We start from the raw sequence: 128,670 nt of genomic DNA on the forward strand, positions 1-128,670 counted from the left end.
TTTGTTGATGTGTTGGGTACTTAAAAAAGTATAATGGTAATGTGTGGGTCATTGACATGATGTGCATTTTTTGTGTCCCATAAAATAATTTAATTAATACATGAAGTGTCAATATATTCAACAAAACCGCTTTTAGGTGAAGCAATTTTCAGTGCATCCGTATAAAGTTCCCTTCAAAACTCTAAAAATGTCAGGTGGAGCAGATGTTCAACCATATATATGGAAAAAGTCAACTCTGAAAAAAGGTACTTTAATTATAAAATTCTAAATAAAATAGTTTAGCATGATTTTATGTGTGAAAACATCTAAATAAAAACCATCTTGCAAAATTACCTTTAAATGAGGCATTGCAGAATAATGTATTTATTAAATTATTTAATAGGAAAATAATGGACAAAATATGCACCTCATCACCACTTTCATCTGCAACACTGAGATGCATCATTTTGCCTTAATACTCCAAAAGACATGATCCAAGCCTCTGAGCTGAGATGACAGGAACCACATACACATTCAGAAAAATGCTGTGTTAAAAAACAACCCAATTTGGGTCATATAATCCAGCGCTGGGTCACTGTGTAACAGAACACACGGCGGGTTAATCTGAGCCAGCATCACTAGGTTATATTAACAACCCATCAGGCTGGTTCATTAGAGTTACCCTTAAATGAGGTTACTCTGACCAGCACTGGGCCTATTTGAGCTCTTTTGTTGGGGTACTGTCTGACATTTATATTTCTTATTTTTCATTTTTTAACATATTAGATTCTACTCAATGAAGTCAATATTGATCAATAATAACAAACTGTTCAACTGAAATCAAATATGTATTAATATTTAAGCTTCTCCTCAGTTTGCTGCAGACAAAAGGAGATGTATTTAGGAGGTTTAGTCTAGTTAGGATGTTTGTGTGATACTGTTTTCTTATCTGGAGTTAATGATGTGATTATGAAGTCAGGAACTGTTATTCTGTAATAGCTACTGTACTAAATTCAGTCTGTACTGGAGGCGTCATGGAGACTAAACAGATCAGGTTTCAGACTTAAGAAGTTTCTGTAATACGGCTTCTGGACACAAAATGAAATCATGTAAAGTGCTCACAGTCAGAGTGCGCTCCTTAAGGGACAGCGTCAAGAAACTTCATGAATTTTTCTTGATATTACTGCCGGCATGTCTTTATATGGTCCCGCAGGATTCGTCTGAAATCCAGACTCACTGCTGTGATATTGATAGGAAGAAACGACTGTGAGGTAAACACATTTTTCCTCAACATACAGCCTTGTATGAAACTATGGCAACCGAAGATTCTGTTTTGGGTTCTTTTTCACCTCTTTTTTCCACAGCATATTACAGCAAACGCAGTCAAAGGATCCATATCCTGCATTTCTCTTGTATTTTGTGTTTTTCCACTTATGAGGTATGTGTGGTTTTGTGTAGCAGCGTCAGTCATAATTCACTTTTACATTACCATTTTCAAACCTCTGCATTATGCCTAAGTCAGAAAGCAGTCTGGGCTGAAACACTCCTTATAACTTCAGTGTGTCAATGGGTGGGGCTAAACTGCTGGAGACTGCTGGAGACTGCAGTGCTGACAATCCTGCACAACTGACACAGTAAAAAAAGCATTTAAGCACAGTAAAAACACTTTTATAAATGTTGATCTGCTTGTGCACCTTTGATGATGAAAATCCAGTTTATATGTCAGACACATTTCTATCTAGACATATGCCATCAATGTTATTGAAGAAAATAATGCATAGTTAAACTGAGAAAGCTCCCCAGTTTCATGCTGCCACAATTAAACCCATAAAATGAATTTTGAATTTGTAGCAGGTAATATTTTCACCTTAATATTGAAGCAGCATTATTAGCCACGGCTATTTTTGAAATAAGTTAATTCAGATATCATAAGCGTTCAATTTAATAGAAGTCATTTTTACACATGAGCTATAAAGGACTTGTTTGTTTTCTACACCACTTCCTTCATTGATCTTTAACAATAAATTGGAAGCCAAATCTTACCTGTAGTTCATTAATGGAAAACTAAATGGAAAAGCTGCAGAACTGAACTCGCTCTAAAAGATTAGCTCTGCAAACTAATTATCTAATTCCGGGCTTATTTTTTTCTGTCTGTGTATGAACTACATTTGCATCACACTCATTAAGCTGCACAGCAAGTTCTCATGCTTTCTTACGATGCTAATTGCAGCCACCAAAACAGTATTCCTGCAATTGAGTAGGAGCAGAGTGCATCTCGCGCTGGAATAAATCAGACTGTAATAATTTCAGAGCTGCACTGCACTGCGGTGACCCTGAGTGTTCACCATAAACAAGATCGAGTAGATCAGCAGAGCAGTAAAGCTCAGCGCCACCACAGCTCCGAGCACCGAGACGTCATCAAAGCAACAGAACATGAGAAACCAGCTCTGTCCTTCTCTCTCCTGTGAGAAAGTAAGATACAACATTGGCTCAGCATGATTTTATTTGACCACAGAAGCAGATTAACCCTCTGGGATCCACAAACTCTCCCTCGCATCAAATCCTCTGTCTCTATATCTGTGTCTGTATCTTTGTGATGATCCAGCTCAGAAATCCAGTTCAAACACTTCCTGAATCTGTAGAGTCGCCCTTTCCATTCCATCTTATCACGAGATCATACGACACTCACATCCGGAGTTATGAGCCTATGAAGAGGGGCTGAGATACACGTCATCTGCCTCTCACCGTGTGGAACTGGTGGATTGGTGAGTCCGTCTACATTCTGTGTGAAACTGACCAATGGACACTCAGGAAATCACTAAGGACTGACCATCACGCCGGAAACCCTTCATTCTTCATTCAGTCCACATCGGAGACTCATGTGAAACGGCATGCAGAGAGTTTACAGCTGCTGAAGCTGCTGCAGCGGTTTTGGAAAGTAGTGATGAAGATAACGGAGCATTTAGATATGAAACATATGAGGATCATGATATATGAAGAGCCTTTAAAGGAGAGTTTAAGAAGAACAAATCAAGAAAATGACCTCAGACCACAGAGAGGATGTACAATATTGAGAGGGCGACCCATTTTGAGCTGAACTAAGTAAAAGTAGATTCTTTTACTCACTAATATACTTGACTAGAAGGAAAAGAATTGTGATTTGAAAATACTCAGGAGAGAACAGATCCATCAGTTTTACTGAAGAGTAATTATAACTAGTTACTACCCACTTCTGCAGCTGTCGTGATAATTAGTGTTAATGCCAGTGTTATATTATAAGTGTTATATTACTGAACAAAATCTGTCGTGACAACTCGTAACATCTTATGACATCTGCCATCACGTGTTTATGTCAGTGTCATGTGGCTGGGGTCAAGTAAAGTGTTACTGAAGCAGGTTTTTTAAGGTTTCAGTTCAATTTCTGATAACTGAGAATATGCAAACCTCTGTGTACGTTACTGTAATACCAAAGAAGACTGCCAGCTTACTGTCAATCTTACGGTTCTACATCCACCAGTCTTAGTGGACCAGCTCAATTAGCCACGCAACAGTGAACTGTGTTGACTGCACTCATTATAATTCTTTACGTGTTCAGTCCTGCCTTGTCTTGAAGAGTCTGCCTCACAGTCATGCCCACTGTTGCCCAGCTAATGTGGATATTCATATATTTTCTGGCTGAAATACAGACTGGAGTTCAAGACAAACAGAAAGAGCACCAGCTATAGCCAGAATAGACAATTACCTGGGCCTCCACATCATTACTCTGTATGATAACGTATTAAGAGAGCTGATAGGCCCATGTAGAGTATGACCCAACCCTCTCCCCACCAAGCAGAGCTCAAATGTTAGTACTGCTAAAGTTATGATTGAGGCCTACAGAGCAGGAACATTAACAAGGAGCTGCAAAATGATAAATTAATCACATTCAAACGAGCAAAGCTGCATGTGATGGCAGGTCACTAATTTATTAGTCACATTACTCTACAATGTTCTGCATCAGTTGCCTCAACAGTAGTTTGCTGATCTTTTAATCCTGTTTAATCATCACATTACAACCATTAGAAAAACTTCAGTTTAAAGGGGAATTCCTCAGATTTTTAAAAAAATTCTTCATAATTCAGTTATTAAGATGTGAACAGAGTGGTTCAGAGTGGTTCAGAGTGGTTTGGTGTGAAACGCTCTATTCTTGATAAAAAGTCAGAACTGTTCTCAGTGGTGGTGATAGGAACCAGACGTCCACCTCTAAAAGCTCCCTCACAGAAAGTTCCTACATGAAATGGTTATGAATTCACTGCCTGATGACAGAAACACTGTTTTACGATAGTTTTGAGGCCTAAAACATGTTCATTCATAGGTGTAGAAGTAGGTAAAATAGTCCCCAAAGAAAACTTATTATTTCAGATTTTCCACTAATTCCCATCATCAATTAATTTAAAAAATGTAATATGTCTGTTTTAATATTTCAGGTTCACTGAGTGTAACAGTGATGTAAGGAAATGTGCAGAGGACTTTAAGAACATCTTTACTGAAGAAGCATCAATGTTGTTTTCCATTTTTTAGGTGTCGGTTAAGCTGGTTTCTTATTTTGTTTGTTTGTTTTTTTATGGTTCAGTTTATAACACCCAATCAACAATGCTGAATCTGTTTTTCAATGTGTAAATCCTCATATTAAGTGAAAAAGTAACTGCACATTTACCAGGTTAATATAATAAATGCTGGTGATGGTGCCTGAACATTTAGGTCTACAGTGAACTGGGCTGATCTTAACATGCCCAGCCAGCATGTCTTCCCATTTGCACCACTACAGAGTGGAGAAGGAAAAAGGTTTCTCTTCTTCCACCAGGTGCATGATGGGAAATAATCTCAAATATCTGGCTGCAGTCTTAAAAATAGTGACGCCGCAAGGTCTTCACAAAATCATAGCCTGTGCCTAAAAACTCTGTGAGATTGTCTTTAGATGTGAGAGGCTGTCAGACTTTAGTCTTTAAAAGTCATTTCAAAGTTTTTTCAAAGTCTTCTAGTCCAGGGGTCGCAACCCAAATGTTAAGAAGAGCCATTTAGTCCTTTAAACGAAAAATCTAATTTTTATGTCCATTTATTGAAATTTTTTTTTTTTTTTTTTACCATCTTCGCTGTAAATATGTCTCAGTATGTGCTGATGTACTAGTATAGACTAAAAATATAATATAAATGAAAAAACAGACTTACTTTGCTCCGCTTTAAGCTTTAGCTCAGCTATAGCTGCTTTTCTCACATCTCTGGCAGGAAACTTATTCGCAGAAGTAGAACAGTTCCTTGTAAAATGTCCCTCAATGTTTGAACTTTTACAAGGCTGAAGTCGCTTCTCATTCACCAGCTTCTTGTTCGAAATGCAAATGAGAAACTTCAGCCTCATGACTTTTTAGTGTTTCACAGTTTCTCCTTGCAGATTAATTGTATCAGAAAACCAGCTGGAGTGGTTATAAATGAAAACAAGTCCACTCATCTCTAAATTATTGATGTTTGCTTTAAATTCCTGTTCTTTTCTTTGGCCTTTGTTATCTACTAGCTAGGCAAGATTGTTGTCTGCGTTGCTGTGTGACCAGCAGTCTGCGTGGCGATCTTCGCGGCTGAAGGATGAATTAAAGCATATAAGACCATTTATAAATTAACTCCAGCGTTTAAGACCATTTATTGTTAAACTGTGTTGAACGATCAGCAAAACTTTATTTTAGTGCAAAGGAGGGTTATTTTATTTGTACCTAAGAATCTTATTCTGCTGTTAAGATGCATCAGGGCAGTAAAAGAGCCGCATACTCTAGTGTATGGTTAGCCTTAGTATGTGATAAATCTGGGATTTTAAGTGGTTAAGTACATAAATGCTATGATAAGTGGGGTTCAGGTGGGGAAAGAGGGGCATCCAGGGTGAAATCGTGCCTGCAGTGTTGATCCGGCCCTCTAAACAAATGTGTTCACTGCTGTAGAGAAGTGCAGAGTTTGGTTTATAGTTGTGTTTCTCTCAGTCAGCTGGATGCTGTTGTGCTGATGCTGATGAGCGCGGTAGAAGCCGCAGACGGCGGTGAACGCCGCTCGGACAGGAACGATGACTGATTCTTCCTGTGCAGCAGTTATCTGGCCCTGCAGACATCAGCGCTGTCGAGGGGGGATAAGAGTTGTAAACCTGAATGTATTATCTCCCACACAGGCTCTCAGAGACGCTGCTACACTTCCCTCACTCTCCTCTGCTCTTCTTTTCTCCTCTTTCTTTTCACTCTCACTGTTTTCCATCTGCGCAAATGCAAATGTGAGTGTGGTGTGAATATTTATGAACAGTTCAGATTGGGTGGGGTGGAGGGGGTGGCATTTGTTATTTTTAAAAACATTTCATATGTGCTGTTTCAAATGATGTTCGCATTTTGGTTTAATTGAATCGGTTGTTGAAGGACCACAGTCTGCCACATCGGTCACGTAGGATCGTTTACCATAAATGATTACTTTTATGTTTTTCTCTGTACTTAGTTTGAGGTCAGTGGAGTCAGACGTGAAGGTTGGGAGGATGTTTCATATCAGTGCTTCTGTATTTTAGAAGTGAGCACTGCAAAAAAGGGTATCTTGTCAAGTAAAATGATCTTAAATATAGACAATAAATCTAATATTTTTCTCCTGTTGAGATCGTAAAATTAATTTAAGATAATTTACCTTATTTCTAGACATTTTTACTTGTTGACTTTGAGTAACTTTATTAAATAAATCATCTTATTAGTTGTAAGAAATGAGCTTGAAACCAGCAAAATTATCTGCCAGTGAGACAATTTTACTTGACAAAATTACTGGAAACAAGTAAAAATGTCTAGAAATAAGCTAAATAATCCTATAACAAGTACACGACAATCTCAAAATGGGAAATATTAGATATATCGACTAGATTTAAGATCATTTCACTTGATAAGACACCATTTTTGCAGTGTGACCTTAACATGCGTAGAAAATAAATATAATTTGAAATGAATAACATTAAACATTTACGTAGATTGAGTTCTGAGAGCACTACAGTGTCTTAGGTCTGCAACAAACAAGTTACACACTTAAAAAAAAAGGTTCTTCAAGGGTTCTTTCGTACAGAAAATGGTTCTACATAGAACCATGAACACTAACAGAACCCTGTGCATGCTTAAATGGTTATTTGCATCTTAAAGGAGTTCTTCAGATTGATGAAGAATGTGTTGTATATGGTTCTATATAGTACCAGAAAGGGTTCTTCTGTTGTTACAAGCTTGATATCACAACAAAAGTAGAGCCATTTTTGGTGCTATGTAGAACCATTTTCAAAAAGGTTCTATATAGAACCATATGCACCACATTCCCCATCAATCTCAAGAACCATTTCACCACACAAAGAACCCCTTGATCATGTAAATGGTTCTTTGAGTGTTCATGGTTCTATATAGAACCATTTTCTTGAAGTAAGCCATTTTCTAGAACCACCTTTTTTTAAATACTGTATGTATTAAAGTAAATTTAAAGTATGTACTTTTCATATTAAAGACACTTTCGAAGAGTTAAACTTTGATCTATTTTCTAAAGTGTATTTCCACCAACTTACAGTGCATTTTTTTAAATTTCAGTGCATTTCCATCAAATTAGAGTGCATTTTTATAATTTTACATGCATTTATATCAAATTACAGTACATTTTCATCAAATTACAGTGAATTTATATCAAATTACAGTACATTTCCATCAAACTGTCACATTACAGTGCATTTTTATCAAACTATAGTACATTTCCATTAAATTACAGTGCATATATATCAAATTACAGTTAATTTCCTTTAAATTACATTATATTTCCATCAGATTACAGTACTGGATCTGCTGCTCTCATGAACCAAAGTTGCCAAAACTTTACTCTGGTGTGTCCTGACCCAATTTAACCCCCTTCTCATACAGCCTGAGGGAAAAAGGGCCAGAGGTCTATTTGCACACGTGCCTGTTGGCAGCTAAAATTGGGCAGATCATTGTGAAAAGACAAAACAACAGCCACAACAACAAAAACACCGAAGTGAGATGGCACAGAACTCTCACTGCACCTTCTAGAGCTGATAGAAACAGGGCCAACATACTATAATCTCCTCAGATAATAAGAAGACTCAAATAGATTGGCAATAAACAGCTCAGCTCATGGGGTCAAACTGATTACACGTTCTTTAAAAAGCAACAGGCGCATTTTGAAATATCTCTTTGCTGATTGTGCGAAAGCCGTTTCTAAAATGGTTTTGAATGGAAGCTTTTATAGAAACCACTTTAACGAAGGTTTTATACGCCGTCCGTATTCCTGACTTCAGCTCGTTCTGGTCGATTTACCCTACGTCAGGTAAAAAATGATGGGGAATTGAATTGTCACTCGTTGCTGTGGCTGCTGGAGTATGAAAATGGCTCTCGTGACCCCCACCAGAGGAAAGCGCTTACATCTCATCGGTGTTGGCCCCCCAGTGTCCTCCGTGTGATCGCTTTTCGCTCTTGTTCTCCCTCCCTGTTTCTCTTTCATCCAGTGACTCTGAAGCCCATAGCAATTACCGAGCTGTCCCAGCGTGAACCTACTACTGTACGCTCTGGAGGTTGTGTTATATAATGCGGGAATTGTGGCGCTTGCAGTGTTTCGGTTTGTTTTAGCTGACTGAGGAAATTGCCAGCTTGTAGCAGGTCAGGTATATGTAAATTCATATTCATATCCTATAGTGATGACTACAGCCTTACAAATACGCTGTTAAGAACTGTAAGTGCCACGTACAGCACTCCTACTGTATTTTTACAAGACTACATATTGATAGCAGTGTATTACTGTGTACTGTACAAAATCTTCTTTTCTAAATATTATATGTACAGATGTAGGCAAACGTTTGAACACCTCCAGCCAAATTCCATGTTCTGTTGAAAAAAGGTAAACACAACACATTTGTGAAAATAAGTTATCACATCCTCTACACAGAACACACGTAGGCATTTTTCTGCTATTTTAGTGCACAGTTGTTACTTATTTGAGGACTTTAACATACTGGGAAAAAAAAAAAACATAAAATATAAAATATACCAAAACTTTTGAACATTGCCTCCCCCCCCCTCCGTATGTTAATTTCAGCGAATAAACAGAAGCTGTGCATTAAAATGTGCAGAGGTGTGTCCTCTATAGAGGATGTGCAACTTATTTTCACTTATCTCCAACAAAACATGGGGTTTGACCAGGGTGCCTAAACTTTTGTATACAACTGTATGCACACATACAGTACAATAGTAGAAAGAAAGATTTAAAACAGCAGCTCCAAAATTGTAAATTGCTTCTTAACTACATTTTTTGGGGATTTTTTCCCCAATTTAGTCCTATCCAGTTCCACCCACTAGTTAGGACTCCCCCAATCACACAACACCATCAGCGCTAGGAGGGTGACGGCGAACACAGGCTTCCTCCGGGTCCTGTGAAGCTCCACCGCATCTTTTCGAACTGCCGCTCATACAACGTCATTGGACAGCTGAACGCACTCGGAGGAAAACACCAACCGCCAGATCTGTTATGTCAGCTAACAGACGCCTGTGCTGACTGGCATCGTGCTGAGTGATGGGGAGGTGGGGGAGGTGGGAGGGGCATCCTGCCCACCCAGAGAGAGCGAGGACAGCTGTGCTTTCTTGGACCTCCGGTCAAGGATGGCTGTAGTATCACTGGGAATTGAGCTCATGATCTCCTGATGACAGAGCCAACACTTAGATTCACCACTCAGGAGCCCCCTTAACTGCATCTCAAAAACAAAATAATGGTTTCATTTCAGTTAAAAATGAAAAATAAACAGCCATTCTTTTAAAAGCTAACAGGCTCCTTTACTAACACTCACAGTTTGGCTTTAAGCTGAAGTGTTTACCGAAGGATTCTCTGAAAAAGCTGCAGTATTCAGAGTAAAACTGTTACATGCATGTCTTACTCCAGTCATTGTTAAATTCTAGACATGTATTTTTTAGTTCCAAGTAGTCATTAGGCCTTTTCAGATGATCTTGTTGGTGTTAGCTTTATACGTCACCTTTACACCGCTTCTTACTCTAACCATTCAAACTGATTTACTGCCGCCGACGTTCTCACTGCGGCTTGTTCTGAAGAGTTCTGTTGATATTTTTCTTCGCTTGACACAGGAAGGAACATTTAGAGGTGACTGTGGTTGGCTGAGATGTGTGTCAGGCATACCTGTAGAATAATTAGACACAGTAAAACTTGCAGAAATGAGTGCAGAGGAAAGTCTTTTCAGCACACAGTCCCAGAAAAACATGTAGGGCACCTGGTACAGGAGAGAAGCTCCAGCAGAAGACCTGACCTAGACCGGCGTTAGGCCACCGAGACTCCATCTGTGATATTATTAGACTCTCGTCGTTATTTTAAACACTTGCACAAAGAGGCGAGAGAGGCATGAGCAGACAAAGGGATGCAGATGATGGTTTATAGTGGGGCTTTCAGAGACTGGAGTATAACTCAGAGACCTCCTACTCTCTCAGCTTAGTGTATGAGTTATCAGGAGAGATCTGATAGCATTAAAGGAACACTCCAGCGTTTTTAACCTCATGTCTATCTGTGGCATCTGTATAGAATTTTTGATGACCAGTGACAATAATGTCCCTGAAGAGTAAAACCCAATAACTCAAAATACACTTATAATAGCGGTCAGTGGGCAGGAAGTTCAGCACTGCATTACTGTCATACAAATGAGCTTTGTGGCGTAAACACTGAGGTATGCATAGAGGCTCTGGCCTTGGCCGTGTCTTCAGAATTTGTTATGTCACGCTGTCATACTGTAATTAAGTTAATATTCTAATTAGATTGCTGACTACTGATTGGCCACAAAAGCTACTTTAAAATGCCGAGCATTAAGTACATGTTCTCGTTTTTCAGGTGACGTTTGTGAGGAGATTAGATATGACAGTCCACTTGCATAAAGGAGGAGAAACACAAAGGAGTTTCCAAAACTGGAGTTCAAAAAATAACACAGAGAACATGTGGCTCCTAACAACCACCTGGAAGAGCTGGTAGACCACCAAACTGCCCCCATCAGATAAACAGCTTTCATCTCTGAGAGAGAGGAGAAAATCAAGCTGCTTCAGATCTGAAAACATCCACAGGTGTTTCTGTCCATCCTTCCACTGTGAGAAGACGACTCAGCGCTGTGGGTCTGAAAGGATGTGTAGCTGATCAAGAAGAACCTCACTGAGAAAAGGAGACAGACACATCAAACAAAGAAGCTGAACGATGGACTGACCACCCCAGAGTCCAGACCTCAACACCACTGAATGTGTTTGATTACTTCAGAAAATCATCAACCAGCTTCTAAGACTGAACTTTGGACTTTTTTCATTTATATCAAATATTGTATGTTAAATATTTTGTTGTATGCAAATGTTTGTGCACTCCTGGTCCAATCTCCATGTTGTAATTTATATATAAGTATAAATAAGTTAACATATACTTTACAGAGAACACACCTTTGCACATTTAATGCATTTAATTACTGCATTTAATCCCTGTTTATTTACTGAGTTAAACATATTAGACAAAATTAAAACATAAAATGTGGCAAAAGTTATAGCATATTTCATGTTTTATCTTTTAAAATACATTAAGCTCAGCAAATCAATAGAAATTCCTCTAAAATTGGCAGAAAAATGCTATTTATAACTGTGTTCCCTATGGAGGATGTGTTAACGTTTCATGTACACTGCTAAAAATGGCATCTTTGTAACTAAAATGATCTTAAATACAGTTAATATAATTTATATTTCCCATTTTTAGATTGTTGCAAGCTTATAGTAAGATTATTTAGCTTACTCACAGATGTTTTGCTTGTTTTAGGTGATTTACTGAATAAAATGATTGACATTTTTGCTTGTTTTAAGAAATGTGCTTGAAACAAGCAAAATCATTGGCAAATTTAGTAAAATCATTTTAATTTTAAAGAAGAAAATGTCTCTAAATATGTTCAAATATCTGATAATGAGCTAACAACAATCTTAACATGAGAAATATAGATATATTCACTCAACTGAAGATCATTTTTATTTCCTCAGTATCTTCTGCAGTGTATCTGTATATCCTCCCCATCTAATATGCAGAGTGTTTCTTTTATATACCAGGAATTATGGGATGCAGTAAGAGGACTGTAAACTCGAGGCAGGGGGCTGAAGTGCAGAACTCACTCTGTGTTCTAAATCTTTTTCTGTTTTTCTCTGATGTGTTTGTTCAGCTCTGAGTCTTTGTGTTTGTGTTTACCTCAGCAGTGCTTTATGTCTTTGTTTAATGACATTATAGCTGACTGTGTCTGAGTGATGAAGGGCTGATGTGGAGAGGAAACTGAAGGCTGCCGACTGAACGAGCTCTGCTGCAGCTCTCTGAGCTCCTGCAATACTGCGAAGATCATTCATGAGCTGATCTGACCCCAGTTAGACCATCACTCAGCAGAGCGTTTCACCTAAAGCCAGTCACAAAACTGTTAAAATATTAAATATCTATCTATGTAAAGATGTACTAAAGATCTACCAGTGGGGTAAACACAGTTAACTTAGCAAGCTTTCTTGAACTATCTAGGTCTTTGCATCACCCTACGTATCTTAAACATAAGAAAACATGTAAATATAACATTTTAAACAAAATTTTAATTCTAAATTTTAAAATTAAAATTTTCTTTCATAATAATGAGACCCAAAGACTCATTATGATCTGTTTCTCTTAGGTCTCTTAATAAGACTGAATTACAGCTATTAATCCAAACCGAATTGCTTCAAATCACTTCCAAATTTGTTCACCCAACAAATCTTGATTTTTACAGATTTATAAAAAAGTATATTTGAGTCCCTGTATCTTTTTACTGTTTGTGGAAATAAAAAATTCTAATTAAAGTGTTCTGACCCCACTGACTGTATAATTATCTGTCAATACATCAACACTTTCACTGGATTAAATTACTCAAAACATGGAAAGACGTCTATAAATAGGTTGAATATTCTTATAATATTCCTATAGAACTGTAAAAATGAGTAATGTTGACTAAATTTGAGATGTTAACGTTTGCTAAGACATCACTTTTTGTGGCGTCGGCACATTTGACTGACATTATCGGCTGAAAGTGTTTTATCAGTGTAATGTTTACCTCACCATGGATTCAGCTTCACTTTGAGTTAGCTGAACTTTGAATCAGTTCCACTCTGAATCAGCTCCAATCCGAGTCATCTCCATTCTAAATCAGCCCCATTCCGAGTCTGCTCTACTCTGAGTCAGCTTCACTCTGAGTCAGCTCCACTCTGGGTCAGCTCTACTCTGAGTCAGCTTCACTCTGAGCCAGCTTTACTCTGAGTCAACTCTACTCTGATTTCGCTCTACTCCGAGTCAGCTTCATTCTGAGTTAGCTCCAATCTGAGTCAGTTTCACTCTAAGTTAGCTCGGCTCTAAGCCAGCTTCACTGAGTCAGCTCCTTGCTGAGTCAGCTCCACTCCGAGTCAGCATCACTCTGAGGCAGCTCCTCTCTGAGTCAACATCACTCTGAGTCAGTTCCATTCCAAGTCAGTTTCACTTTAAGTCAGCTCCACTCTGAGTCACTGTCACTCTGTCACCATCACTCTGAGTCAGCGTCACTCTGAGTCAGCTTCTCTTTGAGTCAGCTACACTTTGAGTCAGCTCCATTCAAAGTCAGTTTCACTTTGAGTCAGCTTCACTCTGAGTCAGCATCACTCTGTGTCACCATCACTCTAAGTCAGCTCCATTTCAAGCCAGCTCCTCTTGAAAACAACTCTGAGTCAGCTTCACTCTCAGTCAGCTCCACTCTGAGTCAGTTCTTCTCGAAAACAACTCTGAGTCAGCTTCTTACTGAGTCAGCTCCACTCTGAGTCAGCTTGTGGTGGTGATAGGAACCAGACGTCCACCTGTTGAGGCAAAATAGTTCCCAAAGAAAACTTATTATATCAGATTTTCCACTATTTTCCATCATCAACATTCCATATAAACTCAGAAGACTCGTGTAGGTTCACTGGTGGTTCTGGATAGTAAATAAAATGTCTATATTTGTGTTGTAGTCATGGCGACCCCTGGTTCCTATCACCACCACTGTAAAGACATCTGAACCATTTCACACCAAACCACTCTGAATCTCTCTGTTTACACCTCACACACTCAGTTATGGGGGAATTTTGAAAAATTGGTGGACTAAACCTACTAGACTGTTTTGCTTGTGTCAAAGCAGTTGTATCATATGAGCAGGTTATACTGGTTATGGGAGTTTTTGGTCACGAAATGTTCATAACGCTCCATCGCTGATGCGCAGTGTGGATTTTACCCTGAATTCATTGCACAGTTGCCTTATTGAATCAACCCGAAACTGAAGAATAGGAACTCATGGGGCGACTAAGTCAATTTTGGCCATATGGCTGAACTGAATTAAATTAAATTGAATTGAGTCTATGATATATAATGTCTGCTCCACAAAGATCGAACACTGAGGCGCCTCAACACACAAGAGAACTCGAAGAAAAGCCTATATAAACATCCTCTCTCTAATGTAGTGCTGGAGAGAGGGACAAAAACAGGGAAAGAAAAAGGAGAGAGCTCCAGCTGAGGAGCATCCCTCCCTCACTGGACTCTTTGTGCTTCATTAAAAGCTGAAATCAATAGTCCCATGCAGGCAGAGGTGCTGTTTAAACCGGTAGTGAACAGTTCCGGTCAGAGCGAGGCCTTCAGTTCAGGCCATAAATATCCAAACTCGGTCAAAAACAAGGGTAAAACCCACCTCTACGATAGCGCTAATATCTGCAAGCGCTCATATGGGATTCTGGTAGTATTTTAGCTCTAAGCCAATGGCTGTTCACATGAACATTTTCCTCTTATTCTAGATTAAACACAGACATTAGAAGCTTTTAAAAGACTTGTAACAGATGTCATATATCTGAACCTGTGTATCAGTGTTACAGTGACTCTTTCAGTAAAGAGCTCTGACACAGAGCTGCCGCTGCTGTTTTACATTCCTAACAACTAACCGGAACCTGCTTAGACTATTCACAGTCAGTGGCGCATCTAAAACTGTTAAAAGGACTAGAGTGATGTTTTTCTCTCAAAACTGGTCCCACTGGAAATAAAAAAGTGATTGGTTAATTGGTTGATTGGTTGGTCACTTCATAATTACAAACTTAATTCCAAAAAAGTTGGGTTGGTGCCTAAAATGCTAATAAAAACAGAAAGCAGTGATTTATAAATCTATTTTGATGTGTATTTGAACAAAAACAGTACAAAGACAATATATGTAATGTTTCATCAAATTTATTTGGTCTTTTTCTTTTTGTAAACATATGTTCATTCTTAAATTGATGCCTGCAACACCTTCCAAAAAGTTGGGACAGGAGTAATTTAAGGCTAGGAACATTATGAAATGTATACGTGGGTCATTCCACAGAAACTTCCACTTTTCTGTCTGTCCATAGGAGTCACTGGTGTTACTGATCCTCATTGGTGTTACACATAATAAAGGAAACACCAGAAACATTTTTAATGAACAATGCATTTTACTAAACGGCTGCTACAGAGCATCAAACCACATGTGGTCAATCATGGAATATCCACTAAAATATGGAATTTAATTCGTTTGTGTTCTATTTTTTCACAGTTACCTCAGAATAAAGTCGGTCACACCAGTGACTTCAGCTAAAAGCTTCATATGAAATCATGAGCTAAATGAGAAAATCTCTGATAACTGAAAGACACAGTGGACTCACCATGAGCTTTTCTTCATAGATCCTCAGAAAACAGGTAAAAGGAAGTCGAGTGATGTCATCAGTGTGACTTTTATTTCAAAATAAGAGATTTTTTGTACGCAGTAACACCAGTGACACGACTCCTGGGGACAACAACTTTCATTAAATATTTTACAATATTTATTTGGCATTTGTTTTCTTTATGTCATTTAATTAATATATTTCATTCTCATGTATAGATTATTGTAGTTAAAATTGCAGAAAAATATGGCCTCAGCCTTCACACATGACTGTGAGGAGGAGCTCTTCTGTGGTGCTTAGAATTCTATATGATTGATTTAAAAACCAATATTGCTGAATTGAGGCTCAAGAAGGTGTAATAGTTAAAATAACATTGTTTTATTTTAAAATATAAATAAATTGACATGCTTTTAAAGTGTAATATATCTTTAAACACTAGGGACACAAAAATGGACGTTTCTGCAGAATGACCCCTTTACATAAAACATAGAAGTTAATGGGATAAAACATCAAATCTTGTGTTTCTGTACCATTTTCAATGTAATACAGGTCAAATAAACCCATAATTGCTAATCAATACTTTCTTTTTTTATTAGCATTCCACACACTGTCCCAACTTTATGGAATTGGGTTTGTAAGTTGGTAGTTACTCTAATGTGTAAGGCCTTCAGCTCAGCTCCTGAAGTCCTAACCAATGGGAGAGCTCCCTCAGCTGTACATCGATACCACAGAGAAAACAATCTTACACTGCAAAAAATGATATCATAGCCAGTGAAAACATCTTCAATCTAGTAAATATATCTAACATTTCTCATTATGAGATGCTGTATGAACATTAGAAGATTATTTAACCTATTTCTAGAAATTTTAAAATTGTTTTCAGTTATTTTATCTTATGAAAATGTTTTATTCCATTGCCAGACCATTTTACTTGTTTTAAGTATTATTTTTAAAATCAGCAAAATTATCTTCATAATTTCTCAGCAAAATGATCTGCCAATGGAATAAGACACTTTCACCAGATAATATTACTGTCTATTAATGTCTAAAAACAGGTTAAATAATCATCTAATATTCTTACAGTGGTCTCACAAAGAGAAATATTAGATGTATTTGTCACGCTTCCGGGTTCTCCTTCCTTGCCTAGCACGCTCCAGGACTCCATTTCCCATAATTCCAGTCCCGATGATGTCACCAATTCCTCCAATCACGTACAACTGCCTCGTTCTCAGTCACCTGAGTTCTAATGCGATTCATCTGTGTCTGTTTGTCTCAGACTTTAAATACTCTTTGGTTTGCTCTCCTCATTGCGAGGTGTTGCCATTTCCCTGGTTTACTGAACGTTGTTATTCTGCTTTCTTGACTTGTATTTTGTATTTCTGTTTTCGCTTTTTGTAATTGCCCTTCTGCTCTGGTTGCCTGTATGTTTTTGTCTTTTCCGGTTTTTGACTCCTGCCTGGGTTTTGGATTTTGATTTTGGATTTGCCCTGAAACTGTCTTTCCATCTTCACCTCTCTCATTAAACAGACTTTTGTTTTTAAGGTCCGCGAGCGTCTTGTTGTGCTTGTGCAGCGTTACAGTATTAACTATGTTTAAGATGTTTTTACTTACAAAGGCATCATTTTTCTCAGTGTAATAAAAGTATTACTACAATATTCGGCAAGTTAAAATACATCAAACATGACGATTCCATTAAATACACCTGAACTAAAAATTACAGATGTGTCCTTGTTTTATTTTACAGAAATCATTAGGCCTTGTCATTGGGCCCTGAGCGTTCCTCGCTGGTTTTCACCAGGTTCCTTGCTGTGCTTGGTGTTCCACTCTTCCTCTTGGCTTCATTATGAAGCAGCTTTACTTTCCAGGAAACGTTACTGCAGGTTCGTTAATGTGTGCTTTGGCAGCTTTAGACAGCGTGCAAGTGATGTGGAAGGCTAATTGTGGGGATAAAGCCAGGACACACCATATGCTGTAAACTGTGGTGCCAATGAAGCCACGTTTGTAATCCCAGATTTGTTATTCTACCCAAACGTCCAATTGTGGGGCTACACCTTATTCGAACGGCCTTCTGCACCCGTTTTCACACACGGCTCCTCAGCCCGCTGCCCAGATCGATCGATCCAGAAGATTGATGGCACAGTGGAATTTTGCCGGTCAAGCATGGTCAGGAACACTTAAAGCATTTGATTCGTCACATCGTTTACTGAGCCTGATGTGTTGTCAGACTTTATGGATTATCTGCCGTTACCCCTCGTTTAGACAGCTGCTAATTTAGACTGGGATCTTCACACATCCTTTCTCTCCTCATTACTTGTTTTTGCATCACTTTTTGTGTCTGTGCGAGAGGCAGAGAGAGAGAGTAAATGACTGTGTTTTCAGTAGGTGTGGGAGAAATAATCAATTCTTGAATGCATCCATGTATACATATATATATATATATATACACCGATCAGGCACAACATTCTGACCACCTCCTTGTTTCTACGCTCAATGTCCATTTTATCAGCTCCACTTACTATATAGGTGCACTTTGTAGTTCTACAGTTACAGACTGTAGTCCATCTGTTTCTCTGATACTTTGTTAGCACCCTTTTACCCTGTTCTTCAGTGGTCAGGACCCCCATGGACCCTCACAGAGCAGGTACTATTTGGGTGGTGGGTCATTCTCCACCCATTATCAGTGCTGCTGGAGTTTTTAAACAGTGTCCACTCACTGTCCACTATTAGACACTCCTACCTTGTCGGTCCACCTTGTAGATGTAAAGTCAGAGACGATAGCTCATCTGCTGCTGCACAGTTTGTGTTGGTCATCCTCTAGTCTTTCATCAGTGGTCACAGGACGCTGCCCACAGGACGCTGCTGGCTGGATGTTTTTGGTTGGTGGACTATTCTCAGTCCAGCAGTGACACTGAGGTGTTTAAAAACTCCAGCAGCACGGCTGTGTCTGATCCACTCAGACCAGCACAACACACACTAACACACCACCACCACGTCAGTGTTACTGCAGTGCTGAGAATGATCCACCACCCAAATAGGACCTGCTCTGTGAGGGTCCATGGGGGTCCTGACCACTGAAGAACAGGGTACAAGTTTCAAATGTGCACATTTAAGCTGGAACTAGTACGTCAAGGTACATCATTAGCGTGGTGCTAACATTGCACTGAAAACTTCTAACTAAGCTAACACTTCTTGTTTATGTCCAACACATTAAATGAGCCACAGTTGGTTTGGAGAGGGTTGAAGAGCAGTTGGTGGTTTCAGGTGGTCTTACTCAGCTCATTGCAGGAATGGATTTATCTGGGAAGGTTTAAATAGGTAATGGAACAGCTGAGCCCTGATCAGAGAACGCAATTAAGTCAGCCTTTGGAAACTGTCAAGTGCCTTTCGGACGTCATTAAGTACTTCAGGTCGTCAGCGATCGTGCAGTACAGGAACGTGCACTACTCGGCAGCTAATCAATGTAATTGGTCATGTGGAATACGGTGGAAAGGGGAGATCGGAATAAATTGAAGGTTAGAACTTTCCTGTGGAGTCATGCTAATTGGCTGTGCTGGGTTCAGTACGCATGAGCATTTGTTTGTGTGTGTGTGTGTCAGGGTGTGTAGGTATGGGGGGTGAGGTGGGGGGTGATTAGGCCTTCTCACTTCTGATTGCTCTTAAAAAAAGAAAAATGGCAGTGAAAATGTAACAAAATATAATTGATCTTTGCTTTATAATTAGGCTGACCCTGAGTAATTTCCATTATTTTGAATTTAAAGGGCAGTTCCACTGATTTTTCAAAGTTTCTGCCTAATTCAGTGGTTGAGATGTAAACAGAGTCATTCAGAGTGGTTTGGTGAAGTGGTTGATTGTAGAGACTAAGGCTTACCAGACAAAAAATTACTCACCTGTGACTGAAATGTACCTAATAGTGTTTAATACCTCCACAAGCACGAATAACAGCTGCAATTTGATTTGACATGGACTGGATGTAGGTGACATCGATGTTTAGCCACTCTTGCATCAAAGAATTGCGCAGTTTGGGCAAATTTCTTGGATGCCTTCCCTGGCGTCTTACTTGTTGTTCCAGGTCCCACAGATTTTCAAGATGATTCAAATCTGAGGATTTTGCAGGCCAGTCCAGATGTGTGAATGCTCCTGAATGTCCATCATGCCAATTGCTCTTGCGTGCCACTCCGCTCCATATGTTCATGGTATGCAGTTCCCTGCGGAGTGTTCTTTCCGAATTCTGACAAGTATTTCCCGTAGGCTGGGATTTATGTCATTGCCGGTCGACCCGTATGACCATACTCTTTAATACACCTGCAGATTCAGCTACTTCCTTCACACTGTGGCCTTTGGCAACCAAACACAATCACTCCTTTGTGCCAGTCATTAACATCTGCTTTGTGACCCATTTTACACACATCGAACAAGACATTCGCGTCACTGTACCGCCTCTTCTCAATCCATGAATGAAGTATTTATAGTCGGATCATCCACGTGCAACGCCATCTGCAGGGGCATGAAAGTAAGAATGTTGATGATGGAAAATAGTGGAAAATCTGAATATAATAAGTTTTCTTTGGGGACTAGGGGCAGGTGTTCCTGAACCACGAATGGATTTTAAGGTCAAGATCTTCTCAAAACTATCGTAAAACAGTGTCTCAGTCATCAGGCAGTGAATTCATAACCATTTCATGTAGGAACTTTCTGTGAGGGAGCTTTTAGAGGTGGACGTCTGGTTCCTATCACCACCACTGTGAACAGTTCTGACTCGGTAAGTTTGTCTAGATCGGAGCGTTTCACACCAAACCACTCTGAATGACTCTGAACCGCTCTGCTTACATCTTAATTATGCAGAAATGTGTTAATGTTATGCTGTACTGGTTGCAGAATCTTGTTCATGAAGTACTTTATTCACATTTGAGTCTGAATGTATCTGAACAGGTAAAATAATGATGCTCACATGAGAAATGTCTGAGAAACATCTGTACTGATCCAGTGGGACTCCTTCGGTGTTGCCAGCGATGCAATTATAAACTGCATTCCTTCCCAGAGAGAGACCAATTACAACACATTATTTTGGTAAGACCATTAATTCCAGGATGCAGCTTAGTCCTCAAACGTGTTCAGCTCTTTCTTTTTAAGCCGTTCCTCTTCTTCCTCTTCATTAGAGGTAGCTGGTGTTTAATATGAGCTGCTGCGGTGGGAGCAGGAATCTGGAGATGATGAATTTAGTCGTTCAGCACAACTGACTGTTCGGCATTGATTTACAGCCCTGCCCTTCTCTAATCCTCCAAAACAAGAAAAAAGAGCACAGCATTAAATGAGGAAGCTGAGGCAGAGACATGCCTCCATTCTCCAGCTAACTGTCGACAGCTATCTGCCATTTCAGCTGCAGAGAGTTTTGGAACCAGCATTCATTACAGATCATGGAGAAGGTGAGGGGCGAAGTCAGGGTTCTACAGCGCGAGGAAGATGCTTGCATTTGCACCTGTGTTTAACAAAATGTGAATACAGTTTGGATTTATGGGCAAGAACATTTTATTTTCTTTCTCAGTAGCTTTGAAAGAATTGGACTTCTTAATTAACCCCTGTCACAGGGGAAGGAGACTGGATGCAAATGCAGTAGCTTTTAATAGCAAAGTTCAAATCTAGAAGACAAAAGTACAACAAAACACAGCTCAGGATCTGGTAAAGTTGCCAGAGACTGAAACTCACAAGCCAGCTTTTAAAACCAAGGACTGCTGAGGTCCAGGTGAGGAAAAGCGGAGCCAGTAATCAGAAGTCCTGCAAGGCTGAATGAGGGAGAGAGGTGGGCGGAGCTGGGATTTGACAACCCCTTAAAATCTCAGGATTATTACATGATAAGCCTTATTATCTATCTAACTAAAGGGGTTAAACTGGACAGATTTACCTTCCCATCTGCTGAGGCCATTTAAGGGGTTCAACAGTGATTTAATATAAAGTAATAATAAAAGAAAAATAGTAATTGACAACCAACACATCATCCTAGTTCACCTTCTGGAGCTCTTATTTGTGATGTAATAGTTTTTGGCGACTTCATCTTCATCTGGAAGAGTAAATGATTCGATAAATTGTTGCTAGCAAACACAGAGGATCCTCAGTGAGACTAATACTGCTCTTAGCAGCTCTACCTGCTTTAGAAAGCTGGAAATGTTAGCAAAATCCATTATATACTTGAGTACATTCAACATTACAGCCTCAAACACAAGAAGATTTTACTGTTATTGCTGATGTTTTGTCTGTTCTGTTTGTATTTACTGTAAGTTGTTCCATTAACCCCTTAAATGGCCAGGGTTTGTCAGCAGGCCCAAAGTTTGGTTACACACTTCTATGGTCTAAGAGTAGCTCAGCCAGTTTGTACTGAAGTCCCTGTAGTTACTGAATAATAAGCCTTAGTATGTAATAAGCCTGGATTTTAAAGGGTTAACTGATCCACTCCCACACAGGCTGGATGTGAGTTGTTCACCCCAAAGTACAGCTAACCTTTATTTTTACAAACATTACCCATGATCATAAAATTAGCGCATGCAAATTTCACCACTGATTCAGTTTTTCATCAATTTCATCTGATCATCTGATTCATCTCTGGCATATCTGTGCGATTAAACTCATGTCTGATAGGACTGAGTGAGTTTGAGCATAAAAGTTTCACAGCCTCAAAATCTCCATCCACAAAATAAATAACAACACAGCCAGTGCAGAATCATCTGCACTATACTCAACAATGCAGAGTTTAAATATTTCATTGTAGGAAAATAATCAGACTACACGATCACATCATTCTACCGTCTTAATGAAACTATAACGTTTTGTTTATTTTACATATTATTCTTTCCAGTGGTTGTAATTTTATCACTTTAGTTTGGTCAGCAGGGGGAGCAGTGCACCTCAAACTCCACCTATGAGCACATCCATTGGCTCATGAGCCAACGAATGCTCTCGGTTTGTTGGCTGCCTACCAAAACATCTGCATCCTTCATGTAAAGATAGACACTGCAAAAAATATCATCTTGTGAAGTGAAATGATCTTAAATCTAATATTTCCCATTTTAAGATGGTTGTGCACTTATTATAAAATTATCTAGCTTATTCCCAGACATTTTTCACTTGTTTTCGCTAATTTTATCATGTAAAATTATCTCACTATACTGGCAGATAAATTTGCTGGTTTCAGGCACATTTCTTTCAACAAGCAAAATTATTTGTCAATATAGTGAGATAATTTTACATAATAAAATTACTTAAAACTAGTAATAAATGTCTAGAAATGAAGCGAATAATCTTAAAATAAGCTTACAACACTCATAACAGGAAAAATATTAGATATATTGACTATATTTAGGATGATTCTACTTGACAAGATACTGGTTTTTGCAGTGTAAATGAGGTGCTGGTAGGCTGACGCTTGATTCCATGCACTGAAGCTGACATTTCAAGGAAATCCCCAAATTGGTAAGCATCCCTGATTTTACTGCTTCTATTAAAATGCATTGCTGCACATAGAGGAGACCTACAGCTTGTACGAACTGCAGTGAGTTATCCGTCTGGATCTTGGAGTATACGCATCAGCCAGCCTCTATCCATCATCTCCTCAGTCCAGTCAGGGTAATTAAGAGCATCTCAGCGGCTCTGAGGAGTGGAGAGTTAGAACAGCACTAACTTTGATCTGCTCCCACAGGAGGCCCAACAGAACCAGTGAAGGGAAAAGGATGGGAAGACTGCAGTCATCAGAGAGGACAGACGGACTCCGACCCACTCAAGGAGGCCGCGTCAGCTGCCCATCTGCATGGCCTTTACTTCGTAAAGAAACTGAGAAAAACAGGGCAAACAATGTCTTGGCAAGTGAAATTCTCTTAAATCTAGTCAATATTTCTAATATTTCTCACTTTGTGATTATTCTAATCTTATTATAAGATTGTTTAACTTATATCTATATTTTTACTAATTTTAAGTGATAGTAGTGAAATTATCTCACTGTATTGGCAGATTATTTTGCTTGTTAAAATAAATATGCTTGAAACCATAAATATTGGCATCATCTGCCAATACAGTGAGATGATAATTTTACAAAATTGGACTTAAGAAATATTAGATATATCAAGTAGATTTGAGATTGCTGTAGGTACATTATAAGACTAGTCATTTTTCACTTGTTTTAGGTAGTTTTATTAAAATTAAAATGTGAAATTTCTTGAAATAATCTCACTCTATTGGCAGACGCTGTCAGTATAGCTGGTTTTAAGCATTTTTTAAAATAAGCAAAATTACAGGTGATAAATATCTAGAAATAAGTTAAATAATGTCATAAGAAGCGTACAACAATCTCAACATGAGAAATATTACATATGCCAACTGTATTTAAGATCATTTCCAACTTGCCAGGACAAGGCTTTTTGCAGATACACTTACAGAGTCAGGACCAACAAAATCGTTAGCCCCATTAATCTCATTTTAAACTGAAATGACAAAATCATCTATTTTTTCTCTTTGCTTTTCAGTAAAATCAGGTAGGAAAGGTGCGGAAAATGTTTCTTTGGAGGTTTTAATAGATTTTTGTAAATTTTTGAAATTAGTTGTCATCCAAATAAAATGTTGTAATTTATTTCTGGGAAAGAATGCAGTTTAACTGTATCTTGTTGGTCACTGGTGACACCAAAGGAGCCCCACTGGTGGTCACTGGTGTTGCTGGATCAGGACCAAAACAATGGCTGTGAAAAGATCAGTATGGATATTTCTCACATGGATTTTGTTATTTAACCTGTTCAGATACGTTAAGACTTAAATGTGAATAAACTACTTCATGATCAAGATTCTGGGAAACCAGTTTAGCATTAAGAAGATTAAACTGAAAATAAATAAATAAATAAATAAAATCTCACATTACAACCATGGCCCACATTAAACAGACAACAATCACACTTTTAAAAAGAAAAGTGCTAAACACTTTTGGAAATGCTATGGAGGAACCATTTTTGGTTCCCTAAACAACATTTAGAGGATTGTTCTTTAAACAATCATTGTTGTAAATGAGATGTGCGAGTGTGAAGAACCTGTTTAGGGTTATAAAAGGTTTATAAAAGCTGCAACAGCTTTGTTCCTCAAGCAATCAGGTTTTTAAACTCACAAGGACTGAACTGAAACCTCCCTCCTACACACACTTTACACTCACACACACACACACACACACACACACACACACACACACACCTCTGTTTGATGCTCTACTTGCACTATCTGGAGCATCTGCTGCTAACACTGTGTTCTACTCAAGTACTGTATATTTGTACCTCAGTAACTGAGTAAGTGTTATAATCTGACTGCGTAACTCAGAGATCACAGCAAGTTAAATATCTCTGCACCTTATCCTGATGACCTCATGTCCAGAAATGAGTGCTGTGTCGGTGCTGCACTGTCCTGTCTGTTTACTGTGTCTAATGTCTGTTTAATTTATCGTATTTATTGTATTGTCTCTAGTTTAATGTTTGCACACTTACGTCTGCACGTTTGCACTTTGTACTGTCTTTTTGTTCCATGTTGCACCGTGTTGGTCCTGGAGGAACGTAATTTCGCTCCACTTGTGTACATAGAGGGAATGACAATAAAAGCCTCTTGACTTGACTTGACTTGGTTTAACTGATCCATTGCCATGCAGACTGCATGCGAGTTATCCACCCAGGAATACAGCCAACCTTTATTTTTACATTAGCCATGATTATAAAATGAACACATGCAAATTTCAAAGACAGATTATAAAAAATGTAAAGATTATATAACAATTTAAGGTTTCCTTGAGAACCATCTAAGCCGAGAACCATTTAGGAACCTTTCTTTTTTTTAAGTGTGTGGTGGATTATATGGATTGTTTTTTAAAGAAAAGGTTCCACACACTCACACATCACATGGGGAACTTTAAAGAACCGTCCATTCCACTAGAAAATCACAGAGAAGCCTCAAAGTGCTAAATCTAATCTCAGCTCAGTGAGTCAGTGAGTCACTCTTCACCTTTATTCCAGCTTCCATTCTGTTCAGGAGACTCACTTTCAGCTCCTCAAAGAATCTGCAGACACACCTCCAAAGTTCAGTCTTAGAAGCTGGTTGATCATTTTCTGAAGTAATCAAACACTTTCAGTGGTGTTGAGGTCTGGACTCTGGGGTGGTCAGTCCATCGTTCAGCTTCTTTGTTTCATTGTTCTTCTTGATCAGCTACACATCCTTTCAGACCCACAGCGCTGAGTCGTCTTCTCACAGTGGAAGGATGGACAGAAACACCTGTGGATGTTTTCAGATCTGAAGCAGCTTGATTTTCTCCTCTCTCTCACAGATGAAAGCTTTAAGTGCTGTTTATCTGATGGGGGCAGTTTTGGGGTCGACCAGCTCTTCCAGGTGGTTGTTAGGAGCCACATTTTCTCTGTAGTATTCAAGTCCAGTTTTTGAACTTTGGAAACTCCGTTGTGTTTCTCCTTCTTTACGCAAGTGGATTATCTCACATCTAATCTCATCACAAATATCTCACGAAAAATGAATATATTTTGTACTTAATGCTTTTAAAGTAGCTTTTGTGGCCAATCAATAGTCAGCGATCCAATTAGAATATTAACTTAATTACAGTATGACAGCGTGACATAACAAATTCTGAAGACTCGGCCAAGGCCAGAGCCTCTATGCGTACCTCAGTGTTTATGCCACAAAGCTCATTTGTATGACAGTAATGCAGTGCTGAACTTCCTGCCCACTGACCGCTATTATAAGTGTATTTTGAGTTATTGGGTTTTACTCTTCAGGGACATTATTGTCACTGGTCATCAAAAATTCCATACAGATGCCACAGATAGACATGAGGTTAAAAACGCTGGAGTGTTCCTTTAATGCTATATACTGCAAAAAATGATATTTTAGCAAGTGAAAACATCTTAAGTCTTGTCGATATATCTAGTTTTGTTGTCTACCAGCTCTTCCAGGTGGTTGTTAGGAGTCACATTTTCTCTGTAGCTGTTAATCAGTGTCCTTTGACTTTCTCCTTCATTGTGCAAGTGGATTATCTTATATCTAATCTCCTCACAAACATCTCCTGAAAAATCAATAATGTACTTAAAGGCTGTTTTGAGTGGAAAGTAATAGAGGGTGGCTTCTGACTTTTGCCCAGTGATATATATATAATATATACAGGGCATGTATATGATACTGCATCCTCACATTACTTAAAGATAAACCTGTGTTAGCGAGTATCTTAGGGAAACTGTGGAGTAAGACGTATAAATCAGTTCAACCGCTCTTTTTAATGGGTCGCTCACGAGTCTTCCTCAGAGACGTGACAGAGACATTCAATTACGGATGATGTATGGAGCTGCACATTATCTAGCTGTTGCAGTGGCTGGAGTTTTCAATCAAACCCTATAAACACATTCATTTTGCTTTTGTAATTTAGATCACAGATTACAAAATGTTCCTTTCTTAATGCAACATTGTACCATTCTGCAAACCAAAACTCCAGCATAAAAAAAAAAGCTTGCTTTGTACTTTGGGTCAATGACAATAACACAACATCCATTATTCTCTTATAAAATTTTAATAAATACACAGCATATCGCATTACCATGCAAAATCTTATTTATGTGAATATATTTTCAATGTGTCCGAATAAAATTAGTTTTAGCCATTTATGCCTCCCAAAGTCTTAAAATGTCAGGCAGGGCAATCACATATGCAAATTAAGTAAACTATTATGGTAATTAAGTTACATTTCATTCTAAATAAATTAGTTTGGCATGATTTTACATTTTGAAATGTTTAAAATTCTAAAATGAAAATTTAAAACTAATTGCAAAATTTTGTCCATGTATTCTGATTTCCTCCAATGTCATGCGGCAAAACCAAAACAAAGGACTTTTATTCTGGCTTTGGACAGGGTATTCTATCATAAATAAGACCCCAAGTGACCTTTATAGTGCAACGCTGAGGTCAGTAGCCCTTTCACAAATATGGAAAAATTAATTGTTCAGTTGCATTTAGTCACACAGTGTGACCTCAGAAAAACCATAAGCATGTTATTCTTTTAATAACGTTTAATGTTTTGAAAAAGAGTATAATCTTGAATTCAAAGACAAATTTTATACAGGTGTCCGAGAACAAAGCCTAGTCTAAACATGTTAAACAACTCTGAAATGTAATATTTCAAATTAATGTGTTGTTGCACTGCATGACATTTTCTGGGTCGTAAAATTGATGATCCTGTTTAAAGATGAATTAATAGTTATAAAAGCTGTGAAACAAATATCAACACACTGAAAAGAATCAGATACAAAAATGCACATCATATTCTTTTAAATATATATTTAAAAAAATAATAATTTAAAATATATTTATTAATTTTTGATGCTTTTAAATTGACATTCTGAAATTATCATTACCAGATTTCTCATTATCATATTCTTTGTCATTAGGTTACCTACGCTTTTACAAAAGATGGTTCTATAGGGTTCTTTGGTAAGTTCTATATAGAACCATGAACACTCAAAGAACCAGTTTATGCTCTTTGCATGGTGAAATCGTTCTTCAGATTGACGGAGAATGTGTTGTATATGGTTCTATATATCAATAAAAAAGGGTTCTTTTATTGTTACAAGCTCGACATTGTAACAATAGCAGAACCATTTTCAAAAAGGTTCTATATAGAACCATACGCAACACATTATCCCTCAATCTGATAACCATTTCACCATGTAAAGAGCATAAACTAGTTCTTTGAGTGTTCATGGTTCTATATAGAGTCATTGTTTTTACTAAAGAACCCTATAGAACCATCTTTTTAACAGTGCAATTTAATAAACATTTAATAAAATCTGTTTCTTTAAAGGCACTCAAAGCAGATCAATTACTCTGTGATATTTTAATATTTTATACGGTGCTTTGATGAAGGGGATTCTGACCGCAGTGTTTCTTCCAGGCTTATTTTAATAGTATGTGTCCTCTGAGTCTCAGAGCACAAAGTCCTGTTATTATTTCTGTACATCCTGAATCCACACATGAGGACCTGTGTTGCTTATGAAGGGGGTCAACATGCCTCTCCAGCTCAGATCCGAACAGTTATTGGTTGTGTCCATCATACGTGCTGAAGCTGAAGTAGAGGTGCTTCAGGATGTGCTGGTGCATTGTGAAGGTAAAGCCAGCTCTGCCTGAGGCCTCACTGATCCCAGATCTGCTGTAAGGATTGATAACAGCACTATAGACTGCCTCAACGCTGCACTCCAGCACTCATTATCTCTCAGTGCAGCTTCTCAGCGCTTCGACTGCCTCCCATTTACTCTTTCTCTGTGCTGACCTGACTTACGACTTCTCTCTTTACAACTCTGCGTCCTTCCCTTGTTCCTACAGTCCCCTCGTTTCCTCTCCACTCCACTTCAGAGGCCAAGATGGATCTCGAGAGCGAGACGTAATGATGTGTGAAGACCCTGCTGTGCACTGGAAAAATGAAACTGTTACATCTCTACAATATTTTAAAGATTTTGGCACACAGAGTTCTGCACGAACGTCAGACGCTCCTTCATTTATTTAATTTCTGATAAAGCAGCCATTAGGTGCAAGTTGTTGATTAACAGCCACCTGGAAGAGCTGGTCGACCCCAAAACTGCCCCCATCAGATAAACAGCACTTAAAGCTTTCATCTCTGAGAGAGAGGAGAAAATCAAGCTGCTTCAGATCTGAAAACATCCACAGGTGTTTCTGTCCATCCTTCCACTGTGAGAAGACGACTCAGCGCTGTGGGTCTGAAAGGATGTGTAGCTGATCAAGAAGAACCTCACTGAGAAAAGGAGACGGACACATCAAACAAAGGAGCTGAACGATGGACTGACCACCCCAGAGTCCAGACCTCAACACCACTGAATGTGTTTGATTACTTCAGAAAATCATCAACCAGCTTCTAAGACTGAACTTTGGAGGTGTGTCTGCAGATTCTTTGAGGAACTGAAAGTGAGGCTCCTGAAAAGAATGGAAGCTGGAATAAAGGTGAAGAGTGACTCACTGACTCACACAGCTGAGAGTAGAGTGAGCTGCTGAGGATTCTGTGTAATTTTTGTTGTTAAATATGTATTTTCTGTTTTCTTTCCTGACACTAAAAAATAAATCACCTGAGATTTCTGAACAGTTAAATCATTCAGATGTAATCAGAGAGATTCAGAGCGGTTTGGTGTGAAACGGTTCAGATGTCTTTACAGTGGTGGTGATAGGAGCCAGGGGTCGCCATGACTACAACACAAACATAGACATTTTATTTACAAACCGGATTCCAAAAAAGTTGGGACACTAAACAAATTGTGAATAAAAACTGAAGGCAATGATGTGGAGGTGCCAACATCTAATATTTTATTCAGAATAGAACACAAATCACAGATCAAAAGTTTAAACTGAGAGAATGTATCATTTTAAGGGAAAAATATGTTGTTTCAAAATTTCATGGCGTCAACAAATCCCAAAAAAGTTGGGACAAGGCCATTTTTACCACTATGTGGCATCCCCCCTTCTTCTTACAACACTCAACAGACGTCTGGGGACAGAGGAGACCAGCTTCTCAAGTTTAGAAATAGGAATGCTCCCCCATTTATGTCTAATACAGGCCTCTAACTGTTCAATCGTCTTGGGCCTTCTTTGTCGCACCTTCCTCTTTATGATGCGCCAAATGTTCTCTATAGGTGAAAGATCTGGACTGCAGGCTGGCCATTTCAGTACCCGGATCCTTCTCCTACGTAGCCATGATGTTGTGATTGCTGCAGAATGTGGTCTGGCATTATCTTGTTGAAAAATGCAGGGTCTTCCCTGAAAGAGATGACGTCTAGATGGGAGCATATGTTGTTCTAGAACCTGAGCATAGTTCTCTGCATTAATGGTGCCTTTCCAGACATGCAAGCTGCCCATGCCACAAGCACTCATGCAACCCCATACCATCAGTGATGCAGGCTTCTGAACGGAGCGTTGATAACAACTTGGGTTATCCTTGTCCTCTCTGGTCCGGATGACATGGCGTCCCAGTGTTCCATAAAGAACTTCAAATCGTGACTCATCTGACCACAGAACAGTCTTCTATTTTGCCACACTCCATTTTAAAAGACCCCTGGCCCAGTGCAAACGTCTGAGCTTGTGGAGCTTGCTTAGAAATGGCTTCCTCTTTGCACTGTAGAGTTTCAGCTGGCAACGGCGGATGGCACGGTGGATTGTGTTCACTGACAATGCTTTCTGGAAGTATTCCTGAGCCCATTCTGTTATTTCCTTGACAGTGGCATTCCTGTTTGAGGTGCAGTGACGTTTAAGGGCCCGGAGATCACGAGCATCCAGTAGAGTTTTACGGCCTTGACCCTTACGCACAGCGATTGTTCCAGATTCTTTGAATCTTTTGATGATGTTATGCACGGTTGATGATGATAACTTAAAAGTCTTTGCTATTTTACGCCGGGTAACACCATTCTGGTATTGCTGCACTATCTTTCTGCGCAACAATGGTGGAATTGGTGATCCTCTTACCATCTTGGCTTCAGAGAGACACTGACACTCTGAGAAGCTCTTTTTATACCCAATCATGTTGTCAATTGACCTAATTAGTGTTAATTGGTCTTCCAGCTGTTCGTTATATGCTCAATTTCCTTTTTCCAGCCACTTATTGCTACTTGTCCCAACTTTTTTGGGATTTGTTGACGCCATGAAATTTTGAAACAACATATTTTTCCCTTAAAATGATACATTCTCTCAGTTTAAACTTTTGATCTGTGATTTGTGTTCTATTCTGAATAAAATATTAGATGTTGGCACCTCCACATCATTGCCTTCAGTTTTTATTCACAATTTGTTTAGTGTCCCAACTTTTTTGGAATCCGGTTTGTACTATCCAGAACCACCAGTGAACCTACACGAGTCTTCTGAGTTTATATGGAATGTTGATGATGGAAAATAGTGGAAAATCTGAAATAATAAGTTTTCTTTGGGGACTATTTTGCCTCACAGCGCCCTGCATGTATCCCTCCACCATGAATGGAGTTTAAGTTCTCTAAACTATAATAAAACAGAGTCTCAGTCATCAGGCAGTGAATTCATAACCATTTCATGTAGGAACTTTCTGTGAGGGAGCTTTTAGAGGTGGACGTCTGGTTCCTATCACCGCCACTGTGAACAGTTCTGACTCTGTAAGTTTCTCTAGAACAGAGCGTTTCACACCAAACCGCTCTGAACGACTCTGTTTACATTTTAATCCTTTAATAATGTAGAAATCCTGAAAAAATTATGGGATTCTAAATAAATGTCTGTTTTGACTGGAAATAAAGTATATGGACAGTGGCCTCTGACTCTTGTACAGAGCTGCAGATAATGAGTTGAATATTTGACTGAATGCATGTTTTTCATAATCTTTCACACTTAAGTGCTTAGAATTTCTTTCTAAGACTTATATAAACACTGCAACTGTTGCTTATGTGTCGATCAGAAGCTCCACCATCAAGTAGTTTTCTTACTCCCAATGTTCCAGCATATGTGGAACATCTTCAGGACTGTGGGAAAAGCCTCCCAGGCGGCTCCACATGAAGCTGTAGAGGAGTGAGCAGCTGCCTCAAGGCAGAAGTGCCTGCTTTGAAGGATCTAAAGCTGCTGTTCTAAAATGTGAAAATAGTAAAAATAATATAGGCATGTCTAAAAAGCCTGTAATGTAATAGAACATAATATCATATGGATGAATAATACTGAGTGCCTGTTTAAAGTGAGAAGCTCATGTTGGCACATCACAGCTCTTTGATCACTCTTAAAAACATTTTTAAGGGTTCTTTAGCAAAAAAAAACACTCAAAGAACCCTTTGATGATGATTAAAGGGTTCTTTGCATCATGAAAGGGTTCTTCAGAATGTGCTATAGATGGTTCTATATGGAGCCTTTTTGAAATGGGTTCTATATAGCACCCAAAAGGGTTCTTCTGTTGTAAAGCTTGATACATTTGAAGAACCCTTTTGGGTGCTGTATAGAACCCTTTACAAAAAGGTTTTAGATAGAACCATCTACAGCACATTCTTCATCAATCTGAAGAAGACTTTGGGTTTAATCACTCAAAGGTTTCTTTGAGTGTTCATGGTTCTCTACTAAAGAACCCTTAAAGAACCATCTTTTTAGTGTATACTCTATTTACAAGCAACAGCTTAAACACTGTTTGTGATCATTTAGATGAGTTTAACACTGAAAATCCGGCTCCACTGCAAATTGTTCACTCCTAAAAAAGATGGTTCTTCAAGGGTTCTTTAGTCAAGAACATTCTATAAAATTCTATATGGTGCTATGAACACTCAAAGAATCCTTTACAGTACTTTAAGGTTCTTTTCATGGTGAAGTGGTTCTTCAAATTGATGGAGAATTTGCTGTATATGGTTCCAAACAGAACCTTTTTGAAAAGGGCTCAATATAGCACCTGTCACACATCTGGCATGTTCTCATAGAGACATGGACTCCATCTCCCAGACTCCTCTGGGAGATCACATGACTTCTGACTCTCTATCACGCTCCTATCAGCGTTCTCAGTCACACGAATACTAATATGTTTCACCTGTGTGTGCAGTCATATGACTCGTAGTTTAGTGTATAAGCCCGGGCTTTAGTCATGTCTAGTTGGGAGGTATTGTTTCACTGTAAACTACTGAGCGCTCTTCATCATTGACTGTATCCTGTTTTTGACTGTTTGCTTTGTTTTTTGACTCTGCCTTTTTGCTCAATCCCTTTGTACTTTTGCTGGACTGTGTTTTGATTCGTGTTTTGACCTTTTGCCTGCCTCTACGACTACGTCTTTTGCCTTACCCTTTTGTGTTTGTTTGTCTGGTGTTATGCTTATCGTAACACTTCTGCTGGGTTTGCTGGATTTGACCATTGCCTGTTCTTTGACTACGCTTTTGGATTTTGATTCTGGAAGTAAACCTGATACTCTCCTTTTTATCCGCGAGCGTCTGGTTTCTGTTGATTCGTCACAGCACCAAAAAGGGTTCCACTATTGTTACAAGCCAAAGAACCCTTTTTTGGTACTATATAAAACACTTTAAGAGAGTGTTCTGTACTTGCCCAAATTAAAAGTCCTAGATCTGGAAACTATTATTTATCTTATTTCTAGATGTTTTATGTAGTTTTTATTTGTTTTAAGTAATTTTATTAGGTAAAATTGTCTCTCTGATGTTTTCTTAAAATAAACATCATCTGCCAATACAGTGAGAACTTCACTAAATAAAATTACTTAAAGTAAAAAATGGTGGTCAGTCCATTGTTCAGCTTCTTTCTTTGATGTGTCTCGTTTTCCTTTCTTTTGCCTAGAAATTGTATAAATTAAGGCTCTCAGACTTTCGCACAGCACTCTGTGAACTCTTCCATATCTGGAGTCACTCTTGAACATAAAGAAGAGCCATTTAATCAAACCGAATGCAAGAGAGAATCCCAAGTGCAGCTCCATAGCCTGCTGTACAGCTTTATAACTTCACACAGTGAGAGAAAAAGCGATAACTATCATCCGTCATGTGGTGTAGCCCTTATTTACATAACACAGGTGAAGATAATGATCAATGCATCACCAGTGCCATCAATTACAGCACAGAGAGAAATTCTATGAAGAATGGAAGACAGAATGTATTGTATGCAGTAGTTTCTTTGTTTGTTTATTTGTTTTTGAGGGATAGTTACAATCACCAGAAGGTGAAGCAAACCTTTATCTCACAGAATAAAGTTTTAGGGTGCTAAAAGGAAAACACAAAAGAAGAAAGAGGACGTTTCTACGCCTTACATCACACTTTCATCTCAACGCCAGTCAGCAACATTTCTTCCTCAGCTCCGCTGGGACTCCCGGTGCAGTCGGCAAGAACTGAACTGAAGAATCTCATTTGTTATGCTCGTGTTGTTGTCTCTTTTCTTCAAATGAGATTAAAACATTAAAGCAGTTCTGATTACCTTGCTGGCTCAGAGCTGGATCTCTGGTCTCGACTCGCAACCATAAAAACATTAAAAACTCCCAGAGGTCACTCTGATATTGTTATATCATTACAGAGTGTCTCTGTTGTTGCTTCTCCATTCAGCCACCATAGCTCAGGTTCATCACGCAATATAGGGCTAAGAATAAGATATTGTACATATATTTACTCCTGATGGAAGAGTTCCAGGCTACGTCCATTTCTTTTTTCAGTCCAGCTATAAAGTCTCTAAAGGATGCAGCTTGAAGTGTTTTGGACAGATGCCATATTGTCAACCAAGAGCTTTTCACACTCCCAAATCTGTTTAGCGTTTCTAAACCTGTGGGAGCAACACAACAAGCACTGGGCGTGAATGATAAACAAATCCTGATAAGCCAAATGTTGTTAGAAAAGATTGCCTTAAACGCTCAATTTGGTGTTTATATTGCATTAAACGCAAGATCTGTTCGTCAGATCATGAGCAACCACATCTGTTTCTGAACTGCCTCTAACTCATTAAAGCACTACGTGTGATTTTTTTTTTTTTTGTTGAAACTGAAAGAAGTGTCACTACTGAGTGAGGAGAATGTAAACAATCTAAAATCTGCTGAGCTGCTGCTGTGAGTCGCCTGAAAAACCTGAAATCATCATTTAAAAGTCAGAGGAGTTTTCCACAGCATGTCGTACGTCTTTACGTATTAACGTCACAAACAGACTCTAAAAGAAGATCCGGCTCAATGTTTGGGACTCAAATGATCTCAAAATCAACATCATACTGATGAAAATGTGATGACTACAGTAGATAATTCACTCACGTCCTTGGAAGACGCTCCCTCACCGAGGTTAGACTGAATGTTCCTCTACACATTGTGTGGAATTACACATTTCCGCTTGAGAGGCCGCCAAATCCCCAAATCTTACATATTGCTGCTTTAAAGGGAAGCCTGTTTTGAAATGGTCTCAGCAGGGGAGTCCACAAAGCAGGATTTCTCAGTTAGCCAGATAAGTTAAGCCCAAAGTCAGGCCTGTCCAGTAGGAACAGAGCTGAGAGACTTTCCTATTGGACAGTCCTCATCTTTGGGCTTAACTTGTCTGGCTAACTGAGAAATCCTTCTTTGTGGAATACGTCCCCGATTTCTTAGGGTGCATTTATATTTTCAGTTTGGTTCCCTTGGTCTGGACCAAACAGCAATGCTACCTTGGCCTCTTTTCTAATGCAGAACCAATTGGTTCTGAGCACGGAGAGTAACCGTTCTAGTGGCATTTCCACACAGTTTGACACGGATACAAACCGGGCTCAGCACAGTTTTCTCAGCACAGTTAGCTAACCATGCTCAGGGCCACAGAACTATTCAGATGGTTCTACAAGGGTTCTTTAGTAAAGACAATGGTTGTATATAGAAATATGAATACTCAAAGAACAATTTCATGCTTAAATGGTTGTTTACATGCTGGAATTGTCCTTCAGATTGATGGAGAATGCGTTTTATATGGTTTTGTATAGCACCAAGAAGGGTTCTTCTGTTGTACAAAAGCTTGACATCATAACAACAGCAGAACCCTTTTTGGTGCTATATAGCACCATATACAGCACATTCTCCATCCATCTGAAGAATCATTTCAGCATGTATACATCCAATTATCCCTCTGGGGTCATAAAAGAGCTCATTCTCTCTGGATCTGTTCATCTCTTCTTAAATTCTCCTTTAAAGGCTCTTCATATAACATGATCCTCATATATTTCATATCTAAATGCTCCGTTATCTTCATCACTACTTTCCAAAACCGCTGCAGCAGCTTCAGCAGCTGTAAACTCTCTGCACGCCGTTTCACATGAGTCTCCGATGTGGACTGAATGAAGAATGAAGGGTTTCCGGCGTGATGGTCAGTCCTTAGTGATTTCCTGAGTGTCCATTGGTCAGTTTCACACAGAATGTAGACGGACACACCAATCCACCAGTTCCACACGGAAGATGACGTGTATCTCAGCCCCTCTTCATAGGCTCATAACTCCGGATGTGAGTCTCGTATGATCTCGTGATAAGATGGAATGGAAAGAGTGACTCTACAGATTCAGGAAGTGTTTGAACTGGATTTCTGAGCTGAATCATCACAAAGATACAGACACAGATACAGAACCAGAGAATTTGATGTACAGGCGAGTTTGTGGACCTCAGAGGGTTAACTAGCCTTTACCTGTTGTTTTATGTTAATAGCTCTTATAATTACTACCATTAGCCAGTTAAATGCAAGGTCAGCAACGATATGTGTGTTTTTTTAGCTAATGATAATTGGGGGGACATTATCTAGTGATTTGGTTAACATACAGTGAAGTAGGCCAGTGGTGGTGGTCGCCTCACTACAGTGATGTCAAATGCTTGTGAGCTGCCTCCCCAGCCTGTAACCAGGACCCCCTAAAATGGGACACAGCTCTATCAAAAGCAGCACTCCAGTCATGCAACACCAACACTGAGCACTCCCAGACTCTGCACTCATCTATAAATCATCAGTCACTTTAGAAGACTGGTTTCAGCGCTGTGATGCTGTCTGAAGTCTGATTGGATTTTTAAATATTAAAAATATTAAATCTTTCCAACACTTTCTAGATACTATTTTCCAAGATTTCAGAAGTGAATGATAAATAGGCAGTAATTTAAAACAGATTTGTCTAGATTAAGATGACGCTGGATGAATGCAGAGTTGAAATTTCCAGCCTACAGCTATCGAGTCATCACTAAGCAGAGTGGTAGATGTGATGTTTAGAGGACGAGAGGAGAGCTTTAACCGGGCTGAGCGCCCAAAGTTTCTGCCTTTCAGCAGATTAAAGTGAGGAAGGAGGAATTACTGAGCACAGAATGAGGAATTCTAGAGCTGATCAAAAAAAAAAAATCAGCTTCCTGTAATAGAAAAACAAACATTGCCTTTGTTCTCCTGTTATGACTTTTAATTACTTGTTAGCATGAATATCGATACCAGTTCCTGGATCAAACTTTAATATATTTTACATTATTATTCCCAATTCTGTTCGTTCATGACAATTAGTAGTTGACCAGAGCTTTTCTGGATTAAAATGTTTTGTCTCAGTGACCTTTGCTCCATCTAATCGTACTCTATTAATCACACTTATACTCGAAATCATAGGTTTTCTGCTACAATTTCACTACTTTTCTTCACTACATGCCAGGTTTTAACGCAGTGCTGTTTGAAGGGTTAAAGGTCATTCAGTTGTGGTTTTTGGCCTTTTTCTTTACGCACAGAATTTTCTCTGGATACTCTGAATCTTTTGATGATATTATGCACTGTAGAGGCTGAAATACCAACAATTTTTGCAATCACTCATTGAGGAACATTATTTTTAAACTGTTGGACTATTTACTGATGCATTTTTTTGACATGGGATGTGACCTCAACCCATCCTCACTCATAAAGGACTCGGCCTTACCTGGAGGCTCCTTTTACACACAAGCATGATTGCTTCGCCTGTTTAAGGTGTTTTTTGAACACTGCACAACACTCCTAATCTAAATAGTGCTCCTGTTCCAAGAAAACTGAGTTGTTATGATTAAGGTGAAGCTGGATGCATGCAGAGTTGAAATTATTGGACAATAATTCTCAGCCCACAGCTATCAAGCTTTTGTTAGGCAGAGTGGTAGATGTGAGATGTGATGTCTAGAGGACGAGAGGAGAGTTTTAACTTGGCCAAATGCCCAAATTTTCTGCCTCTCAGTAGATTAAAGTGAGGAAGGGGGCGTTACTGAGCACAGAATGAATTCTAGAGCTGAGCATACATTTACAAAAAATAGTTGATCAGATAAATTTGCATACATTATCACAACTTTTTTCAGAATTGAGTACAGATATTGACATAATAAGAACCTGCCATGGGACTCTTTATATTTGTGCGTTATGGAGTTTTGAATGTTGCATGGTGGAAAGATTCAGATTTTTGCAAAAAAGGCAGGAATTTCCTGTTGGTGTTCAAAAATATCAATTTTAATCCAGTAATATTTCACCTAATAATGTAACAATTATCAAGAAGTCATACAGTTAACTCAGTCCAAGGCTGATGAGTAGACAAAAGAATTTTGAACTCATGTAATGTCCAGTCTGCCTGCTAGACCTCACACGGCCACTAGGAGGGGCTGGAGAGCCAGGACAGGGTAATTAGGGCTGAGCGGTAACAGCTGTGGGTGCCTTATTTAAGGGCTGCTCAGTCTTGAGTGCATGATGCCACATGCACACTGCTCTGACTCAGCTGGCAACTTTGGTAAACAATCTCTTATCTTGAGACCTGAGTGAGCAAAAAGGGTTTTCATTTTGTTTTGTTATTTTGAGAATCTCTTAGTGGTTTGAAAGAAAACCCCTTTTAAACCTTTTAGTTCACATTTCTGCCGTTCTCTCAGGTGGTGCGCAGCGTACACATTAGTCCCTCAACATAGAGATGAAAGGTTCTGCCCTCCTCCATGACCTCCAGCTCTCTTTCTTTGTTTATTTCTTGTCCCTTTGAGTTCTTATTTCTCTCAAAACTGTTTGGTTGTTTTTTCCAAGTACTTAGCCCACTGTTTTTCTCAAGTTAAACTTTCCCCTTGGGTCCCTGTGGCTCTGCACACGGGGTGAACCACCTGGCATGTTACAGCATCAAATGTATCTTCTTTATTTGAGGAAAAATTATGTATGTTCAAGAACATGTTCCAGCTTTTTAAGGCCTATCATCTTTTTTTTTACTTTGTAAACCTAATCAATCAAACAGAAGTTGGAAGAAGAATTGGAATTTTTAGTGCTGCCAGTTATGTCTGTTACTCTTTTTACAACACTGTTGAAATAATTGAACAAATCCTGCAGTTGCTCCTAAGCTAATTTTGTAACAAGCATAAAATCTAGAAGCAATTAGTTAATTAATGCTGTGATTTTGGAAAATGTGCTTTGATAAACCAGCAGAGAACCCTGAAGAGAATCTAATGATTTCTGTGAAATGAAAAATACAAGTCTGTAATTTTAATGAATTAAATCATGTTTGTTTTCTTTTCACTCTGCATGTATTGTAGTAACACTCCTATTTTATTGTCAAATTTTGATTGCATACAAGAGTTAAAATCATTGAACGGCCAACAGGAAACTGGAAATTGGACTGAAACTGGACTGAAGGCCTTACACTTTAGCTTAACTACCAACAAAATTATTAAGTGACAGAGGAATCAGCCAATCACACTCTGATTTACAATTGCTTTAACAAATTAAGTAAGAAAAAACTTCTGGATTAAGTGAAAAAAAGTCTTCTGGAGGTTCTAGATACATCCATGACTGTGAATATTAGTTGTGTTCTAAGCAGTGTTCAGGTTAGTTGTTAGGAATGTAAAACAGCAGCAGCAGCTCTGTGCAGGACTCTTTACTGAAATCACTGTAACCCTAATACATACAAGCTTCAAATGTTTGTTTATTCTAGAACAGTGAAAAAATGTTTATGTAAATCACTGTTAGCTTAGAGCTAACATATTCAAAAACATGCATATAGAAATTAGCATGATCATCGTAGAGTATTGTCTTTAATAGTCATGGTTCACGACCGGCAAACACCAAGTGTAAAATATGACCATGCTTGTGGACTGGACCAGAAACATGAAAGACTCTGTACAATCTTTAAAAAAAAGGAAGTAGCAGCACTGGAAGATGAATCAGTCTGAAAATTCTAAATTAAAATCACCTGCAGTCGTCACAAAATCATAATACAGTTCAGTTTCTCATTGAAGTCTTTCTATCTCAGAAACTGTTATAACAACTGACACTAACTGGAATAAGCCTTTATAAATGTTTATGTACATTTATATAATGTCAACTTTGATGTAGGTTGTCTTGGTTTATAAAAGCTTCCCTTTAACCCTCTGGGGTCAAATTCTCTGTCTCTATATCTGTGTCTGTATCTTTGTGATGATCCAGCTCAGAAATCCAGTTCAAACACTTCCTGAATCTGTAGAGTCGCCCTTTCCATTCCATCTTATCACGAGATCATACTCACATCCGGAGTTATGAGCCTATGAAGAGGGGCTGAGATACACGTCATCTGCCTCTCACCATGTGGAGCTGGTGGATTCGTGTGTCCGTCTACATTCTGTGTGAAACTGACCAACGGACACTCAGGAAATCACTAAGGACTGACCATCACGCCGGAAACCCTTCATCCTTCATTCAGTCCACATCGGAGACTCATGTGAAACGGCGTGCAGAGAGTTTACAGCTGCTGAAGCTGCTGCAGCGGTTTTGGAAAGTAGTGATGAAGATAACGGAGCATTTAGATATGAAACATACACTATACTGCCAAAGGTATTCACTCACCCATCCAAATCACTGAATTCAGGTGTTCCAATCACTTCCATGGCCACAGGTGTATAAAACCGAGCACCTAGGCCTGCAGACTGCTTCTACAGACATTAGTGAAAGAATGGGTCACTCTCAGGAGCTCAGTGAACTCCAGCGTGGTACCGTGATAGGATGCCAAAAGTGCAACAAGTCCAGTCGTGAAATTTCTTCGCTACTAAATATTCCACAGTCAACTGTCAGTGGGATTATAACAAAGTGGAAGCGATTGGGAACGACAGCAACTCAGCCACGAAGTGGTCGGCCATGTACAAATGACAGAGCGGGGTCAGCGGATGCTGAGGCGCATAGTGCGCAGAGGTCACCAACTTTCTGCAGAGTCCATCACTACAGACCTCCAAACTTCATGTGGCCTTCAGATCAGCTCAAGAACAGCGTAGAGAGCTTCATGAATAGGTTTCCATGGCCGAGCAGCTGCATCCAAGCCTTACATCACCAAGCGCAGTACAAAGTGTTGAATGCAGTGGTGTAAAGCGCTGCCACTGGACTCTAGAGCAGTGGAGACGTGTTCTCTGGAGTGACCAATCATGCTTCTCCGTCTGCCGATCCGATGGACGAGTCTGGGTTTGGCAGTTGCCAGGAGACGGTACTTGTCTGACTGTATTGTGCCGAGTGTAAAGTTTGGTGGAGGGGGGATTCTGGTGTGGGGTTGTGTTTCAGGAGTTGGGCTCGGCCCCTTAGTTCCAGTGAAAGGAGCTCTTAATGCTTCAGCACCAAGAGATTTTGGACAATTTCATGCTCCCAACTTTGTGGGAACAGTTTGGGGAGTTTGGCCCCTTCCTGTTCCAACATGACTGCGCACCAGTGCACAAAGCAGCTCCATAAAGACATGGATGAGCGAGTTTGGTGTGGAAGAACTTGACTGGCCTGCACAGAGTCCTGACCTCAACCCGACAGAACACCTTTGGGATGAATTAGAGCGGAGACTGTGAGCCAGGCCTACTCGTCCAACATCAGTGTCTGATCTCACAAATGCGCTTCTGGAAGAATGGTCAAAAATGGCCACAGAGAGATAATAAAATGTTATTAGTTGTATCTACCTGCTTCAATTTCTTTCCTTTATACAAGAGCATTATATGCAGTATGCATGAATTCATGAGAAGTGTACAAATGAAGACAAAGTCATGCTCATGTTCTATATTCTTAAGATAAAAGACCTCAGGTCATATTCAAAATGTGCAGTGTATTTACCCTCGAATAGGGAAGAAAGATGATAAGAAACGGGCTGTTTGAAAATATGAATGGTGATTTGTGTGGTTAACTTTGTATATAGGCTAGTGCACATTTGCATGATTCATTTGCATAATGTTTACTGAGAGTCCAATAGCTTTCATTCATTATTAACGAGATTCACATTTTTTGGGTGCAGTGCAAATTTAGGAGGCAGCATGGGCAGCAACTGGGGAGGAAATGCTCTAGGGAGCTAGCAGGCTCCAACAAAAGCAATTTCTACTGGATAAACATAATTATAGTGTTAATTATGTGCAAATTATATGATATCTAAGAAAACATATTGATTCAGATTCAACTCGGTGAAATCAGTTAAGCGCCTTCTGACATTAGCATACATCTACTTTGCTTAATGGCCATTAAGCACAAGTTATTCAAGTTTCAGTGTCATGAAAAAAATTAGAAAATACATATTTAATCGAAAATCACGCAGAATCCTCAACAGCTCACTCTACTCTCAGCTGTGTGAGTCAGTGAGTCTCTCTTTCCCTTTATTCCAGCTTCCATTCTTTTCAGGAGACTCACTTTCAGCTCCTCAAAGAATCTGCAGACACACCTCCAAAGTTCAGTCTTAGAAGCTGGTTGATCATTTTCTGAAGTAATCAAACGCATTCAGTGGTGTTGAGGTCTGGACTCTGGGGTGGTCAGTCCATCGTTCAGCTTCTTTGTTTGATGTGTCCGTCTCCTTTTCTCAGTGAGGTTCTTCTTGCCAGCTACACATCCTTTCAGACCCACAGCGCTGAGTCGTCTTCTCACAGTGGAAGGATGGACAGAAACACCTGTGGATGTTTTCAGATCTGATCAGCTTGATTTTCTCCTCTCTCTCAGAGATGAAAGCTTTAAGTGCTGTTTATCTGATGGGGGCAGTTTTGGGGTCGACCAGCTCTTCCAGGTAGTGGTTAGGAGGTTTGCTTTGCAAACTCCTTTGACTTTCTCCTTCTTTACGCAAGTGGATAATCTTATATCTGATCTCCTCCTCCTGAAAGATGAATAACCTGTACTTTATGGCTGATTAATCTGGAAGTTGAATAAATGAAAAGGAGCCTCTGACTCTTGCGCAGTTCTATATCTGTATCTGGAGCTAATTTTCTGCTCTCTTCTTTCTGAGTGTGTCTAGATCAATAAACTTATCCCCTCTCTCCTCCTCCTCCTCCTCCTCCTATGCTGCCTCAGTCAACCTTCTCCACATCTTTGCTGACTCCAGGGGGCTCTGCCTCTCTCACGTAATTATAAAGTACAACACTTGACACGTAAGTGATTCAACCATATGGTCCCTGCTTTCACTGCCTACTCCGCACTTCGGGAGCAAAGAGATGGACAGATAGGTAGAGAGAGAGAGAGAGAGAGAGAGAGAGAGAGAGAGAGAAAGAGCTCTTTGTCATCATCCAGGTCCCACTTGCGCCACTTCTCTCTCTGCCAGGCCCTCCTGCTGGACCTTCTTGTTCTATCTTGCCAACCAAAAGTATAAGTGGCTACAGAGACTCATTTAAATCTGAAATACAGTGAAATCACATTCAGTGTGTGAATATACAGGAAGAAGACTGAGCAGAACTGCTGTACATAACAGATGCATTCTACCTGCATCACTGTCTTTCCTTCATATAGGAGGATTAAATGCAGTATGTATGAATGCATTTCATTACAAGGATTTTGATGTGACCAACACAAGGGCTGCACTTCTGCTCATCTTTTATTCATCCACTTCTATGTGGGTCTCTCACCTCTAGACGCAGGATCCACACTTCTTCTGTGCCAGCTGGAACTGTTGCCAAGGGATACAGTTGCAGATTCAGCATTTGTAGAAGGGATTTTTCAGCCAATGCAGCAGTCAGTTCAGCTCCGCCTTCATCAGTATCATTACTGTCATCATCACTGTCAACATCATCACCAGGATCACCATCATCATCATCCACACTGTCATCGTCACCATCATCATTATCTACACTGTCATCATTAATGTCCGCATCATCACTGGCATCAACATCATTATTAACAACACTGTCATCATCATCATCATCACCATCATCATTATCTACACTGTCATCATTACTGTCCGCATCATCACTGGCATCACCATCATTATTAACAACACTGTCATCATCATCATCGTCATCATTATCACCACTGTCATCATCACTTTCAGCATCATCATCATCACTGACTCATCATTAACAGCCCTGTCATCATCAATATCATCATCATCATCATAGTCAACACTATCATCACCATCATCATCATTGTCATCACTGTCAGCATCATCACTGACATTACCATTATCATTATGAACACTGTCATCACTGCCAAAATCACTATCATCATCACTGTCAGCATCATCACTATGAATGGCCCTTTATCGGCTCCCTCAGGCCTGCTGATAAAACGAACATGTAGTCATTAAAACTCATCACTTTACGTCATGCTCTAAAAATCATGTCTATGTAGCTTCTGATGTGCACATTGGCCAAATGGACTTAACACACACAGTTTCACCCCAGATCTCTTAAAAACACAGACAATTAATTTTTTCAAGACCAGGAACAGCTATACATCATAAGCCAAACGACTTCATAAATCCACTGCCCATCTGAAGCACTGCTTCATTAACACTACCTCTAATTACCATAATTCCAAAGCTTTGTCTCTGAAATAACTTCCTGCACAGCCTATTACTGCTAAAATAGAACCTACACGGTGCTCAGGAAGAGGAGGAGGGAGGAGGAAGATCAACCACGGTCACACAGTGAGGCAGGCAAAGTCAGTGAACACGTTTAAGATCTGGATTGGAATCAGGGAGGCCTTTGGTGTCGCTTACCCAATTTGTTATCTGGGCGCAGTGCAAATTGGATGAGCGCAGAAAGGTCAGACCCAAAGCAACGCACACAGACTGCTTTAAAACGCTGCTGCTTGAAGTGATGCCATCCCCCTTTTCAGCCCTCGTCTTCTCCTCCCTCCATCATCCTCCATGATGCACCGATGCTCCATTTCAAGAAATACAGAGAGAACACCAGGAGAACTCACAGCGCTGATCCAGCCAGCAAATCAGACTCATCACTCCCAAAAAGCAGCATGTGTGTCGTGCTGCATCCAAGATCTTAATTATGTAATTGAACCAGTTATTATCGTTCATCCACTTGATGAGGTGCCTCAGATTCCCAGCAATAAGCAGCGGGAGACAAATGAGCATCCATCCGGGAGGAGTTCGCTGAGCTGTGCTGAGTCAAACAACAGAAACACGCCCAGCAGAATTAGCACTAAATTAAAAAATATCAAAATAATCTCTTGTTTATCTGAAGGTTTCAAATGTTTTAGATACAGTTTTTCACACTTGTGAAATGTTGGATTTGCTTTAATATTGGATCAAGTGGTTCCACAAAACTGTGTCAAGTACTTCCTAAGATACTTGACTGAGTAAAATGTACTTAACCAAATCAAATGAATCTAAATTCTAAATATCCCTCTATGGTCTGAGGTCATTCTCTCGATTAGTCCATCTCTTCTTAAACTCTCCTTTAAAGTCTCTTCATATATCATGGTCCTCATATGTTTCATATCTAAATGCTCCGTTATCTTCATCACTACTTTCCAAAACCGCTGCAGCAGCTTCAGCAGCTGTAAACTCTCTGTACGCCGTTTCACATGAGTCTCCGATGTGGACTGAATGAAGAATGAAGGGTTTCCGGCGTGATGGTCAGTCCTTAGTGATTTCCTGAGCGTCCATTGGTCAGTTTCACACAGAATGTAGACAGACACACGAATCCACCGGTTCCACACGGTGAGAGGCAGATGACGTGTATCTCAGCCCCTCTTCATAGGCTCATAACTCCGGATGTGAGTCTCGTATGATCTCGTGATAAGATGGAATGGAAGGGGCGACTCTACAGATTCAGGAAGTGTTTGAACTGGATTTCTGAGCTGGATCATCACAAAGACAAACAAACAGATATAGACACAGAGAATTTGATGTGCAGGTGAGTTTGTGGACCCCAGAGGTTTAACCGATTATGTTTATGTATTACCTAAAAATTAAATTCTCAATCGAGTAATATGTACTTAACTTAATATGGTTATGTTTTACTAATTAAAGTACATCAAAATAAAGTTAATAAGGTTAATCTACATATTTTCATTAAGTTGTTACTGTGTTACTGAGCTGTTCCAGAATCACACTCAGCAGTACGTTTCATGATAAATTGCACGTACAGCCAACAACGTGTGGCTCGGCTGTTATCTGTGAAGTATAAGATACAGACACAATGGAATGATGGTCAGACAACACAAGGAGGGACAGCAAACAAGTAACAAGTAAACGATATGCAAATAGGGGATGCCAGGAGCCAATGAGAGAGATGTTGAGTTTCCCTATACAAGATTACAAACACTTATAAAGTAAATCTGATAAATCTGAAACCTGAATTTCACTGAAACAACACAAGTTTCACTGACTCACATGCTCTTGTTAAGTAACATCAACCAGAGCAAACTGATGAAAAATGATTCTGCTACACTCTTAAAAAATGCTTATTCAAGGGTTCTTTAGCAAAACAGTGGTTCTATATAGAACCATGAGCACTCAAAGGACCTTGTGCATGAAGAAAGGGTTCTTTGCATCATGCAAGTGTTCTTCAGATTGATGGGGAATATGTTACATTGTTACGATTTCAAATGTAACACAAAAGAAAAACCCTTTTTGGTGCCATTCAGAACCCTTTCCAAAAAGGTTCTATATAGAACCCTCTACAGCACATTCTCCATCAATATGAAAAACACCTTTATTTTCTTTACTAAGGAAACCCTTGAAGAACCATCATTTTTAAATGTGTATAGTATACATTCTTGACATTGTAACAATTGAAGAACCCTTTTTGGTGCTAAATAGAACCATTTTGAAAAAGCTTTTATACATAACCTCGTTCGATAGACTCTCCATCAATCTGAAGAACAATTTCACCATTTCAAGAACCATTTAAGCAAGAAATGATCCTATATAGAACTCATGTTTCTAAACAGAACCTCTGCCTTCACTAAAGAACCCTTGAAGAACCCTCTTTTTAAGCCTAACTGCTATTTGATCTTTAAGGCTTAATTTGCTGTTGGCTTATTAGACCTGCTGGTGATTTAAAAGGTCGCTGATGCCTTTTGGCGCATTTTTAACGGAAGCCCCGCCCACTTACTACTCGAATGTTTTTTATTAGTTTTTTCCCAACCCCCTGCTCCAAACCCCGCCCTCCTGCGCTAGGATTGGCCACCAGAATACTCGCACGAGCATTCAGTCTTTAACCCAGTAGGCTGCCTACTACGAGCTACGAGCCAATCCTGGCGCAGGAGGGCGGGGCTTGCCGGAAAACGGGTGGAGAAAACAAGCGCTCACTCGTGCTGTTCGGATAAAGCAGCTCTGAGCACAGTTTCTCCGGCGCTCCTCACCCTGAGCAGAGCTTCTGAGAAGTTTGGCGTCATGGAGGAGCTTCGGGGAAGTTTTCCGTCCTGGGGAGAGAGTTTCTGCTCCATCAGCAGCGCCACCGCTGCCTGTGAGCGCCGATAACTTTGTATTGGATTAAAGCTGAGTGGATTATTAGAGCAGCAGTGAATGTCAGCGCGGCGCAGAGGAGGAAAGAACTGCATATCATAATCAAAACGCAGCTTAGCATCGAGAAAGAGCAGCAGTCTGACCGTGCTGACTTCTCCATGTCCTTCACGCACAGACACAGCAGGACGCTGCTGTCCTGTACGCACTGAGCGCACTTCTGGTGGTGCAGTGCTGTTGGCGCACTATCTAGTGTGCTAGTATGCGCTTTTTGGACGATGCACGAGTCGCAGACGAGATTAAAAAGTCTGACACGTGCTTCTTTCCTTGCGTTCACTCAACCCTGGGATGTCGGTGAGTGGACGGACAGTTTGGTGCAGAGACCCAGGCGGGCTCCTCTCCTTCAGAGGGAATGTCCAGATCAGTGCACAGTGCTGCTGCGAGCTCGGAAAGACTAAAAGCGGAGAGCTTGTCCACTAGGAGCTGGTGTTTGAGTGAAAAGCGCCGCTGCGGATTGGCCAAGGCTGTGCGTAATGGGTGCACCAGAGCAGGACGCGCCGTGGGGTCCGCTTTAAGGATGGTTTTTCTCCTACAAGTGTTCTTCTGAGGTTCTACTGACAGAGAGAACAACAAAGGAGCGGCGGAGAGGCGCACGAAGCGCGATGTCCTTGTCGCTGTCCGTGGTGCTGAAGTCCGGATGATGCCTGCTCAGAGGCTGCCAGGCTGCCGCTCGCTGCACGTCAACGAGGACAACGGGCGCTTCGTGCTGCTGGCCATCCTCATCCTGGTGTACCTGCTGTGCGGCGCGGCGATCTTCTCGGCCATCGAGAGGCCCTCCGAGCTGCGCGCGCGCGGGCGCTGGAACCGGACCCTGCACAACTTCAGCGAAGCCTTCAACGTGAGCCTGCAGGAGCTCAGCTCGTTCCTGCGGGAGTACGAGACCGCCGTGGCCGCGGGGATCCGCGCAGACTCCCTCAGGCCGAGATGGGACTTTACGGGAGCCTTCTACTTTGTCGGGACGGTCGTGTCCACCATCGGTGAGTTGGTGAAGTGGCGATGCACCGATACCGCGTCTTATCGTCCGATACCGATACCTGAGTCACGATATTTATCTCTACACTCTAAACTCTTATCTCTAACTCTACACTCTAAAAAAACACACACGGTTCCTCAAAGGTTCTTTATTAATGCCAATGGTCCATGAGTTCTATCTAGAACCTTTTTATGATTAAAGGGTTCTTTGCATGGTGAGGTGGTTCCTCAAATTAATGGAGAATGTTGTGAATTGTTCCATATAGCACCTAAAAGGGTTCTGCTATTGTGATAATGTGAAGCTTGTATACAATAGAAGAACCCTTAAAGCCTGCAAAAGTTCCATATAGAACCATTGTCTTTACTAAAGAACCCTTGAAGAACCATCTTTGGGATGTGTAGGGATGTACTGGTACTGTTTCTTCCCTTCTGATACTGATACTTGAATCACGATACCCATAATAACGCTACAATCTTAAAAAAGATGGTTCTTCAAGGGTTCTTTAGTAAAGACAATGGTTCAATATAGAAACATTAACACTCAACATTTGCATGGTGAACTGTTTCTTCAGATTGATGGAGAGTGTGTTGTAGATGGTTCTATATGGAACCTTTTTGAAAATGGTTCTATAAAGCACCAGAACGTTACTGAGGTAGATCTAGGTAAGATCGGTTAATCTGCATCAGTCCTACAGAATGAAGTGTGTTCTACCCAAAAAAGCTTCTCAAAGGATTTGAGTTACTCAACTCAACTGGTTTTTCAGAACAATAGCAGAACGTTTTTTGGGGCGATTTTCAAAAAGGTTCTATATAGAACCACATACAACACATTCTCCATCACTTTGAAGAACAATTTCAACACGCAAAGAACCATTTAAGCATGACATAGTTTGACACTGAACTCATTGTTACAAATAGAACCATTGCCTTTACTAAAGAACCTTTAAAGAACAGTCTTTATTATTTGTGTAGGGACAAGGTGTGAGAGTTATACTTGGCAGGGTAGCACACTGACCTACACACTTAAAGATGGTTCTTCAAGGGTGTTTAAGCAAAGAACACTCAAAGAACCCTTTGCATGCTCAAATGGTTCTCTGTGTGGAGAAGTAGTTCTTCAGATTGATGGAGAATGTGTTGTATATGGTTCTGTAAAGCCCCAAAAAGCGTTATTCTGTTGTTAAAAACTTGACATTGTAAGAATAGAAGAACCCTGTTTGGTTCTATATATTTGGTCCTTTACAAAAAGGGTTCTTCTATTCTTACAATGCCAAGCTTGTAACAATAGGAGGACACTTTTTGGTGCTATATAGAACCATATACAACACATTCTCCATCAATCTGAAGAACGATTTCACCGTGTAGAGAACCATTTAATCATGTAAATGGTTCTTTGAGTGTTCATGGTTCTATGTAGAACCATTGTCTTTACTAAAGAACCCTTGAAGAACCATCTTTTTACTGCATTAGCAGGAACTTACACTCAGCACTGGATTCACCTCTGATGAAATCTGGCCTGCATCACTAAACCTGTGCTCAGCTGTAAGAAGCCTTTGGCTCATGATAAACATTAGATGTTACTGTATGTAGTAAATGTTATCTACTAATTTTAGTAAATGATATTTACTCAATTTTGTGACAAATATTATGTTTTTTTCCCATGTTGTAACATTGTTAAATCTTTAGTCACGGTAATCTTACAGTGATCCACATACAGCACAACATGCACCCAAAAATACTGTCCCAAAATGTAGATTGGCTACTGGTGGGGTCAGATCTTTCAGCGTCATGGTCCCCAAACTATGGAACACAATCCACAACCTCTTCATGAATGTCCCTCACTTTCCTCCATCAAAGCTCAGCTTAAAACCTCTTTTCTCAGCACTTTTTATTCTTCAGCTCACTGATGTTTATTGATTATTATTGATGATGATCATTATTATTACTGTAGTAGACTGATGTAGAGAATTATTAAGGTGCTTTTAATCCCTTCAGTGTCCAGGATCCACCAGCAGGCTCAAAGTTTTATTACACATCTATAATCTAAGAACAACTCAGCCAGTTTGCACTGAAGTCCCTGTAGTTACTGATTAATAAGCCTCAGTATGTAATAAGTGTGGATTTTAGGGGTTACACATTTTCTTGATGTAGAGATCCAATGTTTGTTTGCTGATTTCTTAAGCTAAACAAGCAAGAGTAACGTTACGGTTTTGAGTGAATTCACCCTCCTGTAAGATCCTCTGCAGCATCAGATGACAACTGATTGGTAACTGACCTGAGGGCAGATTTTCACCGTAAAGTAGCAGAACTTTTCTGTGATGATGCTTCACTGATGACAGTTTTGTTTACTGTTATTATTATTCTGTTAGTCTTCTGTTTGGGTCTTCAGGCCTTTGAATGTCTGGTTCATGACTCCTCTGACTGTCTCCATCCATCCTGTAGCAGCTCGTCCTCTTTTACCTTCAACTCTTCCAGGCATTACGGTCCATTGACCTGGTTCCTCTCAGAATGTGTCCAAAATTCAAGTTGGTTATCCGAGCTTTGAGTGAGAGGAGAGGCTTGATTTGGTCAGGGATGCATTTGTTGGTTTTCTTTGTCATTAAAGGTTCTCTTAAAAGTCCAGCACCAAAGTTCAAAGGCATCTATATTTTTCCTGTCTCGCTTGTTTATTGTCCAGCGTTCACATCCATAAAGCACCACAGAGAAGACCACAGCCTCGGTCTGAGGCCACGCTTCACAGGAGGCTGGCAGTGGCCACTTCTGGCCACCCCTTGGCTACACCCGTGAATGAACAGCATTTACTGGTTAGATAATAATTAAATTAGTAAAAAATCTCCAAAATGGTAACTGTACAGGAGAAGAACAAACATTTTAGTTTTGAATGGAAGATTTTTTTTCCAAATCTGGCATCAAGTTCAAAATGGGCATATATTTTTCAAAAACCTTAAAATTTCTCAGTTTCAATATTTGACATGTTGTCTTTGTACTATGTTCAATTAAATATAGGGTTTAATTGATTTGCACATCATTTTGTTTTTATTTACGTTTTTCACAGCGTCCCAACTTTTTGGAAACAGGGTTGTAATTTTTTTCTTACAGTGTAACTTAAATTAATACTAACGTTTCAAAGCACACAGTTCACATCTGCGTCCACACTGCCCGTATATGGAAACAGCTACAAAAACAGCTTTTATTTAATTTGATGTCACAAAAACTAACATATTTACATATATTTACTTATTCAGCCTCCAGCAGTTTAGCCCCGCCCACTCACACTGAAGTTATAAGGAATGTTTCAGCCTGGACTGCTTTTTAAATGAGGCACAATACAGGACAGCCAATCAGAACAGAGCTTTTTTACATATATCAGTCTAAAAGGTACAGTAACAGAAACAGGGATAAGGGGATAAAGAGAGGTTGGAAAATGATCATGTAAAAAAATCGGTACATAAAATGACACAGATGTTATAAGTGAACCTAATGAGAAAAAACAAAAGTAGAATATTGATCCTTTAAGATATTGAATCTGCTGCAAGTGAACTTTTATTAGTATTGTCCTGTATTAATTTGCACCTCTATGATCCAAACATTGGAGCCTTTCTCAGTCTTTCAGTCCTGGTAAGCAGTCTTTTCTCTGCTTTGAGTAACCATGGATATCTTGGACATCTGGTTTGTGTATATTGTTTGTTTGTTTGTTTGTTTGTGTATGTGTTGTCTCGGTTGAGTAAGTGAACAACAGTGCAGCGATAACATAAATATGTAATATTTTCTCTCAGTGCTGTAGCCACCGGCAACACGGCTGCCTTTATAACCCAAAACATATCCACCCTCAGCGTCTCCTGCCCACAATATATCTATTCTCTCTGCACACACATTTTCCAACAGCCTTTAAGGAGAATCCAACCCTTTTTAAAATGTTCTGCATAATTAAGTGGTTGAGATGTAAACAGAGCCATTCAGAGCGGTTTGGTGTGAAACGCTCCGTTTTAGAGAAACTTACAGAGTCAGAACTGTTCACAGTGGTGGTGATAGGAACCAGACGTCCACCTCTAAAAGCTCCCTCACAGAAAGTTACTACATGAAATGGTTATGAATTCACTGCCTGATGACTGAGACACTGTTTTATGATAGTTTTGAGAAGATTTTGGCTTTAAACTCCATTCATGTTGGAGGGATACATAATATGCAGGGTGTTGTGAGGCAAAATAATCCCCCCAAAGAAAATTATTATTTCAGATTTTCTACAATTTTCAATCATCGGCAGTAATGCCGACCAATCAGCGCTCAGTAGCAGTAATGCTGACCAATCAGCGCTCAGTAGCAGTAATGCTGACCAGTCAGTGCTCAGTGGCAGTAATGCTAACCAATCAGCGCTCAGTAGCAGTAATGCCGACCAATCAGCGCTCAGTAGCAGTAATGCCGACCAATCAGCGCTCAGTAGCAGTAATGCCGACCAATCAGTGCTCAGTAGCAGTAATGCCGACCAATCAGTGCTCAGTAGCAGTAATGCTGACCAATCAGCACTCAGTAGCAGTAATGCTGACCAGTCAGCGCTCAGTAGCAGTAATGCTAACCAATCAGTGTTCAGTAGCAGTAATGCTGACCAATCAGCACTCAGTAGCAGTAATGCCGACCAATCAGCACTCAGTAGCAGTGATGCTAATCAAAGCTGTTTGTTGTGAAAAATTGCTGGTAAATTTTTTGGTGTTTTAATAAAGGCGTCCTTCTATTATCCATTTATTAAAGGAAGTTCCAGCAAAAACAACAAGACTCGTTTACTGTTTTTGTTTTCAGCCGTTTAGCTCTATTCACCCCGTTTCACTGAGGTCTTGCTTGTGCTCCTCTTGTATTTTGCAGAAATTTTTTGGTGTAATGGGAGAAATAGTAACTGACCAGCCTCCCCTTAAACTGGCTCTGATAGCGCTGCTGTTTAGGTTGTGCTCTCTGAGGGGCTCCTAGAGCAGCACTGAAGCTCCAAAACAGAGGAAACGCTAATTTGACCACCATTAACCTTTAACCATCGTTTGATGTGCAGTTATTCAGGAAACTGTATTATCAAGTTTACTTTTTGTGGACTTTCATGAGTTAGCCAGTCTGCTATCCCTGCTGAAGCCTAGAGAAGCCATTAAGTGTTTCTGTTTGTTCCTGATGGTTTTGTAATGTGTTTTGTCTTTTTTAATGGGTTGATATCACAGTGTAAAGGATCCTAATGGTTTAACAGGTGACCACTGGCTGATCCTAAATGGTTTCCTAATGGGATCTAAATGTGTTCTACAGGAAACTGGAGGTCTGTTTTGGAGACCATTTAGCCAATTCTCTTTAGGAAGCAAAACCATTAGATTTGAATCCTAATGGTTTCTAACTGTCCTTTATTTTTTAGCAGGGACTGCTATGTTATCTCCTTGGCTAACTGCAGCTGCATACAAGCCCACTGCTGCCAGCCACGGCGGCTCTCTGCACTATTGCTACAGATTAGCGTGCAGTGCTATTCTCTCATGAATTTGCTTGTAAGGCTCATCATGCTGTGTTTGCTGAGAAAGTCCTGTCCCTCAAGAAAAAGAGCCAGTCAGCTCGCTGGTTGAGCTGCAGGCAGGGAAAGCCTCCCTCGTTGTGGTGGTTACTGAGCCAAACAATACAAACTATTTATAAGGTTTCTGGCAGATTCCATCTGTGGGCTCAAATCTGTTTTAAACTGTAATTTGACCCTCATTTTCGAGTATTTTGGTCTCTCCTTATTCAGATAAAGAGGAACTTGCATGGCTGGAAATGGCGGAAGGTGAAGCAAACATAAATATTTAGTGTGAGAGTCGCTTTAAACTCCTCTAGCCATTCGTAGTGCCAAGCCCCCTGTAGCGTGCACCCTCTCGGGCCGTGTTGGTGACATTGGTATGAGGAAGGGTCCCTGCTGCTGAAGTTCAGGACGTAGCCTGAGGCTCAACAATCTGCTCTGGGGCTGCGTCCCAAAAAAACAAGTGTGCTAATGCCTGCACACCACGAGGAACATTTACATCTGTGACCGGTCAATGAAAGAGCGAGTGTATCTGCCAGGGTGCCCTCTGGCCAGTGTGTGTGTGTGTGTGTGTGTGTTTGTTTTCGTAAACATTCAGGGCGAATACAGTGCTGTGCAAAAGTTGAAGAGTACCCTTTATTTATTTTATTTCCAGTCAAAACAGCCATTAAGTATAAATTATTATTTTTCAGCAAAAACATACATTTACTCAACATATACATTTTTGAATTACACAGTTTTCAGGAGACTCACTTTCAGTTCCTCAAAGAATCTGCAGACACACCTCCAAAGTTCAGTCTTAGAAGCTGGTTGATGATTTTCTGAAGTAATCAAACACATTCAGTGGTGTTGAGGTCTGGACTCTGGGGTGGTCAGTCCATCGTTCAGCTTCTTTGTTTGATGTGTCCGTCTCCTTTTCTCAGTGAGGTTCTTCTTGATCAGCTACACATCCTTTCAGACCCACAGCGCTGAGTCGTCTTCTCACAGTGGAAGGATGGACAGAAACACCTGTTGGGGGCAGTTTTGGGATCTACCAGCTCTTCCAGGTGGTTGTTAGGAGCCACATTTTCTATGTAGCTTTTAATATGATGTAATTTGTTACTTTTCTCGCTAGTGTTAAGTCTCAGACAAGCTGATGCTCTACAGGGATGGAACTCCTCCCACTAGAATCTAATGCTAACCTGAATGTTTATGTTAGACTGTAAGATTTGAGAGTGACTATGTGATGTTGAGGTTGTGAAAGATCCTTTTGATGGTGGCCATCATGGATGAGCTGCATTATGAATGAGAGGGAGATAAATATATGCTAGAGCCGTCTGTGTAGAGTTGCTGGAAGATACGGTGAGGAGAAATAAGCATTCAGACACTTTAGTTTATGTTATTTAAACATACAGGTCATACGTCCACTTCACTTTTACACACAATGTATTTTGACACTTAAAAAATAAACAAAAAAGCATGTATTTATAACACATTAATAACATTAGTAATTGGTTGCAAAGCTGTTGTTGGCAACAACAGATTAGTATGCCTGTATGTTTGGGGTTGTTGTCTTGTTGAAACGTCCATCTTCTCCCCAAATTCAGTTTCTTGGCTGATAAGATTAAAGGTACAGTATACAATTCAACCCCCCCTCTGACCCCCCCCTCCCCACATACTTGTGAGACTAACCAGTTGCTGTCACAGAGATTAGCAAACGACATAAACAATACTGACCGAGTGGTTCTGTGAAACAGGAAAAATAAATTAATTTTACTCACCTGTCACGTAGAAACAAAGCGACCTCCTCATCCCTTTTTATGCTTGTTCCACCTTAAATGGTGCAGCAGTTACATTCAGGTGCTTCAGCTTCTCATTCAAATTTTCCCATTCCACCTTAAATGGTGCAGCTGTTACATTCAGGCACATCAGCTTCTCATTTGAATTTTCCTGTTCCACCTTAAATGGTGCAGCTGTTACATTCAGGCCCTTCAACTTCTCATTCATATTTTCCCATTCCACCTTAAATGGTGCAGCTGTTACATTCAGGCACTTCAGCTTCTCATTCAAACTTTCCTGTTCCACCTTAAATGGTGCCGCCGTTACATTCAGGCACTTCAGCTTCTCATTCAAATTTTCCCGTTCCACCTTAAATGGTGCAGCTGTTACATTCAGGTGCTTCTACTTCTTATTTAGATTTTCCTGTTCCACCTTAAATGGTGCAGCAGTTACATTCAGGCACCTCAGCTTCTCGTTCGAATCTTCCCATTCCACCTTAAATGGTGCAGCTGTTACATTCAGGCACTTCAGCTTCTTGTTCGAATTGTCCCGTTCCACCTTAAATGGTGCAGCTGTTACATTCAGGCACTTCAGCTTCTCATTCAAATTTTCCCGTTCCACCTTAAATGGTGCAGCTGTTACATTCAGGCACCTCAGCTTCTCGTTCGAATTTTCCCGTTCCACCTTAAATGGTGCCACTGTTACATTCAGGCACTTCAGCTTCTCATTCAAATTTTCCCGTTCCACCTTAAATGGTGCAGTAGTTACATTCAGGCACCTCAGCTTCTCGTTCGAATTTTCCTGTTCCACCTTAAATGGTGCAGCTGTTACATTCAGGCACTTCAGCTTCTCATTCAAATTTTCCCGTTCCACCTTAAATGGTGCCACTGTTACATTCAGGTGCTTCTACTTCTTATTCAGATTTTTCCGTTCCACCTTAAATGGTGCAGCTGTTACATTCAGGCACTTCATCCTCTCATTCGAATTTTCCCATTCCACCTTAAATGGTGCAGCTGTTACATTCGGGCACCACAGTTTGTCCCGTTCCACCTTAAATAGTGCAGCAGTTATTGAGGCCCTGAAGCACCAGAATGAAACTGCTGCACCATTTAAGGTGGAATGGGAAATCGGCCTTCTACGAAGCTGAAGTCGACTTCTTATTTGGCAGCTTCGTGTTCGAATTTTCCTGTTCCACCTTAAATGGTGCAGCAGTTACATTCAGGCACTTTAGCTTCTTGTTCGAATTTTCTTAAATGTTAAAAAAAACTTTAAAAACCTTCGTACTTCTCTGTAGGAGTTCTTACAATCGGAAACTACTTTCTCCAAACATGACGATCTTGAAATTATTTCCAAAGACTTTTGTTTTTGTTTCTCCTGATCAGACTACTTTGTTCCAGAACGGTCAGCGTGGCCTCCTTGTGCCGCGAGCCTCGGTATGATCGCCCACCCTGAGCAGTTACGCCCCTGTACGTGTAGTAATGAGAAATTCTCTTGACAGTTTTCTAAATGAGGTTGCCAGCATGTTTTCCCCTCAAGCAGGCACACATACAGTACACTCCCTCACAGGCTCAGCTGATGTCCAATGATGGCCTAAATAATTGAAAAACTACCACACAAAGGAGTGATAAGAGAATAGAAGAAGAAGAGAGATAAGAGTGCAGGAGTTGCAGTGAGAAGGGAACTGAAATGGAAGAGGCTGTCACAGTATGAGCCTCATACATGTCCCTGAAAAGACTGATCCTTTCTCTACAGCTTAGACCTGGTGAACCTCACAGGCTGCTCCTGGCACCGGCTCACAGAACCACATCAGCTTTGTGTCTGTGTGTACTTGTTGACTCCCCGAAATTATCCAAATAAAACAGAAAAGCATCAGACTGATAGAACTGATAAGATATTTACTATAAACACACATTATTGACTTTTATGTGCAGACTAATGGTCGGATATTAGGTCTGCTAGGCTAAGATACGATCAAGTAAACAGGACCGATTGATGGTCATTGTCTAAATCACTATCTTACTATTGCTGCACTACGTTAAACCCAGAACCAGACGACAAATCCACAGTAGAAAACTCTGAGAAAGGTGTCAAAAAGTCTAAGAAGATTCACTTCAGCTGACCTTACTAGCCTAGCCAAATCATTCACTTCAGCTGACCTTACTAGCCTAGCCAAATCATTCACTTCAGCTGACCTTACTAGCCTAGCCAAATCATTCACTTCAGCTGTTTAGAGTTTATAAAGAGTTAATTATCTGATTATAAAAACTGAAAAATTCACTAAACAATGTTAACAACTTTATCATATTAAATCTATACAGTAGAGAGTATATTGTTGTTAAGTAATGTCATGAGTCATTTAAGGACAAGTCAAGTCGTGAGTCCGAGTTGAGCCTTGAGTCATTTAAGGGCGAGTGCAAGTCGAGTTGCAAGGCATTCAAGGGCGAGTCAGTCACTGTGCGTCTCGAGTCCACATCTCTGCATGCAACAGAATCTGCCACCAGTTCATTGGTGGTTCTGTGCTGCAAGTCATAGTTGTGAGTCATGTAAGGCTGAGTCTGTGTCAATTCATGAGTCATTTAAGAGCAAGTCCAAGACGAACCGTGAGTCATGTAAGGGAGAGTCTGACTGGCCAGTCCTTTATGGACGAGTCACGGGTCATTTCAGATATCAGTTATTTAAGAGCAAGTCATTTAATTGCAAGGCCAAGTCATGAGTCATTGAAAGCTAAGTCAGAGTCAAGGTACAAGTCCTTTAAGGGTGAGTCCGATTCAATTCACAGTCATTTAAGAGCAAGTCTGAGTTGAGTGGTTAGCCATTAAAAGCCAGTCATTTAAGGGTGAGTCTGAGTGGCCAGTCATTAAAGGGTGAGTCCAAATTGAGTGGCCAGTCATTTAAGGGCGAGTCCAAGTCGAGTGGCGAGTCATTTAAGGGTGAGTCTGAGTGGCCAGTCATTAAAGGGCGAGTCCAAGTCGAGTGGCGAGTCATTTAAGGGTGAGTCTGAGTGGAAAATCATTTATGGGCAAGTCACGAATCATTTAATGGTTAGTCAGACTCAGGTCACAAGTCATTTAAGTTCACTTCATTTAATTGCAAGTCCAAGTAGTGAGTCAATAAAGGGTGAGTCCGAGTCGAGACGCATGCCATTTAAGGACAGGTCATTTAAAGGCAAATCCCAGTTGTGAGTCATATACGGGTGAGTCCGAGTTGAGTGGCAAGCCATTTAAGGGCAGGTCCAAGTTGTGAGTCATTTAAGGGCATTAAAGGTGCAACCGAGTTGTGACTCATTTAAGGGTCAGTCCGATTCAATTCACAAGTCATTTGACAGCAAGTCTGAGTTGAGTGGTGAGCCATTAAGAGCAAGGCATTTAAGGGCGAGTCCAAGTCGAGTGGCGAGTCATTTAAGGGCGAGCCAGTCATTGTGCGTCTCGAGTCCACATCTCTGCATACAACAGAATCTGCCACCAGTTCATTGGTGGTTCTGTGCTGCATCTGCTGCCTCGGGCTCTTATCTGCAGCGCTGCAGGCTGTCATATCTCTGACCCTCAGTGCTCCCTGCTGTCACCTCCTCTACAGATGGCTTATTCTCTACCAGAACTTCTCTGCTTCTGCAGCTCAGACTGCTTTACCCAGAGGAGAGGGACCTGTTAGCATGGACCCTGCTGGCCTTTGTAGTCGAGCAAGGCAAACAAGCCAAAGCGATGTTCAGTCCGGGAAGGGCAACCCCCTCGTGGACGAACAGGCACTGCTCGATGTTATTGACTGTATTCACCTGATGCATGGCAGACGCTCCTCAGAATCGTGATTAGCCGGATGAGGAGAGCTGGATGTGAAGTGGAGAAAAAGTCAGCAGCTCTCCTGGGAAAGAACTGCTGGTACGTGAAAGGAAAGAGAAGTCTGACCACGAAAAATCATCGCTTGACCTCTAGACTACTGTGGCAGGTTTTGAATATTAGAACACTTCTATTATATTACGGCTTTTAAACAGCTCATATAAACACTGGCGTAAAATAAGGGAAGGCCTTATTACTACGCCAGATAAATTTGAGGGGTCTTGGGGTGACTGTCACAAACAGTATACATTACATGGCACTGTGAGCTAAATCAGAGCAGCTGCATGAGTGAAGGCACACATGGAGGTTGTGTGCAACAGCTCTGGATTAACCCTCTGGGGTCTATGAGCTTGCCTGTGTGTCAAATTCTCTGTTTCTATATCTGTTTGTGTATCTTTGTGATGATCCAGCACAGAAATACAGTTAAATCGTTTCCTGAATCTGTAGAGTCGCCCTTTCCATTCCATCTTATCTCAAGATCATATGAGACTCACATCCGGAGTTATGAGCCTATGAAGAGGGGCTGAGATACATCTGCCTCTCACTGTGTTAAACTGGTGGATTCGTGTGTCCCTCTACACTCCTGGGCAATTAAAATGGACCCAAAATGGCAGAACATTAAGCTTTTAATAGTCTTAACACATTAAAATAGCTGCAGTAAGTCAGTGTGGGAGAACTTTTCTCTTTGATTTCTTTAAACATTGGAGTTTTGTGTGTAAACTTGCAAACATTTGCAGAAATAAGAGTCAAAATTGTCTATATAGAGCCATATACAACACATTCTCCATCAATTGGATGAACTATTTCACCATGCATAGAACCCTTTATGCATGAAAATGATTATTTGCGTGTTCATGGTTCTATGTAGAACCACTGTCTTTACTAAAGAACCCTTGAGGATCCATCTTTTTTAATAGTGTATTAGATGTCAGATGTCAGTCAAAACTGAGTACAAACCATGTATGAGCTGCGTATTTAGAATTATAGGCACTACATAACAAGGCAACTTTACAGGAGGGGCAAATAATGTTATTCACTTTCAATGTAAATTAAGGTAAAGAGATTTTATTTTAAGCGATTTTAGATCATTTCTTTCGGTTCATTTACACATGGTGTAAACTGTAGCCACCATGATCAAATGATGTCGAAAAACAAAAATAAGCAAAATAGAAGAAAACAAAGAATGGGCCTCATTCACCAGCCGTTCTAGAGAAGAAATTCCTTCTTAAACCCACTTACGCAGTTCTGACGAAGACTCTGACTCACCGATGTTCTCTTATGTGGGATTTGTTCTTAGGTAAGAACAGAATCTACACACACTCAAAGGTGATAACAGTTCTGCGCTTTAAGAACGCGTCATGAATCTGGGGTCGGATTCATGAAAGTCTCTTAAGAAAATCTTCTTAAACGTGTTTTTTTTCTTAACTTCATTCTTAAAAAAAATGTTATTAGAAATTGTTGTTATTTAAATAACTTCTTAAGAATTGTCTTTTTTTACTATTTTCTTAAGAATAATTCTAATAACCTGTTATTCTTGAAAATATTACACTCTTAAATGTTTTTTTTAACATCATGACAGCCTCACACTTGTCCGAGGCTGTGAGTGTTGAAAAGGTAAGCATCTAAATTTATCCCGGACGCTGCCCCTGCTGCTCCTGGCCATCTTCATCCGTCGTCTCACAATTATCATATTTTCCAATGAGGATTTTTTTTCCTGTTAGCTGTTTCTTCCTCCATCACCTCTAGATCTTGTTTGCTAATTTTTTTAGATGCTTGGTTTGATGTTTTTCCTCCATTTTGCTTCTCTGAGTGGATTAAACTAATTAACCAAAATAACATTTCATACAAATTCAAAATGTATCTCACATTGTTTATGGCACATGGTGAAACGCACACGTAAGAAAACAATGAAGGTTTTCTTAAGAAAATCTTAAGAAAATAATTAAGATTATCTTAGAGAATATTTGAGAACTTCTTAAGGTTTTTTTTTTTTTGAGAATTGCATTTAAGAACATTGGTCCTCATTCTTAAGTGTGTTCTTGAGAAAGGTCCTAAGAAAAAGTCTACATCAGATTTATGACGTGTTCTTAAAGCGCAGAACGGTTCTCACCTTTGTGCTCTTGAGTGTGTGTAGATTCTGTTCTTACCTAAGAACAAATCCCAGATAAGAGAACATCGGTGAGTCAGAGTCTTTGAGAAAACTACGTAAGTGGGTTTAAGAAGAAACTTCTTCTGAAGAACGTTTGGAGAACGAGGCCCATTCTCATGAACTTCTTAGCATTTGTCTTAAGGACGTTCCCAAGTTTTTTCTAATGAAAGCATTTGTGAAGCCGGCGATGTGGACTTTTTCTTAGGACGTTTCTCAAGAACACATTTGAAAACAAACTGAGGGAGATGTTGGAGAATGAGGCCCAGTGTGTTTTAACAGTGACAGTGTGAACCAGCAGCCCAAACATTTTGCCTCCTTCAGCTTTTGTGCCTTTCAAAGCACTCCAGAGGGACTTGGTGCCACAGAATGATGCAAACCAAACAAAGCTCTGCAGTTGCTGTAGGAACGTCTGTGGGGTCGGCTTTGATACACAGACCAGCTTCTGCTCTTTATGTCTGGCTTTATTGTAGCCGAGACAATTCGTCTGTTTTACACAGCAGCAGCACGTGGTTCATACTGCAGCACTCATTAAAGAACAAACTCTCTCTCTCTCTCTCTCTCTCTCTCTCTATCGCCCTCTTCCTCTGTTCATTCCTCCCCGGGCATTTACTAAAAGCCATGAGAGGCGATGTGTTACTGTGATTTTATCAGGAAGGTGTTCTTTGGCACGATGTGAGGCGGAGTAAAACTTCCTTCCCCATGATAAAATCACTGTAACTCATGGCCTCGAGTGGCTTATTGCTTTTATAAAACAGCGGCCAACATAAAATATATTAAAATACACAATGTCGTTCAGTTTATAAGTACTTTTTGGTCACCAAATCACCACCGTGGGTCTTCATTTACATGCACTAGATACGTAGGAACTTAAATACTGACAGCAGCCCAACAGAGCAAAATATCGTTAAAAATGGTCATTTGGGATTCAGACACATTCATACTCAACAGACAGTCACTCTCTGACAGCAGAAGCTAGAATTTCTAAACTTAATGTTACACAGCTCACTATTTATCTAGGGAGTACAGAGCCGTTTGGGACTCAGCCTGAATTTAACGCGATTTCTGACTGAAACACGGACATTTGAAACGTGTCAGACATTCAGGTGACATTTTTAGTCTTTTATTCTGCCGTTTTACAGTTAATCACACCGTAAGCGCTTTAATTCAAGCCTGTGATATTAATGATGGAGCTGTTTAGCATGTTTGCTATCTTTTAGCCTGTTGGCTGACCAGCCTAGTTCTAGATAAGAAAATAAGTTTCAGCATCTCAGTTTAAATAAAAACGGGTTCTTACTTCATCAGTTCACTCGGTGCTCCGTCTGATCAGCGTTAGAGTCAAAGATGATTCATTAACAGCAGAAGGGTTTTTCGTGCCGTGGCGCAGTGATACAGAGCTCAGTTGTGGTGAGGCGGTCATTGGAGTGGTATATCGTGGATTTTACAACAGCTTCAAACACAGCTCAGCCAATCAGATTTTAGGACTATCTGTTTTATAATGGGAGCTTTACTGTAGCTCTGACAGTGCAGATAAAAACACTGTACAGACTTTCTGTATTATCTACTATATTGTTCTGTATTAAAGTCGGTGTGATAAAATAATGTGTTCTACAGTTTTACACAGCATCCCAACTGAGCTGTGGGAGAACATTTACAGCCCTGCTGAAGACACACCACATCACTAATCACTATACCCTACACACTTAAAATGTTGGTGTTTCCAAGGGTTCTTTGGTAAAGAAAATGTTTCTATATAGAACCATGGGAACTCTTTAGATGATTAAATGGTTCTTTGCATGTTAAAATGGTTCTTCAGATTGATGGAGAATGCGTTGTAGATGATTCTATGTAGAACCTTTTTGGAAAGGGCTCTATGTAGCACTAAAAAGGGTTCTTCTATTGTAATGATGGCCTGTAACAAGCCTGTAACAATAGAAGAACCCTTTTTGGTACTATATAGAACCCTTTTCCAAAATATATGTATATAACACATTCTCCAATCTGCAGAACCATTTCACAATGCAAAGAACTCTTTAATCACATAAAGGGTTATTTGAGTGTCCATGGTTCTATATAGAAGCATTTTCTTTACTAAAGAACCTTTGAAGAACCATCTTTTTAAAGTGTGTAAGTAGGAAAAATAAATTCTGACATGCTAGCCCAGGAGTCGCAACCCAATGTTAAGAAGAGCCATTTTGTTCTTTTAGTAAAAATCAAACCACCTCAAGAGCCACAACATTTTATGTCCATTTTAGGGAAGTAGCGTTTTACCATACTGGCTGTAAATATGTCTCAGTACGTGTTAGTATTAGTTAAAAATATAATGTAAATGAATATACAGACTTACTTTGCTCTGCTTTAATCTTTAGCTCAGCTATAGCTGCTTTTCTCGCATCTCCGGCAGGAAACTTTTCCACAAAAGTAGAACAGTTTACTGTAAAATGTCTCTCAACGTTTGACTTCTTATGAGGCTGAAGTCAGTTTCTCATTCACCAGCTTCTTGTTCGAATTTTCCTGTTCCACCTTAAAAGATGCCTCATTTGCAAATGAGAAGCTGACTTCAGCCTCGCGACTTTTTAGTGGTTGACAGTAGAGGTCTGCTCAGGACTGTTTTAAGCCCGCTCCTGCAGAAAATCAAAATCATTCGTCCTGCCCACAACCGAAACGTTTTGTCCCACTCCGTCAAGGAAAACTGACATCCAATATCTGACACAGTCTATTCACAGACACGTTATTCTCTGCGGAATAACAGGTCAGTCGTGGTCATCAGGCTCACTGTGAGTAGCTTCACCAAACGCCATTTATTCACCATTTAAACACAGAGCAGGAGCTAAACCACAGAGCGGTTATTGTTGGTGTTGGGCTGGGCAGCTGTGGCCGTCAGACTGAAGGCGTGTTGTTTACCTGATCGGCTGCTCTACAGCTCTGTAGAACGGCTTCATTCACTTTAACTGTTTTACTGTCATCATTTTATATTGTTTATATATGATTTAGTGATTGTTCTACTTCATTATGCCTGTTCATTAATTTGCGGGATTTCTTTTCATGAGTGCTTCAGCTCGCCCTCCCGCCTGCAGGGGGCTGCTTTCCTGCCCACTCCAGCGCACAACACTAAAAATTAGTCCTGCGCCGCAAGATACTGTAGATTAAAAGTATCAGGAAATCAGCTGGAGTGCTTATAAAAGGAAATAAGTCTGTCCTTTCATCTCTAATTATCGACGTTTATCTTAAATCTTTCTTTTCTTTGCCTTTTTGTTAACAACTAGCTAGGCGAGATTGTTGTCTGTAATGCTGGTGCAGGGCTGGTTCCCTAACCTCCAGCCCACAAATAATCCATGACAGGAGGATTATTTTAATTTTTTTACCTAAAAATCTAATTCTGCTATGGAGCCGCAACAGGGCAGTAAAAGAGCCACATGAGGCTCGGGAGCTGCATGTTGCCGACCCCTGTCCCAGACTTTTCGTCGGGGAGTCGTGGGGCGTCCCAGACCCCACATCGCTGTTCTTCGATTATGTTACACTACAACACCCGTTCACTGTTCCTGACGCTCAAATTCAGGGCCGACGCTGGAAACGTGTCGGCTGTGACAAAATGATGTCATATTCAGGCTGAATGTTTGTGGTCAACTCAACTGCCAGTAAGTTTCTGTAAATATGCAGAGTCATTTTTCCAGTGTAGATCCCCCATCATTCGTCATCCTCGGCTTCCTCTCCTCCACTCCGATTCTAATCCATCTCCAGCCCGTCTGCCTGCTGAAGCGCTCCATGAAAAATGGCACGTGTTGCAATTCATGGGATTACAGCACATCCATGTGCATTAGGGAGATCAGCTGGGTGGGTGAGCTTCATCTCTCCGCAGGTGGGAGTAATTCAGCCCCCTCGGGCGTCCAAAAGCTGCAGTAAATAAGGACAGAAATCTACTCTCTCTCTCTCCCTCCCTCCCTCTTTCTCTATCTCTCTCTCTCTTTCTCTCTTTCTCTCTCTCTCCCCCTCCCTCCCTCTCTCTCACTCTCTCTGAGTGTAAGTCTCCTCAGCTCGAGTGTTTGGTAGGTGCGCGGGTGAGGACGCCGCTCACGCCTTTCATGTGATTGAAAACGCCCTCAGGTCGGACACTCCCTTCCATTTATAACGGTGACATTTCCGAGCCCTCTGATTTTAACGAACGATCCAGGAGATCAGAGAGAAACAGAGAGAGAGAGAGAGATACAAACAGAGGGAGAGAAAGAGACAGAGAGAGATGGTGCAGTAATAGACAGCATTGAAGGGAAACTCCACTGATTTTTCAAAATTTCTGCATAAACAAATAGTTAAGATGTAAACAGAGTCATTCAGAGTGGTTTGGTGTGAAATGCTCCATTTAGTCTTGAATTTGTTTATTTATCCCAATCTTACATTTGTTTATTTTTCCCAGTCTTGCATTTGTTTATTTATCCCAGTCTTGCATTTGTTTATTTATCCCAGTCTTGCATTTGTTTATTTATCCCAGTCTTGAATTTGTTTATTTATCCCAGTCATGAGTTTGTTTATTTATCCCAGTCTTGGGTTTGATTATTTATCCCAGTCTTGAATTTGTTTATTTATCCCAGTCTTGGGTTTGATTATTTATCCCAGTCTTCGCTTTGTTTATTTATCCCAGTCATGAGTTTGTTTATTTATCCCAGTCTTGGGTTTGATTATTTATCCCAGTCTTGAATTTGTTTATTTATCCCAGTCTTGGGTTTGATTATTTATCCCAGTCTTCGCTTTGTTTATTTATCCCAATTGTGCGTTTGTTTATTTATACCAGTCTTGCATTTATTTATTTATCCTGGTCTTGCATTTGGTTATTTATCCTAGTCTTGTATTTGTTTATTTATCCCAGTCTTGGGTTTTGTTTATTTATCCCGATCTTACATTAATTTATTTATTGCAGTCTTGGTTTTGTTTATTTATCCCAGTCTTGTGTTTGTTTATTTATGTCAGTCTTGCATTTGCTTATTTACTCTTATATTGCATTTGTTTATTGATCCTGTATCTTCACCTCCGTTGTTCTTGGAATCTGAGTAAAGTCTTGGACTGGCAGACACTTAAATAAATCTTCATATCGGTTTAAGTGCATCTATCTGGAGACGGATTCTGTGAGCATGCATGGGCCACCGCAGATAGATCAGGACATAAATCTCTCTCTCTCTCTCTCTCTCTCTCTCTATATATATATATATATATATATATATATATATATATATCTGTCTCTCTCTCGTACACATGCAAACACATAACCAATAGCAAGTGTTTTCGAAGACTCTGCAGATCTGTTGATCTCTCTTCACCTCGTGCCTGATTACTATTCCACTGATTCTGCACACAGTAGCCTCACAGAGCTCTCTCCCACACAGCGCACACACACACACACACACACACACACACACACACACACAGTCCCAGTGTTTCACGCAGTGATGGACTCACTTAACCAGCACCATCTGAATCCAGTGCCGTATTGTGGCAGTGTTGGTGGAGTCAGTCTGATCAGTGGGTTCTTATATGAACAGAAAAGGCAGCAGTTAATCGTCCCTCGTCATGGCTCTGATTGGCTGTAGTGAAATGCTGCCTACCTTCTTCATGTTTACAATTTTAAAGCCAAGAATGTAGATGCTGCTAAAGATGCAGTAGGTGATTTTGTAGAAACCAGGAGGCCAGTTTTTGAAAAAATCCAACCAAAAAAAATCCACCCCCCCTTTCAGCCCTCCATCCAGAGCCACTCCCCCAAAATACATGAGCTCACACGGCCTGACTGGTCACGACAGAGAGCACTGCAGCTGTTCAAAGCCACTACAGACTAAAATTAGATAAATACCATCAAACGAAACGAAACCCACAACCACAGTGCAGACATCGTTGAACATACACATACAGATTACGTACAAGATAGCTAGCTAGTTCAGGCCCACAGCTTACCTGACATTGTGAGGCTGAAGTTTCCTATTCGAATTTGTTCGAATTTTCTTGTTCCACCTTAAATGGTGCAGCAGGTACATTATGGTGCCCCAGGCCAAAAATCAAGCTAGCTAATAAGCTATTGTGCTAACATTCGTGTTGGACTAATACATAATGTAGCTACTTAATACAGGAAAGTAACAAATTCCTCCACAAACTGAACAAATCAGATAATTACTCATCCAACAAAGTAGCTCAGTGTCACTTTCCAGGCCTTTCAGCTCCCTCAGGTTTCAGCACCTTTGGAAAGCTGCACAGATGGTCACTCTGGTATGACCTCCTACTTTACCCAGCTTCATTCTATTTACTCTACTTTCTCTTCTTTCTTTCTTTCTTCAGTGGTGTGAGCTGTTGTAGGTACCTGTGTAACTTGCTCTGCCATTCTTGGGAACTGAGCTCGCTCCCTTTCAGCTGTGTGTGTGGTAGACAGGGAGGTAGGCCGTCTAATGAGTTCAGTCGAGGTTTTTACAGAAAATGATTTTTTTCTTGTTATTGTCAGAGCATTTGATTTGTTGATTGCTATTGGGATGCAAAGAGCTTTTTAAGGAATATAACAAAACAGTTCCTAAAATAAAGCACCCTCTCCACCTTTAATTTGGGAAATAAATATAAACTCTCATGATGGGTCAGAATTGGGGTTTAAACTTAAAAACGTATTTACTGGGCTGCCTTAAAATTATTGAACTTCAAATAAATTTTTCAGATTCTGTTTGATGTGTCCATCTCCTTTTCTCAGTGAGGTTCTTCTTGATCAGCTACACATCCTTTCAGACCCACAGCGCTGAGTCGTCTTCTCACAGTGGAAGGATGGACAGAAACACCTGTGGATGTTTTCAGATCTGAAGCAGCTTGATTTTCTCCTCTCTCTCAGAGATGAAAGCTTTAAGTGCTGTTTATCTGATGGGGGCAGTTTTGGTGTCTACCAGCTCTTCCAGGTGGTTGTTAGGAGCCGCATTATCTCTGGAGCTTTACTCAGTTTTTGGAATCTCCTGTTTGTTCACTTATTCTCCTTTGACTTTCTCCTCCCTTATGCAAAGTTAACTAAGTGTAAGTTAGAATTGCTCACATAATTTCTGCATTTATTGATTTCTTTATTTATTTTTTGTTTTTGTTTTTCCCAAAAGGACAACAGATGGAATAACTGGCACAAGTGATTTAGAAGACATAAGATGATTAAAAATACAATTCCAGAGACCAACATGTGTTATTACGGCTCTGAGCTTTGACAGTATATTTACAGTCAGATCTTGTGTTTTTATATGAATTGTGGCTGAAGTGAGTGAGAGGGGAGTTTCTAATGTGGCTCAGTCACTCCCAGCATACTTGAGAATCCAGGACTCTCTACCCGAGCACTGGTGCAAATCAGACACTGTAAATATGCCTGTGGAGTTTTTAGTCTGACCCATTCAGAATCGGCTCTTGGCAGCTGTTTAAATCCTGTGTGGAGAGGCAGAGACTCATGTTTTCTCCTCACTCCGGTAACTGGCACATTTCACTGATATCCTGAACAATTAGTTAGCATGTTTCAGATATTAGCATGGGTATTTGATACTGTCATAATGCCAGCACGCTGTCCCCGTTCAGTCTACCAGTCTGTCCACATCTTCCAATAACTGTCCATCATCATCACACTCAACTGGGAAACCAAAGTGTTCCCAAACAGATGAACACGAGCTTACTTCACTTCTTCACTGTCTCTGCCTGCCATTCAAAACTGCTCAGCTAATCAGCCCTTCAAAGTAGACAAAGCTGAAGTTAGCTACTTTTTCACCAGCTTCTAAGTTGAATTCTCCTCATGTGCTGCACCATTTAATTTGGAACAGAAAATAATTAAAGAATTCATGAGAATTTTCTGTTCTTATTCGTAAAGAATCTGGTGACTAAGAATCGTCCGAGGCTAACCAAAACCAAACCAAACCTTTTTTTCCTAATTTTCTCCACAATTTAGTCGTATCCAGTTCCACCCACTAGTTCGGACTCCCCCAGTCACGAAATACCACCAGCTCTGGAAGGGCGAAGGGAAACACAGGCTTCTTCCCGGTCCCCTGAAGCACCACCGCATCTTTTTCGAACTGCCGGTAACGTGACGTCATTGGACAGCTGACCACGCTCGGAGGAGAACGCCAACTGCCAGTTCTGTTACATCAGCTAACAGAGACCTGCGCTGGCTAGCATTGTGAAGGGGGAGACGGGGGACCATCCTGCCCACCCAGGGAGAGCGAGAATTGTGCTCTCTCGGACTCTCAGCCATAGATGGCTGTAGCATCACCAGGGATCGAACTCGTGTTCGCCAACACTTAGACAGTTGCGCCACTTGGGAGCCTCCAGTGGAGTTTGTTTACGTTGTTGATGATTGCTTGTGTTAAGTAGAACTGTAGAAACCATTCTTGGTTCCGCAGCATGAAACTATATTCTGTTCTCAGTATAAAAAAATCAACATTATCATGCATGTCATGACTCCTCGTAAACTGTTCAGCTGTCTCAGAAAGAACGTTCTCCTGAGCTCTCTTGGCAAGACTGTGTTCCTTTCCCTTCCTACCTTAGGTTCCTGGATATGGTGCCCAGGAGCACAAGTGACAGTGGAAACCAGAGAGCCATTGATGTTAAGGGGATTAGGGATGGGGGTTGTGCCTGAGCTCCACCACCATCTCCACTGTTTTTTTGCGTGTTCAGCAGCAGGTGGTTGCTGCTGCACCAGGAACCAGCTGCTTGACTTCCTTTCTGTATGCTGACTCATCACTGTTGGCTTTGAGGTCCACCACAGTGATGCCATCTGCAAACTTCAGGATCTTCACAGCTGGTTCCCTGGAGATGTAGTCATTGGTGTAGAGACTAAACAGAAGGGTTGAGAGCACACAACCTTGTGGAACTCCAGTACTGAGGGTCTGGGGGTCTGATTTTTCCTAGCTGCAAACACCTGCTGTAGTCTGTAGGTCAGGAAATCAGTGGTCCACCTGCAGATGGGATCTGGCACTGATAGCTAGGACAGTTTTTCCCACAGCAGCTCCGGCACTATGGTGTTGAAAGCCAAGCTGAGGTCCACAAACAGAACTCTAGCATAGGTCTATAACAGTGGCTCCCATCCCTGGTCCTGGAGGACCCCCAGCCCTGCATATTCTTCAATTTTCCTTCCAAAACACGCCCACTTTAACTCAGGAAGGGTTGTTAATTAATGAATTAGTTGTATTAGCTGTGTTGGGAGCAGGGCAGACACTAAAGTACACAGGGCAGGGGGTCCTCCAGGACCAGGGTTAGGAACCACTGGTCTAGAGCATAGATATTGCCTTGTTGATTTTGTGATGTCAGCATTGCTCTTTATTAACACACCTGCAGAAAGGCACTGAAATGCAGGATAGGTTACCACTGGCCACTGGATTCACCCTAACGGTGACCAACCTCCAACACAAATACCCACAATAACCCCACTCCCTGACACAAAACAACATGACAAACACATCCACACAACTTAAACTAACACCAAACATTAAACTACATAAACAGTCCCTTTGTTGGAGGGCTTGTGCATACTATGAGTCTTTACATGTGGCGCTCTCAGAGCCAGTGCCAGCCTACATAGCCTTCCCTTCAAAGGACAACTGGTCCCCAGCGACCTACCAGCTTGAGCCAAGTCCCTGAGTGTGCACACTGTCCCGGCAAGCCCAAAACCATTGGGCACCTGATCCAATGACAAACACCCCAGTCCTCTCCTGGGGCCACGCTCCTACTGCCATGGCTCCTTCAGTATATGTTAGAGCTCCCTACAGTGTGCAACAACAGCTGGTTCTACCGTTGAGCTTTGCTATGCCATCTTCACTATGTAGCATCTAAGCATTTTCCCTGTTGTCATGGACTTTTGCTAGACTCTGTCTCTCTCAAAATTTTATTCTTGAAATGCCGTTTCTCCCCAAACTGCTGGGGGGCACATTCCCACTCCTGACACCAGTGTGATGTCAGCAAAAGAAGAAGTAGAAGAAGAAACACAGGAGCAGCCATACTTCTGTTGTGAGAAATGTTCTTTATTCAACACACCAGCAGAAGAGCACAAGTAGCACATACGTACATGAGCCTTTGGGTATGACCGTTTGCATAGTGACACCTCCAGAGTCTCTCGGAGCCAGTGCCAGTCAGTAGCGGGATGCTAGAATATCTTGAACCGGTTGGATTTCAGTGTAATTTAGTTAAACTGTCTTGGAACTTACCATCATAATGAATTAACTTTCTGTTTAAGAAGGTATCAGGTAGTTTGAAAGACTTTGTCTGTGTGTTTTTGTTTAAATTTTGAAGTGTACAGGTGAGGAGAGACCTGACAGAGAGCAGGAGGAGAATGGGGGCTCCATTTAGAAGCTCTTAATGTCGTAATTGAATTGGTAGTGACAGTACTGAATTACCAAACAGTGCCAATGGGACTAGTGTTCTCCAGAAAAGCTTCTTCCCTCTCTCTCTCTCTCTCTCTCTCTCTCTCTCTCTCTCTCTCTCTCTCTGTGTAATAAGATAGAGGTTTAATACTGAAACTGAAACTTTGCCGCAGGGGGTTGTGCTCTGGGACCTCGCTTCAGTGCCATTTTAATACTTTTCAGGTTTTTCTTGTGCGTTCTCTTCTCCATGCCACTAGCTGAGTTTGATATCTCACTTCTCATCTCTAAAATTTTGTTAGACTTTCCCAGTCAGGGAGTAAGTGTAGCCAGTAGGTCATATTCTCTTTTTCCCTAGAAGTCAGTGTTTGCATGGTTTTATGTAACAAAATCAGTAAGCAATTTTTGATGAGATGTTTTTCCAGTCTCTCTTAAGTTATTACGAATAAAATCATTTTGTTACTGTGAATTTAAAACAGAATACACTGAACAGCCACTTCCCTGTTTCTACACTCATTGTCCATTTTATCAGCTCCACTTACTATATAGGTGCACTTTGTAGTTCTACAGTTACAGACTGTAGTCCATCTGTTTCTCTGATACTTTGTTAGCCCCCTTTTACCCTGTTCTTCAGTGGTCAGGACCCCCATGGACCCTCACAGAGCAGGTACTATTTGGGTGGTGGATCATTCTCAGCACTGCAGTAACACTGACGTGGTGGTGGTGTGTTAGTGTGTGTTGCACAGGTGAGAGTGGATCAGACACAGCGATGCTGCTGGAGTTTTTAAACACCTCAGTGTCACTGCTGGACTGAGAACCAAAAACATCCAGCCAGCAGCATCCTGTGGGCAGCAACCTGTGACCACTGATGAAGGACTAGAGGATGACCAACACAAACTGTGCAGCAGCAGATGAGCTATCGTTTCTGACTTTACATCTACAAGGTGGACTGACAAGTGTCTAATAGAGTGGACAGTGAGTGGACACAGTGTTTAAAAAGTCCAGCATCACTGCTGTGTCTGATCTACTCGTACCAGCACAACACTGTATGGTCAGTGGAGCTGATAAAATGGACAAAAGTGTTGATACAAGGAGGTGGTTTATGGCTGATTGGTGTATGTAAATGACCTCTGTTATTATTGGCTGCTCTGTTCAAAAAAGACTGAAAATCCTAAGGGATGTTCAACTTCAGCCACTGCTTTCAGATGTCTGGATCCTTTGGAAAGCAATGTGGAGATATGTTTGCTTTCTGACAGCCAGGAACAGCACAACCTTTAATCATTGCCCACATCTTCCAATAACTGTGCTAGAGGCTGAGAACTCTCAAGAGGAGAGCAACCAAACAATAACAAACATGGCAAAGGGGTTATTGGAGAAGGAATCCCAGAATATTGACCCAGACAGTTCTTCAACATCAAAACGGTGGGGTTTGGAGCCTCAAGGAACATTCGCTGCAGTATTCTCCTCGGTGCTGGAGATGATCACATTGTACATGGACTCAGAAAACAGAGGAGAGGTATGGTTCATGAGCCTTATCTGAGATCACTTGTGCAGTATCAGAGACATTATAAAGGAATAGATGGTTCACAGTTTGTAAAATGAATGGGAAACCTTGACTCAACTTAGTATCTGTTTACAGAGAAAGTCCCACCTTAATAAAATGAGCCAATCAGCCTGCTGCTAAAGCTACAAGTGGAAAAACACTTTGACTTGTTGTGGAGATGCGCAGCAAATATGTTTTAAAAACGTTTATGTGTCTATCAGTTTTAGGTCTCACCAAATTCAAAGTGAGAGAAGCCTGGTCAGCAATTCAGGAACACAGCCTCTGATTTGTTGACAAGACTGGAACATAGCTTTTGTTTGGTCAACAAGTCAGGAACACAGTCTCTGATTGGTCACCACATCAGTATCACAGCCTTTATTTGGTCGACAAGTCAGTATCACAGCCTCTGATTGTTCGACAATTCAGAATCACAGCCTCTGATTGGTTAACAAGTCAGGTACACAGCCTCTGATTGGTCAAGAAGTCAGGATCACAGCCTTTATTTAGTCAACAAGTCAGGAACACAGTCTCTGATTGGTCAACAAATCAGGAACACAGGCTCTGATTTGTCGACAAGTCAGGAACACAGTCTCTGATTGGTCGACAAGTCAGGAACACAGTCTCTGATTTGTCGACAAGTCAGGTACACAGCCTCTGATTGGTCAAGAAGTCAGGAACACAACCTCTGATTGGTCAACAAGTCAGGTACACAGCCTCTATTTGGTCAACAAGTCAGTATCACAGCCTTTATTTGGTCAACAAGTCAGGAACACTGGCTTTGATTGGTCAACAAGTTAGGATCACAGATTTTATTTGGTCGACAAGTGAGGAACACAGGCTCTGATTGGTCAACAAGTCAGGAACACAACCTCTGATTTGTCGACAAGTCAGGTACACAGCCTCTGATTGGTGAACAAGTCAGGAACACAGCCTCTGATTGGTCAACAAATCAGTATCACAGCCTTTATTTGGTTGACAAGTCAGGAACACTGGCTCTGATTGGTCGACAAGTCAGCAACACAGGCTCTGATTGGTCAACAAGTCAGGATCACAGACTTTATTTGGTCGACAAGTCAGGAACACAGCCTCTGATTGGTCAACAAGTCAGGAACACAGTCTCTGATTGGTCAACAAGTCAGGATCACTGCCTTTATTTAGTCGACAAGTCAGGAACACAGCCTCTGATTGGTCAACAAGTCAGTATCACAGCCTTTATTTAGTCGACAAGTCAGGAACACAGGCTCTGATTGGTCAACAAGTCAGGAACACAGCCTCTGATTGTTCGACAAGTCAGGAACACAGTCTCTGATTGGTCAACAAGTCAGGAACACAACCTCTGATTTGTCGACAAGTCAGGTACACAGCCTCTGATTGGTCAAGAAGTCAGGAACACAGCCTCTGATTGGTTAACAAGTCAGGTACACAGCCTCTATTTGGTCAACAAGTCAGTTTCACAGTCTTTATTTGGTTGACAAGTCAGGAACACTGGCTCTGATTGGTCAACAAGTCAGGAACACAGGCTCTGATTGGTTAACAAGTCAGGTACACAGCCTCTATTTGGTCAACAAGTCAGTATCACAGCCTTTATTTGGTTAACAAGTCAGGAACACAGCCTCTGATTGGTCAACAAGTCAGGAACACAGCCTCTATTTGGTCAACAAGTCAGTATCACAGCCTTTATTTGGTTAACAAGTCAGGAACACAGCCTCTGATTGGTCAACAAGTCAGGAACACAAAATCTGATTTGTCGACAAGTCAGGTACACAGCCTCTGATTGGTGAACAAGTCAGGAACACAGCCTCTGATTGGTCAACAAGTCAGTATCACAGCCTTTATTTGGTTGACAAGTCAGGAACACTGGCTCTGATTGGTCGACAAGTCAGGAACACAGCCTCTGATTGGTCAACAAGTCAGTATCACAGACTTTATTTGGTCAACAAGTCAGGATCACAGCCTCTGATTGGTCAACAAGTCAGGAACACAGTCTCTGATTGGTCAACAAGTCAGGAACACAACCTCTGATTTGTCGACAAGTCAGGTACACAGCCTCTGATTGGTCAACAAGTCAGGTACACAGCCTCTGATTGGTCGACAAGTCTGGATCACAGCCTTTATTTGGTCAGCAAGTCAGGAACACAGCCTCTGATTGATCAAGAAGTCAGAATCACAGCCTTTGCTTGGTCAACAAGTCAGATACACAGGCTCTGATTGTTTGACAAGTCAATAATACAGCCTCTGATTGGTCAATGAGTCAGGACCATAGCCTCTGATTGGTCAACAAGTCAGGAACACAGCCCATGATTGGTTGACAGGCCCAACCTAAGGCATCAGTGGACGGCTAACTGCCACACTAAAAACAACAACAACTTTTTTTAAGTAAATAAGTGGATAAATAATCACAAAAGACATTCAGTGTTGGATTTGTCAACATCGGTTTATTTTACAAAGTCTCCAAAGAGGCAGTGCAGTTCAAGGCTGGATTTCAAAGCTTCTGAAAGGGATATCATCGCACATTGTACTCTCTTTGGAACGACACAACTACCCTTCAGGAAAACAAAGTAAGTCTCTAGCATGTAGTGCTCCCAAGATGTGTTCTTTTATGCACAACTTCCCTTGATGTTGTATGCAACATCACTGACCTGTGAGGGTTAAAGTGCACTACGCATGAGCTGAAGGGGCGGTCATGTAAACGTCTCCATGGTTTTTATGATTCTGTGTTCTATTATCTGGGTCCCTTTAGGTTGAACTTACACATTAGAACATGACTAGTGTTTATGTTGATTTTCTAAGTGAAAATGATTTAACACATCCTCTACAGAGACCACACTGTTTAGTGCACAGTTCCTGTTTAATTACTTAATTTAACATATTAAAATGAAAAAAATGAATTATAAAATGTGGCCTGTGCAAAAGCTATAGCACATTTTATATTTTAAATTTTATTTTTTCCCCAATTGTCACAGTTTCCCCACTGTCCCTCTGAGCGTGTCTGTTTCTTTCCCTGTATTGTAGCCATGTGCCTTTTGTTTTCTTGTGCCATGTGCTTTTGTTGTTGGTTTTGTTCTGTGTCTCCTCCCTGGTCCTGTCCCCTTGTTATCTGCTCCACCTGCCTGTAGCTCCACCCCCTCATTAGTCCCAGGTGCTTCTTGTTTTCCTTCAGTGTATTTATACCCCTGTTTTAAATCTGATTTGAATAAAAGCAACTCACACTTGCATCTTGCCTCCATGGTTACAGCAATATGTTAAACTCAGCAGATAAACAAAAATTGTGCAATTAAATTTGCAGATATATGTCATATTTAAGCATGTTCAATGTAGGGGATGTATTAACTTAGTTTTACAAAATCAACAAACAAAATTTTACCAGAATATGAATATATACAAAGGTGAAATTGAGGGATTTCAGATCCTCTGAACTATTGTTTTTTTTTTCCAAAGGACTTGAAACAAGTATCGTGTATTGGTTTGTGCTAAAGCCTGGTGCTCCTTGCTCTGCACAGTGGATACCCCACAGGGTCCTGAACTTAGGCTGAGATTTCATCCAACAAAGTCACGCAGTGGCATGACCTGACAGGCGGTAATACAGATATCCTGCTCACACGAAGGTCCTTCCTCTTGCAGTGACAAAGGTGAATGGGTTAACCCACAGGAAATACCTTACTGCTCAGAAGATTGATTCTTTATGGCTCAGAATGCTTAACAGCTAATAAGAGGTGATTCTCCTAAAACTCCCCAGGAGAAATCGTTTTAGATAAAAAGCAGACATGGGAAATGACTGGTCTGGATAAAAATGAGAGTAGTTACTCACTGAGAATGCTCTCAGTGTTGGATGAGAAATGGTTTAGTTCAGCTGCAGGTAAACATTAGATCTCAGCACAATGTGTGACTTTATTGAGATCTCTACTAAGATTCCAGAGGAGATACATGTGAGATTACTCTGCTCCTTTTTCTCAGGAGAAAAATCTGAGTCTTCTTTTCATCTGATCTCATCTCGACAGAGATGTTAAAGAGATCTTTCAGATTTGTCTTTCCTTTTTATGAGGAATTGCTCTGATACGGACCAGAGGTACAGCCATAGCCTCGGGATCTCACTGCATCCTGCATGGATTATGAAGATACAATTCACCTGCTTTGATTGTTGTGGACATTATTAACTTGCATTGCTCCAGGTTAGCCAGGCTGACCCTTGCTGGAGCAACTTCACTATAGCTGTAACCAAAAATATTTGAATAAAATACCACTTAGGTTATGCCTATTCCACAGATCTAGCGGTCACTGTTACATCTACTGATGTTACCTCAGTAACAGTTATCGCTAGACCTGTTACACGAGCAGAGGGAACAGATCAACTGGTAACTGTTACTGATAAAACAGATCTAGCAGTAACTGAAGTCTGAAGTCCGCAAGGTCTGGACACGTTGAGTAATGAATGATGGCACCACCATCCCTGTTGTCAGAGCCTAGAGTAACATTTTACTAAGAGTATCTTTGCTTTCACTCAAGACCTGGATTTGTGTGCCACCGCTGCTAGTGGAGCAACTACTTTGCTGAGTATTTATTTTTAACTGGCCTTGACACGGTCAGGCCTAATGACTCCCTCTCTAGCCACTGAAACTAGTATGTTTTTCTAACTGGCCCCGGTGGTCCCTGAGTTGTCAGCCTATACGAATTATGTGAAGGAGCTCACTGTTCCCTGTATGTATTTTTCTTTTGTCCATGACCAGACGTATTGAGTAGGGTGATGGCAATCATCACAGAACAGGACCATTATGGCTCGCAGAGCGTGCCACCCAGTAATGTAGTGGCCTCTTAAGGGGGAGCTGTAGGGCTAAGTGCAGATGGATGGATGAAATCTTAGTTAAGCCCTATGATCTATGGTATTGCTGTGTGCTTGGGGCAGGGGAGGCTGTACAAGCTGTATTGCCCAAAAATGTGAAAAATGGCTTCTCAAGCTCATGACCATGTGCGTTATCCATTTAATTTACAGTCAAAACAGCCATGAAGTACAAATGGTCCTGTTCCAGGAGATTAGATATAAGATAATCCACTTCCACAAGGAAGGAGTTTCCAAAACTGATTTCGAAAAATGATCTACAAAGAAAACGGGACTCATAACAACCACCCGGAAGTCTTGGTAGACACCGAATCTATCCCTGTCCTTTTTCCTGATGGTGAAAAATTAATACCTTAGTGGGCTTTTTGTCTAGATATTAAATACATGAATGGTGGTCTCTGACTTTTGAACAGTACAGTATGTCAGGCTCTCCCTGAGACCTATAGAGACACCCTGATGGAAAGTGAACAATTTTTATGCTTCTTAAAACAGGGCCACCACTCCACCACATTTTAGATCTTCACAGGTTCAGATAAAGGCTGCTGCACACCAAACATGATTGAACACTTATTTTTATGCATCACTAATTTTACCCAACTATACACACCAGATGCAGTGCAATATTTTTAATTTACATATATATATATATATATATATATATATATATATATAGACATGTATATGTATAAAGTTCATATTGACATATATAGGTACACATGCTGTATATATCCTAATCTTTATAATAGGATAATACTCTGAAAATCTGAGCAGTGATTTTTAAATGAAAACCATGTGTTTATTCAATATTCTTAATATTCTGTCAGATTCTGAAGAATGATTGTTGATATTTCAACTCAATAGCAAAATAAATACCCCCCTCCCTGCAGTACTTCTCCAGAAGCTCCACCCACCCAATTTCATGGACGTGCAATTGCCAAGGTGAAAAACACTGGGCTAGCAAACTTGTTTTTTTTTTTTAGATCTTTGTGGCCTCAAAATCCTTCGCAAACATTGGATGGACAAATGCAATGATATGACATTAGAGCGAACAACCACACAGCAAGTAATGTAGCTAACGTTAGCTCGGCTGTGGGTTAGCAAACTGTCGCTACAATTGCTGCTACGAAACTAACCACAAACATTAGCAAATCGGACAAAACAATAGTGACCTATTGGTTCTGTGAAACCTGTCGTTCAACTCTCTCGATGAAGCTGAAGTCGGCTTCTTTTTCTCCAGCTCGTTAGAATTTTCCCTTTCCACTTTAAATGGTGCCATTTAAGGTGGAATGGGAAAAGGCAAATAGGAAACCAAATCCAGCCCCTTTTCGGAAGATTCAGTGGAGGAATATTTGGAAGGTTGCTTTTACCTGGATGTTTCCTACTGCACTCTGCACTGCGTATGCTGTGTGTCCAGTCACTGTCTGGGGAGGGCAAAACAAAACGTGGGGAGGGCTGACGTTTTCACAGGGCGGGACTTACATGCACACACAGCCAGGCTGGCAATGAAAACAAAAAACAGAGCGGCTCAGCTTACACACACACAGAGGGGGTGTGGCTTCATCCTCTGATCAGGATGCTGTTACTCCACTATATCTTTACAAAGAAAAAAGTTGTTTGCTCCTCTGATAATGTTTAAAATGGTGTATCTAGAACCTTTAAGCTTAATACAGTACTGCATGCTGCTAACAACAGAAAGCCATGCTGGCTAGACAATACACCTAATGCCCGATGACCATTTCTTGTACGTTGTTTAAAATGTTATTGTACTACCTTTGTGCACACTGTAAGTCCATGTGTACTGTAACCAGAGCATGCAGAGTTAAAAACATATTTATTAATCAGAAGGTAGATCTGCGAGGTGATTGCTGCTGGTCTGATGCTGCTTTTCTGTGTGAAAACCTTGGTGCGGAGTACGCTGATGCACTCAAGGAGCAGATAGGCAAGATAAACAGCCCTTATCGTGAAACACTGAATTGTCAAAACCACAGAGACATTTATATGACCACGCCTTCAGCTCACTGATAGATATCATCAGTTATACATGTGCTCAAATGAATTCATGGCAGATGATATTTGCTTCCTGGTCTAAACAGACATTTATGCTCTTTGCACCCTTCTGGGATGGTCATTGACTTTGTGGAGGCACATACAGAGAGGCCTACAGTCATGTGCAAAAGTTTGAACACCCCAATCAGATTACATTCTGTTGATTTTCGAAGTGAAAATAAGTTACACATCCTCTACAGAGAACATTACACACTTCTGCACATTTTAATGCACAATTACTTTTTATCTGCTGAACATTAACATGTTTACCAATATGTTAAGCTCAGCAAATAAATAGAAATTGTACAAAATTGCAGAAAAATGCCTCATTGAAGTTCCTGTAGAGGATACATTAACTTATTTTCACTTAGACATATAATGTGACTTGGGATTTTCAAAATGTAGTTATGATATTCCCGTGATGACGTGTTCGCAATCCCCACCGCCACCCCATCTCCTCCCCATTCCCCAGTCCTGCATCAGTCCTACTACAGCTGTGAAGGGGGATCTGGCCTTCTAGCTACAGGCAGAAGCTGCCCAGAACTCCAGCCCGAGTTCTCAGAGTTCTCCCCCTCCCTCAATCAGTCTTCCCTCATACTACCACCACATGTTGAAGGCATGGTCTGATCTCACAAACTGCATGTATGCCACATACTTCATATGTGTAAACACACAAACACACACACATGTGTATATATATTTATACCAATATAAGTGTGTATATATATATATATATATATATATATATATATATACTTATATTGGTATAAATGAACAAATGTATTGTGTTCTGTGTGTAAAGGCCTTAATCATTAAAGCCTCTTTTGCTGGTACATGACTGGCTTGTCCAGCTGCTCTGTGTCTTCCTTTTGTGGCCCTGTGTGTCTGTCAGTGGAAAATGTTTTCTGAGTGGCAGATAATCATCTCTGTACAGTGTTTAGTCTGTGTGCTTCAGCTCCTACTGAGGTTTTCTCTCGGTGTTAGACTCTTTATATGGTCTGGTCTTGAGCCTCTCTGTGATTCCAGCCTGGAATTTGAGACAGTGGGTAGACCAATTATCTGTTTGCTTCAGTGACCATTGGAGGGGATCCTCTGTTGAAATAGAGACTTCTACATTGGAGAGGTGGAGGTCTGTGTCCTGTAGGAATGTGTACAGGTACTCGAGTCAGATGGAGGTATTCAAATGACAGAGAACATAAGCAGGCTAACAATCAAGGAAAACACTGATTTTATGTTTTACACTCTCAGAAATAAAGGTCCTAAACTGTCTCTGGGTCAGTGCCCCTCTTGTCACTGGGGTGGGACCCTCAAGGGTCCATCTCAGTACCTTTAGTCAGGGAACATAACTGAACCATAATCCACTGAAATGATATGTTCTAAGCTGTACTGACTCCACACACCCCGTCTCGTCTCCAGGCTTTTATTTTACTGTTCTGTTTAAAACATTCTGTTATAAAAAGGAACAAATACGAACTTTTCACCTGGAAAAACGTATTTAAGGTACAGAATTGCGATAACACTAATTTCAGCTAGCACCCCAGTGGGATTGCGGTAGTATGTTAGCGCTAAACAAACAAAGATTTACATGAACACTTCTCGGCCCTTGTAGATTAAACACAGACATTGTAGTAGATTAAACACAGATAATTGACATGTCTAGATACAATGTTCATCGATTCATTAGGTGTTTTAAGAATTTAACCCTTTTGTTTCCAAAACTTAACAATGAAGCTTCCTTCATTTTAAACCTCTCTTCTAGGATGGAGCTGTGTCATTTACATGACTATGCCTTCCATGACGTAGCTGAACTCTCTAATGGGCTCATGATGGACAAATTCCAATTCTGTACCTTAAAACCGCTGTTTTTACCTTGATGAATGAAAAATGTACCTGCAGAGAACCTTTTACTTCTAACAGTGTAGCGTGTAAAATGTGGAAATTTTGTATATTATACTTTGATACTATGAAATTAGAGTGTCTGAACTTGAACACTCTGCCAAGAAATACAGCAGCTGGCTCTGGTACAACTCTGTCGCTAACTAGGCTAACTACTGTAGTTGATGTTAGCTAGATCCAGAAACAGTGAAAACGTATTTCTCTGACTAACTACATGTTGGCACATCGTCCACTGAGGAGAGAAGGCCTTATGTAGAAGATGATGATTCCTAATTAGTGTCCTGCCCTGTACTGGTTAGTGTTGGCTCATTAGCTCATCTGAAGAGGCAGCTCATCAGACACAAAACCTACCGATTTTCGACTATTTTTGAATAATAAGAAGTTTTCAAATTTTAACCTTCAGTTTTAGCATCTTAAATATAAGCCTACAGCCGCATGATAGTTGTGGCCAAATTCTTTTTCCCCCTTTTGGTGTTCATCTATATTCCTTGCGGTTAATCAGAAATCCATTTATTAACTTTTGTGGATACTTGAATATCAAAATTAGTGGAAAGGCACATCTCTAGTCCTGTCACTCTGCAGGACCATTTCTAATTCTATCAAGGCAGCAGCTAATTGGCCAGTACCCTTTTTGTTCTCATAGATAGAACCATAGTTATATTCATAACAAGTGTAATACCTTTTAAAAACTTTGAAATTTGCTTTACACGTCTGAGCAACTCTTTTAAACCCAACAATATCAGTAAACTTCCCATCACTAGTAACCTGGTTAGTGTTAGCTCATTAGCTCATTAGCTCATCTGAAGAGGCAGCTTCTGTTACTCATCAGACACAAAACCTGATTTTCAGCTATTTTTAAATAATAAAAATAATCAAATTTTAAACTCTAGTTCTAGCGTCTGAAATGTAAGCCTACAGCCAGACGACAGTTTGGCCAAATTCTTTTTCTCCTTTCATTTTTATTTTTTGCGTTTGACTGTCCATTTATTAACTCTTGGGGATACTTGAATATCAAATTTGGTGGAAATGCACATCACTAGAGTCCTGTCACTCTGCAGGAGCATTTCTAGTTCTGTAAAGGCAGCTGCTACTAGCCCATTGCCCAGTACGTTCTCATAGATAGAACCATAGTTACACTCATAACCAGTGATATACTTTAAAAAACTACGTGAAATTTCCTTGCAGCTGTTTTAATCCAAACAATATCAGTAAGCTTCCCATCACTAGTAACCTTTTGTTTATACAGATGATCAACCTTAAGGCATTACACAGATTTATTGATCTACAATTATTTTTGATCGATGTAGCATGTATTTATTTGTAAATGATATCTTTTGAATATGTCTGATGGCCATCAACGTACCGTATACTGGTGGCGAACCATAACTATTAGTGCTACTTTTGGGTGATATATGTCAAAACTCAGTGAAAAAATGAGAAAATGAGAACAAAACTCCTCTATAATAATGTGAATTTCTCCTAGCACCCCAATGGGCCTGCAGTATTATGTTAGCACTAAGCAAACGACAATTCATTTGAACATTTTCAGCTCTTGTAGGTTAAACACAGACATCTGAGGCTTTGAAGAACTTTCCATATGGCTCAATACAGCAGAGATAACAATCCTGATTGGGTGGTTTTTCGTTGGGTGTTTTAAGAATTTAACCCTTTTTGGTTCCAAAACTTAACAATGAATTTTTTTTTGACAGAAATCATTAGGGCTTAGACGAACTGAAGGTTCCTTTAGTTTTAAATCTCTTTTCGGAAGGTATTCCAGGATGGAATGGATTTTAGGCCGTGTCATTTCCGTGATTATCCCTTCCATGACCTCGCTGAACTCCCTAATGGGCTCATGGTGGATAAATTGCTCAATAATGTTATTTGCGAATGAAGTTCTTATTATAAAAAACAAGTGGTAAATGGTCACATTTGAAATCAGTGACGATGCAACACTCCAAGTGCTAATTTAACGCCAGTGATTTTGTCATTTGAATATCAAGCCCTCTCACTCATCCATGCAATGTTGTAATGGAAAATACCTTTGAAGGTTTACACTCCGGGAACTGTAGAATCTGGTTTTGTAACCTCTTTGAAAGTTGACCGCACCACAGGATTATATACATTAAAGACCACCTTGTGATTGATGACACTGGCTAAATAAACCACGAAGACTCTGTATGAGAAATTAACCATTAGCTTTGACCTTCTCACTTCGACACACGTGCTGATCCATTCACTGACTCCATTTCACTCCTCATAAATCTAGCTGTATAGTACTTTTTTACAGTAGTCTCCGCAAATACAGCCTCCTGCTCCTAATTTATGGAGCTCCGCAGGCTGAACACGTTCCATGTCTGCCTGCAGACTGAGTAGGAGTGAAACTGGGGGAGCCAAGTGATGCTATCATGGTGTAAACGGTCCTGATTGCCTCTGAAACACTTGATTAATTAAGTATGCTGGAGCTACACAAAATGGCCAAAAATATGTGGACAGACCTCCTAATTATTGAGTTCAGGTGTTTCTGTCACACCCATTGCTACCAGGTGAATAAAATCAAGCACATAGTCTTGCAGCCTCCATAGACAAACAGTGGCAGTAAAATGGGTCACACTGAAGAGCTCAGTGACTTTAAACATGGCTCTGTCATAGGATGACACCTCTGCCACAAGCCAGTTGGTGAAATGTCAGTCCTTCTAGATCTGCCCCTGACAACTGTAAGTGCTAATATTGTGAAATGGAGGCACTGAGGAGCAACATCAGCTCAACCACAAGCGGTAGACCACGCAGACTCACAGAGTGAAGAAGAGGCTTCATGCCTCTCTACTGCTGTATCACTCACTACAGACTTCTAAATTGCCTCTGGAAGCAACATCAGCACAAGAACTGTGGGTCGACATTTTCTTGAAATGGGTTTCCATGGCTGAGCAGCTGCACACAAGTCTAAGATCACTATGCGCAATGCCACGCTGGTAGTCTGATGATGAATCTGGGTTTGGTGGATGCCAGGAGAACGTTACCTACCGGAATACAGAGCCAACAGTAAAGTGTGGTGGAGGAGGGATGATGGGCTGGGCTGTTTCTCAGGGTTTGGGCTCTCAGTTCCAGTGAAGGGTGATGTTGATGCTGCAGCACAAAGACATTTTACACAGTTATCTGCTTCCAGCTTTGTGTCAGCAGTTTGGGGAAGAGCCTTTCCTGTTCCAGCATGACTGAGCCCCTGTGCTCAAAGCAGCTCCATAAAGACATGGAGTGACCAGTTTGGTGTGGAGGAACTCCAGTGGCCTGCACAGAGCCCTGACCTCAACCCCACTGAACACCTTTGGGATAAACTAGAACAGAGATTGTGAGCCAGGCCCTCTCGTCCAACATCAGTGTCTGACCTCACAAATGCTCTTTTGACTGAATGGACACAAATTCCCACAGACACTCCAAAATCTTGTAGAAAGCTTCCCAGAAGAGTGGAGGCTGTTATAGCCACAAAGGGGGGCAACTCCATACTAATGCCCATGGTTTTGGAAGGGGACGTCCAACAAGCTCATATAGATGTGATGGTCAGGTGTTCTCATGCTCATTGTGCACAAGAATCGACTGCATAATAATGGTAGATTAGCAGTGATGAACATAGCTTTGTGAAAATAAGACAATGTTGTATAAGATGATAATGGTTTGCCCATTAACTCTTTTCCTGGACAAAAGTCATTGATTATTCAAACTCAGAGCACTTTTATCAATCTGAGCCGACGATAAAAAGGAACAGAGAGGCGTCGATGAAGGAAAACGGATTAAACGCTGCAGGAGAAGCAAGAAAAACGCAGCGCATTTTCTCAACAATAAATCAATAGGAGGAATGGCTGTGGAATCGATCGCTGCTCGGCACTCTCCGCCAGCTAAATTAGATACTGACAGACGGCTGAAAATACTGGACTCCATGCACGACTCATTGGCCATAAAATTTCATAACAGAAATAACGAGCAATAAGAGGAGGACACAATGGCTCGTTTATCTTTTCTTCACTAATGAAGTTATATTGGAACTCATGAGAGATTCACTCAACAATATTAGTATGAGTGGGCACTATATACACACAGACAATGTTCATATGCGGAAATGCTAACAAATAAACAGATAAATGTAAGTATTTCTATCTGCCTGATATTGGAATTGCAGCCAATAATTATAATTAAAATGGCTGTATTTTCAGCTTGTGCACTCACAGATGCATGTGTACTCACTGGTGCTAGACATTTCCATTATTTTCAAACGTTTTATTCCAGTGAATGCTGTTCTAGAACAATGAAATGTTTTATAATTTTGATTTGTATTCATCTTTCCACAACAATTTTAACTTTATTGTCCAAATAATCATAGAGAACTCTGTTTTTGGATATTAATAATGTACATATATGTTAAAATCTACAAATTTGTAAAACTTATTTGGGTCAAAACTACAGCCCACTTCCAAAAAAGTTGGGATGCTGTGCAAAATGTAAATAAAAATGCAATAATGTGCAAATCAATTAAACTTTATATTTCATTTAAAATAGTACAAAGACAACAAATCAAATGTTGAAACTGAGAAATTTTGAATTTGATGCCAACAACGTGTTCCAAAAAAGTTGGGACGGGGGAACAAAAGGCTGGTAAAGTTGTGTAATGCTAAAAAAACATCTGGTGGTTGATTGACAACAGGTCAGTAACATGATTGGGTATAAAAGAGCATCTCAGAGAGGCGGAGTCTTTCAGAAGTAAAGATGAGGAGGGGTTCACCACTCTGTGAAAGACTGCACCATCAAATAGTGCAACAATAGTGCAACAGACATGATTCTGTAGTGGAAATCACTGCATGGGCTCAGGAACACTCCTGAATACCACTGTGAAAACAGTTTGTCGCTGCATCCACAAATGCAAGTTAGAACCACATCTGTGAAGGCACCATTAATGCTGAACGATATATACATGTTTTGGCAACATATGCTGCCATCCAGACGACGTCTTTTTCAGGGAAGGCCTTGATTATTTCAGCAAGACAATATGAAACCACATTCTGCATGTATTACAGCAGCATTGCTCTGTATTAAAAGAGTCCGGGTGCTAAACTGACCTGCCTGCAGTCCAGACCTGTCACTACTGAAAACATTTGGCACTTTATTAAATAAAAAATACAACAAATGAGACTCTGAACTGATGAGCAGCTGAAATCCTGTATCAAACAAGAACAGGAAAACATTTCACTTTCTAAACTACAGCAGTGTCTCCTCAGTTCTCAAACGCTTACAGAGTGTTGTTAAAGAAGAGGTGATGAAACACAGTGGTAAACAGGCCCCCGTCCCAACTTTTTTGGAACGTGTTGTTGGCATCAAATTCAAAATGGGCATATATTTTTCAAAAAAAAAAAAATTCTCAGTTTCAGCATTTGATATATTGTCTTCGTACTATTTTAAATGAAATATAAAGTTTAATTGATTTGCACATCATTGCATTTTTATTTACATTTTACACAGTGTCACAACTTTTTTGGATGTATAGTTAGCAACATGAAATAAACTCTTACGTGGTGTGAACCTTTTTCAGTGTCAACTTTTAACATTAACATGTTGACCCCACAGGAATCTTGCATTGGGTTTTTACGGCCTTGAAGAGACAAACTTGGGGCGACATCAGCGACTTCTTGTCTCCTCATATGAACGTACTGTTAGCCTGCTGTATGACTCACATCCTGCTCCTTACTGGAATAGCATTATTATTCATTTTACGCCCCATTATGAGCCACTGTTCACTGCTCATCTTTCCGTCGCTACTGCGGATTCAGCTCAGGACGCCTTCGTCGTTGGTGACTCCAAAGTACAGAGCAACGAGTAATCTTATTTCTGCTTTTATGATTTATTGACAATTTTTCCAACAAAAAATCAAGACTATTAGGATCAGATGGCCTCAGCTCAAGCTGACGATGCTATTGCAGCTTTCCCAGCCTTCCCTCCCTTCCGGTTGCCAGTTGCTAAGTTTGTTCAGTAAGATCAATGTTGCTAAAGTTGCTTGTAGACTGCGCTCTACTACTTGTTGTCTTGACCCTATTCTGTCTGCTCTGCTCAAGTTGTGTTTACTGGAGGTCTCCCTGCTCATTTATCACACTGTTAACCATTATTTAGCTTTGGGTTATGTTCCTGAGGTTCTAAAAACTAAAAAAGCCGGCCTTGATGCTAGCTCGTTTACTAATTACAGGCCTAGAACTAATCTCCCCTTCCTGGACAAAGTCCTAGAGCATGGTCTCTTTATGCTACAAGATCATCTAACATCCAAAGAAGGGTAATAACTAGTTACATTTACTCAAGTACATGTACTTCAGTAAATACTGCTGGATTTCTACTCTCCTGTGTATTTTCAAATCATGCTACTTCTACTACTGTAATACTTCTACTCAAGTATTTAAGCCATTCAGCCGTTTAGTTACTAATTCATTGTTTGTGTGTGTTTAATTTCATAATGTTTTACTGGTGACAACATCTGTACTGCTCTGTGATTGGTCACATCTCTGACTTTCACATTTTATTTCCACCAAAAAGAGAAGAACTTAGTTGTACCCACTTCAGTTCCTCTGCTGACAGATGCAGGATTTACTAAGATGTTCTACTGTGGTTCTATAAGTTACTCAGGACTTCAGTAGTTTTTGACCTGATACTTTTATACTTCCATTCAGATTTTTTTTTTTTTGAGGGGAGGACACTTTTACTTTTGCTTGAATCACTATTTTACTGAAGTGTCACTACTTTTAGGCTACTTATTTAGTCCATTCTACCCGCCTCTGATTACATCTTACAAGCTTTCAGTTTTAGGAAGAATCACAGCACAGAAATGGAGCTGACTCTGATTGTTTAAGCGTTCTTATTCTGTTGAACTCACAGCTGCATTTGATACAGTGCATCATTCAACCTTGCTGGAGTGACTGTGTGGCCATGTGGGTGTTACTGGCCTTGCACTGTCTTGGTTTATCTTATTTGAGTAATCGACAGCAGTTTGTGAGAGCTAATGGAGTGCAGGCAGCCCCAAAGCCTAGGGTGTTCCACAGGGGTCTGTACTTGGACCAGTTTTATTTATCTATTTGTTTTTTTATATATATATATATATATATATATATATATATATATATATATATATATATATATATATATATGATTTGTCTATCATTGACTCAGCTTGCCATGTTATCCTTCCTGTTGACAATGCTAGGGTTCCTCCATCTGTACAGATTAAAAATGTCTTTGTTATTTTGGATACAGCTTTTTTAATTTAATGCTCATGTCAACAAAATTATACATTGTAAAAAATGCTCGTCAGATCTAAAAAAATACTTCATGTGGTAACAAGCAATTAAACTAGTTTTATTTGAATCAAAAATTTAGATTATTTTTTATATTATAAAATAAAATATCGTTGAAAGAATCATTCATTAAAAGTATTTATTTGGGTTGAATAAACTACTTAATTTACTTGTCACCACATGAAGTATTTTTTTTAGGTTGATCTGATAAGACATCTTTTACAGTGTACAGTTGTAGATGCCTAACACCTTATACATGCATTTATGTCTTCATACTTCGATTGCTGTAATGTTCTGCTTGTTGGTGTCTCATCCCTCAAAATGATCTATATAAATAACTCGTTCTTACCAGACTCTGCCCTGGTTACCTGACTCTCTCTGGACTACTTATAAAGCACTATTCTTACCTGTAAGGTCCTTACTGACTACACGTCTGACATGCTGTCTGCTTACTGTCCATCTCGCTCTCTCTGTTCAGTGAGCTCTGGATTTTTAGTTGTGCCCAAAACCAGACATCCTTCTAAGGGTGCTAGAGCGTTCTCCTCTGCTTCTCCACTTCTGTGGAATCATCTCCAGTGTATGAAGCCCCCCTGGTATTCAGGGGTCCCATGTTGTCTGTCTGCTAACTCTCTCTATAGCACCGCTGATGCTTCAGTGTCAGTAAATGTTTGTTTTATCAGCTGTTCTTCTGTAGAGTCTCTGTTCTAGTGCGGTTCTGCGCTCTTCCTCACAGTAACTGAGATCTTCCTCGTCTCCTCTTCTGTAGAGTCTCTGTTCTAGTGCGGTTCTGCGCTCTTCCTCACAGTAACTGAGATCTTCCTCGTCTCCTCTTCTGTAGAGTCTCTGTTCTAGTGCGGTTCTGCGCTCTTCCTCACACTAACTGAGATCTTCCTCGTCTCCTCTTCTGTAGAGTCTCTGTTCTAGTGCGGTTCTGCGCTCTTCCTCACAGTAACTGAGATCTTCCTCGTCTCCTCTTCTGTAGAGTCTCTGTTCTAGTGCGGTTCTGCGCTCTTCCTCACACTAACTGAGATCTTCCTCGTCTCCTCTTCTGTAGAGTCTCTGTTCTAGTGCGGTTCTGCGCTCTTCCTCACAGTAACTGAGATCTTCCTCGTCTCCTCTTCTGTAGAGTCTCTGTTCTAGTGCGGTTCTGCGCTCTTCCTCACACTAACTGAGATCTTCCTCGTCTCCTCTTCTGTAGAGTCTCTGTTCTAGTGCGGTTCTGCGCTCTTCCTCACAGTAACTGAGATCTTCCTCGTCTCCTCTTCTGTAGAGTCTCTGTTCTAGTGCGGTTCTGCGCTCTTCCTCACAGTAACTGAGATCTTCCTCGTCTCCTCTTCTGTCCTCAGTGTGAGAAATGAGGAACAGTCACTCTTCACTCCAAACTCTTGGGAAACTGGGCGAGTTTTCAGATTTACAGATCTGCTGCAGCTCATTGTAAAGTTTTTCAGAGGAATCCGGGCAGAGTTACAGTTTCTAGGCTATGAAGGACCAACTGGGTGAACCAGTCTGCTACAGCGCCACCCTGAGGCAGAGCAGTGCTGCAGCTCTAGTTAGTTAAGAGCACCAAAGACAGAAGCTGATTGCGGGGGAAGCAGATAAACAATCAGCTTCACTGAATCTGGATTTGACCGTCTGTTTTTCCTTGACAGACAGCATAATGTCACGAAAAGTTAAACCCCCAGAATTTTGATTTTGAGAATTCAGGGGTCAAAGAGGTTAAGTGGTGGTCCTGGATCCCCCTCGGACCCCCTGTATTCTGCACTGTGATCATTTCCCTGATAGCATCTGAGCAGCAGAAAATTTGAAGTCTGTAATTTGATTTTTATCGCAAACGTCCACATTTGTTTTTATTTTGTATATATTTTAAATGCTGTACATGTCGAACTCTTGGAGAAGGTGCTATAGTTAATTAAAATGGATTATTATTATTATTATTATTATTATTATTATTATTATTATTATTATTATTATTTTCATGGCTGTTGTTGTTATTCATACAGTATCACAGTGAGCTCTACTCTAACACCGTCTCTGATCAGTATAATGAAATATTAATGATGATGCATTGCTGGCCTTGTACAGCGCTAATTGTTGAATTTAGGTTCTCACTTGGGATTCAACTTTGATGAAAAGATGAAAATTGGGAGAAACGTATGGAGCAGATGTTAGCTGGTCTCTCCTGATTGTCGGGAATGTGCATGTGTGCAGCGTAATCTGGGCATGTATATGTGTAAGATCTGGCACATGATGAGTATCAGACTGACTGATGAGCAGATGGTTGTGTAATTTGGGCTGCAAACCGGACGTTTTTCATCAAACCCCCCCCACCCCCCAACTCCGCCCCATCCTGTGCCTGTTCTCCACAGACCCCCTGCACTCCAGCCGGTGACTAATGATTTCCTGCTCGTCAGAGAAACATAGGCATCAGGAAAAAAATAAACTCTGCCTCATCATCTCTGTTTTCTCAGAGTCTGGCCTAGTATTCAGGTCCCCAGAGACGCCCGGCCAGCAGAAATAGCTCCTGTTTCTGGCAAGGAGACGCCAAATTGCATCAGACTGGGCGTTCACTGTCAATGCGCTCAATGATGCGCTCAAGAAATGATCCGTCTTCTCGTTTGTGGATTTTTCGTTTTGTCAGAGAAGATACAAAACAGCCACAGAGGAGAGAGCTGGCGCTACTACGAGGGAAGACTGCTGCCATTTACAGTACATGTTTACACAGTAGGAAGCTCACACGCAACCAGATTCTCAGATTTTTAAATGTTGTAAACGTTGTTTTAGTATTATGATAAACACTGTGATTGCAGGTGTTTGATGAGTCTAGAATAAAATTAGCACATTAGCTCAGCAGAAGAGTTACACTTCTAAACTTTTTCACACAGTGAAAAAATTAAAACTATAGTTTTTTTCTCATTAATTCCTTTTAATTTTAGTTTTGCAGTGAATATTATAGTTTTCATTTCGCTTTTGTGTTTTTGAAAACTTGTGTTTTTATCACACTTAACAAACACTTGTTTAATTGATACACTCCTTAAAAAGATGGTTCTTCAAGGGTTCTTTGGTAAAGACAAGGGTTCTATATTGAATCATGAACACTCAAAGAACCATTTGCATGCTTAACCTCATGCAGCCAAACATCACTGGTCCAGGCAGTCCCACAGCTGCAGTGCAGCGGCAACCGAGCACCCAGCCCAGGCTCAGGTCACGTCAATCAGGTCTCAGTCCCGAAAGCCCCATAGCTGCAATGCAGCATCACTCAAGCGGCCAGTCCAGGCTGCATCACGGCTGAGATATAGTGTCACTCAAACAGCCAGTCCAATTAGCCTCTGAGCCACAGCTGGAGAGTCACCCTCGGCCGCCGTCTCGGTGGATATGATGGCAAACTTCTCAGGCAAACATCAAAACAAACACACAAACAATACAAAACAATAAATCAACTCTGTGCTGTGGTAACATATTTGACACAAATCAGGGCTGTACAGTGTGACTGAAGAGCTCTGTATCACTGCACCACATCACGAAAAATCCTTGTGCTGCTAATGGAATAATCTGTACTGATGAAGTACCAACCCGGTTCTGTTTAAACTGAGGAGCTGGCAGCTTATTTTCTTAACTAGAACTCAGCTGGTCAGATAGAGAACAGGCTAAAAGATTGTAAACAGCTCCATCATTAATATCATAGACTTGAATTAAAGCACTTACACTATGATTCACTGTAAAACTGCAGTATAAAAGTCTAAAGAACGTCACTTGAATGTCTTCAAATGTCTGTGTTTCAGACAGACGTCACATCAAACCCAGGCTGAATCCCAAACGGCTCCGTAGTCCCTAAACAGTGTTCTATAAGTTTAGAAATCGTAGCTTCTACAGCCAAACAGTGCACTATTTATCGAGTGTGGATGAGTCTGAGTCCCAAATGACTGTTTCTCAGCTGTATTTTGCTCTGTTGGGCTGCAGGATCCAGTATTTAAACTCCTGTAGTGCACTATGTAGGGAGCAGGGAGCCGTTTGAGACTCAGCCCCAGAGTGAGAAGAGGGTATTGTGTTGGTGCTAATTAAGACTTGCGGTGGTGATTTGGTGACTAAAATGTACTTATAAAGGGAAGGTCTTTGTAGTAAACAGTGCTGTATTAACATGTGTTCATTATTATACGACCAAAAGCTAAAATGAAATGACAGTGCACAGTGATGGCTGACCGAACGTTGTTCTCCTCATGCTTGGCAACAATACCAAACTCTAAAGGAACTACATTTCGTGGCAGAATACATGCTTGTGTTGATTATTATTAATAATAATAACTTTAATTATTTTTTTAAATGTGTATTTTATCATATTTTATGTTATAATAATAACATAATAATATTTTTATTTATATAGCACTTTTCATGCCGGTGGCAGCTCAAAGTGCTTAACAGACAGGTGATAAAACATAGTTGTTTATTATTATTATTATTATTATTATTATTAATAACTATCATATTTCTGTTGGCTGCCATTTGCTAAAAACAACAAGACACTTGAGATCACACTTCCCTCCGTTCCCACTATCTCTGCCTCTCAGCCTCTGGACTCCAGCACCCAGAACCCCACATCCGATCACATGACCACCAACCTTCCTCACATGACTCTCTAATGTTCTGCCTTACCTGACTACTGATCTCTCTCACCTGTTTCAGGTTATGGTTCCTGTTAGTTTGGTCTATAAGCCTGGGCTTCAGTTTAGCACATTGTGCAGTATTGCCAGAGAACTTGTAGAGAGGAGAATCACCACTCTACAATGTCTTCCGAGTTTCTCAAACACTAGAGGGCGCTCCCGAGCGAGTCCAAAATGAATGGGTTGATATGGAGCATTTGAGCAGAATCAAAGTTTAAGCATTTGTAAAAATTTAATGTAAAAGAATACAATCATTTCCTGAACACAGAACAGCATAAAACATTTTAACACTGCTGTTATATTTTTAAGAGCTTTTAAACTCGACTTATAGGAGTTTAAAACGGCGCCTCATGTCCTGACGCCTATGTCCATGACGTCAGTGAGCGCGAACAGCCAATGAGCCACTCCGCTTGCCAATCAATCATCACTCTCTAGCAGTAATGCCAACCAATCAGCTCTCAGTAGCAGTAATGCCCGCCTTCTGCTGCCCAAAACCCGTTTGCTGTAGAAAAAAGGAAACATACAGGTGAGATTTCTTTGCTTTTTTAGTGAAATACATTCTTCTACTGTCTGAAATTAAAGGAAAGTTCTGTGTGATTAGAAACTATTTTAATTTTTCGTTTTTAGCTGTTTAGCTCCATTCACTCCCATTCATTGAGGACTCGCTTGTGGGCGCCCTCTGCTGTTTATAAGTCCTGTTTTTGATATAATGGGGGAAATAGGAAGAGGCCAGACTCCTCATAAACCGGCTCTGGTATTGCCTTTGTTATCAGAGCCTTACTGAGTCTTCCATTTGGTCTGTTTGCAATTTTGTGTATAAACTTTGCTTAGTTTTTCTTTGATCTTGCGTTTTTGCCTTGGTCTCTCTGTATTTTTGTGATTTCTGGTTTGACCCTGTTTCCGTTTTGTGGACATTGCTTTTTGGACTGCTTTTTGCTGTATTGGTTTTTGGCCTTGGACTGGCTGACTTTGATATCAGATACTCCCTTTGTTAATAAACACTTTTTACGTAAGTGTGGTCTGAATTTTGTCCGAGCCTGACACTTGAGGCCGTGCGTTACTGCAATTTTATCTCAGGGAAGAGAGTTTTATTTTGCTTCATATTGTGCTTAAGAACACCCTTCCCCATGATAAAATCACAGTAACACACAGCCTCAAGTGGCTTCTTGCTTTAATCCACTTGAGTTACAGTGATTTTATCATGGGTAAGCGGACTTTACTCACCGAATTACACCCTCACCTGATGTAAAATCACTGTAATGTGTGGCCTCTCATGGCTCATTGCTTTAGTTTGCACTAAATTTCAAACATTTGATGTGATTTCATGCAGCATATATTCAATTATTTTAGTGTTTGATTCTGTATCATAGTGATAAAGTTCCTTTTTAGAGTTCCTCCTCAGTGCCATTTCAATTTTTTGGCCCTAGCACTAAATTTCAAAGAGCATATTGCTCCTTCTCAGCCATAATTAAAGATAATAGCATCGTTTTAATTTCCCAACCCCCAAGTTTCACTCCTCTGGGCATAATTACATCCAAAGCAAGCATTAACCATTCTAAGATGATTAGTTTTATACGCCGCCGTATGTGAGTAAATTCATTGTTCTGCAGTAGTTTTCATTTTGGAGCGATGAATGGGGAGCAGATTAGTGGTGGTACATCTGCTCTTGGGCTCAGGCCCACTGACTTGTGTTGGCTGGGATGCAGACTGTGCTTGGAAGGCAGCTCTAAAGGGGAGTTTTAAAGGACAAGCTACCAAGCTCTGTAAAGTGCTGTGAAAAAATGGCCAATTTAGATGTTCTTGGGTGTAATTATTTCCTAAAAGGAACTGACAGCAGAGTAAGACTGAATGAAGCAATAAGAGCATTGCTGTGGAGCCATTCGGAGTCAACTTTCCCCAGGCACTCTGAACAAAATGAGCTAGCAGTGCATTAGTGGTCATGTGACTTGGTGACTTTGGGACGAGGGAGTAAATATCTCTCTTGTTTAGGATGCAGAGTTAGAGAGACACAGGAAACAAGGACAAAGAAGTGTGCATGGCAATTACTGATACAACGTATTACTCACTTTCTAGAGTTACTGCTTTTCTGTAGGTGTGAAGCACCTCATTACCTGACTCGTAAAGGCTCTAACACACAAAGCCAACCATCGGCCTTCGGGTGCTCCAGGCTGTCTATGAGTGTCGTGCCATCCATTGCCAGTGTGTCCTGCCCTGTTGGCTCTGGTCCAGGTGTTCTGGTCCCTGTCTATGAGTGTCGTGCCATCCATTGCCAGTGTGTCCTGCCCTGTTGGCTCTGGTCCAGGGGTTCTGGTCCCTGTCTATGAGTGTCGTGCCATCCATTGCCAGTGTGTCCTGCACTGTTGGCTCTGGTCCAGGGGTTCTCAATGTTTTCTACCACAAGGCCCACCTAGCAGACCACAAGAAAGCAATTTTTATTAAAAAAATATTTAATTTTATTAATTTTATGTCAATTTATATAGATATATTGACTAGATTTAAGATAATGTCACTTGGCAAGATGGCTTTTTTTGCAGTGTGTTCTGTGTGACACCAGTGCAGGAGACCAAAGGGGCAGTTTATGGACCTTGTGCGCAGAAAAATGCAGAATTCATATGCATTTAAGGGAGGGCAAAACAAAGGTTGTGGGTTTAGATCTTACATTTGTGGCTGATTATGTATTTCCTAAAGATTGAGCAGCTCATGGCAGCCAGTTTTACACTGATAGTCCTCACCTTTTTAAACCAGATGTATTTTTGCATTACAGCCTCAAAGTGATGTTGTCCAAAGACTCCCTTAGAAGGGGAATGCCACCAATTTTATAAAATTTATTCAGTGTGTGAGGTGTAAACAGAGTGCTTCAGAGTGGTTTGGTGTGAAATGGTTCAGATGTCTTTACAGTGGTGGTGATAGGAACCAGGGGTCGTCATGACTACAACACAAACATAAAAGATTAGTGGAAAATCTGAAATAATAAGTTTTCTTTGGGGACTATTTTACCTCTCCACACTGAATGGATTTAAAAAATGTTTTAGAACAGATATCTTCTCAAAACTATCATAAAACAGTGTCTCAGTCATCAGGCAGTGAATTCATAACCATTTCATGTAGGAACTTTCTGTGAGGGAGCTTTTAGAGGTGGACGTCTGGTTCCTATCACCACCACTGTGAACAGTTCTGACTCAGTAAGTTTCTCTAGGACAGAGTGTTTCACACCAAACCACTCTGAACCACTCTGTTTACATCTTAACCACTTAATTATGCAGGAATTATGCAGGAATTTGCAAGAAATTTTTGAAAATTTGGAATTCCCCTTTAACAACAACAGCAGACAAACAGAGACACGAACCTCAAACACATGCTGAAGGAATATTTACCATCAAAATAACACAGTTTAAACTCAGACATGTATATTTAAGAAGATGCAGCACAAATTTCATAACTCGGTTTTCTCAGCCAGAGTTAAATTACACCCCTATAAACATTTTGGTGGGAAAGAACTTCATCTATTAACACTCCTCATCACTGACCTTTCATTTTCTGATCCGTTTTGAACTTGTTGACAGCTCCATTATTTTACTGCGTCCTTTAAACCCGACACCAAACTGCGGAGTCTCAGGAAATCCTGCACTTGTGTATATATGACCCTTATTTTTGGTCAAAAACTTCATTATAAAACTCAATTATGACCATGCTGGCCTTTGTATTTCACTATAGAAGGCGTTCAGGAGCCGTGAGCACTAATTTATTATAGACTTGCTCTATTTACACACTTAAAAAAGATGGTTCTTCAAGGGTTCTTTAGTAAAGAAAACGGTTCTATATAGAACCATGAACACTCAAAGAGCCAATTGCAAGCTTAACTGGTTCTTTGTTTGGTGAAATGGTTCTTCAGATTGATGGAGGTTGTGCTGTTGATACACAAAACGTTTTTGAAAAGGGTTCTATAACAGTAGTACTAGAAGGGGTTCTTCTATGTTTACAAGCTTGACATTGTAACAATAGCAGAACCCTTTTTGATGCTATATAGAACCATATACTCTCTCTAAAAACATGGTTCTTCAAGGGCTCTTTAGTAAAGAAAATGGTTCAATAAACTATTTCCATGATTACGGGGTTCTTTGCATCATGAAAAGTTCTTCAGATTGATTGAAAATGTGTTGTAGATGGTTCTTTAAAAAACCTTTTTGAAAAGGGTTCTATATAGCACCAAAAATGGTTCTTCTATTGTAACAAGCTTGATATTGTAACAATAGCGGAACCCTGTTTTAAGGTTTTATAGAACCATATACACTCTTAATTATAATAATTATGATTCTTCAAGGGTTCTTTAGTAAAGAAAATGGTTGTATAGAACCATGAACACTGAAGGAACCATTTGCATGATTAAGAGTTGTGTTGCATCATGACAGCGTTCTTCAGATTGATTGAGAATGTGTTCTAAATGGTTCTACGTAGAATCTTTTTGAAAAGGGTTCTATAGAGCACAAAAAAGGTTTCTTCTATGCTTACCAGCTTGATATTGTACCAATAGAGGAACCATTTTTGGTGCTATGTAGAACCTTTTTCACAAAGGTTCCATGTAGAACCATACACAACACATTCTCCTTCAACCTGAAGAACACTTGACCATGCAAAGAATCCTTCAAACATGCAGAGGGTTCTTTAAGTGTTCGTACTTGTGTATAAAACCATTTTCCTCACTAAAGAACCCTGAAGAACCATTTTTTAAGAGTGTACCTGTGAAACGTTGCCTAAATTACTTCTACAGGGTCACACATCACGTATTGAACTAAGGATTCAGTTTGAAGTGAAAGTGCCGAAAAAGTCCAGCGGGTTCCTGTTGGCTATTTGTGGGCCTGTGAGGTTCTCTGTTCTCTCAGTAATGCCTCCTGACGCAGCAGTCGAAAGCAATGACTCTGAACCAGCGGGCAGAATCGATGGCGGTTGCCTGGGGTAATTGAGACCGTAATGAGGGACAGAGCTGGCTCGCTCGCGGCAGACTCACCTTTACTCTCACTTAACAGGAGAACCCTCAGCGCGAGGGAGAGCAGAGAGAGAGAGGAGGTTAATTAATTAATGATGAGCCGCTTCAAGGTCAGCTTGATCCGCTTCTCTGTTCTACTGTCACAGAGCTCTCTCTCCCTCTCTCTCTCTCCCTCTCTCTCTCTCCCTCTCTCTCTACATCTACACCGATCAGCCATAAGATTCTGACCACCTCCTTGTTTCTACACTCATTGTCCATTTTATCAGCTCCACTTACTATATAGGTGCACTTTGTAGTTCTACAGTTACAGACTGTTGTCCATCTGTTTCTCTGCATACTTTGTTAGCCCCCTTTTACCCTGTTCTTCAGTGGTCAGGACCCCCATGGACCCTCACAGAGTAGGTACTATTTGGGTGGTGGGTCATTCTCAGCACTGCAGTAACACTGACGTGGTGGTGGTGTGTTAGTGTGTGTTGCGCTGGCGTGAGTGGATCAGACACAGCAGTGCTGCTGGAGTTTTTAAACACTGTGTCCACTCACTGTCCACTCTATTAGACACTCCTACCTTGTTGGTGGACTATTCTCAGTCCAGCAGTGACACTGAGGTGTTTAAAAACTATATATACATATACATGTGTGTGTGTGTGTGTGTGTGTGTGTGTGTGTGTGTGTGTGTGTATATATATATATATATATATATATATATATATATATGGTTACATTGACGTACTTTGGGGGCAGTCGTGGGCTGGAGGTCAGGGAACCAGCCCTATGACTGTAAGGTCTCCGGTTGGATCCCCTGAGCCGACAGTATGTGACTGAAGTGCCCTTGAGCAAGACACCTAACCCCCAACTGCTCCCCGGGCGCCATGGATAGGGCTGCCCACCACTGGGCAAGTGTGCCCACTGCCCCTAGCGTGTGTGTGGTGTTTCACTGCTTGGGTGGGAAAAATGCGGAGGTGAAATTTCCCCTTTGTGGGACTAATAAGGGTCACTTAATCTTAAAAGTAGTAGTGTTGGTAACTTTACAGGAGAAGGACAAAACCTACTTCACTTTTAATGTAAGTCAATGGAACCAGACATTTTTCCAAGTCATTTTGGGCCGTTTCTTTTGGTCCATTCTTCATGAAATTTACACACAATGTAAAGAGCAACAGACATTTTTGAACTATGTCAAAAACTGATAAACGACAAAAATGGAGATATGAGGTTTTCTTTCAACAGCAGCGATATACATGAAATTATTTTAAATCTAGTCAACATGTTTAATAATTCACATGTTAAGATTGTAAAGTCTATTATAAGACCATTTAATTCTGTCAACTTCTTCTTTAAAAACTTTCGAAAAGTAGAGTCTTTGAAATTTGAACATGAATTTCTGAATTTCTTAGTATTTGGTGGTGTTCAGCAGATCAGATCCACCTGAGAGCTGTCTGAACACAAGCTTCACTAGAAATTTGCTCCAGTTTGAATAGTAAACTAGAAATAGTGCAGAATTTTGAATATTTCTTATTCATTTTATTTGTCAAAACTTTTTTCTTTTTTTGTTTTACATTTTTTAAGATTATAAAACTTGCTGTTTGTGTCCAGGTTTAAATAAAAAAAGCCAAATTTTCAATGTGGTGTCTGACTTTTGGACTCCACTGTGTGTATAATATATATATATATATATATATATATATATATATATATATATATATATATATATATATATATGATTTTTACATTTTTATACTGGCACATGCCGAGTGTGTGGGTATGTGTAGGTGCTGCTCTGAGAGCTGACACTGCATCAGTTCAGTCGATCAGCTAATGCTCCTTCACTGCTGCAGCTTCAGTCTTTGTCCTGTGCCACCCCCCCACAGCCCCCCGGCCACCCGCACCACACTACAGTTCTCACCCAGTAAGCGCCAATGCGGCAGGATTCCCACCGACTCATCCATCTTACTCCTCTCACATACGGCGACACTAACGTACTCACACACACAAACACAAACCACCGAAGCACAGAAACCTCTTTTATTTCCCTGAGAGAAAAATATTAATAATGTAAAGTGTAGCCAGACTTACTTCAATGTTTCTTTACAGTACTGTGCAAAAGTCAGAGACCACCCTCCGTTTATTTCATTTCTAGTCAAAACAGCCATTAAGTACAAGTTATTCATTTCTCAGCTTCAGGAAAAAAACAGAAAATATATATTTAGGAGAAAATACACAAAAGCATCAATTATTATTTTATATCTAATCTCCTCACAAATGTCCCCCTCAGAGCAGGTACTGTTTGGGTGGTGGGTCATTCTCAGCACTGCAGTAACACTGACGTGGTGGTGGTGTGTTAGTGTGTGTTGTGCTGGTCTGAGTGGATCAGACACAGCAGTGCTGCTGGAGTTTTTAAACACTGTGTCCACTCACTGTCCACTCTATTAGACACTCCTACCTTGTCAGTCCACCTTGTAGATGTAAAGTCAGAGTCGATAGCTCATCTGCTGCTGCACAGTTTGTGTTGGTCATCCTCTAGTCCTTCATCAGTGGTCACAGGACGCTGCCCACAGGACGCTTTTGGCTGGATATTTTTGGAGGTTGGAGGATTATTTTCACACATGTATGTTTGTATATATTGATAACTCACTGAAATATACTCTATTTTTATATATAGTGTATACACAACCTGACCCCACTGATGCTACTGCTGTTGCTACATGAACTAATCAAAATTAATCATTTGAACTAATCAATCATTTAAACTAATCAAATTAATCAATCACCCATTACAGAACTGACTCTCTGTGTTTTTCCTTTCTTTCGTTTCCTTTGCCGAGTTGAACAGCTGCCCATCCTGTGCGTCTGATGATGCTGCCTCTTCTGCCTTGATCGGGTGCCACTGCTCGCCGTGCAAACCTCACCCTCACAACCTGACCTCACTGATGCTGCTGCTGCTGCTGCATGAACCAAACTAATCAAATTAATCATTTGCTCCTGTTCCCTGTTTTTGTACTAACAATGTTTACTATCCGGTGTCGACCAGAGGAGGATGGGTTCCCCTTCTGAGTCTTGGTTCCTCTCAAGGTTTCTTCCTGTTTCTCTTAGGGAGTTTTTCCTTGCCACTGTCACCACTGGCGACGCTCATGGGGGCTCAGACCTGGATTTCTTTCTGTAATGCTGATTTCCTTGTAAAGCTGCTTTGTGACAACACCTGTTGTAAAAAGCGCTATATAAATAAACTTTACTTGCTACTATTAGAAATAAAGGTTCTGTTCAGGTATATTTTTTGTTCTTCAAGGTACAAACAGTGTAAATGTTCCTCAAAGCTCCAACAGTGGTTTTAAGGTCTGATTGTGAACCTTAAATAAGTTTTTCCAGGTGAAAAGTTCGTATTTGTACCTTTTCATAACCGAATGTTTCAAACAGAACAGTAAAATAAAAGCCTGGAGACGAGACGGGGTGTGTGGAGTCAGTACAGCTTAGAACATATCATTTCAGTGGATTATGGTTCAGTTATGTTCCCTGACTAAAGGTACTGAGATGGACCCTTGATGTACCCTTAGTTACATATAAGGGAAATTCATACATGCTAACATATGTCATATATTTGAAATCCACATATTGCCATATATCAGATTTCTATATGGGGGCCAATGAAAACAAATGCTGATTGACAAGTGTCCATTGGGTGATTATTATTTGATCAGCTCCTGACCTTCAAAGAGCTACGGAGCATGAAGCTCATCCCACTTTACCTGAACTCACTTTGTATTTTTATGCTTAGTATAATTTCACGCTGAATCCCTCACATGTGGTCTTCTTCCTCTAGGCTTCGGGATGACCACCCCAGTGACGGTGGCTGGCAAAGTGTTCCTGATCTTCTACGGCCTTCTCGGCTGTGCGGCCACCATCCTCTTCTTCAACCTCTTCCTGGAGCGGATCATCACCCTGCTGGCCGTGGTGATGAAAGCATTCCGGCTGCGTCGTTTGCGCACCAGTGGCCTCCTTCCACCCGGGATCTGCCAGGACTTTGCGGCCAGCAGTCTTCCGGGCTGGAAGCCGTCCGTCTACCACGTGATGCTGATCCTGGGCCTGTCGGCTATCGTCATCTCTTGCTGCGCCTCAGCCATGTACACCCCCGTGGAAGGCTGGGCCTACCTTGACTCGCTCTACTTCTGCTTCGTCACGTTCAGCACCATTGGCTTCGGAGACCTGGTCAGCAGCCAGAGCGAAGCCTATGACTACCAGGGCCTGTACCGGCTCGCCAACTTCCTCTTCATTTTGACGGGCGTCTGCTGTATCTACTCGCTCTTCAACGTGATCTCCATTGTCATCAAACAGGTGCTTAACTGGATGCTGGGCAAGATGAGTTGCCTTTGCTGCCAGCGTTGCAACAAGGCCAATGCCTTCTTGGGACGACGCAACGCCATCCGGCCCGGCTCGCGCCTCAGGCAGGGGCGCTTTGGCCGCCCACCTGATGCGGAAGGGAGTGACACGGAAGGAAGGAGACTCTCCGGTGAGATGATTTCTATGCGGGACTTAACAGGCTCCAACAAGATCTCACTGGCCATCATGCAGAAGCAGCTCTCGGAGTCGGCAAACGGATACCCGAGGACAGTTTGTGGAAGCTCAAGGCACAATGGCTTCTCTGGTGGAGTTGGAGCTCTGGGCATTATGAACAACAGACTTGCAGAAACTAGTGACAGCAGGTAGAACCATCTTATGGATCAGCAGAACAATATAGGAGATACTCCGGCTTGCAGGGAAGTCTTTCGAGATGCCCAGAGGGTTGTGATGGATTTTGTTTGGGCTGCATTCTGACTTTGCCTTGTACAAGAGTTCCAGTGAAAAGCATGATATGCATGAAGTATTTTGGATATCTATTCGAGCCAGTGTTAATACCTGGGGTGGTGGTAGCCCTCTGGTCAGGGAATTAGACTCATTTGATCTCAGTTGAGTACGGCACTTAACCCCAGACGCTAAACCCTTCCGGTTAACGCAGGTCACTTCGGATAAAGGATCGGCGTACTGCAGTTCTGGAAAAACTTGGGTTCATTCACATTTCCAGGAAGGTTCTGAAGGTCAGAAAATTTGTAGCTGAGTGAGTCCAGCTTCAGTCCAGCTCTAAAAGCTACATCAGCTCTGAGCTACATCATCAATACCCCAACAAAGTGATCTAAACTTAGACTCGAGCACTGTTCAGGAGGCCATCCGTGATTGATTTACAGCCTCATTCATCTCTGTGATCTGAAGGTTAAGGTAGCACTTTCAACCCCCCAGACTCATGCTCACATATGCCTGCATTTCAGCTATGCATCACATCTTTCACATAAGCTTTTTCTTACTGAAAATAGCCCTGAGCCAGCGAGCAAGTTATGTACATATAAAAGCAGGCCGTACATATCAGAGCAGTATCAGCACGCTCTTAAAAAAAAAGGGTTCCTTAATGGTTCCTGGCTTGGGGGGAAAAACTCTGAGCTGGTATAGAAACTTCACATCATGTGGAGGTTGTTCAAACTTTACAAAGGTTCTTCACATTCAAATATTATTCAAATATTTCTATTACAAAAAGAATCAGCCACTTGAAAGTTTCTTTAGAACCAAAAGTGGTTCTTCTGCATCTCCAAAGAACCCTTTTTGGCACCTTTGTATTGAAGAGTGTAGGTCTGTCAGCTTCTTAACCTTTAGCTCACTTTAATAAGAGAAGTAAAGGCTGAAGAGGTTCCATGCTTGCATAAATAAAGAAATAACATATCTGCAATCCAAGTGATTTTCCTAAATTTCTGCATAGTGAAATGTTTAAGATGTAAACAGAGTCGTTCAGAGTGGTTTGGTGTGAAACTCTCTGTTCTAGAGAAACTTACAGAACTGTTCACAGTGGTGGTGATAGGAACCAGACGTCCACCTCTAAAAGCCCCCTCACAGAAAGTTCCTACATGAAATGGTTATGAATTCACTGCCTGATGGCTGAGACACTGTTTTATGATAGTTTTGAGATAAAATGTCTTTTTGAAAATCTGTTTGTGGTGTAGAGGTACGTGCAGAGCGTTGTGAGGCAAAACAGTCCCCAAAAAAGTATTGGTCCTCATTGTCCAACTGTTCTTCAGAAGAAATTTCTTCTTAAAATCCACTTATGCAGTTCTGACGTTCATCAATGTTCTCTTATGTGGGATTTGTTCTCAGGTAAGAACAGAATCAACACACACTCAAGAGCACAGAGGTGAGAACACGTCATGAATCTGATGTAGAATTTTTCTTAGAACCTTTCTCAAGAACACAGTTAAGAACAAACTTAGGAAGATGTTGGAGAGTGAAGCCCAATATTTTCTACTTTGAATGACTTTGTTTACATCTCAACCACTTAATTATATAGGAAACGTTGAAAAATTGATGGATTTCCCCTTCGATGGGTTGAATGAAGTAAAGTCTTTTTGTACATGTGTAAAATAGATGTACTCTTGGTAAAACTACAGAGTAAAAGTACAGAAAGTACAGTACAAGTACAGAAGTACTTGCTTTGGAATGTATCAAAAGTACTCGATAAACACGTTTTTCACATCTGCAACCACCCAAATCTCTATCTCTATGAAAAATAATACTGAACAAGACTTATAATAACTCTAGAAGTACTTTTACTTTTTATACATTAGTACGTTCACAAGCAAATACTTTTACTCAAGCAGAAATACACTGACTTTTACTCAAGTAGTATTTTTACTAACAGTATTAATACCTTTACCACCACTGTTTAGTAATATACGGACATTTAGTTTAACTTACATGGTCCTTTCTGGACACTGTTGACTTGGGCAGCTGACTCAAAGTTGCTCTGATGCATTTCTAATAATTTCCTCCTAAGCAGCATTTCCTGAGCACAGATTTAGACTATTAACATCTGCAAAATTGAGTATAAAAGACCTGAATCTATGACACAGCATCTTTTCATGGCTGCAATTAGTACCATAATGGACTGGATGTGTCCTAGAATATCCCACCTTAAGAGCTTTGAGTTAAGCCCAAGGTTAAACTGTCTCACTGTTGAGATAAGCAATCGAAAGCCTGTGTCATCCTGGGAGTCTTTAAGGAGGATCAGTCATATCGATCGGCCTCAGAATCAGGAGAAACGGCCCTTTTTTTAACAGAGTGCCTCTTTACCTGTTCGAAGTCGACGCTGAAACAACAGTAATTGTGCATATTTGCTGCTTTTAACGTTGCCTCCGAGAAGAAGCGCCTCTGCAGTACACAAATCAGAGTCGTTATTGGGAAATCAAACGACTTTGAGGATTTCACTCTCTCAGAGCTCTGTGAGATCCTGCAGAACTTCAAAGAGAGGAGCGAGAGGGGGAGAGGGAGGGATAGCACAAAGATAAAGGAGTGAAGAGGCCCCAAGAGAAAGGATGAGGCATTTATCAGTGCAGAGCAAGGATACAGAGTTAGAGCTCCGAGCGCTGGGCTGGCAGACATCTGACCGCGGCTACTGCCAAATACTGCTGTCTCAGACATACAGACTCACACAGATATACACTTATATAAGCTTTAGAAACAAAACTCAGTAAGGGAGCATTTATACTGGTCAGGCAGAGCAATGGATGCATTCGCTCCTTTCAGTTGGCTGCATATGAATGAAGGCGAAAGTAAGTCAAAATTTGTGCAATTAATTATTTCATTAATGAATAATCAAAAAAGTGAACATAATGTGTATCTTTAAATTTGATTGCTTGCAGTTTCACAGAATCACACAATACTGGGCAAAAGTCAGAGACCACCTTTCATTTATTTAGGAAAGAAGTCTTTATAGCTCACTCTACTCTCAGCTGAGTGAGTCACTGAGTCACTCTTTCCCTTTATTCCAGCTTCCATTCTCTTCAGGAGACTCACTTTCAGCTCCTCAAAGAATCTGCAGACACACCTCCAAAGTTCAGTCTTAGAAGCTGGTTGATCATTTTCTGAAGTAATCAAACACATTCAGTGGTGTTGAGGTCTGGACTCTGGGGTGGTCAGTCCATCGTTCAGCTTCTTTGTTTGATGTGTCCGTCTCCTTTTCTCAGTGAGGTTCTTCTTGATCAGCTACACATCCTTTCAGACCCACAGCGCTGAGTCGTCTTCTCACAGTGGAAGGATGGACAGAAACACCTGTGGATGTTTTCAGATCTGATCAGCTTGATTTTCTCCTCTCTCTCAGAGATGAAAGCTTTAAGTGCTGTTTATCTGATGGGGGCAGTTTTGGGGTCGACCAGCTCTTCCAGGTGGTTGTTAGGAGCCTCATTTTCTCTGGAGCTTTTGGAAGCTTCTTACTTTCTCATTCCTTATGCAACTGGATTATTTTATATCTAAACTTCTCACAAAAAATTCTGAAACACTTTGTCCGCTGGACATTAAATAAATGAAGGGTGGTCTCTGACTGTATAAGCCAACGTAATGTATTTAGAAAAAAAATGATAGTTTTGTTTATGGTAAGGGTGCCCTAGCACTCCCAATGGACAACATGCTCCTGATTGGACCGTTAACTCAGCTGAGACGCAGTTGCGCAGCATGGACTCTCAAATCTGGAAAATGATGGATTTAATTTCCCTTTTAATGGAGGCGGGCTCACAAGCTGCTGTCAACTGAGAAATCTTATAGTTCCACTTAGAGGAAATGGACTTGGTGGATTAATAAAAAAGATTAGGCCTGCTTTCAATTCTGTTGAATCTGGGATTTTTCCAGAGGCTCATTATTGCTTAAAAGCTGCAGGACTGTGTGGACCATAAAACCTAGAACAGCTATTAAACAACTGTGAGCAAGAAACGGGAATTAGGGGAAAACTATAACAGACCAAATCCAAAAAGTCTTAGAAATAAAGGTGCCAAACAGGTGCTTTGGAAAAACAATCGCCAACACTGCTGAAGGGCAGCGTTCATAAAGCTACATCACAGTATATAAACCTCTCATAACAACTGATATAAACCTACATAGACGCTTAATACACCAAGCGTCAGCTGTCTTAACGCTTACTGAGGCAAACTGACCTCGAAACTGACAAAAGTAGCCTTGACTCTTGGAAGAGTGTTTCTAAACGTGTATGTAGGTTTATGTCAGTTCACGAAAGCTTATGTAGGCTTTATGTAGCATTATGAAGGCTGCCTTTCAGTAGTGTTACCAAACAACTTTGATACCCATTTGCTCTTAAAAAATAGTTCTTTAAAGGTTCTTTAGTAAAGACAACGGATCTATTTAGAACCATGATCACTCAAAGACCCATTTGCATGATTAAAGGGTTCTGTGCATGTTGAAGTGGTTCTTCAAACTGATGTTGTAACCTTTTTGAAAAGTGTTCTATATAGCACCAAAAAGGGTTCTTCTGCTGTTACAAGTTTGACATTGTAACAATAGCAGAACCTATTTTGGTGAACCGTATACAGCACATTCTCCATCAATCTGAAGAACCGTTTCACCATGCAGAGAACCCTTTAAGCATGCAAATGGTTCAAGTTTTGCATCATAGAGAGGAAACCTTTAACACTGTAAAGGACTGTTTATGCTTTTCAGTGGTTCTCTGGGTGTTCAGGGTTCTATGAATTGTTGCTGTCCAAAAAAAAATCTGTGATTTTTATTTTTCTGCATCATTTGAGCACATCAGCTTTACATTAGGTGAAGATTTCATAATGATTGGACCAACAGAAATGATCCAAAAATATCAAAATCCTTAGAATAAAATCTCTTTGCATTAACTTACATTAAAGTTAAGAATATTTTGCCCTCTTTGTGAAGCTGCCATTTCAGAAATACTTGTTTTTCCTTGGACGGCGATGATATCCAGTCATATATTTGGTTAAATTCCATGTTTGTGTTGATTGAAGTGTGAATAAGTGAACACGTCCTCTATAGAGAACTGCACATTTTAAAGCACAATTACTGTTTATTAGCTGAATTTAACATATTGGGGGGTAAAAAGTACTTAAAATGTGGCCGGAGCAAAAGTGAGGCTCTTTTAATATGTTATGCTTTAGTTTTTTCCAATATGTTAAAGAAGTAAATAGAAACTGTGGACTAAAAATGCCATATTTAAGTGTATTTAAGTGTATTTAAGTGTGCTCCTTGTAGAAGATGTGCACGACTGTAACGTAGCCTTTACTAAACCCTTGAAGGAACGTTATTTAATGGTGTAAAGAACATTTTAATAGATGGTTTTATTAATCTGTGAAGAACCTTTTTAAAGTTTAATTAGCCACATACACTGCAAAAACATCTTATCAGGTGACATTATTTTAAATCTAGTAAATATATCTAATATTTCTCATGTTGAGATTGTTGTAAGCATATTATAAGATTATTTAACTGATCCACAGGTAGGCCTTAAGTTTTATTACACATTTCTATAACCTAAGAATAGCTCAGCCAGTTTGCACTGACGTCCCTGTAGTTACTGAGTAATAAGCCTTAGTATGTAATAAGCCTGAGATTTTAAGGGGTAAACAAAATTATCTCACTATATTGGCAAATAATTTTGCTTATGTTAAGAAATGCTTGAAACCAGCAACATTATCTGCTGTATAGTATAGTCAGATACCTGATCAAATACCTTAAAATAAGTAAAATCTTCTAGAAATAAGTTAATGACAATTATAATACTCCTATACCCACCCCAGAATGAGAAATATTAGATATTTAGACTACATTTGAACTGATTTCACTTGTTAAGATATTATTTACTATGGTGTAATATAAAGATTTCATTCTAATTTGAGGTTTTGGGACTTTTATTATTAAAACTGATGCTCGTGTGAACATCTAGAGCGCTGCAGTGCTACGTGAGGATGCTATAAAGCTCTGCAGTGAAAATCCACATGCAGAAGATGCTGGAAGCAGATCTCCTCTGGGTTCTAATGGTAGCAGGAGCCAGCAGAGCACTCCCCATTAGCCTTCACTCCTCCAGAACTCCACATTCTCCCACTTGGCCTCCAGCACTCGGGCTCAACAGCGTCCATCATTAACGTCTACCCCCTTCTCAGCTTACAGTGTCCGCACTCACAGCCCACCAGCTCAGTGTAGCTCAGCACATCAGTCACGGCACCGGCTGCTGTAGCTCTGCGGTGTCCTGGAAGACGACGCAGTGGAGGAAATTCTGTGGTTTTTCATCTGTTTGTTTGAAAAGAAAGGGATTTGACAGAGCAACAATGCGTCTGCTGCTTTTAAACGAGAGAAAAACAGAGAGAGAGAGAAAAAAACCCTCAGGTAGTTCAAACTTCAGGCTTGATGTAGTTTCCTGCATGCGATTATGTTAAAGCCATACGAGATACACTTGTATAAACTCTCTATAGGTATATTTTTTTAAACTTGTACGAAGGCGTAGGAAGGAATACATTAGTATAGACTGGGAGCGGAGAGGACAGCTGTCTGCTGGAATGCATCGTAATTAGAAAGCAGTTTACTATAAGAATAAACGGTAACACTTTACTGAAGGGCAGAGTTCATAAGACTACGTGAAGATTATATAAGCTCATCATGACAACTGACAGAAACCTACATATCGCTGAACAAAACCTCGTATCCCCAAAATGGTAACTTTACAGGAGAAGGAAAAAACATACTTTACTTTTAATGTAAGCCAATGGAACCAGACTTTTTACCAAGTCATTTTGGGTCGTTTCTTTTGGTCCATTCATCATAAAATTTACACACAATGTAAAGATCAACAGGCATTTTCAAATTATGTCAAAAACTGAAATGATAAAAATGAATATATGAGGTTTTGTTCTGACAGCAGCACTAAACATGTATAAAGGTTTACAGGCTTCATTCGTCATAAAGGTTGCATTCGCCAGCTGTGACGTCATTTGAGTCATCATGGCACTGTCGCTGTCAAATAACTGTTCACCTGCACTCAAAAATCATTCTTAACCTGAATTTAATTGAATTATGGAAAATATTTCCACACAATTAAATGTTTCCTTCTTTCAAAACAAGCCAACTTTGCAGATCCATAATTTACTGGGTAGATTTAAAAAAAAAGGTAGTAAATTCACAGGAGAAGGAAAAAAAACTGACAATGAAAGTTAATAAAAACGTTTTTTCCTTATGTCATTTAAACATAAACACAAGAGAAGATAGCCTAGCAGGAAAGACCGGGCAGAGATGGGAAAAGACACGCCCAATATGCAAACAGATGAAGCCAGTAGCCAATAGGAAAGAGATATGATTTACTCACTGACCAAACAAACATTGAACAAGTAAACATCATGGTATTTCACTGAAATAATGTATTTGTAAAGCATGTCAACAAAAGAGATGATTAGAACCAACAAGAGCCAATAAAATCTAACTTTAAATCTAAAACTGAATGTCAAGATGTTGATTCAAAGATCCTCCACAAAATACTGCTAACTTAAAATTTGTGAGTTCTGTGGGAAAAGTACAACAGATTTCATTTATGTAGGTAAGTCCATGTAGAAATTCCATGGAACTTTGAAGGGGACCTATATTGCTCATTTTCAATGTACGTAATTGTATATTGGGCTCTACTAGAACAGATTTGCAGCTTCAATGTTCCAAAAACATATTTTCCTCATACTGTTGAGCTCTGTTCACCTTCTGTCTGAAACGCTCTGTTAGAGCTCCTGCGTCTTTAAGCCCCGCCTCCCGATGAGCCCAGCATGCTCCGATTGGTCAGCTCACCCACTCTGTTTTGAACGGCTGACCTCCAGAGCGGTTCCGCCCCTCCACGTTCCACCCCTGTCCTGTAGTCTGCAGACAGACCCTTCTCTCCTGAGCAGCTGTAACTCCGCTGTGGCTGTTTCTCCAGCGGCGCCGGTTCTGCCGGATCAGTTTGATCCAGAGTGGAGCCTGAAAGTCTGGTCAGCGTCTCCACACACTATAGCACTGAACACACTCTTCCTCCTCCTGTAGCGACTGTGCGCTGTGTGAGGGGGCGGAGCTCGCCAGTAGGCGGGCAGTAAGGACTGTGTTATGAGATGATGTCATCCTGTGACAAAGAAAAAGGGCTGGAATTCCAGCGAGGCGTTTCAGGCAGCTGAGAAAAGTGGGTTCTGTGGGAGAGAGTGTCTCCCTCTGGAGGGAACGCTGAGCTTTGGGACTCTGCAGGACGTTTACATGCATAAAAAGCTACAACACTAAAGGAAAGAGGAAAACTGGAAAAGCATAACCGGTCCCCTTTAACGTTTGGGATAATCATGTTGTTTAAACATTCATATTGTAAGTGCATTTAAAAAATAGGTCAGAGAGCGAGTTCTGAGTGTGATGTGTCAACATGACATTAAAGTTGGCAAAAGCAGCCTTTATGACAGACAACACCTATTTAAAATAAGCCTTTATAAGTGTTTATGTAGGTTTATGTTGGTTATGAAGGGCTTGTGTAGGTGTTACGAACTCTCCAGTAAAGTGCTACCGAGTAAACATGATGTGACACAGCAATTGTGAAGACTGAAAGATGATAGGGAGGCATTTACTGTAGTATAGTCTGCTTTTCAGAAGCCTGAGGATGCATCACGAAACCTTTGAGACGTTTGAGGTAAATGCATTTAGGATAACATTTAGTGACGGATAAAAAAACAAAAATACACTGCATGCATTGCTCAGTATCAATTGCCTTATTTTTTCGTTGTGTAATGTGACCATCTGTCCTATATAATGCATAATCTTTTTTGCATTTTGCAAAATGTATCTCCATTGATTGCAATGGATCTAAATGCCTCAGAATCCTCTGTGTCCCTCACTGCAGGAAAGGAGGGACGTTTCCTTTTTGTTTTGGTTTTTCTTTGTAGCTACATTTCTATCCTCGGTGTGTGAATCAGTCCTAGATTCTCTTTTGTTTTTATCTACAGCAATATGAACAACGAGTCCACAGGTTGCTGTGAGGATGCCTACTTTCGTATTTTGTAAGAGGAATTCCACTAAAATTTTGAAACAAATCTGTGTAATTGAAACAGTGAGATGTAAACAGAGAGATTCAGAGTGGTTTGGGGTGAAATGGTTCAGATGTCTTTACAGTGGTGGTGATAGGAACCAGGGGTCGCCATGACTACAACACAGATATAGACATTTTATTTACTATCCAGAACCACCAGTGAACCTACACGAGTCTTCTGAGTTTATATGGAATGTTGATGATGGAAAATAGTGGAAAATCTGAAATAATAAGTTTTCTTTGGGGACTATTTTGCCTCACAGCGCCCTGCATGTATCTTAAAAATTCATTTTAGGCCAAAACTTTCTCACAAAACCATCGTAAAATGATCATGTCTCAAAAAAACAACAAGAGAAAACACAAAAAACAAACAAACAATAATCGCAAATTATCTCTTAATATACATAAGAAATCAAATTAAAATAGTTCGACCAAAAGAAAATATAACGATGAGAGATGAAAAAGCGTGGAAACCAATAAAAACACAAACAAAACAATAAAAGATGACGTATGGAACCAGATGTCCATTTCATGTAGGAACTTTCTGTGAGGGAGCTTTTAGAGGTGGACGTCTGGTTCCTATCACCACCACTGTGAACAGTTCTGACTCGGTAAGTTTATCTAGAACAGAGCGTTTCACACCAAACCACTCTGAACCACTCTGAACCGCTCTGAACCGCTCTGAACCACTCTGTTTACATCTGAAACACTTAATCATGCAGAAAATTTGAAACATTGGTGGAATTTCTCTTTAATTTGTTACATTTCCATGTGCCCGAGGTGCAGAAACCAGGTTTAGACTACCCAAAGCAGTGGGATGATGCTTTCTGAGGATCTATAAAGGGTGGAATTAAACACTGAGTGACATTAGGAGGTTAAGCAATGTGACATTTAACAGCGCTGTGACATTTACAGCACATGAGACCTGCTGATGTCATCGCTGTAGCACAGTTGCGCTGGGAAAGAGGCGCGTCCAAGCCGAGAGGGTCCAACAGGTCCGATTTGAGGGACGAGGCTGTGGTCGTGGTATGTCAAGGCTGGACCTCGCGACATAGCTAAATAGTCGTTACAGCTCTGTCTGCTCTGTTTATTTGTTGTCATCGATTGTTAATCCGATTACACGGCTCGCAGTAAGATGAGACACAGATTCATCTTAATCATATCTGCCTTTTGATCTCCACTCTGATGTCGATATAAGCAATTCTCGGCCTATTTCCGATGGGTTGGATACTAAATTTGGCTATGGTGCACTCTAGACTGGGTTGAGATGTACAAAACAAGCCATTACGACTTCCAGCTTTGTAATTCTAATGTTCCCGCTGGATCTAATGGATCTTAATGTGGCAGTTAGAGCATCTGAGTAGTCTAAACCTGGACTCGTCCCTCTCAGCTCATTCGTCTTTGTTCCATAACTTTACTTGTTGCCTGCATTGTGCTGTACCATTGACTTATTGTATGCAATTTCCTTCTGGTTGCAAGTTGCACATTTATAAACAAGGATTGTACTTTTATATTTATGTAATTAATAATAATAAAACCTAAACTAAACAAAAAAATGTATCCATACAAAAAAATAAATAAAATTTATTCTAAAGAGCTATGGTCTGCTCGAGGGCTGATATGTATGTGAAGTGCTAAAGAAACCAGAAAGCAGAGATTACTAATATCATTTTGACCTGTATTAAATTTAAAATAGCACCAAAAACATGATATTTGATGCAAATATATGCTTATTCAAAATTTGATCCTGTAAAACGTCCTAAAAAGGTTGCTACTGGAGCATGTTTACCACTGTGTGACATCACCTTTCCTTCAACAGCACTTCATGATTGTTTGAAGACTGAAGACACAAAATGATCTCGATTTTTTGCCATTCTTTCATTATACAAGCAGCTGTGCAACATGTTCGGGCCTCCCTTGTCATATTTTGTGCTTCATAATGGTTTTCAATGGGAGAAAAGTCAGTCCAGCACCTGATTAGGCAGCCATGCTGTGTGGCTCTGCATGATCTTGATGAAATAAACATAGACGTCCCCGAAACAGACAACATTTAAATACAGCATATGTTGCTCTAAAATGGGTTTATACCCTTCAATATTAATGGTGCTTTCACAGATGTGCAGGTTACCCACTGACACCCCCCACCATGACAGATGCTGGATCTAGAACTTTACTCTGGTAACAGTCTGGATAATCCTGTCTTCCTTTGACCCAGAGAACACAATGTCCATTATTTCCATGAACATCTGAAAGCTTGACTCATCAAACCACAACACACATTTACAAATTAAACATTTAATTTTTGTATTGTTTCTTTTAAATACAGGACAAAGTTAATTTGGGTGAGTGAGTGGGCGTGGTTATTCAGTGAGAGTATGGAGGCTGGGTGAGTGGGCGTGGTTATTCAGTGAGAGTATGGAGGCTGGGTGAGTGGGCGTGGTTATTCAGTGAGCGTATGGAGGCTGGGTGAGTGGGCGTGGTTATTCAGTGAGCGTATGGAGGCTGGGTGAGTGGGCGTGGTTATTCAGTGAGCGTATGGAGGCTGGGTGAGTGGGCGTGGTTATTCAGTGAGAGTATGGAGGCTAGGTGAGTGGGCGTGGTTATTCAGTGAGCGTGTGGAGGCTGGGTGAGTGGGTGTGGTTATTCAGTGAGCGTATGAAGGCTGGGTGAGTGGGTGTGGTTATTCAGTGAGCGTATGAAGGCTGGGTGAGTGGGCGTGGTTATTCAGTGAGCGTATGGAGGCTGGGTGAGTGGGCGTGGTTATTCAGTGAGCGTATGGAGGCTGGGTGAGTGGGTGTGGTTATTCAGTGAGCGTATGGAGGCTGGGTGAGTGGGCGTGGTTATTCAGTGAGCGTATGGAGGCTGGGTGAGTGGGCGTGGTTATTCGGTGAGAGTATGGAGGCTGGGTGAGTGGGCGTGGTTATTCGGTGAGAGTATGAAGGCTGGGTGAGTGGGTGTGGTTATTCAGTGAGAGTATGGAGGCTGGGTGAGTGGGCGTGGTTATTCAGTGAGAGTGTGAAGGCTGGGTGAGTGGGCGTGGTTATTCGGTGAGAGTATGAAGGCTGGGTGAGTGGGCGTGGTTATTCAGTGAGAGTATGAAGGCTGGGTGAGTGGGCGTGGTTATTCAGTGAGAGTATGAAGGCTGGGTGAGTGGGTGTGGTTATTCAGTGAGAGTATGAGGGCTGGGTGAGTGGGCGTGGTTATCAGGTGACAGAATGACGGTTGGGTGAGTAGGCGTGGTTATTCAGGTAAACATAAGAAGGCTGGGTCAGTGGGCGTGGTTATTCAGGTAAACATAAGAAGGCTGGGTGAGTGGGCGTGGTTATTCAGTGAGAGTATGAAGGCTGGGTGAGTGGGCGTGGTTATTCGGTGAGAGTATGAAGGCTGGGTAAATGGGCGTGGTTATTCAGTGAGAGTGTGAAGGCTGGGTGAGTGGGCGTGGTTATTCAGGTGAGAGTATGAAGGCTGGGTGAGTGGGCGTGGTTATTCAGTGAGAGTGTGAAGGCTGGGTGAGTGGGCGTGGTTATTCAGTGAGAGTGTGAAGGCTGGGTGAGTGGGCGTGGTTATTCAGTGAGAGTGTGAAGGCTGGGTGAGTGGGCGTGGTTATTCAGTGAGAGTGTGAAGGCTGGGTGAGTGGGCGTGGTTATTCAGTGGTTATTCACAGCTGTACTGCTCCTCTCTACTGAAGAACGTGATGAACTTTAGAAAGCCATAAGCCATTAGGTGGTCTGGTGTCTAGAGCGCTTGTTTTGCTGTATGACAGCGTGTTTGTCCGCTTGGCTGAGCCCTTCGCTGTTGATGCTCATTTGAAGTGAAGGAACGTTCAACATTTCTTGCTCCTCCTGTCACCCCTGGAATAAAAACTGCCTCCTCAGTCAGGCTGAAACTGTGATTCCTGGACGGCGAATGCCAGAGGAAGCCTGAAAGATTGGCTGAGTGCGGCTGATCTACAGTTTGTCCAACATGGCAGGAATATTCATGACCTGTTCACCTCAGTAGGGCGGCTGTTGGCAGATATCGAACCGAAACCTCCACGAGCGCAATAATTATGTTCCAGGATCCATTCCTTGTCAAGTGTGAGATGCAGAACCATCGATTCTCCACCGTTCCGCATCGAGCTGGCACATCTCGATGTTGTCTCAAATGTGATGAGAATGGAAGTCCTGTATCAGCATTAATTAATGAGATTACCTCTAATCCCCTAACACTCTCCTCAACAGGGATGGACGTACATACAGCCCTCCAACGAGCCTCTACTTGTAGCTGCTTATATGCAGGAAGAGCAACAGCTGCAGAAGGTTGAGGAGCGTCCATCAGCGGCAGGTTTTATTAGAAAGGCTGCTGATTTACAGAAAACGCCAGCTTGCCAAGAGTGACCGCAGAGAGGAATGAAGGATCACTGTGTGCACTTTCTAGGACTGTATAAACGAGGGGAGCCCAAAGCTGTTACTGGAGGTCCTTATGACCAAGAAAAATGTTTGACTCAGAAAAGAAGCTTTTTTTAAATTTATCCTTTTTATGTGAACCAAAATTTTTCACATTTCAAATCTCCACCAAAACACAGGAAAAAAAAAAACACCTTAACTATAGTTTGTTAGCGCTAAGCTAACCACGATTTGCATATAAACGTTTTGACGAGGCTGAAGTCAGCTGCTTTTTTAAATTTTCCATTCCACATTTTTATCCTAATTTAACTTTAATTTTTTTATTTTAATTTTTGATTTTTAATTTGATTTTTAATTTATTTCTAATATGATTTTTAATTTAATGATTTTCTCTTTTAAATCTATTGTTTTGATCATGTTTTTAATATCTATTCTCCTTTACTTTGTTTTTTTAAACGACTGCATTTTCTTTTTTGTAGCAGTGTGTGAAAGGTGCTATATAAATAAACTTGCCTTCGCTTAAATGATGCAGCACTACATTCTGCCGTGTTTACATTCTGCAACGTTTAAGATGGGATGGAAATTTCTAGATAAAACACAGACATTGGAAGCTTCTAAAAGACATTCCATGCTTTACTTGAAGCTTGTGACAGACTTATAAGCATATATTTTACCTCACTACCTCCGTAGTAGCTCTGGTGTAGAGCTGCCGCCGCTGTTTTCCATTCCTAACAGCTTATATTGTTTAGAATGACCTTTGTTCCCACAAAATTGGTCCCATCCATTGGAAACCCAAACATGATTGGTTGATTTCTCTGACACTTCATAATTCTGCTGATAGTTAATCTGACGCTTTAGGACTTCTCTTCAGCTCCTCAAGTCCTAACCAACAGGAGAACTCCCTCAGCTGTGTCTACCAAGACACCACAGAGAAAAACACTTCTGACTGGCCAATTTTCTGCTCTGCGTTTCAAGAATTTGCTTTCATCCAAAACTTAACATTAGGCAAGGTGTTATTTATTTATATAACATCTTTCATATAAATCATTCAAAGTGCTTTACAAATGAGAAAATAGTGTTTAAAAAAGTAAAGTAAACAAGGATAGAAATCGAATATGTGAAAAAATATGATTAGAACAATAGATTTAAAAAAAGAATATCATTACATTAAAAATCAAATTAGAAATTAAATTAGGATAGTTAAAAAATCAAATAAAAAATTAAAAGTTAGATCAGGTAAAAAAAAAACACCAAGAAAATGAGAGTACTCTAATATCTGCAGAGTTTAAATACAAGCATAATTCTGTTGAATAAAATTTAACCCCTTAAAAATCTCAGGCTTATTATTCAGTAACAACAGAGACTTCAGTGCAAACTTGCTGAGCTATTCTTAAGTTATAGAAGTGTGTAATAACACTTTGGGCCCACTGGTGGGTCCTGGCCGTTTAAGGATTAACTAAAAATGCATTTGTTACATTTGTTAGTCCTCAGAAATCATCAGAAGGCCCCACTGCTGTTTTTACACACACAGTAAAGAGACAGAGTAGTGAAAACTCTGGAGAGCGTTAGATAAATGTCAAACAATTAACAGCACATTAATACACACGACACATGTTCTGAAGTTAGCTTCTCACTCCTATTTTCAGCTCCACCTTAAATGCTGCAACAGTCACAACCTGCCAGCTGTACAGTATTAAGAACACGAAGCACTGTAACTGCTGGACAGTTTAAGGTGGAACATAACATTGCATGAGAAGCCGACTTCTGCCTCGTCACGGTCTTACAAGCACCCTCTCAGAAATATACTCCGCCCCCGTTTCAATTCTTTTTTTAACGCGCCCTCGCCCACTTGGATGTGCGTCACACCTACATTACACAAGTGTCTTCTTGCAGCAGAAGGGGATGAGGGGTCAGTGAGCATTTCTATTGGTCCATTCATCACAAAATCTGGACACAAAGGCAATTTCAAGGTAAACCAAGAAATGACAAACTAAAAAAGTGGAGATGTTGTCCAAACAGTGATGATACCCTGATCAGGCATAACATTCTGACCACCTCCTTGTTTCTACGCTCATTGTCCATTTTATCAGCTCCACTTACTATATAGGTGCACTTTGTAGTTCTACAGTTACAGACTGTAGTCCATCTGTTTCTCTGATACTTTGTTAGCCCCCTTTTACCCTGTTCTTCAGTGGTCAGGACCCCCATGAACAGAGCAGGTACTATTTGGGTGGTGGGTCATTCTCAGCACTGCAGTAACACTGATGTGGTGGTGGTGTGTTAGTGTGTGTTGTGCTGGTTCGAGTGGATCAGACACAGCAGTGCTGCTGGAGTTTTTCTAATTGTAGTAATTGCACAACTACAAAGTGACCCTATATAGTAAGTGGAGCTGATAAAATGGACAATGAGCATAGAAACAAGGAGGTGGTCAGAATGTTATGCCTGATTGGTGCATGTTGTGTTTTGGATTCTGATATCCTGGTCAGCAGCTATCAAAGTGAGTAAACTGGTCACCAGTAAAACAAGAATCCCATGTGTCCAAAATGGTAACTTTACAGGAGAAGGAAAAAAGCTTTGAGTGCATGTCAAAGTAAAAAGATTCCCAAGTTATTTCGGGTCATTTGTTTTGGTTGAATCATCATAACATTTTGACACAATTTAAAGAACAGCTGGTATTTTTCTAATTATGTCAAAAGCTTAAAACAACAAAAGTGGAAATATGAGGTTTTGTCCCGAAAGTGATGATATGTTGTGTTTTGGATGCTGGTATTCGAGTCAACCAGCATGACCATACTGGGTGACCAGCTAAACGAGCACTAGACCAGCATAAACCAGCTTAGATAAGCATGGAATGCATGCATATAGTAGTTTTTAGCAACGTAAAGACAGCTTTAAAAGCCATTGCTTTAAAGTATACTTCTGAATGATACATTTATGTTGATCTTTTAAGTAATATGTTTTTGTTTAGGCATATTTAATTACACGCTGTATTATTTCATTTCACGCTGCAAAAATGGTATCTCAGCAAGTGAAATTCTCATTGAGGCATTCATTGTTTCTCATGTTGAGATTGTTGTCAACTTATTATAATGTTTTTTTTTATTTCTTATCTTAATAAGATTACCTAACTTTTTTCTTTTTTTAACTTGTTATAGGTGATTTTAGTCAGATTATCGCATTATATTGGCAAATAATGTTGCTTGTTGTATGAAATGTGCTTGTAACCATAAAACTATCTGCGAATATAGTGAGATCATTTCACTTAATAAATCACAAGTAAACAATGGCTAGAAATAACTGGGCCCACCAGCAGACCCAAAGTTTTATTACATGCTTCTATAACCTAAGAATAGCTCAGCCAGTTTGCATTGAAGTTCCTGTAATTACTGAATAATAAGCCTTAGTATGTAATAAGCCTAAGATTTTGAGGGGTTAAACAAGTAAAACGTTTATACAGGTTAAATAATCTTCTAATAAGCTATAACAATTTCAAGGTTGCCAGTTTGATTCCCTGAGCCGACAGTATGTGACTGAAGTGCCCTTGATCATGGCACCTGACCCCTAACTGCTCCCCAGGTGCCGTGGATAGGGCTGCCCACCGCTCTGGGCAAGTGTGCTCACTGCCCCCTAGTGTGTGTGTGTTCACTAGTGTGTATGTGTTGTTTCAGTGCATGGATGGGTCAAATGCGGAGGTGAAATTTCCCCATTGTGGGACTAATAAGGGTCACTTTTTGATTAGGTTTAAGTCAATTTCACTTGCTAAAATTTCATTTTTTACAGTGCAGCATACAGCGAAAGTATATTTTAGGTATATTTCCATAAAATACATAAAATAAAAATCTACTTTTAATATTCTCTATGCACTTCAACTATACTACTGATGTGGACTGAACTACTTTCTCCCTAATGAGAGGATGGAGGCGCTCAGTTCAGCCAGTTATGTGACAGAAAGTTTGGGGTGGCACCCCTGGTGGCCAATGGGATTTCAGGAGTAGCCGGTGCCCCCTCGGCCACCCCTCGGGCTACCCCTCTGCTGGGGACAGCCTGTCAAAGATCCTCATGGTGCTTTTTGTATGAGGGAGGAACCGTTCCTACCATACTGCAGTGCAGTCTGTTATACAGTGACAGGCCGGCCGTCTCCCACTCGCTCCCCCTCAGCAGATCAGCAGTCCTGCTTTATTTAGCCAGAGTGAGGATCACTGCAGCCTGCCATGTACAATCAACCACACATCTGCCACAACTGCAGGAAGAAAAATGAAGAATTAGACGTCAGGATGGGGCTCGAACACTGCGATAGCGATCAGTCCTGATTGAGACGAAACACCCGAGTGGAATGACGGCGCAGCGTCCAACTGACGCACCAGTGACTTCCTGATGGGGGACGTTGAAGTGCAGTTAAAACACAATTCGTCTTCAGCTGGAGATGCCAGGCAAGACTAGCTGCTTGGTGCCAGTCCTATTTAAGCGCTCACTGGAATGAGGACATTGTCTCCCACGCTGAAGCACCAGGAGACACGCACACAGCGCCTTCAGCAGAATTAGCATATTTAAAGAGACGCGTATGATAAAAGTGTCAGAGCGCTTTAGGCGTCTCTTCACTCAGAGATCTGTTTAAAATGAACCAAACTCACTTCTGTTACAGTGACCCGCACATTCAGAGGCATGGTTTTCTCCAGTTTTCTTGTTTCTGAGAACACCAGCAGCCTCTTTGTTTGATGAAGTAATCAAACACATTCAGTGGTGTTGAGGTCTGGACTCTGGGGTGGTCAGTCCATCGTTCAGCTTCTTTGTTTGATGTGTCCGTCTCCTTTTCTCAGTGAGGTTCTTCTTGATCAGCTACACATCCTTTCAGACCCACAGCGCTGAGTCGTCTTCTCACAGTGGAAGGATGGACAGAAACACCTGTGGATGTTTTCAGCTTGATTTTCTCTTCTCTCTCAGAGATGAAAGTGCTGCACATTTACAGAACTATGTAAAAGTGAGAGGCTAATGTCAAAAATGGCATTAAGTAGTATGTACGGTTTTTTTTTTTTAGATTAAATAACAAAAAGGGGAAAGACACAAAGCGAGGAACAAGAAAAGGGTCATAAACAATGAATATCAGACAGAGGAATGAACGCTCGGTACACATGAATAAGGCGGGCAATACTTCGCAAAGAAACTCTCAGTGTGTCCCATTTCAGGGGCTGGATCGGGCGCAGTATATTCGAAGGCTGAAGCGAAATGAGACGCTCTGCTCTACGGCGGATTTCCTGTTTGCATCAGAGCACCACTGTTCCTGCCCTCACCACTGCGTCACGAAACGCCACTCCTGTCAAGTTCTTTAAAGATGGAGCCAGAAACTGATTTTAGTTGTTTATTTCTTCATTTATCAGAGCTGGAGATGCTTCACCGGCGGCTACTGATGAGATTTTTTAAAAAAAAACTTTTGTATTGTTAGCCATTCGCCTCAGTTTAAACCCAATACTTACATTTATATATATTTAAAGTGTCTCCTCAGCCGCCGTCCACTCCTCTGCTGAGATCGGCATGTTCTCAAATCCTCGCCGGCACACAGTGAACCTTGGGATATGTTGGCTTCATTGCCATAGAAAAGAAGGACACATTTCTCAGCCGCATTTGAAGGAGCTTCGAAATGGGACAGTCTAGTCGCACCGCTGTGACCCAATCGGCCTTCAAATGCAGCCTCTGAAGGACGCAGCACTGAATTGGGACACAGTCTACAAACAGACAGGTATTTATACACAGAGGATAATGAAAATCAGGTGACAACAGTTCAGTAAGCAGGTGACTTGGACTGGGGAGTGGTGCATGATTGGTCCATGTCCATGGTGTGAGAGTCCAGAGAATCATGGGAATTGTAATGTGTGGATTTGACGGAGGCAGGGAGAAGACCCAGAGACGTGACATTGTAATTATAAAATCAGGTGGATCAGGTGTCATTATAAGTGCCTTGCGGGTCGGGGATGAGGTGACGCGCTCTGACAGTTGAGGGGTGGGAATACCAAAGAGTTTGCTAGCCTGATTAGTTATCTTTACACATTCATTCTTATTGGAAACTGTGAACATGTTGAAAAAAACAGATGGCGCCATACAGGAGGAGGGGTTGCTTAATGTTGTTTGCTTATAGCATATTTCTTACAACAAGAAAAATGATCTGTCAGTACAGTGAGATCATTTCACTTAATAAATCACTATAATGTCTAGAAATAATCAAATAATCTTATGATAATATAATAGCAACCTCAAATTGAGAAATAGTAGATGTGTTGACTGGATTTAAGATAATTTCTCTTGACAAGCTACAATTTTTACAAGTTGACAGGAGACAGTCTTGGTCTTCCAGGTGGTTGTTAGTGTGGTTGGTATAGTGTAGTGGGTAACACCTCTGCCTTCTATGCTGTAGACTGGGGTTCAATTGTGGGGATACACCCTGGGTAAACACCCTACACTATACCAATAAGTCTTTGGGCAAGACTCCCAACACTACTTTCACCTACCTGTGTAAAATGATCACATTGTAAGTTGCTCTGAATAAGAGCGTCTGCCAAATGCCGTAACTATTTACGTAAATGTTAGGAGTCACAGCATCGCTTCATCTTTTGAACTCCAGTTTTGGAAACCCGCTTATTTTCCTTTGACATTCTTGTTCCTTATACAACCCCAATTCCAAAAAAGTTGGGACACTGTGTAAAATGTGAATAAATGTAAATAAAAACAGAATGAAATGATTTTCAAACCTCATAGACCCATATTTTATTCACAATAGAACATAGAACACATATCAGATGTCGAAAGTGAGACGTTTTACCATTTCATGAAAAACATTAACTAATTTTGAACTTAACGGCAGCAACACGTCTCAAAAAAGTTGGGACAGGGCCGTGTCCACCACTGTGTAGCATTGTGAGGAGACCAGTTGCTGGAGTTTTGGGAGAGGAATGTTGTCCCATTCTTGTCTGCTGTAGGTTTCTAGCTGCTCCACAGTTCTGGGTCTTCTTTGCCAGATTTTTGTTATTGGTGTCTGACTTTTGCGCAGTACTGTAAATGTAGAAGGTCTTCAGCGAGTTAAGGGCATAGCACCGCTGAAATGGATGTGCCCTCCTGCTCTGTGGAGCTTCACTTATTCCACGCTGCAAGCGGAGGCAAAAGTCAGTCAAGACAAGGCAAAAAAATGAAACTGTCCACTTGGCATTATGCCAAGCCTCTCTCTTTCAGAGAGCCAATTAGGCTGTAGCCATTTTTAGTCCACCATTCTTCAGCCCATCCCTTTAATGGGGCCCTCATCAGGTATTCCATCCCTCCACAGGTTAGCCGTAATGTCAACTCCGTTCTGTCTACATTGAGGACATTTGGCATGCGGCCCCGTGAGTGCAGTGCTTGGCAAGCGATTCCCACGACTGCAGAAAATTGTGGAAGAGTCAACAGGCGGGGGGTGTCGCTGTGGACGCTGGCAGAATGGCTAATTGGAAAGTCGATGTGGGGACAGGGCAAAGGTGAAGCGCTGAGTGGCCTGATTGATGAGGCTGCTTGCTGAACATCTGTTTGCTCGTTTAGCAGAATGTGGGGGGAGGACAGACGACAGCTGACAGCAACTGATCAGTGATCAGGGCTGATTAGGCGAGTGGCTGACCAGAACACACCACACTCCCAGGACAAAATAACGAGAACAAACCTGCCATTTTAGCCTTGTGTCTTAATTTGGGCCCTAAGCAGTGCCTTCTTAACCTATACGCCATTGACTCCACTGTTGCTCCACATTTCATTCTAAAACACTCTTTAACAGCAACTTTCTTCCCAAAGTTTCCTGATCAAGTGAGGGGACTGAAAGTGTGCTGTCCTGAAAAGAGACTAATCTGTCCTGAAGAAATATAAATAACCACACATACACAAAATTCTATAGGGCAATCAAATTATTCTTAAAAAATGCTATTATGATTATTATTATATGCATCACACATACAATCCAAATGTCTGAGAAAGCTTTGAAAATCAAGGATTGTTTTTATTTAGTCTTAGCAATAAACAACAGAAAATTTATTTTAAAAATCTTATCTCTTTTTAAACACTGTGTCCACTCACTGTCCACTCTATTAGACACTCCTACCTTGTCAGTCCACCTTGTAGATGTAAAGTCAGAGACGATAGCTCATCTGCTGCTGCACAGTTTGTGTTGGTCATCCTCTAGTCCTTCATCAGTGGTTACAGGACGCTGCCCACAGGACGCTGTTGTCTGGATATTTTTGGTTGGTGGACTATTCTCAGTCCAGCAGTGACACTGAGGTGTTTAAAACCTCCAGCAGCACTGCTGTGTCTGATCCACTCAGACCAGCACAACACACACTAACACACCACCACCACGTCAGTGTTACTGCACCAACAATGTTCTTCTATTGTTATGATGTCAAGCCTGTATACAATAGCAGAACCCTATTTGGTGCTCTATAGAACAATTTTCAGAAAGGTTCTGTATAGAACCATATACAACACATTCTCCATCAGTCTGAAGAACCATTTCACCATACAGAGAACCATTTAACTATTCAAATGGTTCTTGACAACACACACTAACACACCACCACCACGTCAGTGTTACTGCAGTGCTGAGAATGACCCACCACCCAAATAGTACCTGCTCTGTGAGGGTCCATGGGGGTCCTGACCACTGAAGAACAGGGTAAAAGGGGGCTAACAAAGTATCAGAGAAACAGATGGACTACAGTCTGTAACTGTAGAACTACAAAGTGAAACTATATGGTCAGTGGAGCTGATAAAGTGGACAGTGAGTGTAGAAACAAGGAGGTGGTTTTAACACTAAAGCAGGTTTCAATACACAATATTACAGCTGAATAATTGAGTATCGAATGTAAATGTAAATATATTTGTATAGTATGTACATTGTATGTGCATCACTGTTGGAAGAAAACTTTGTATCTCCATTTTTGAGTTTTTGTCATAGTTTGAAAATGTTGCCCTTTACACTGTGTGTAAAATGACCCAAAATGATGTGGAAGAAAGTCTGGTTCCATTGACTTACATTAAAAGTAGAGTATGTTTTTTCCTTTTCCTGTAAAGTTACCATTTTGGAGATATGAGGCTTTTCTTCCGACAACAATATCCCGCTGAAATTTTCAGCACAGTCAACACCTTCACATCCCTGCATTGTTAAGAATCAGAACTTGGAAAGAGCAAAGATTACTGTCGTGCTCACATACAAAGTAGATCACAGCAGATGTGTAAAGCAAAAAGGATCTGAAAACTTGTTTTTTCATCATTTCTAATCAGCCAAACACTTTCAGATTTACGTTTCCTGGGCAGCGAGAGACGGTTCTGATGCAGAGAACAGGGGAGATCAGGACAGTAGATAACTACAGATTATTAGGCCTCCTGGATTCGTGAACTTAGTCACACTTTATTTGGATGGTCCTCTACAGATGATCCACAGATACTTAAATCAATAACCAACTTTCTGCTGATGTTCAGTTGATGATCAACAGCATTAGGGTTAGGTTTAGGGTTAAGGACAGATTTAATAAAATATTTTACACTGAACTTGAAGTTCAGTTGAATTTAATGGATATTTAGTTGAATGTTACTTAATGATATACTGAACATCTACAAAGCATCTACAGTGGACCATCCAAATAAAGTGCTACCATGAACTTTTGTCTCTGTTCCCTGAAATTAAGGTCAGTTGTTTTCTCTAAAAGAGGCTTCTTTGATCAATGTGTTGTATTTTGTTTTTTGATGTTTTTAATGCTTTTGGGTCACACTTTATTTGGATGGTCCCCTATAGATACAGATACTTAAATCATTAACAAACTTTCCGGTGATGTTCAGCTTATTATCAACAACATTGAGGTTAAGGTTAGGGTTAGGGTTCGTAATAGGGATAGATTTAAATAAACTCTTTCACACTGAACTTGTAGTTCAGTTGCATTTAATAGATATTTAGTTGAATGTTACTTATAAACAGACTGAGCATTTACAAAGCATCTACAGTGGACCATCCAAATAAAGTGTTACCTGCTTTTGATTTCTGTCTTTGCAGCTGAGTTTATCCTCTCACTGTTGAACTGTCACTTTAAGACGTCCCTGACAGAACCTACACAGGTGAGGTCGATTTGTTTGGGTCTTCACAAAGAAGCAGGTTGTAGTTTGTGGTAGTTGTAGTTTATTTTTTGCACAGTTTAAAAATACACACAAATAGACAAAGATAACACACAGTGCATGGAGAGGCAAAATCCTAATAGGCTTATATAAAGCCCCCACATAAATACATTAATATTTCACAGTATTATGGAAAATACAAAATGATATACAACATAATGGCATAAAACGAACATCAAATGGCCTGAAGAGGTCGAAAGAGGTCATTTGATGTTCGTTGTGAAGTTACTTCAGGAGCAACGTTTGCTGTGTTTGTTTCTGGCTTTTTTCCTCTGTTTAATAGAAAAAATATATATTTTGTGTGACTTTTCAGCAGCGTGTGGCTCCATTTTCCACTCCATTTTTATATGAACCAGACCTTAAAATAAAAGAGTGTTACTAAAACTGTAACAAAATATTATACAGTATATTAAAACACATTTATATTCTTAGTGTCTGTGCAAACAGTTCAGTCGCAGATGTATTTCTGCAATAATTCTAACGCCCTTTTTTGTTTTCAAAACAAATGAGCACAATAATAGATATTTTCAGACAAAGGCT

General features: G+C 40.6%; 1 protein-coding gene across 1 annotated transcript; it reads left to right on the top strand.

The window, feature by feature from the left end:
- Window positions 1-48,044: 48,044 nt before the first annotated feature.
- Window positions 48,045-104,825, top strand: kcnk12 (potassium channel, subfamily K, member 12). Its single transcript, XM_036573387.1, has 2 exons — window positions 48,045-48,853; window positions 103,502-104,825. Exons 1-2 carry the CDS (start codon window positions 48,514-48,516, stop codon window positions 104,383-104,385), a joined length of 1,224 nt encoding a protein of 407 aa, XP_036429280.1. The 5' UTR covers window positions 48,045-48,513; the 3' UTR covers window positions 104,386-104,825.
- The last annotated feature ends 23,845 nt before the right edge of the window (window positions 104,826-128,670 follow it).

Source organism: Colossoma macropomum, unplaced genomic scaffold (genome assembly GCF_904425465.1).
Source record: "Colossoma macropomum unplaced genomic scaffold, Colossoma_macropomum, whole genome shotgun sequence".
NCBI lineage: Eukaryota > Metazoa > Chordata > Actinopteri > Characiformes > Serrasalmidae > Colossoma > Colossoma macropomum.

What these genes read in the sequence shown, in the direction of transcription:
- kcnk12 (XM_036573387.1), top strand. Translation starts at nt 48,514, where the DNA reads ATGATGCCTGCTCAGAGGCTGCCAGGCTGCCGCTCGCTGCACGTCAAC. An exon ending in GACGGTCGTGTCCACCATCG is followed by an intron (nt 48,854 to 103,501) that starts GTGAGTTGGTGA and finishes TTCTTCCTCTAG; the next exon opens with GCTTCGGGATGACCACCCCA.